Genomic DNA, 144,179 nt, shown 5'->3' with positions numbered 1-144,179 from the left:
TGGGGGATATCAGAGTGTTACAGTGAGGGGTGTGGGGTATATCAGAGTGTTACTGTGAGGGGTGTGGGGTATATCAGAGTGTTACTGTGAGGGGTGTGGGATATATCAGAGTGTTACAGTGAGGGGTGTGGGATATATCAGAGTGTTACTGTGAGGGGTGTGGGATATATCAGAGTGTTACAGTGAGGGGTGTGGGGTATATCGGAGTGTTACAGTGAGGGGGTGTGGGATATATCAGAGTGTTACTGTGAGGGGTGTGGGATATATCAGAGTGTTACAGTGAGGGGTGTGGGGTATATCGGAGTGTTACAGTGAGGGGGTGTGGGGTATATCAGAGTGTTACAGTGAGGGGTGTGGGATATATCAGAGTGTTACAGTGAGGGATGTGGGGTATATCAGAGTGTTACAGTGAGGGGTGTCTCAGAGTGTTACAGTGAGGGGTGTGGGGTATATCAGAGTGTTACAGTGAGGGGTGTGGGATATATCAGAGTGTTACTGTGAGGGGCGTGGGGTATATCAGTGTTACTGTGAGGGGTGTGGGGTATATCAGTGTGTTACTGTGAGGGGTGTGGGGTATACCAGAGTGTTACTGTGAGGGGTGTGGGGTATATCAGTGTGTTACTGTGAGGGGTGTGGGGTATATCAGAGTGTTACTGTGAGGGGTGTGGGGTATATCAGAGTGTTACTGTGAGGGGTGTGGGGTATATCAGAGTGTTACTGTGAGGGGTGTGGGGTATATCAGAGTGTTACAGTGAGGGGTGTGGGGTATATCAGAGTGTTACAGTGAGGGGTGTGGGGTATATCAGAGTGTTACAGTGAGAGGTGTGGGATATATCAGAGTGTTACAGTGAGGGGTGTGGGGTATATCAGAGTGTTACAGTGAGGGGTGTGGGGTATATCAGAGTGTTACAGTGAGGGGTGTGGGGTATATCAGAGTGTTACAGTGAGGGGTGTGGGGTATATCAGAGTGTTACAGTGAGGGGTGTGGGGTATATCAGAATGTTACAGTGAGGGGTGTGGGGTCTATGAGAGTGTTACAGTGAGGGGTGTGGGATATATCAGAGTGTTACAGTGAGGGGTGTGGGGTATATCAGAGTGTTACAGTGAGGGGTGTGGGGTATATCAGAGTGTTACAGTGAGGGGTGTGGGGTATATCAGTGTTACAGTGAGGGGTGTGGGGTATATCAGTGTTACTGTGAGGAGTGTGGGGTATATCAGTGTTACAGTGAGGGGTGTGGGGTATATCAGTGTTACTGTGAGGGGTGTGGGGTATATCAGAGTGTAACAGTGAGGGGTGTGGGGTATATCAGAGTGTTACAGTGTGGGGTCTGGGGTATATCAGAGTGTTACAGTGAGGGGTGTGGGGTATATCAGAGTGTTACAGTGAGGGGTGTGGGATATATCAGAGTGTTACTGTGAGGGGTGTGGGGTATATCAGAGTGTTACAGTGAGGGGTGTGGGGTATATCGGAGTGTTACAGTGAGGGGTGTGGGTATATCGGAGTGTTACAGTGAGGGGGTGTGGGATATATCAGAGTGTTATAGTGAGGGGTGTGGGGTATATCAGAGTGTTACAGTGAGGGGTGTGGGGTATATCAGAGTGTTACAGTGAGGGGTGTGGGATATATCAGAGTGTTACTGTGAGGGGTGTGGGGTATATCAGAGTGTTACAGTGAGGGGTGTGGGATATATCAGAGTGTTACTGTGAGGGGTGTGGGGTATATCAGAGTGTTACAGTGAGGGGTGTGGGATATATCAGAGTGTTACAGTGAGGGGTGTGGGGTATATCAGAGTGTTACAGTGAGGGGTGTCTCAGAGTGTTACAGTGAGGGGTGTGGGGTATATCAGAGTGTTACATTGAGGGGTGTGGGATATATCAGAGTGTTACTGTGAGGGGTGTGGGGTATATCAGTGTTACTGTGAGGGGTGTGGGGTATATCAGTGTGTTACTGTGGGGGGTGTGGGGTATATCAGAGTGTTACTGTGAGGGGTGTGGGGTATATCAGTGTGTTACTGTGAGGGGTGTGGGGTATATCAGAGTGTTACTGTGAGGGGTGTGGGGTATATCAGAGTGTTACTGTGAGGGGTGTGGGGTATATCAGAGTGTTACTGTGAGGGGTGTGGGGTATATCAGAGTGTTACAGTGAGGGGTGTGGGGTATATCAGAGTGTTACAGTGAGGGGTGTGGGGTATATCAGAGTGTTACAGTGAGAGGTGTGGGATATATCAGAGTGTTACAGTGAGGGGTGTGCGGTATATCAGAGTGTTACAGTGAGGGGTGTGGGGTATATCAGAGTGTTACAGTGAGGGGTGTGGGGTATATCAGAGTGTTACAGTGAGGGGTGTGGGGTATATCAGAGTGTTACAGTGAGGGGTGTGGGGTATATCAGAATGTTACAGTGAGGGGTGTGGGGTATATCAGAGTGTTACAGTGAGGGGTGTGGGGTATATCAGAGTGTTACAGTGAGGGGTGTGGGGTATATCAGAGTGTTACAGTGAGGGGTGTGGGGTATATCAGAATGTTACAGTGAGGGGTGTGGGGTCTATGAGAGTTTTACAGTGAGGGGTGTGGGATATATCAGAGTGTTACAGTGAGGGGTGTGGGGTATATCAGAGTGTTACAGTGAGGGGTGTGGGGTATATCAGAGTGTTACAGTGAGGGGTGTGGGGTATATCAGTGTTACAGTGAGGGGTGTGGGGTATATCAGTGTTACTGTGAGGAGTGTGGGGTATATCAGTGTTACAGTGAGGGGTGTGGGGTATATCAGTGTTACTGTGAGGGGTGTGGGGTATATCAGAGTGTAACAGTGAGGGGTGTGGGGTATATCAGAGTGTTACAGTGTGGGGTCTGGGGTATATCAGAGTGTTACAGTGAGGGGTGTGGGGTATATCAGAGTGTTACAGTGAGGGGTGTGGGATATATCAGAGTGTTACTGTGAGGGGTGTGGGGTATATCAGAGTGTTACAGTGAGGGGTGTGGGGTATATCGGAGTGTTACAGTGAGGGGTGTGGGTATATCGGAGTGTTACAGTGAGGGGGTGTGGGATATATCAGAGTGTTATAGTGAGGGGTGTGGGGTATATCAGAGTGTTACAGTGAGGGGTGTGGGGTATATCAGAGTGTTACAGTGAGGGGTGTGGGATATATCAGAGTGTTACTGTGAGGGGTGTGGGGTATATCAGAGTGTTACAGTGAGGGGTGTGGGATATATCAGAGTGTTACTGTGAGGGGTGTGGGGTATATCAGAGTGTTACAGTGAGGGGTGTGGGATATATCAGAGTGTTACAGTGAGGGGTGTGGGGTATATCAGAGTGTTACAGTGAGGGGTGTCTCAGAGTGTTACAGTGAGGGGTGTGGGGTATATCAGAGTGTTACATTGAGGGGTGTGGGATATATCAGAGTGTTACTGTGAGGGGTGTGGGGTATATCAGTGTTACTGTGAGGGGTGTGGGGTATATCAGTGTGTTACTGTGGGGGGTGTGGGGTATATCAGAGTGTTACTGTGAGGGGTGTGGGGTATATCAGTGTGTTACTGTGAGGGGTGTGGGGTATATCAGAGTGTTACTGTGAGGGGTGTGGGGTATATCAGAGTGTTACTGTGAGGGGTGTGGGGTATATCAGAGTGTTACTGTGAGGGGTGTGGGGTATATCAGAGTGTTACAGTGAGGGGTGTGGGGTATATCAGAGTGTTACAGTGAGGGGTGTGGGGTATATCAGAGTGTTACAGTGAGAGGTGTGGGATATATCAGAGTGTTACAGTGAGGGGTGTGCGGTATATCAGAGTGTTACAGTGAGGGGTGTGGGGTATATCAGAGTGTTACAGTGAGGGGTGTGGGGTATATCAGAGTGTTACAGTGAGGGGTGTGGGGTATATCAGAGTGTTACAGTGAGGGGTGTGGGGTATATCAGAATGTTACAGTGAGGGGTGTGGGGTCTATCAGAGTGTTACAGTGAGGGGTGTGGGATATATCAGAGTGTTACAGTGAGGGGTGTGGGGTATATCAGAGTGTTACAGTGAGGGGTGTGGGGTATATCAGAGTGTTACAGTGAGGGGTGTGGGGTATATCAGTGTTACAGTGAGGGGTGTGGGGTATATCAGTGTTACTGTGAGGGGTGTGGGGTATATCAGTGTTACAGTGAGGGGTGTGGGGTATATCAGTGTTACTGTGAGGGGTGTGGGGTATATCAGAGTGTTACAGTGAGGGGTGTGGGGTATATCAGAATGTTACAGTGAGGGGTGTGGGGTATATCAAAGTGTTACAGTGTGGGGTGTGGGGTATATCAGAGTGTTACAGTGAGGGGTGTGGGGTATATCAGAGTGTAACAGTGAGGGGTGTGGGATATATCAGAGTGTTACTGTGAGGGGTGTGGAGTATATCAGAGTGTTACTGTGAGGGGTGTGGAGTATATCAGAGTGTTACTGTGAGGGGTGTGGGGTGTATCAGAGTGTTACAGTGAGGGGTGTGGGATATTTCAGAGTGTTACTGTGAGGGGTGTGGAGTATATCAGAGTGTTACTGTGAGGGGTGTGGAGTATATCAGAGTGTTACTGTGAGGGGTGTGGGGTATATCAGAGTGTTATAGTGAGGGGTGTGGGGTATATCAGAGTGTTACAGTGAGGGGTGTGGGGTATATCAGAGTGTTACAGTGAGGGGTGTGGGGTATATCAGAGTGTTACAGTGAGGGGTGTGGGGTATATCAGTTTTATCATGGCGAGTGTGGGCCTAGTCATGTTGTGAGTTGTTGCAGTTTGAGAACTGGGTCCAAAGCTGTCGAATGAGACATGAAGTCTGAATGACATGATTCCCCTTTGAGCTCATCCATCACATGTGCTTGTCACAATGCCGATATCTGCTTTATCCAGCGGGATTGATGCAATGCTGCTTCTTTGTATAATTCCTGTTGATTCCAGGCCAAGAGTATCTGAGGCAGAAGCTGAGCTTGGTGTTGATGTACTGACAGTGTCGATGGTTTCATTTGGTCAGTGTTTGTACGCTGGCAGCGGCTGCCCAGGGTGCTCTCGCACAGTACCGGTTGCTGGTATTTTGTTTCCGATGCCAAGGTCACTGCAGAGAGACTGTGGTCACTTGCTGATTCGCCCTCTGTTTAATTTAAGGAGCAGAAACATATTGTGTGTGGCTAAATATGATTGTCTTTTGTACTGTCAATCAAAACAAATTGTTGATACTAATGGTACCAAAAGATGAAACATTTGATTCCTGCCAAAGATTTTATGATATTTGCAAACTTGGCAGGCTTTGTTTAGAATAAATAATCAGTTTCTTCTACTAGAGAAACAGCAGATTTGAGATTCTGTTGGTTGGTGCCTGTCTCACCCAGACAGACACCCCATGGATACATGTGGGAGCTGTGACATCTGATCCATCAACACACTGGTTTAAAACCTGCCAGGTCCCAAAGAGATTCATCTTCAGAGATGAAGCTGTCATGGTTCACAAGCCATCAACATCCCGGGCTAGAAATTGGATAGCCCTGCTTTTTTTGGGTGGAAGGAATTGTGATTGGTGACTTGTTCGTGTCCTTTCAGATCGAGGTGAGCAGCACACAGATTCGGTGTGTCAATTACTTCTCAATAATCGGAGCTTTATCCAGAGATGTTCCAATGCCTGTGTTCTCTGCACTCTGCAGGGGCACCAGGCAGCATTGTTAAGAATCTACATAGTGTGGCCAGCCTTCCCTTCTTAAAGACAGGCTGACCCTACTGAAGGAAAGTCTTACAGAAGAAAGTTGCTGCAATGTAAAGTTTTAGAAAATTGAGAACAAGAGCAGTGAGAGGGTTCCAGAGTGATGGATGATGCCGGAGACATTACTGGCGTAGGTGGGAGGTAGGAGAGAAGACCTGGTTCCTCAGGGGGCTGAGGACCCTCAGGGCCATCCTCAGAATGGAATGGGAGCAGGTGTCCAAGGTGGTCCACTGTCAGAGTTGAGGAGCTGACCGCAGTGTCACAAGTGGTTTAGTGACCTCACGTTGATGTCGACATCCTGTTAATATGACGTCTCATTCCCACCACACAACCAATCTCTAACGACTTAATTTCTCACGTTACCTCTCACTCACACCCACCAATCAACAATCCCTGACACTCAGGACGCACGCCTAATATCCAGATACTTTACCTCACCCTGACACACATACCAATGCTGGCAATCCCACCCCAGCTCTAACTGTCTCCACCTACCTCCAGGATTTCAATTATCGTATCGTGCAATCACGCAAAACACAGTGCAGCAAATCTCTAACATTTTGCCACCTCTCATGCCCAGGAGAGTGGAACTAGTGGGGAACATGAACTGCTGCATCTTCTGAGCCCTGGAGGAGGTATCATGTGTTGCCTGTGATGTGGCCGGTGACTTCCAACATACGTGAAAACATTGAGGATGATGGTATCTTCCAACATGCAGCACCCCCTGATTCTTCTATTGTCCTGTATCAATGTTTCAAAATTGCAATTTGTATATATTGTTCACTTGCAGTTACCATAAAGGATTGTACCAGCAGAGGAAGGAGTCTGAAGAAGCTGTCTTAATAAAGGAAGCGCTGCTGCCTCACAGCGCCAGGGACTAGGTTTGATTCCCGGTGTGGGTCACTGTTTGTGCGGAGTCTGCATGTTCTCCCCGTGTCTGCGTGGGTTTCCTCCGGGTGCTCCAGTTTCCTCCCACAGTCCGAAAGACATGCTGGTGAGGTGCATTGGCCGTGCTAAATTCTCCCTCAGTGTACCCGAACAGGCGCCAGAATGTGGCGACTAGGGGATTTTCACAGTAACTTCATTGCACTGTTAATATAAGTCTACTTGTGACACTAATAAATAAACTTAAAGAATGATGCAAATACACTTTTAATTCTGGGCTGTCTCTGTCTGTTTCTAGTCCCAAGAACATTACACTGATGATAAGGATAATGCAATAAGAATGTATGAATCTTTTTGGAGGGTTTTGCCTTCTCTGCAGAGAAAACAGCATGTATAATTTCATAGTTATATAATTTTACAGTATATAAAGAGGCTCTTTGGCCCTTAATGACTTTCAGACTTGGAGAAACATTCAGTGTCATTGCAAAGACACAAGCTCAGAACAAACAAGCAGGAAAACCTTTATAGAAAAGTTTAATCACTATTGCTATGCAAGTTGCATTGTCTGAGCCCAAACGATCACCTTTTGAAGTAGATTGGGAGCTGTCCCCTATATCCTCACTTTGGCAAAAGGGACAATGGCAGGTTTTGCCAACAAAGAAGACAAAAGGAAAGAAGACATTATTATTCCAATTTTCGAGAGCATTTTTGAAGCACTTATGCTAATGCATGTCCATAGATCCCTGAAGAATGCAGGACAGGTAGATAAGGTGGTTAAGAAGGGATACTTGCCTTTATTAGCCGAAGCATAGAATATAAAAGCAGGGAGGTTATGATGCAGCTGTACCAAATACTTGTTAGGCCACAGCTGGAGCACTGTGTGCAGTTCCGGTCGCCACATTATAGGAAGGATGTGATTGCACTAGAGAGGGTGTAGAGGAGATTCACCAGGATGCTGCCTGGGCTGGGGCATTTCAGCTATGACGAGAGGCAGGTTAGGCTGGGGTTGTTTTCCTTGGAGCAGAGAAGGCTGAAGGGGGTCCTGATTGAGGTGTACAAAATTATGAGGGACATAGATAGGGTAGATAGGAATAAATCTTTCTCCTTGGTAGAGGGGTCAATAACCAGGAGGCATAGATTTACGGTAAGGGGCAGGAGATTTAGAGGGAATTTGAGGAAAAACATTTTCACCTGAAGGGCGGTAGGAATCTGGAACTCACTGCCTGAAAGGCTGGTAGAGGCGGGAACTGTCGCAACATTTAAGAAGTATTTAGATGAGAACTTAAAAAGCCACAGCATACAAGTTTATGGACCAAGTGCTGGAAAATTGGATTAGAATACATAGGTGTTTGATGGCCAGCGCAGACATGATGGGCCAAAGGGACTCGTTCTCTGCTGTAAAACTCTATGGGCGGAATTTTCCCATCCCGCCTGCCATAGGAATCGTAGCGTGGGGGCGCGGACGATGCAAAGGTCCGTTGGCCTCCAGCGGGATTTTCCTGCCTTGGGGCGAGTGTGGCTGAAAATCCCATCCGTTGACTTTATGATTACAACTCAGCCACAAAGGCAGTGACATCCTAATCAAAAACACAATACACGAGATAAACATCTTCAAATTCACGAGGCATAAACCATAAGAACGTCTGAGACATGAATGAGGAGCAGGAGTAGATCATGTGGCACCGCCAGCTTGCTCCACCATTCAATAAGATCAGGACCAATGAGATCATTCTCTGTATTGCACGCAGTTGAGAGAACTGGCAACCATGGGGGCACGGGGTTAGCACTGCTGCCTCACAGCGTCAGGGATCCGGGTTCGATTCCTGGCTTGGGTCACTGTCTGTGCGGAGTCTGCATGTTTTCCCCGAGTCTGTGTGGATTTCCTCCGGGCGATCTGGTTTCCTCTCAGAGTCCGAAAGATGTGCCGGTTAGGGTGCATTGGCGATGCTAAATTCTCCCTCAGTGTACCCGAACAGGTGCCGGAGTGTGGCGACTAGGGGATTTTCACAGTAACTTCATTGCAGTGTTAATGTAAGCTACTTGTGACACTAATAAATAATCTTAACTTAAAATGTGACTTTGGTGATGTGGATACGGTTGAATGGGAAATCAAAACACAAATTCACTGAAGGTTGTTTCTCCAGCCAATCATTCCAAAAAGTACTCAAGACAGAAATCTGTCAGAGTGGTGAAACTAGCGAGGTCGCTATCGCTGTCTGAGCCCAGAGCCACTGAAGTCAATGCTGTCACAAAGCACACTCCAAGTTCAACTTCTGTGAACACTGTTCATGTATCAGGAACCACGTGCAAAATAGCTACAACAATCTCACAGCATCGTGCCTTGTCCAAATAATGCTTCCACTGTTGCAGTGTTCATGCACAGAGTGTCCTGCTACTGGAAAACAGCACAAAACTTGTGGAAAACCCATTCACTTTTATTGTGTTAGTTGCTCATCGGTAAAAGCAGCTGCTAAGTCCAATGCTCTCAGGATGGTGCCATGTATATGTACCACAGCAAAGGGGCAAGAGACTGTAGCTAAACAAGAGGCAGGCGACCTGAGCATACTTTGTACTCTCCATCAGAGCAGCCAGCTATGTGTGACAGTGACCACTGGCTTCTCAGACATAGATAGTCCCGATAGAGGGTCGGGAGACAAAATATATAAAAAACTGAAGGACTGTCACATTCTCCACAAACCAGGGAATACAAAATTTTCCCCTTACAACAGCGACAAACCACAAAAAATTCTCAGAATTCTGAAATGACAATCTCATTCAAGGACTCCGGAATGAATGTTATATTTTGTCATATCTGGAGAATGTGACAAGCTTATCAGTTTTCACGCAGCAACAGATCTGTACATGATTTGCTGTCACATATGCAGTTGCTCTGCATTTCAACAACATTCTCCACTTGTTTGCTGACCGCTTCACTGGTATCAACGGAAAGGTGATAAATGTGTGTAGACCCTGTGTGCCTCCAGCAGTGCATCAAAGATGGCGAATACCATCTCAATATTATAAAAACAAAACACTGCCGATGCTCGAATCTGAAACGAAAACAGAAAATGCTGGAAAATGTGTTAGTTGCTCATCAGTAACGTGGGCAAGTGCGAGGTCGTACACTTTGGAAAAAAGAATAGAGGCATGGACTATTTTCTAAACGGTGACAAAATTCATAATGCTAAAGTGCAAAGGGACTTGGGAGTCCTAGTCCAGGATTCTCTAAAGGTAAACTTGCAGGTTGAGTCCGTAATTAAGAAAGCAAATGTAATGTTGTCATTTATCTCAAGAGGCTTGGAATACAAAAGCAGGGATGTACTTCTGAGGCTTTATAAAGCACTGGTTAGGCCCCATTTGGAGTACTGTGAGCAATTTTGGGCCCCACACCTCAGGAAGGACATACTGGCACTGGAGCGGGTCCAGCGGAGATTCACACGGATGATCCCAGGAATGGTAGGCCTGACATACGATGAACGTCTGAGGATCGTGGGATTATATTCAATGGAGTTTAGGAGGTTGAGGGGAGATCTGATAGAAACTTACAAGATAATGAACGGCTTAGATAGGATGGACGTAGGGAAGTTGTTTCCATTAACAGGGGAGACTAGGACGCGGGGGCACAGCCTTAGAATAAAAGGGAGTCACTTTAGAACAGAGATGAGGAGAAATTTCTTCAGCCAGAGAGTGGTGGGTCTGTGGAATTCATTGCCACAGAGGGCTGTGGAGGCCGAGACGTTGAGCGTCTTCAAGACAGAAATTGATAAATTCTTGATTTCTCGAGGAATTAAGGGCTATGGGGAGAGAGCAGGTAAATGGAGTTGAAATCAACCATGATTGAATGGTGGAGTGGACTCGATGGGCCGAATGGCCTTACTTCCGCTCCTATGTCTTATGGTCTTATGGTCTAAAATCTCAGCAGGTCTGACAGTATCTGTGGGGAAGGATGAGAGTCAACGTTTTGAGTCTGGATGACCCTTTGTCAGAATGTAGACCTCATCTTGAACTGCACCCCAGTGAGCGTCAGTGTGTGGGAATGATCACATTCCAGTAGAGTCTCTATCTTTTATCACTACACAATGGGTGTTCAAGTGCATTTCAATGTGTTACATACCAGCCATGGTTTAATTGAATATCATGGACGGGTGTGGGGTTGAATGACCCTCCTCCTGTTCATATATTTGAAATAATTATCAGGAAAACGTCTGTAAAATTCTCTTGATTGGCTGCTGTGACTCTGACAGATTAATGTACATAAATAGACTCATCTATGGTGGCACACTGGTCATGTGACTGGACTGAATACCCAGAGTTTGACTCATGCTCTGGGTTCAAGTCCCACTGTGGCAGATGGTGGAATTTACATTCAGTTATATTCTGGAATATAAAGCTCACCTCAGAAATGAACATTCTAATACCCTCTAGTGAAGGAAACTACCATTCTTACCTGGTCTGACCCACAGTAAAAAGGGTCGTCTGGACTCGAAACATCAGCTCTTTTCTCTCCTTACAGATGCTGCCAGACCTGCTGAGATTTTCCAGCATTTCTCTCATTCTGGGAGCAGCTCCAGGCATACCTAAAAATGAGGTGTCAACCTGCTGAAGCTACAACACTGGACTACTTGTGTGCCAAACAGCGGAAACAGCAAGTGATAGACAGAGCTAAGCGATCCCACGACCAACGGATCAGATCTAAGCTCTGCAGTCCTGCCACATCCAATTGTGAATGGTGGTGAACAATTAAACAACTCACTGGAGGAGGAGGTCCACAAATATCCCCATCCTCAATGATGGAGGAGTCCAGCACATCAGAGCGAGAGATAAGGCTGAAGCATTTGCAGCAATCTTCAGCCAGAGGTGCCGAGTGGATGATCTGTCTCAGCCTCCTCTGGAGGACCCCAGCATCACAGATATCAACCTTCATCCAATTTGATTCACTCCACGTGCTATCAAGAAATGGCTGAAGACACTGGATACTGCAAAGGCAATGGGCCCTGATAACATTCCAGCAATAGTACTGAAGACTTGTGTTCCAGAACTTGCCGTTCCCCTAGCCAAGCTGTTCGAGTTATTTGTTATTTGTTATCTGCTATTTGTGATATATATAAATGATTTGGAAGAAGGTGTAACTGGTGTAATCAGCAAGTTTGCGGATGACACGAAGATGGCTGGACTTGCGGATAGCGAAGAGCATTGTCGGACAATACAGCAGGATATAGATAGGCTGGAAAATTGGGCGGAGAAATGGCAGATGGAATTTAATCCGGATGAATGCGAAGTGATGCATTTTGGAAGAACTAATGTAGGGAGGAGTTATACAATAAATATAAATAAGTATAGAAACACAGAGGGACCTAGGTGTGCGAGTCCACAAATCCTTGAAGGTGGCAACACAGGTGGAGAAGGTGGTGAAGAAGGCATATGGTATGCTTGCCTTTATAGGACGGGGTATAGAGTATAAAAGCTGGAGTCTGATGATGCAGCTGTATAGAACACTGGTTAGGCCATATTTGGAGTACGGCATCCAGTTCTGGTCGCCGCACTACCAGAAGGACGTGGAGGCATTAGAGAGAGTGCAGAGAAAGTTTACCAGGATGTTGCCTGGTATGGAGGGTCTTAACTATGAGGAGAGATTGGGTAAACTGGGGTTGTTCTCCCTGGAAAGACGAAGAATGAGGGGAGATCTAATAGAGGTGTACAAGATTATGAAGGGGATAGATAGGGTGAACGGTGGGAAGCTTTTCCCCAGATCAGAAGTGACGATCACGAGGGGTCACAGGTTCAAGGTGAGAGGGGCGAAGTATAACTCAGATATTAGAGGGATGTTTTTTACACAGAGAGTGGTGGGGGCCTGGAATGCGCTGCCAAGTAGGGTGGTGGAGGCAGGCATGCTGACATCGTTTAAGACTTACCTGGATAGTCACATGAGCAGCCTGGGAATGGAGGGATACAAACGATTGGTCTAGTTGGACCAAGGAGCGGCACAGGCTTGGAGGGCCGAAGGTCCTGTTTTCCTGTGCTGTACTGTTATTTGTTCTTTGTTCTTTAGTACAGTTACAACACCGGCAATGTGGAAAATTGTCCAGGTATTACCTGTACACAAGAAACAGGACAAATCCAACCCGGCTGATTTCCACCCCATCAGTCTACTCTCGATCATCAGTAAAGTGATGGAAGGGGTCATCAACAGCGCTATCAGCAGCAGCTGCTCAGCAATAACCTGCTCAGTGACGCCCAGTTTGGGTTTCGCCAGGGTCACTCAGCTCCTGACCTCATTACAGCCTTGGTTCAAACATGGACAAAAGAGCTGAACTCCAGAGGTGAGGTGAGAGTTACAGCCCTTGACATCAAAGCAGCATTTGACTGAGTGCGGCATCAAGGAACCCTAGCAAAACTGATGGGGAATCAGGGGAAATACTCTTCGTTGATTAGAATCATACCTGGCACAAAGGGAAATGTTCGTGATAATTGGATGTCAGTCATCTCAGCTCCAGGACATCACTGCAGGAGTTCCTCAGGAGAGTGTCCGAGGCCCAACCATCTTCAGCTGCTTCATCAATGACCTTCCCACCATCATAAGGTCAGAAGTGGGGATGTTCACTGATGATTGCACAATGTTCAGCACCATTCGCGACTCCTCAGATACTGAAGCAGAGCATGTCCAAATGCAGCAAGATCTGGGCAATATCCAGGCTCGGGCTGACAAGTGGCAAGTAACATTCATAGGCAGCAGTCTGTACTATCGACAAGATGCACTGCAGGAACTTACCAAGACAACACCTTCCAAACCCAAGACTATCTAGACAGACAAGGGCAGCAATTATACTTGGGAACACCACCATCTGGAGATTCCCTCCAAGTCACTCACCATCCTGACTTAGAAAGATGTCGCCGTTCCTTCACTATCACTATCACCTCGCTAACAGCACTGTGGGTGTACCTACACCTCATGGACTGAAGAAGGCAGCTCACCACCACCTTCTCACGGAATTAGAGATGGGCTGTAAATGTGGTCTGGCCACCAACACCCAAATCCCGTGAAAAGACCAAGGAGGGAGCTGGTGGTGTGTCGGGAATGGCTGGGCCGCATCGTGGCTGGAGTTACTGTCACAGCACTGAGGGAGCGCTGCACTGTTGGAAGATCAGTACCGAGGCATTTAGATTAAATGAACATTGAAATAACGCTGCGAATCCGGTATTCTGGGTGTAATGCACCCCAGATGTGCTGACACGGTGATACAGAATGCTGGTTATCAGAATCGGCCACTGCACACTCCCCATTATCAGATCACCGTCGCTTTTTGGCTTCCAAAGGTAGACATGGAGTCTGGATCCACAGCCGAGATAACAACAGCCTCCCCTCCCCCCCTACTGCTGAGTATTTGTTTATGGGAATAACACTGTTCGTGATTACTCAGAGCGATCGGCCTTTGCAAAGGCATTTCGCTGTGAATTTAAACTGGGGCAATTTTTTGCAAAGACTGAGTGCTGAGTGTTGTGTTTCTGTCCGAGATGATTCTCGATACAGTTACATCTGGTACTCCAACCTTCAGGCATTTGAAATGAACTACATCTTTATTAACTATTCATTGGCTTTCATTTTCTGAATGGTTCACATGGAGAGAAAAAATAAGAAAGAGAAACTCAGGCTGGAAGAACCCAGCGGCACCAATGGTGAGAAAGTGTGACCCTCTCCAGTCCATGAGACAAATCAGTCGCTGTCTTTCCAGAATCATCCACTTCGCAATGTACTTCCCTTCATCCAGCGGCAATGTGGGTGATTAAATCTGCCGCCCAGAACCACTGGATCAGCACGAAGCTGCAACAGAACAAGTTTGCGGAGTGTTTGAGTTCCGCAGTCCGGGACAAGAGGGTTCAGCACAGCGCGCTGCAATCAGCAATAATAAAGCGAGCTGGAAAGAGTGAGTGTGATTCAGGGTCCAGCATCCTGTCCTCAAGACATTTTGCTTCGACTTGAATTTAGCCTGTGAGAAAAAACCCCAACAGATGGAGCGAATATGTTTTGAAATTTTTATTCACTTCACAGAATCATCAAAACATCACAACAAGCAGCGCCGCATCGACTCCGCAGCAGCGAATCCGACTGCCGATGTCACTTTCACAGCCCCAGATGGTGCAGTATCACACCCAGCCAAAGTCAAAACCGTCTCACACAAGTGTGAGTTCACACCTCACTACTGCTCACAACAGGACTCCAAAAACTGCAACAACCAATCACACACAGGCTCATTGCATTTCCCCGTCTCCTTGCTGAATCCACACAAATTTATAAAGGAAGGAAAATAATACTGACTGTCACTGGGGTACAGTTCCGCACACACTGACTCTCACTGGGATACAGTTCCACACACACTGACTCTCACTGGGGTACAGTTCCACACACACTGACTCTCACTGGGATACAGTTCCACACACACTGACTCTCACTGGGATACAGTTCCACACACACTGACTCTCACTGGGGTACAGTTCCACACACTGACTCTCACTGGGATACAGTTCCACACACACTGACTCTCACTGGGATACAGTTCCACACACACTGACTCTCACTGCGGTACAGTTCCACACACACTGACTCTCACTGGGGTACAGTTCCACACACACTGATTCTCACTGGGGTACAGTTCCACACACACTGACTCTCACTGGGATACAGTTCCACACACACTGATTCTCACTGGGATACAGTTCCACACACACTGACTCTCACTGTGATACAGTTCCACACACACTGACTCTCACTGGGGTACAGTTCCACACACACTGACTCTCACCGGGATACAGTTCCACACACACTGACTCTCATTGGGATACAGTTCCACACACACTGACTCTCACTGGGGTACAGTTCCACACACTGACTCTCACTGGGATACAGTTCCACACACACTGACTCTCACTGGGGTACAGTTCCACACACACTGACTCTCACTGGGGTACAGTTCCACACACACTGACTCTCACTGGGATACAGTTCCACACACACTGACACTCACTGGGATACAGTTCCACACACACTGACTCTCACTGGGGTACAGTTCCACACACACTGACTCTCACTGGGATACAGTTCCACACACACTGACTCTCACTGGGATACAGTTCCGCACACACTGACTCTCACTGGGATACAGTTCCACACACACTGACTCTCACTGGGGTACAGTTCCACACACACTGACTCTCACTGGGGTACAGTTCCACACACACTGACTCTCACTGGGATACAGTTCCACACACACTGACTCTCACTGGGATACAGTTCCACACACACTGACTCTCACTGGGATACAGTTCCACACACTGACTCTCACTGGGATACAGTTCCGCACACACTGACTCTCACTGGGGTACAGTTCCACACACACTGACTCTCACTGGGATACAGTTCCACACACACTGACTCTCACTGGGATACAGTTCCACACACACTGACTCTCACTGGGGTACAGTTCCACACACACTGACTCTCACTGAGTACAGTTCCACACACACTGACTCTCACTGGGATACAGTTCCACACACACTGACTCTCACTGGGATACAGTTCCGCACACACTGACTCTCACTGGGGTACAGTTCCACACACACTGACTCTCACTGGGATACAGTTCCACACACTGACTCTCACTGGGGTTACAGTTCCACACACACTGACTCTCACTGGGATACAGTTCCACACACTGACTCTCACTGGGATACAGTTCCACACACACTGACTCTCACTGGGGTACAGTTCCACACACACTGACTCTCACTGGGATACAGTTCCACACACACTGACTCTCACTGGGATACAGTTCCACACACACTGACTCTCACTGGGGTACAGTTCCACACACTGACTCTCACTGGGATACAGTTCCACACACACTGACTCTCACTGGGATACAGTTCCACACACACTGACTCTCACTGGGATACAGTTCCACACACACTGACTCTCACTGGGGTACAGTTCCACACACACTGACTCTCACTGGGATACAGTTGCACACACACTGACTCTCACTGGGTACAGTTCCACACACACTGACTCTCACTGGGTACAGTTCCACACACACTGACTCTCACTGGGGTACAGTTCCACACACACTGACTCTCACTGGGATACAGTTGCACACACACTGACTCTCACTGGGTACAGTTCCACACACACTGACTCTCACTGGGTACAGTTCCACACACTGACTCTCACTGGGATACAGTTCCACGCACACTGACTCTCACTGGGATACAGTTCCACACACACTGACTCTCACTGGGATACAGTTCCACACACACTGACTCTCACTGGGGTACAGTTCCACACACACTGACTCTCACTGAGTACAGTTCCACACACACTGACTCTCACTGGGATACAGTTCCGCACACACTGACTCTCACTGGGATACAGTTCCACACACACTGACTCACTGGGATACAGTTCCACACACACTGACTCTCACTGGGATACAGTTCCACACACACTGACTCACTGGGATACAGTTCCACACACACTGAATCTCACTGGGATACAGTTCCACACACACTGACTCTCACTGAGATACAGTTCCACACACACTGACTCTCATTGGTGTACAGTTCCACACATCAACTTCATTCAAGGAACCCTAGAAAAATTGATGTCAATGGGAATGAGAGGGAAAACTCTTCACTGTTTGGAGTCATACCTTGCACAAAAGAAGACGTTTATCATAGTTGGATTTCAATCATCTCATTCCTGGGTCACTGTCAGAGTTCCTCAGTGTAGTGTCAACGTAGCCAGTATCAATGTCGTCAGTGTGAGCCAAATCAGTATCAGGGTTTCAGTATCAGAATAGACAATATCAGGGTAGTCAGTATCCGGGTCGCCAGGTATCAGTGTAGTAAGATCAGGTTAGGAATATTTGTGAATGATTGTTCAGGACTATTCAAACTGCTCAGGTATTGAGGCAAGACCAGGACAATCGTCTGGGGCTGATAAGTGACAAATAATATTTGTGCCGCATAAGTGCCAGGCAAAGACCATTTCCAATAAGAGAGTCTAACTACCTCCCCTTGACATTCCATGGCATCCTCATCTCTGAATTCTCCATCATCAACATCCTGGGGGTTCCCATTGACCTGAAACTAAACTGGACTAGCCATGTAAGCGCTGTGGTTTTATGAGCAGGTCAGAGGCTGGGAATTCTGTGGTGAGTAACTCCTGACTCCCCAAAACCTGCCTACCATCGACAAGCACAAATCAGGAATATAAAGAACAAAGAGCAAAGAACAGTACAGCACAGGAACAGGCCCTTCGGCCCTCCAAGCCTGCGCCGACTATGCTGCCCGACTGAACGAAAACTAAACTAATGGAACACTGTTCACTTGTCTGGATGAGTGCAGGTCTGACAACACTTAACAAGACCGACAACATCTGGAACACAACAGCCCACTTGATTGGTGCCCCATTCACCATGTTAGATATTCAGTCCCTCCCCACTGACACACAGTGGCAGCCGTGTGTACCATCTACAAGATGCATTGCAGGACCTCACCAAGGCTCCTTAGGCAGCACCTTCCAAACCCATGATCTTTACCATCTAGAAGGACAAGGGCAGCAGATGCTTGGGAACACCATCACCTGGAATTTCCCCTCCAGGTCACCCACCATCCTGACTTGGAAATATATCGGCTGTTCCTTCACTGTTTCTTGGTCAGAATCTTGGAACTCCCTAACAGCACTGTGGGTGTACCTACACCAAATGGACTGCAACGAATCAAGAAGGTGGCCCACTCCCACCTTCTCAAGGACAATTAAGGATAGGCAAAAAATGTCCACATTGTATAGTACATAAGATCCTGAATGATTTGACAAGGAGGACGCAAAAAGGATATATCCTCTTGTGGGTGAGTACAGACCTGGGGGGGTGCTGTTTTAAAATTAGTGGTCACCCTTTTAGGATGGAGATGAGGAGAATTTTTTTTGCCTGAGAAGGTGGTGGAGGTAAATCGATTCTTGTCACAGAGTCACAGAGTTTTATAGGACAGAAAGTGGCCCTTTGGCCCACTGTGTCTGCACCAACCATCAAACACCTATCTAATCTAATCCTATTTCCCAGCACTTGGTCCATAGCCTTGTATGCTGTGGTGTTTCAAATGGTCATCTAAATACTTCTTAAATGTTGTGAGGGTTCCGCCTCTACCAGCCTTTCAGGCAGTGAGTTCCAGATTCCCACCACCCTCTGGATGAAAAGGTTTTCTCTCAAATCCCCTCTAAATCTCCTGGCCCTTACCTTAAATCTATGTCCCCTGGTTATTGACCCCTCTACTAAGGGGAAAGATTTATCCTTATCTACCCTATCTGTGTCACTCATAATTTTGTACACCTCAATCAGGACCCCGTTCAGCCTTCTCTGCTACAAGGAAAACAACCCCAGCCTAACCTGCCTCTCGTCATAGCTGAAACGCTCCAGGCAGCATCCTGGTGAATCTCCTCTGCACCCTCTTGAGTGCAATCACATCCTTCCTATAGTGTGGCGACCGGAATTGCACACAGTAATCTAGCTGTGGCCTAGCGAGTGTTTGATACGGCTCCATCATAACCTCCCTGCTTTTAGAATCAAAGAAATGTTTCAACACGGAGGCCATGTGGCCCATCTTGTCCATGCTAGCCCGAGGATTCCCAGGTGTCCTTTCTAATCCCACCTTCCTGCACCTGGCCCATAAACCTATAGCTTACAACACTTAAGGTGCAGATCCAGGTACTTTTTAAAAGAGTTTCGGGTCTCTGCCTCCACTAATTCGGGCAGCGAATTCCAGACACCCACCACCCTCTGCGTAAAAAGGTTCTTCCTCGTGTCCCCTCGACAGCTACTGCCAATTATCCTGAATCTTTGTTCCTGATTCTAGAATTCTCCACCAAGGGAAACAATTGGATTCTGCCCACTCTGTCGCTTCCCCTCATTATTTTATATTCTGTGCCTCGGCTAATAAAGGCAAGTATCCCATGTGTCTTCTTTACCACCTTATTTAGCTGTCCTTCTGCCTTCAGGGATTTTTGGACAAACACCCCGAGATCCCTCTGTACTTCCTAGCATCCTACCGTTCATTGTGAATTCCCTTGCCTGGTTAGCCCTCCCAGAATGCACCATCTCACACTCCTAAGGGTTAAATTCCATTTGCCACTGTCTGACCATCTGACCAGCCCGTCTATATCACCCTGTAATGTAAAGCTTTCCTCCTCACTGTTTACCACACCACCAATTTTAGTATCATTAGCGAACTTACTGATTATATTTCCCACATTCATATCCAGATCATGAATGTACAGATCATTAATATACACTACAAACAGCAAGGGAGCCAGCACCAATCCCTACGGAACACCACTGGACACAGGCTTCCAATCACAAAAACAACCTTTGACTCTTACCCTCTGCCTCCTGCCACTAAGCCAATTTTGGATCCAATTTGCCAAATTGCCCTGGATCACATGGGCTCTGAGCTTCTTGACTTGTGTTCCATGTGGAACCTTGTCAAAAGCCTCACTGAAGTCCATGTAGACGACATCAACTGCACTGCAGTTACCTTCTCAAAAAAATAAATCAAATTTGTTAGACGTGGTCACCCCCTGACAAAACCATGCTGACTATCCCTGACTAATCTTTGCCTCTCCTAGTGGACATTAATTCTGTCCCTTTCACCTTTTTCTGATAATTACCCTACCACCAATGTTAGACTCACTGGCCTGTAAATACCTGCTTTTTCCCCTACTTCCCTTCGTGAATAATGGCATTACAATAGCTGTCCTCCAGTCCTCTGGCAGCAAATAGTGACCACAATTCTGTTAGCTTTAGGATAGTGATGGAAAAGGATGAGTGGTGTCCCAAGGGTAAGGTGTTGGATTGGGGGAAGGCTAACTTTAGTGGGATTAGGCAGAATTTGGCAGTTGTTGATTGGGAGAGGCTGTTTGAGGGTAAATCCACATCTGGCATGTGAGAGTCTTTTAAGGAACAGTTGTTAGGGCTGCAGGATAGGCATGTGCCTGTAAAAAAGAAGGATAGGAAGGGTAGGATTCAAGAACCGTGGATAACCAGGGAAATTGAGGGATTGGTCAAAAAGAAAAGAGAGGCGTACGTTAGGTCCAGGCAGCTAAAAATGGAGGGAGCTCTGGAGGAATACAAAGAAAGTAGGAAAGAACTCAAACGAGGAATTAGAAGGGCAAAAAGGGGTCACGAAATGTCCTTGGCAGACAGGATTAAAGAGAATCCCAAGGCATTTTATTCATACATTAGGAACAAAAGGGTTGTCAGGGAAAAAATCGGACCTCTCAGGGACAAAAGTGGGGAATTATGCTTAGAGCCCAAAGAAGTAGGGGAGATCCTAAATGAATACTTTGCGTCGGTATTCACAAAGGAGAGGGATGTGTTGACTGGGAGTGTCTCGGAGGGGAGTGTTGACCCGTTAGAGAAAATCTCCATTACAAGGGAGGAAGTGTTAGGTTTTTTAGGGAATATAAAGACTGACAAATCCCCAAGGCCTGATGGAATCTATCCAAGGCTGCTCAGGGAGACGAGAGATGAAATCGCTGGGCTTCTGACGCAAATTTTTGTCTCGTCACTGGACACAGGTGAGGTCCCAGAGGATTGGAGGATAGCTAATGTGGTCCCGTTATTTAAGAAGGGTAGGAAGGATAACCCAGGAAATTATAGGTCGGTGAGCTTGACGTCCGGGGGAGGGAAGTTGTTGGAGAGGATTCTTAGAGATAGGATATATGTGCATTTAGAAAGGAATAAACTCATTAACGATAGTCAGCATGGTTTTGTGAGAGGGAGGTCATGCCTCACTAACCTGGTGGAGTTTTTTGAAGAAGTGACTAGAATGGTTGACGAGGGAAGGGCCGTGGATGTCATCTATATGGACTTTAGTAAAGCGTTTGACAAAGTCCCTCATGGTAGGCTGGTGAAAAAGGTTGGATCTCATGGGATAAAGGGGGAGGTGGCTCGATGGGTGGAGAACTGGCTTGGTCACAGAAGACAGAGGGTGGTAGTGGAAGGGTGTTTTTCCGGCTGGAGGCCTGTGACTAGTGGTGTTCCGCAGGGCTCTGTATTGGGACCTCTGCTGTTTGTGATTTATATAAACGATCTGGAAGAAGGTGTAACTGGGGTGATCAGTAAGTTTGCGGACGACACGAAAATGGCTGGACTTGCAGATAGTGAGGAACATTGTCAGAGGCTACAGAAGGATATAGATAGGCTGGAAATTTGGGCAAAGAAATGGCAGATGGAGTTCAATCCAGATAAATGCAAAGTGATGCATTTTGGTAGAACTAACGTAGGGGGGAGCTATACGATAAATGGCAGAACCAGAAAGGGTGTAGATACGCAGAGGGACCTGGGTGTGCAAGTCCACAGATCCTTGAAGGTGACGTCACAGGTGGAGAAGGTAGTGAATAAGGCATATGGCATGCTTGCCTTTATAAGACGGGGCATAGAGTATAAAAGTTGGGGTCTGATGTTGCAGATGTATAGAACGTTGGTTCGGCCGCATTTGGAATACTGCGTCCAGTTCTGGTCGCCACACTACCAGAAGGACGTGGAGGCTTTAGAGAGAGTGCAGAGGAGGTTTACCAGGATGTTGCCTGGTATGGAGGGGCTTAGTTATGAGGAGAGATTGGGTAAACTGGGGTTGTTCTCACTGGAAAGACGGAGGATGAGGGGTGACCTAATAGAGGTGTATAAAATTATGAAAGGCATAGATAGGGTGAACGGTGGGAAGCTTTTTCCCAGGTTGGTGGTTACGTTCACGAGGGGTCATAGGTTCAAGGTGAGGGGGGGGAGGTTTAACACAGATATCAGAAGGACGTATTTTACACAGAGAGTGGTGGGGGCCTGGAATGCGCTGCCGGGCAAGGTGGTGGAGGCGGTCACACTGGGAACGTTTAAGACTTATCTGGATAGCCACATGAATGGAGTGGGAATGGAGGAATAGAAAAGAATGGTCTAGTTTGGACCAGGGAGCGGCGCGGGCTTGGAGGCCGAAGGGCCTGTTCCTGTGCTGTATTGTTCTTTGTTCTTTGTTCTCTCCTGTGGCCAGAGAGGAATTGACCATTCGGATCAGAGCCCCTGCGATCTCCTCCCTTGCTTTGTGAGATAAGGGAATCAAAAGGAATGGGGCGTAGATGGGGAATGTTGAATGTGAAACACCAACAGATCAGCTATGATCTTATCGAATGGCGGAGAAGCAGGCTCGAGGGGCCGAATGGCCTACTGTTGCTATTTTGTATGTTTATATGTTTGTATCCCTTCAACAACAAAAAATCAATTTCAGGGACAGTGTTTCCAGCTTTCTGTCTCTGTCTCATCCCTTCTCTGGCTGTCGCTCTCTGCTTCCTCTCTCTGCCTTTGTCGCTCTTTCTGTCTCTTTCACTCTTTTTGTCTATTTATTTCTTTCTGTCTCAGATTCTTGGTCTATTTCACTCTCTGTCTTGTTTTCTCTGTTTCTCTCTCTCTCTCCCCAGCTTGAGCTGGGAGGTGAACAGTTTGGCAGCTGTTTGCTATTTATTAACCCGTCATGGTTAAATTGGTTTATAAATTAACAGATGTTTCAACTTTATTTTTTCTTCTGGGAGTAAGAAGGGTTCTTGCTGCAGCTCCTGTGTTTACATCAGGAGCAACAAATCCTCCACTGCGCCAATCATCTTTATTTAATGACTGTTTTATATATGTAAACTTTGTGCTTAAAAAAGTAAGAGATAATGTTCCTGGAACATCCCATCAAACACTCCCAGGACAGGTACAGCATGGGGTTAGATACAGAGTAAAGCTCCCTCTACACTGTCCCCATCAAACACTCCCAGGACAGGTACAGCACGGGGTTAGATACAGAGTAAAACTCCCTCTACACTGTCCCCATCAAACACTCCCAGGACAGGTACAGCATGGGGTTAGATACAGAGTAAAGCTCCCTCTACACTGTCCCCATCAAACACTCCCAGGACAGGTACAGCACGGGGTTAGATACAGAGTAAAGCTCCCTCTACACTGTCCCCCATCAAACACTCCCAGGACAGGTGCAGCATGGGGTTAGATACAGAGTAAAGCTCCCTCTACACTGTCCCCATCAAACACTCCCAGGACAGGTACAGCACGGGGTTAGATACAGAGTAAAGCTCCCTCTACACTGTCCCCATCAAACACTCCCAGGACAGGTACAGCATGGGGTTAGATACAGAGTAAAACTCCCTCTACACTGTCCCATCAGACACTCCCAGAACAAGGACAGTGCAGGATTCGTGCATGATGGCCGCGGGGGATCATTAATGGATTTCCCGTGGGCCTTGTTCAATGTGGTCTCCCCTATTAGGTGAGTGGAGGTGCACACAATAAGGAGGGAGCAGCAGGGTGAGGGTGGTTTAAACCAGCTGATCCCATTCAAGCCGGCAGTCGAAAGAGTCAGGACCAATCTGCACTCGATAGCCATTGAACAGCATCCAGAACGCACCGTAAATAAAGGGGATGGTGATGGAAGACTGACTCCAGTAGGATTATTACATTGACGACGAGGAGTAAAATGAGTTGTTCTCTTCCCCCTGGGCCACCTTTACTCTTCAGACAAATAACCCTCTGGTTAGAAACATGCCTCTTTCTGGGAAACCTGAAGCCTATGGTGCAGGCATAGTGGACTGGGCCCAATACACAGACAGCATGTGTTACTTTGTTCAGGCCAACAATACTGAGGAGGACAAGAATCAGAAAGTGACCTTGTTGACGGCATGGGGTCCCAACCTGATTCTTGTCCCCCTCAGTATTGTCGGCCTGCACAAAGTAATGCATGCACTCTGCGGATTGGGCCCAGTCCTCTATGCTTGCACCGTCCCCATCAAACACTTCCAGGACAGGTACAGCACAGGGTTAGATACAGAGTAAAGCTCCCTCTACACTGTCCCCATCAAACACTCCCAGGACAGGTACAGCACGGGGTAAGATAGAGTGAATCTCCCTCTCCACTGTCCCCCATCAAACACTCCCAGAACAGGCACAGCACGGGGTAAGATACAGAGTAAAGCTCCCTCTGCACTGTCCCCATCAAACACTCCCAGCACAGGTACGGCACGGGGTTAGATACAGGGTAAAACTCCCTCTACACTGTCCCCATCAAACACTCCCAGGACAGGTTCCTGGACCATTGGGACCTCTTTAGGGGCAGGTGTGACCTGTACACAAAATACGGGTGGCACTTGAATCCCAGGGGGACCAATATCCTGGCAGGAAGGTTGTCTAAGGCTACTGGGGAGAGTTTAAACTAGATAGGTTGGGGGTAGGGGATCAAGACGAGGTGACTGGAAGCAAGGAAGTTAGCTCACAAACAGAGAAGGGTTATAGACGGTGCAAGAGGGAGGATGGACGGGGGATAGAGAAGGGGAGAGCTCAGACCAAAGGATTGAGATGTGTTTACTTTAATGCCAGGAGTATAGTGAATAAAGGGGATGAGCTCAGAGTGTGGATCGATGCCTGGAAGTGTGATGTGGCGGCCATTACGGAGACTTGGATGTCTCAGGGACAGGACTGGATACTACAGGTGCCGGGATTCAGATGTTTCAGGAAGGACAGGGAGGGAGGCAAGAGAGGGGGTGGAGTGGCACTGCTGATCAGGGATAGTGTCACAGCTGTAGAGAAGGTGTATGCTGTGGAGGGATTGTCTACAGAGTCTCTGTGGGTGGAAGTTCGGAGTGGGAAGGGGTCGATCACTTTGCTGGGAGTTTTCTATAGGCCGCCCAATAGTGACAGGGAGGTGGAGGAGCAGATAGGGAAACAGATCCTGGAGAGTTGCAATAATAGCAGAGTTGTTGTGATGGGAGACTTTAATTTCCCAAACATAGATTGGAATATCCCTAGGGTAAGGGGATTGGATGGGGAGGAGTTCGTTAGGTGTGTTCAGGAGGGTTTCCTGACACAGCATGTGGACAAGCCTACAAGAGGAGAGGCTGTACTTGATCTGATACTGACCAATGAGCCTGGACAGGTGTCAGATCTCTCAGTGGGAGAGCATCTTGGGGATAGCGATCATAACTCTATCTCCTGTATACTTGCATTGGAAAAAGAGAGGATCAGGCAAGCTAGGAAAGCGTTTATATGGAGTAAGGGGAAATATGAAGACATAAGGTAGCAAATTAGAGGAGTAAATTGGAAGGAGGTATTCTCAGGGAAATCTACTGAAGAGAGGTGGCAGTTTTTCAAGGAATGTCTGTCTAGGGTTCGACAGGACAATGTTCCGAGCAGACAGGGAAGAGTTGATAGGTTAAAGGAACCGTGGTGCACGAAAGCTGTGCGGGACCTAGTCGAGAAGAAAAGGAAAGCGTACAAAAGGTTCAGAGAGCTTGGTGAAGATAGGGATCGAGATGAGTATACGGCTTGTAGGAAGGGACTAAAGAAGGAAATTAGGAGAGCCAGAAGGGGTCACGAGAAGGCCTTGGCAGGTAGGATTAAGGAATACCCTAAGGCGTTCTATAAATATGTGAAGAGCAAAAGGATGAGACGTGAAGGAATAGGGCCTATAAAAGGTGAAGGCGGGAAAATCAGTACGGAACCAGTAGAAATGGCAGAGGTGCTTAATGAGTATTTTGCCTCGGTTTTCACAGAGGAGAAGGACATGGGTGGATGTACAGCTGGCGTGCGGTGGACTGAAAAGATTGAGCATGTGGACTTTAACAAAGAGGTTGTGCTGGAATCTTTGAATGGCATCAAGATAGATAAGTCGCCGGGTCCGGATGGGATGTACCCCAGGTTACTGTGGGAGACGAGGGAAGAGATTGCAGAGCCTCTGGTGATGATCTTTGCGTCGTCGATGGAGACAGGAGAGATGCCGGAGGATTGGGGGATTGCGGATGTGGTTCCTATTTTCAAGAAGGGGAATAGGGATAGCCCAGGAAATTACTGACTGGTGAGTCTAACCTCAGTGGTTGGTAAGCTGATGGAGAAGATCCTGAGGGACAAGATTTATAAGTATTTAGAGAGGTTTAGTATGCTCAAGAATACTCAGCATGGCTTTGTCAAAGGCAGATCGTGCCTTATGAGCCTGGTGGAGTTCTTTGAAAATGTGACTAAACACATTGGCAAAGAGAAAGCGGTAGATGTGGTTTATATGGATTTTAGCAAGGCATTCGATTCGGTTCCCCATGCAAGGCTTCTAGAAAAAGCGAGAGGGCATGAGATCCAAGGGGCTGCTGCCCTGTGGATCCAGAACTGGCTTGCCCAAAGGAGGCAGAGAGTGGGTATAGATGGGTGTTTTTCTAAATGGAGGTCGGTCACCAGTGGTGTGCCCCAGGGATCTGTTCTGGGACCCTTGCTGTTTGTCATTTTCATAAATGACCTGGATGAGGAAGTGGAGGGATGGGTTGGTAAGTTTGCCGACGACACGAAGGTTGGTGGGGTTGTGGATAGTCTGGAGGGATGTCAGAAGTTACAGAGGGACATAGATAGGATGCAAGACTGGGCGGAGAAGTGGCAGATGGACTTCAACCCAGATAAATGCGTAGTGGTACATTTTGGCAGGTCAAATGGGATGAAGGAGTACAATATAAAGGGAAAGACTCTTAATATTGTAGAGGATCAGAAGGACCTTGGGGTCCGGGTCCATAGGACTCTAAAATCGGCCCCGCAGGTGGAGGAGGTGGTTAAGAAGGCGTATGGTGTGCTGGCCTTTATCAATTGAGGGATTGAGTTTCGGAGTCCGGGGATAATGATGCAGCTATATAAGACCCTCGTCAGACCCCACTTGGAGTACTGTGCTCAGTTCTGGTCGCCTCATTACAGGAAGGATATGGAAAAGATTGAAAGGGTGCAGAGACGATTGACAAGGATGTTGCCTGGATTGAGTGGCATGCCTTATGAGGATAGAACCATAGAACCATAGAAAATTACAGCTCAGAAACAGGCCTTTTGGCCCTTCTTGTCTGTGCCAAACCATTTTATGCCTAGTCCCACTGACCTGCACTTGGACCATATCCCTCCACACCCCTCTCATCCATGAACCCGTCCAAGCTTTTCTTAAATGTTAAAAGTGATCCCGCATTTACCACTTTATCCGGGAGCTCATTCCACACTCCCACCACTCTCTGCGTGAAGAAGCCCCCCCTAATATTCCCTTTAAACTTTTCTCCTTTCACCCTTAACCCATGCCCTCTGGTTTTTTTCTCCCCTAGCCTCAGCGGAAAAAGGCTGCTTGCATTCACTCTATCTATACCCATCAAAACCTTATACACCTCTATCAAATCTCCCCTCAATCTTCTACGCTCCAGGGAATAAAGTCCCAACCTATTCAATCTCTCTCTGTAACTCAGCTTCTCAAGTCCCGGCAACATCCTTGTGAACCTTCTCTGCACTCTTTCAATCTTATTTACATCCTTCCTGTAACTAGGTGACCAAAACTGTACACAATACTCCAAATTCGGCCTCACCAATGCCTTATATAACCTTACCATAACACTCCAACTTTTATACTCGATACTCCGATTTATAAAGGCCAATGTACCAAAGGCACTCTTTACGACCCTATCCACCTGTGACGTCACTTTTAGGGAATTCTGTACCTGTATTCCCAGATCCCTCTGTTCAACTGCACTCTTCAGAGTCCTACCATTTACCCTGTACGTTCTTCTTTGGTTTGTCCTTCCAAAGTGCAATATCTCACACTTGTCTGCGTTAAATTCCATTTGCCATTTTTCAGCCCATTTTTCTAGTTGGTCCAAATCCCTCTGCAAGCTTTGAAAACCTTCCTCACTGTCCACTACACCTCCAATCTTTGTATCGTCAGCAAACTTGCTGATCCAATTTACCACATTATCATCCAGATCATTGATATAGATGACAAACAACAATGGACCCAACACCGATCCCTGCGGCACACCACTAGTCACAGGCCTCCACTCAGAGAAGCAATCCTCCACTTCCACTCTCTGGCTTCTTCCATTGAGCCAGTGTCTTATCCAATTTACTACCTCCCCATGTATACCTAGCGACTGAACCTTCCTAACTAACCTCCCATGAGGGACCTTGTCAAAGGCCTTGCTGAAATCCAGGTAGACAACATCCACCGCCTTCCCTTCATCCACTTTCCTGGTAACCTCCTCGAAAAACTCTAATAGATTGGTCAAACATGACCTACCACGCACAAAGCCATGTTGACTCTCCCTAATAAGTCCCTGTCTATCCAAATATTTGTAGATCCTATCCCTTATCTCACCTTCCAATAACGACGTCAAACTTACTGGCCGATAATTTCCCGGATTTCTTTTGGAACCTTTTATAAACAACGGAACAACATGAGCCACCCTCCAATCATCCGGCACCTCCCCCGTGAATACTGACATTTTAAATATGTCTGCCAGGGCCCCTGCAAGTTCAACACTAGATAGGCTGAGGGAGCTCGGTCTTTTCTCCTTGGAGAGACGTAGGATGAGAGGAGACCTAATAGAGGTATATAAGATGTTGAGAGGCATAGATCGGGTGGACTCTCAGAGGCTTTTTCCCAGGGTGGAAATGGCTGCTACGAGAGGACACAGGTTTAAGGTGCTGAGGTGTAGGTACAGGGGAAATGTTAGGGGGAAGTTTTTCACTCAGAGGGTGGTGGACGAGTGGAATCGGCTGCCGTCAGTGGTGGTGGAGGCAAACTCAATAGGGTCTTTTAAGAGACTCCTGGATGGTACATGGGACTTAATAGGATGGAGGGTTACAGGTAGGCCTAAAAGGTAGGGATATGTTCGGCACAACTCGTGGGGCCGAAGGGCCTGTTTTGTGCTGTAGTTTTCCATGTTTCTATGTAACACGGGGATAGATACAGAGTAAAGCTCCCTCTACACTGTCAGCATCAAACACTCCCAGAACAGGCACAGCACGGGGTTAGATACAGAGTAAAGCTCCCTCTACACTGTCCCCCATCAAACACTCCCAGGACAGGTACAGCAGGGAGTTAGATACAGAGTAAAGCTCCCTCTACACTGTCCCCATCAAACACTCCCAGGTCAGGTACAGCACGGGGTTTGATACAGAGTAAAGCTCCCTCTACACTGTCCCCATCAAACACTCCCAGCACAGGTATGGCACGCGGTTAGATACAGAGTAAAACTCCCTCTACACTGTCCCCATCAAACACTCCTAGGACAAGTACACTCCGGGGTTGGATACAGAATAAAGCTCCCTCTACACTGTCCCCATCAAACACTCCCAGGACAGGTACAGCACGGGGTTAGATACAGAGTAAAGCTCCCTCTACACTGTCGCCCATCAAACACTCTTGAGGACAGGTACAGCATGGGGTTAGATACAGAGTAAAGCTCCCTCTACACTGTCCCCATCAAACACTCCCAGGACAGGTACAGCACGGGGTTAGATACAGAGTAAAGCTCCCTCTACACTGTCCCCATCAAACACTCCCAGGACAGGTACAGCACGGGGTTAGATACAGAGTAAAGCTCCCTCTACACTGTCCCCATCAAACACTCCCAGGACAGGTACAGCACGGGGTTAGATACAGAGTAAAGCTCCCTCTACACTGTCGCCTATCAAACACTCCCAGGACAGGTACAGCACGGGGTTAGATACAGAGTAAAGCTCCCTCTACACTGTCCCCATCAAACACTCAGAAGGTAACAGCAGAAGTTTCTAAATGAGTGAAGGGTGGAGTTTGTGTGGTCTGAATCAGTGAGTATTTGGGAGTGAGAGTTTATGGTTTGAAAGTTTATGGAGCCAATTGTGGTTCCAGTAGTTGCTTTGGGGTGAATTGGGCCTGTGAGCTGTGGACAAATCTCTGTGCAGTGTAAGTCCCAGCCAGACAAATGGCAAACCTGATCTCTAATCAAGAACTAAACTGCAAGCAGAATGTGAGGGCTGTTTGATGTTGGATTTAAACTTTGAAGTTTATTTATTCCTGTCACAAGTAGGCTTACATTACACTGCAATAAAGTTACTGTGAAAATCCCCTAGTCGCCACACTCTGGCGCCTGTTCGGGTACACTGAGAGAGAATTTAGCATGGCCAATGCACCTAACTAGCACGTCTTTCGGACTGTGGGAGGAGATCGGAGCATCCGAAAGAAACTCACGCAGACACGGGGAGAACGTGCAGACTCCACACAGGCAGTTGACCGAAGCGGGAATCGAACCAGGTTCCTGACACTGTGATGCAGCAGTGCTAACCACTGTGCCACTGGGTCTTGTTATGATGTACTTACTGTCCTGATTGTCACACACAGTCCACTGTTCAAATGTTAGCCTTTAACTATAGCAAGTTTCCATTTGCAAAATCGTTGTCACTATCATTTCCCAGGCCAGGTGCGTCACTGAGCACAGCCTGTACACAGGTAAACGGGACAGTCTGAGTTCCGTGACTGTCACCCAATGTCCTGCTCTGTCTGGGTTGCTGCTGGGCACACATTGCATTTTCTGCAATGACAATGCACCAGGTGTAATGTATTGGCCGGAAAGGGCTTTGGGATTGGGATTGTCCTGGATTTGTATAAAGGTAGTTTCTTTCTTCAATACCCATTCCATGCGCCTTCTTCCCCATCCACACATTGTCCAATCCCGCTGGACCGGATCTGTAAACAAAATATCCACTTTTGGGGCCAGTTTCTGACAGGGATCGTGTTTCCATTCTGTTCCTGATCAAACCAGTGTAAACTTGTATCTTGTCTTTGGCCTGTATCTATCCCAAATACAGCAGTAATGGCTACATGTACAAAAACCTCCTTAAACCATCCTGACTGCAGTTGTTTTGCTCCATTTGTGATATTCTTGGTGTGTTGCTGTTTGTTGAATTTTAGTGAGATTCTAGTGAGCGTGTTTAATACCTTGTGTTGATGACAGAGGCACCGCTTTCAGAATGTGACTGGCAGATGGGAGGACTTGCTGCTCCGGGGGTCTGTAACCTGAAGGCGGGGTCTGACACTCCCAGATGGCATGTGTCCGGGAGATTATCTCTGTGAATCACTGCTCTCTTCCTCTCTCCTATTCACAACAAGGGTTGAGGTTAATAACTGTCTGAATGCATTTGGATAGAAATAAGTTGAAGATTGAGTGTGAATTCTGAGGCAGATTGCAGCATCTGCTGTATTCACATAACTCTACGATTATCTCTCTGAACATTAAGGCATTCTGAGAGAGAATGCTGTCAGAATCAAACTAAAGAAACCCAGGAAATTGGCAGCAAATTCTGGGAAACAGTTCAAAGAGACTGGGACCAGGAATCAAGGATCAGTATCTGAGCTCCTTTTTCAATGTGGAGATTCCTGATTGGATATGTGTTTGGAACAACTTGGTTCCTCGACCACAGTCCACCTCTCACTGGCCTCTCTCCTATCCAAACTCCAGAGTTTGACACTGCAGCCACATGGCTTCCCAACTCTGTGTGGGTACATTCCTGGAAATTGGGTGGCATGGTGGCACAGTGGTTAGCATTGCTGTCTCACAGCGCCAGGGACTTGGGTTCAATTCTGGCCTTGTCTGTATGGAATTTGCATGTTCTCCCCGTGTCTGCGTGGGTTTTCTCCGGGTGCTCCGTTTTCCTCCTACAGTCTGAAAGATGTGCTGGTTAGGTTGATTGGCCAATGCTAAATTAACCCAGGGGGGATTGGCAGGGTAAATATGTGGGGTTACGGGAATAAGGCCTGGGTGGGATTGTGGTCGGTGAAGACTCGATGGGCCGAATGGCCTCCCTCTGCACTGTAGGATTCTATGATTCTATGAAATGTCATCATGTGACCTCCAACCGCCATCATTGATTAGTGGATTTTAGTTGTGATGTAATTAATGGCATTGAAAGTAGTTGTGGAAAAGGATAAAGACAAAAGACTCAATTGAGGAAAGGCCAATTTTCCGAAGCTGAGATATGATTTGGCAAAGATGGACTGGAAGCAGAAAGTAAATTAGTGTCACAGGCCGGTGACCGGGGTGACCGGGGTGACCGGGGTGACCGGGGTGACCGGGGTGGCCGGTGAGGTTTAGCCGAGGCGTCGCCTGATTCAATCTTTCAAAGCCATCGTGGCCTTCTGGCTAAGATGAAACGTCAGATCCAGCCTGGGACGGAGTGGGGATGTGGGGGTGGGGGGTGTGTGGGGGGCGTGGGAGGGGGATGTGGAGGGGGTGTGGGGAGGGCTGTAGGGGGGGATGTGGGGGGGTGGCGTGCGGGGGTTGTAGGGGGGGTGTGGCACGGGGGGGTGGTGCAATGCCTCATCCTGTCAGCTTGGACCTTGTTGGCTTCTCTCGTGGGGAGACAATGAATTGGATTCAACTGGAATTTGGATTGAATAAAAATGTGAAGAAAAGCGTAAATCAGAGTCGCAGAATAAGAGGCTCGAAGAAGGAGGTAGAGGGAGCTCAGAGTGAATATATTCTCACAAGGTAATAGGTGGGGCTCAAAAATCTACAACACCCCCCCAGCCTAGTGCCAAAGAGCATTCAGAGTAAGGACAGGCACAGAAAGAAAGATTCCGTCTAACGCCAAGAGCTTAATTTACACGAAAGCCAAGAGCAGTGTAAAAAGTAGAGGGTGAAATTAAAATGGAAATTAAGAAAGCAAAGTGAGAGCATGAGAAAATATTGACAAGGAATCTGAAAGATGTTTCATAAACACAGAGAGTAAGAGAATAACTCGGGAAAAGATCGAATCAGTTACAGATCAGAAAGGTAACGTGTGGAGGTTGAAGCTTGGGGATAGTTCTTAATGAAGGAGAAGGTGACAATGCAATCATTGTAGATAAGGAGGATGAGTGAGAAATACTGGATGTGATAAGGAGTGAGAGAGGAGGTATGAAGGTGTTTAACATCTTTGAAAGTTGATAACTTGTCCAGCCTGGGTGATAGAGGAAATAGTGGATGCTCTGAACATGGTTTCCCAGCCTGTCTGAGTCGCGTGGTGCAGGGGCTGGTGGGCAGTTGTGTATCATTGTGGAAGCAATGAGGACGGGATGGAGCAGATAATGACAGGTCAAACAGCCTAACCTCAGTGATGAGCAAATTATTGAGAAGATTTGGGTGGCACAGTGGTTAGCACTGCTGCCTCACAGCGCCAGGGACCCGGGTTCAATTCCGGCCTGGAGTCACTGTCTGTGTGGAGTTTGCACGTTCTCCCCATGTCTGTGTGGGCTTCCTCCGGGTGCTCCGGTTTTCTCCCACAGTCCGAAAGACGTGAGGGTTAGGTTGATTGGCCATGATAAATTGACCCTAGTGTCAGGGGGATTAGCAGGGTAAATATGTGGGGTTACGGGAACAGGGTGTGGGTGGGACTGTGGTCGGTGCAGACTCGACGGGCTGAATGGCCTCCTTCTGCACTGTCGGATTCTATGGTTTCTGAGAGACAGTGTGAATCTTCATTTTGAAAGATAAGATTAAACGGGCAATCAGTGCAGGTTTATTAAAGGAAGGTCGTGTCTGACTAAAAAGATTGAATTGTTAGAGGAAGTAACAAGGAGGGTCAACGAAAGCAACATGTTTGATGTAATCTGTGTGCATTTCAGCTGTTGACAATGTTCCCCATGGTGGACTGATCAGCAAACTGAAAGTCTTGGGATCCAAGGTTTGAACCGAGAAATGGCTCTGAGGCAAAGGGGCCCCGAGCGGAGATGTTTGTATCATTGACAGCCACGGGTGAGATGCTGGAAGACCGGAGGGAGGCAAATGTTGTGCTTTTATTTAAGAAAGGCAGCAATGAAAAGCCAGGGGACGACAGAGCGGTGAGCCTAACATCAGTGGTGGGAAAGTTCGTTGGAGGGGATTCTGACAAACAGGATCTACAGGCATTTGGAAAAACATTTGGAAGGGGTCATTAACAGTGTTATCAAGCAGCACTTACTCAGCAATAACCTGCTCATTGACACCTCGCTCCTCATTTCATTGCAGCCTCGGTCCAAATATGGACAAAGGAAGTGAATGCCAAAGGTCAGATGAGAGTGACTGCCCTTGACATCAAGGCAGCATTTAACTGAATGTGGCATCAAGGAGCCTCGCAAAACTGGAGTCAGTGGGAATCAGGGGAAAACACTCCGCTGGTTGGAGTCATTCCTGGCACAAAGGAAGGTAGTTGTGGTTGTGGCGGGTCAGTCATCTCAGCTCCAGGACCTCTCTGCAGGAGTCCCTCAGGGGAATGTCTGAGGCCCAACAATCTTCAGCTGCTTCATCAATGACCTTCCCTCTGTCATAAGGTCAGAAGTGGGGATGTTCGCTGATGATTGCACAATGTTCAGCACCATTCGCAACTCCTCAGATACTGAAGCAGTTCATGTTCAAATGCAACAAGATCTGGACAATATCCAGGCTTGGGCTGACAAGTGACAGTAACATTCACGCCACACAAATGTCAGGAAATGACCATCTCCGAGAGACAATCTAACCATCGCCCTTTGACATTCAATGACGGTACGTTTGCTGAATCCCCCACTGTCAACATCACGGCACTTACCATCGACTAGAAACTGAACTGGACCCAGCCATATAAATACAGTGGCTCCCAGAGCAGGTCAGAGGCTGGGAATCCTGTGGCAAGTAACTGACCTCCTGACTCCCCAAAGCCTGTCCACCATCTGCAAGGCACGAGACAGGAGTGTGATGGAATACTCTCCACTTGCCTGGATGGGTGCAGCTCCAACAACACTCAATTCATTTATTTACATATTCTAGATGTTTACAGCACACAAGGAGACCATTCGGCCCATTGTGTATACACCAGTGAACAAAGATCTGACGACATTAATCCCATTTTCCAACGCTTGACTCATAATCCTGGAGGTTTTGGCAGCACAAGTGAATATCTAAATACTTCTTAAATGTTAAAAGAGTTTCTGTCTCCACCACCCTTTCAGGCCGTGAGTTCCAGACTCCCACCACCCTCTGGGTGAAAACATTACTCCTCAACTCCCCTCTCAGCCTTCTACCTCTCGCCTTAAATCTATACCCCTCTGCTAATGGAAGAAGTGCCTTCCTCTCCACCCTATTGATGTCCCTCATAATCTTATACACCTCTATCAGGTACCCTTTCATCAAGCCTGTCCAACCTCTGCCCATAGCTCAGACCCTCCATCCCAGGCAGCATCCTGGTGAATCTCTTCTGCATCCCCTCCAGTGCAATCACATCCTTCCAATAATGTGATGACCAGAACTGCACAGGAGTAAACTAACCAGCGTTTCATCCAGTCTCAGCATGACCTCCCTGATCTTGTATTCTGTGTCTCAGCTAATAAAGGTATTTACCTTCTTAACCACCTTATCTACCTTATCAAGAAGCTTGACACCATCTAGGACAAAGCAGCCGAATTGATTGGCTCCACAAGGACCCACTCCCTCCCCTACTGACATAGTAGCAGAATACCTGGAATATTCTGAGCATTGTTTAAATTAAATCTCCATCTCGAGCAATCTTTAAGGTGACGATCCAGGCAGGTTCACATCACGATGAGGATGCAGGAGTTTGCTCTGGGACACTGGAGTTCCGCAAGATGTGCGAGTCTGCCAATGAGCTGTGACGGTGTCTTGGGGACTTTCAGTGATTCAGATCCTAAAGAAGTGGAATTGGGGAAGCGCAGTGAGAATGATGGTGGAGCCTGACCTCTGCTGGAGTAAAGTAGTGTTGCAGCGACTGCACAAAGTCTGTGCTCAGTCACTGCATTTCATTTCACCACTCAGACCTCACTGAATTCATACATTTTTTACAGATGCAGCTTCTCCGGTCGGAGCTGCCCCAACGGCAGTGCATTCAATCAAAGCTAGACCAGAGGGAGGACGGGAATGGAGCAGGGGCAGTGATAGTGTGTGGGACACACTGGAGGGAGCCAATGCAGGCTGAAATGTTGATCTAACCCCCGTACAATATTTATCAGATTTGAAAGTTCATATTGATGGCGTTTCTATGCGTTGTGTAGTTTGAAAATTAAATCTTCAGTAAAATAACTTTAGAAATTAATTCATTTGTTTCCTTAACCCCAACTGTCAAAGTAATCTTAGATATAAGAAATCTAAAACACTACAGGACGAGTAAAAAGTCTCACAACACCAGGTTAAAGCCCAATAGGTTTATTTGGTAGCACGAGCTTTCGGAGCGCCGCTCCTTCAGGTGAGTGATCAGGTGAGCATCTCCACATCATAATTTTTTACTGACAGATATTTTGCAAAAACAGTTCTGTGCTCAGAAAGGTTGAATGGGATGTCTGTTATGTGGCGAGTTGTGATCTGGAATGTGTTTACCTGCAAGGGTTGTCAGGGGTGGAAGCAGATTCATTAATAACTTTAGAATGTGAATTGGATAAATATTTGAATGGGAGACATGTTCAGGATTATGGGGAAAGAACACAGTTGGAGAATAATTGGATAATTCTCTCAAAGAGCCAGACACAATGAGTCAAATATGCTGGAGAATTCTGTAATTCAAACTGAAAGTTTGAGCAGTGATATGAATGTATTGAAATATATTCTCTGCAATCACCACCTGTAATTTTTAAATATTATCTCAGCGTAAAACTATTGTTCCTGGCAGAAGAAAACACATCTAAAACTCTGTCCTTTAACTATTCTTATTGTTGATCTGAGCGAGGTAGGTCATGTTTAACCAATCTATTAGAGTTTTTCAAGGAGGTTACCAGGAAAGTGGATGAAGGGAAGGCAGTGGATGTTGTCTACATGGACTTCAGTAAGGCCTTTGACAAGGTCCTGCATGGGAGGTTAGTTAGGAAGGTTCAGTCGCAAGGTATACATGGAGAGGTAGTAAATTGGATTAGACATTGGCTCAATGGGAGAACACAGTAAGAAGTTTAACAACACCAGGTTAAAGTCCAACAGGTTTATTTGGTAGCAAAAGCCACACAAGCCTTTTGGTAGCAAAAGCCACAAAGCTTGTGTGGCTTTTGCTACCAAATAAACCTGTTGGACTTTAACCTGGTGTTATTAAACTTCTTACTGTGTTTACCCCAGTCCAACACCGGCATCTCTACATCAATGGAAGAAGCCAGAGAGTGGAAGTGGAGGATTGCTTCTCTGAGTGGAGGCCTGTGACTAGTGGTGTGCCACAGGGATCAGTGCTGGGTCCATTGTTGTTTGTCATCTATATCAATGATCTGGATGATAATGTGGTGAATTGGATCAGCAAATTTGCTGATGATACAAAGATTGGAGGTGTAGTGGACAGTGAGGAAGGTTTTCAAAGCTTGCAGAGGGATTTGGACCAGCTAGAAAAATGGGCTGAAGAATGGCAGATGGAGTTTAATGCAGACAAGTGTGAGGTATTGCACTTTGGAAGTACAAACCAAGGTAGAACATACAAGGTAAATGGTAGGACACTGAAGAGTGCAGTAGAACAGAGGGATCTGGGAATACAGATACATAATTCCCTAAAAGTGGCATCACAGGTAGATAGGGTCGTAAAGAGTGCTTTTGGTACATTGGCCTTTATAAATCAAAGTATTGAGTATAAGAGTTGGAATGTTATGGTGAGGTTGTCCGCAGCAAACTGCCCAGCCTTCAGGAGAACAGTGACCACGACACCACACAACCCTGCCACAGCAACCTCTGCAAGACGTGCCAGATCATCGACACGGATGCCATCATCTCACGTGAGAACACCATCTACCAGGTACACGGTACATACTCTTGCAACTCGGCCAACGTTGTCTACCTGATACGCTGCAGGAAAGGATGTCCCGAGGCATGGTACATTGGGGAAACTATGCAGACGCTGCGACAACGGATGAATGAACACCGCTCGACAATCACCAGGCAAGACTGTTCTCTTCCTGTTGGGGAGCACTTCAGCGGTCATGGGCATTCGGCCTCTAATATTCGGGTAAGCGTTCTCCAAGGCAGCCTTCGCGACACACGACGGCGCAGAGTCGCTGAGCAGAAACTGATAGCCAAGTTCTGCACACACAAGGACGGCCTCAACCGGGATATTGGGTTCATGTCACACTATTTGTAACCTGCCTGGACCTGCAGAGTTTCACTGGCTGTCTTGTCTGGAGACAATACACATCTTTTTAGCCTGTCTTGATGCTCTCTCCACTCACGTTGTTTTGTTTCTTAAAGACTTGATTAGTTGTAAGTATTCGCATTCCAACCATTATTCATGTAAATTGAGTTTGTGTCTTTATATGCCCTGTTTGTGAACAGAATTCCCACTCACCTGAAGAAGGGGCTTGCAGCTCCGAGAGCTTGTGTGGCTTTTGCTACCAAATAAACCTGTTGGACTTTAACCTGGTGTTGTTAAACTTCTTACTGAGGTTGTATAAGACATTGGTGAGACCGAATTTAGAATATTGTGTGCAGTTTTGGTCACTTAATTACAGGAAGGATATTAATAAGGTTGAAAGAGTGCAGAGAAGGTTTACAAGGATGTTGCCGGGACTTGAGAAACTGAGTTACAGAGAAAGGTTGAATAGGTTAGGACTTTATTCCCTGGAGCGTAGAAGAATGAGGGGAGATTTGATAGAGGTGTATAAAATTATGATGGGTATAGATAGAGTGAATGCAAGCAGGCTTTTTCCACTGAGGCTCGGGGGAAAAAAAACTAGAGGACATGGGTTAAGGGTGAAGGGGGAAAAGTTTAAAGGGAATATTAGGGGGGGCTTCTTCACGCAGAGAGTGGTGGGAGTGTGGAATGAGCTGAAGTGGTGAATGCGGGCTCACTTGTAACATTTAAGAAAAACTTGGACAGGTACATGGATGAGAGGGGTGTGGAGGGATATGGTCCAGGTGCAGGTCAGTGGGACTAGGCAGAAAAATGGTTCGGCACAGACAAGAAGGGCCAAAAGGCCTGTTTCTGTGCTGTAATTTTCTATGGTTCTATGGAAAGTTTCTGAGATTTGTCACAGATTTCTTTTAAATATTTGACTCCATCCTTAAAGTTACAAAGCCAGTGCTCAGGGTGGACCCGGTAAACCCCAATCCATTCCCTGCTTGCTCCACAAACCAAATTCAAATTCCAACTGAATCCAATTCATGGTGCCCACAAGAGAGACAAACAAAATCCAAGCTGACAAGATAAAGTTTATTTATTAGTGTCACAAAGTAGGCTTACATTAACACTGCAGTGAAGTTACTGCGTAAATCCCCTCATCGCCACACTCTGGCACCTGTACGGGTACACTGAGGGAGAATTTAGCTTGGCCAATGCACCCTAACCAGCATGTCTTTGGAATGTGGGAGGAAACCAGAGCACCCGGAGGAAACCCACACAGACATGGGGAGAATGTGCAGACTCTGCACAGACAGTGACCCAAGCCAGGAATCAAACCCTGGTCCTTGGCGCTGTGAGGCAGCAGTGCTAACGGGTCCTTGGCGCTGTGAGGCAGCAGTGCTAACGGGTCCTTGGCGCTGTGAGGCAGCAGTGCTAACGGGTCCCTGACGCTGTGAGGTAGCAGTGCTAACGGGTCCCTGACGCTGTGAGGTCGCAGTGCTAACGGGTCCTTGGCGCTGTGAGGTCGCAGTGCTAACGGGTCCCTGACGCTGTGAGGTCGCAGTGCTAACGGGTCCCTGACGCTGTGAGGTAGCAGTGCTAACGGGTCCTTGGCGCTGTGAGGTCGCAGTGCTAACGGGTCCTTGGCACTGTGAGGTAGCAGTGCTAACGGGTCCTTGGCACTGTGAGGTAGCAGTGCTAACGGGTCCTTGGCACTGTGAGGTAGCAGTGCTAACGGGTCCCTGACGCTGTGAGGTAGCAGTGTTAACGGGTCCTTGGCGCTGTGAGGCAGCAGTGCTAACGGGTCCTTGGCGCTGTGAGGCAGCAGTGCTAACGGGTCCTTGGCGCTGTGAGGTCGCAGTGCTAACGGGTCCCTGACGCTGTGAGGTAGCAGTGCTAACGGGTCCTTGGCGCTGTGAGGTCGCAGTGCTAACGGGTCCTTGGCACTGTGAGGTAGCAGTGCTAACGGGTCCTTGGCACTGTGAGGTAGCAGTGCTAACGGGTCCTTGGCACTGTGAGGTAGCAGTGCTAACGGGTCCTTGGCGCTGTGAGGTCGCAGTGCTAACGGGTCCTTGGCACTGTGAGGTAGCAGTGCTAACGGGTCCTTGGCACTGTGAGGTAGCAGTGCTAACGGGTCCTTGGCACTGTGAGGTAGCAGTGCTAACGGGTCCTTGGCACTGTGAGGCAGCAGTGCTAACGGGTCCTTGGCGCTGTGAGGCAGCAGTGCTAACGGGTCCCTGACGCTGTGAGGTAGCAGTGCTAACGGGTCCTTGGCGCTGTGAGTCAGCAGTGCTAACGGGTCCTTGGCGCTGTGAGGCAGCAGTGCTAACGGGTCCTTGGCGCTGTGAGGTAGCAGTGCTAACGGGTCCTTGGCGCTGTGAGGCAGCAGTGCTAACGGGTCCTTGGCGCTGTGAGGTCGCAGTGCTAACGGGTCCTTGGCGCTGTGAGGTCGCAGTGCTAACGGGTCCTTGGCGCTGTGAGGCAGCAGTGCTAACGGGTCCTTGGCGCTGTGAGGTCGCAGTGCTAACCACTGTAACAAGGCATTGACCCATCTTGGGTTTGATCTTAGCCAAAAGGCCAAGAACTTCCAAACTTAAAGATTTCCTTCAAAGTCTCCCTCAGGCCACACGACACAGGCCGCTCCCATTCTCAAACATAACACATTTATGCCATGATTGTGAAACTTGGTGCCTTGGAGCTTTTTATTGAGTTTTAAACCTTATTTTAAACATTAGAAATTTTAGTTACAGTGAGAGGAACGAGATAATTAGATTGTGTTTTTTGAGTGATTTGATTGGTTTCCTCTGCTCGACTACACCTTTTAAATAAATTAATATTTGAGTGTCATAATTTGCATACCAGCCAATCATCTGAAAGATATTTGCATTGGATATGAATAAGTTAAAGGGGCGATTTGAATATGAGCCAATTTGCACTGCAATTATTTGAATAATTTGAATACAGAAATTGGCATCTCTGCGGTGTTCTGTGGAAAAGCTGCAGAGGGAAAGTGACACACAAAGTTGTTGCCTTACGATTACTAACCAATCGCTGACTGTTTCCCCCGATAGATATTGAACAGTGTAATGTGTTATTAGAGTCGTGCTTTGCAATCATTTCAATAAAAGTCAACTTCCTTTTGATCACATGGAACATTACAAGTTTTATCAGTCCTGGATCAGCAGAAATTTTCTCAAATGTAATATTGACCAAAGTCATTGCCATCAATCCCTACAACACACTCTGTTCCCCAGCCTCTGAGTCCATCACTCTCCCTGATCACTTTGAGGCTGAAGCAGGCTTTTCAATATCTCATTTTCTGCCATAATCCTAAACTGTGCTTTCAATCCCATTTCCTCCCCATCATCAAGACTGCCTCGTAGCACGTCAGTAACATCACCCTGTCTATCTTTCTGCTTACACTCGTGTCTGCACGCATGTAATCACTAAATAATCCCTCTGCCCTTCTCTCCTTAACCCTGCATCAATCCTTACCTAAGCCTGACGTCAGTGCTGGTGAAGATACTGAGAGGCAGGATTTATCGTACTTGGAGGAAAATGGACCAGTTAGTAACAGGCATCATGGTTTTGTACGGGGAAGATCATGTCTCACCAACCTGATTGAGTTTTTTGAGAGGTGACAAGAAGGATTGATGAGAGAAAGTCAGTGGACTTTAGTAAGGCCTTTGACAAGGTCCCTCATGGCAGACTGGTACAAAAGGTAAAGTCTCATGGAATCTGGGATGGGCTGGCGAGATGGATACAGACCTGGCTTGATCATAGAAGGCAGTAACGGTGGAAAGGTGTTTTTCAGAATGGAGATCTGTAGCTAGTGGTGTTCCGCAGGGATCAGTGCTGGGACCTCTGTTGTTTATAATGCATATAAATGATCTGGAGGAAAATGTGGTTGGTCTGATTAGTAAGTTTGCGGATGACACAAAGATTGGTGGAGTTGCTGATAGTGCCGGGGATTGTCAGAGGATACAACAGGATAGAGATAGATTGGAGACTCGGGCACAGAAATGGCAGATGGAGTTTAATCCGGACAAATGTGAGATGATGCATTTTGGAAAATCCAATTCAGGTGCGAATTATACTGTAAATGGCGGAACCGTTAGAAGCATTGACATACAGAGGGATCTGGGCGTGCAGGTCCACAAATCTCAGAAAGTGGCCACACTGGTGGAGAAGGTGGTCAAGAAGGAATATGGCTTGCTTGCCTTCATTGGCTGGGGCATTGAGTATAAAAGTTGGCAAATTATATTACTAATTGTATAAAACTTTAGTTAGACCGCATTTGAAGTATTGCGTGCAGTTCTGGACACCACGCTACCAGAAGGACGTGGAAGCTTTGGAGAGAGTGCAAAGAAGGTTCACCAGGATGTTGCCTGGTCTCGAGGGTATTGGCTATGAGGAGAGGTTGAATAAACTAGGATTGTTTTCACTGGAAAGATGGAGGCTGAGGGGAAACCTGATAGAGGTCTACAAAATTATGCGAGGCATGGACAAGGTGGATAGTCAGAAACTTTTTCCTAGGGTGGAAGTGTCAATTACAAGAGGCACAGGTTCAAGGTGAGAGGGGGAAAGTTTAAGGGAGATATGCGGGGGAAATCTTTTACACAGAGAGTGGTGGGTGCCTGGAACGCGCTGCCAGAGGAGATGGTGGAAGCAGGCACATTAACGATATTCAAGGCGTATCTTGATAGATACATGGACGGGAGGTGAGCAGAGGGATAGTAACCACATTTGGGCAATTAGTAGTGGGTCCAAATAAGGATTAGCAATTGGTGCAGGTGTGGTGGGCTGAAGGGCCTGTTCCTGTGCTGTATTGCTTTTTGTTCTAATCCCACTGTCCCAATCTCTCCATAACCCTGCATCAATCCCGAATTAATCCCACTGTCCCAATCTCTCCATAACCCTGCATCAATCCCGAATTAATCCCACTGTCCCAATCTCTCCATAACCCTGCATCAATCCCGAATTAATCCCACTGTCCCAATCTCTCCATAACCCTGCATCAATCCTGAATTAATCCCACTGTCCCAATCTCTCCATAACCCTGCATCAATCCTGAATTAATTCCACTGTCCCAATCTCTCCATAACCCTGCATGAATCCCTAACTAATCCCACTGTCCCAATCTCTCCATAACCCTGCATCAATCCCGAACTAATCCCACTGTCCCAATCTCTCCATAACCCTGCATCAATCCCGAACTAATCCCACTGCCCCTGCCCTCCTTCCATTGCCCTGTATCAATCCCATATTAATCCCAATTCCATGCTCAGTGGGGAGAATGGTGAGGACTCTTCTGGGATCTTCCTGGTGTTTGGAACAGACTCTCACTGACTAAAGAACCCGGAAGATTGATGAAGGCAGACTTGTCTGGATTGCAAAGCAGACTGGTTTGGAGTCTGGTCTTGTAACTTGCCCTGAGCCCCAAGAAGAATCAGTCAGTGGATAATTCTGTTTCAACCTCAGAGTCTGAGGCTGTGGCTCAGAGTTTCCCAGCAGGCACTGGGCCTGAACCTCCCCATGTTGGCAGCTGAGCCTCCAGGAGGTTGCCTCGTGATTGGTCACCTCCATGCATGCCACCTTTATTCGGAAGATGTGGGGGTTGCTGAGACTGAGGGATTTCCAGTTACCCACAGACAGGGTTTCTACCTCACTGAATGTGGGCATCACTGGCTAGGCCAGCATTTATTGTCCATTTCTAATTGCCCTTGAGAAGGTGGTGGTGAGCTACCTTCCTGAACCACTGCATCCATGTGGCGTAGGTACACCCACAGTGCAGTTAGGGAGGGAGTTCCAGGATTTTGACCCAGTGACAGTGAAGGAACAGCCGATATATTTCCAAGTCAGGATGGTGAGTGACTCGGAGGGGAATCTCCAGGTGGTGGTGTTCCCACGTATCTGCTGCCCTTGTCCTTCTGGATGGTAGTGGTTGTGGGTTTGGAAGGTGCTATTGAAGGAGCCGCCGTGAGTTCCTCCAGTGCATCTTGTAGATGGTACACACGGCTGCTACCATGTGTCTGTGGTGGAGGAGTGAATGTTAAAGGTGGTGAATGGGGTGTCAATCAAATGGGCTGCTTTATCTTGGATGGTGCTGAGCTTCTTGAGTGTTGTTGGAGCAGCAACATCCAGACCAGTGGAAATTATTCCATCACATTCTTGACTGATGCCTTGTAGATGGTGGACAAGCTTTGGGGCATAGGGAATTAGGAAGTGAGTTACTCTCCACAGAATTCCCAGCCTCTGACTTGCTCTGGTAGCCACAGTATTTGTATGGCTGGGTCCCAGTTGAGTTTCTGGTCAATGGTAATCCCCAGGATGTTGACGGTAGAGGGTTCAGTGATGGCAGTGCCATTGAATGCCAAGGGAGATGGTTGAATTCTCTCTTAATGGAGATAGTCTTTGCCTGACACTTGTCTGGTGCAGGTGTTACTTGTCAACAAACTAAGTCAACAGATAAAGAGGTTTGAGGTGGTGAGGGCCACTGGAGGAGAAGGAATCTTTCCTTAGTGTAGTGACAGATGAGATCAAGGTTTTTGATCCACAGAGCCCCATCACTGGGCCATGGAACCTCCATCTCCAAAAGCCGCTTGGTTGACTTACAGGAGCTGCCCGAGTTGACCTGATGCCTTCATACTGTAGGATTCTGTGACTCAGCCCATCGAGTCTGCACATACTTTCTGAAACAGCATCTTCTCCAGGCCCTATCCCAGTAACTCACGTATTTACCCCGCTAATCCCCCCAAACTATACACCTTTAGACACTAAGGGGCAATTTAGCATGGCCAATCCATCTAACCCACACACCTTTGGACTGTGGGAGGAAACTGGAACACCCGGAGGAAACCCACGCAGACACGGGGAGAACATGCAAACTGTGCACAGACAGAGAGCCAAGCCGGGAATCGAACCCGGGTCCCTGGCGCTGTGAGGCAGCAGCGCTAACCACTGTGCCAACGTGTCACCCCATTAGCACTGAAATCATTAGAGGAAGGAGTCTAAATGAAATCAGGTCCGTTACCCCCTCAGTGTCTCCGTCTCTGAGGAAACGGTGAGCGGGCACAGATTCTGTTTTTCATTTTTCTAATTGCTCTGTTTCACCACATGTTCTTTGCTTCTCTCCCCAGCAGTTCCTGTGACACTGCCACCTGATAAAGGTCAGCAGGTCCCAGCAAACCTCACATTCCAGCACTAACTGCTATTTTTAATGAATAGATTGCTGCAAATTACTTCCATTCTGCGCTAAGCTGACACTGCCTGGGTCCAGACAATAGGTTCCTGCTCCTGGGTCTAAATACTCCTGTCTGTTCTCCAAGGAAGCTCATTACTCGCCTGTCCTCACTCACTCATCTATAATTCATGGTTCTCCTGCTGTTCGGTGTGTAGGGCTGACGATGGTGGGACAGTGGGAGTGAAACCTTCGGGATAGTCACCCCGGACAGACAGAGAGAGAGACAGAGAGAGAAGAGAATCTGCCAGCTACCGACACGGAAGAAGCAGCGAGAGAACAGCACTGGACAGGGACAGTGCCGGATTCCGCTGGACACTGACCCAGTTCAGACAGGAGGAGAAATATGGAACCGAAAAACAGGAAAAAAATCAATTTTTCAGTGCCGATGACAGGCAGTTGCTTGGATGCCAGAGCAGTGGAGAAGGTAAAGACTCTGTTTGCTGTTTGATTGTGTAAACTTATCTCAGTAACTCCCACACTGAGGTCAGTGACAGATTTATTCTTCAATCAGTTTGTGTTAAATGTGGATGCAGAATCTCTCCAGCACTTTAAGCTGCAGATTTATTCACTAATGCAACACATTTCCTAGAAAATAAATTTTAACTTCCTTGTTGCATCAAAAATCTTTTGCTATAATCATTGCACTGCCCCAAAGCAATCAAACACTGAAACCCCAAAATCCCAGTCCCAGCAAATCCCAAAATCCCAGTCCCAGCAAATCCAAAAACCCCAAAATCCCAATCCCAGCAAACCCCAAAACCCCAAAATCCCAATTCCAGCAAACCCCAAAATCCCAATCCCAGCAAACCCCAAGACCCCAAAATCCCAATCCCAGCAAATCCCAAAATCCCAGCCCATCAAATCCCAAAAACCCAAAAATCCCAATCCCAGCAAACCCCAAAATCCCAATTCCAACAAACCCCAAAGCCCCAAAAACCTAAAACTCCCAATCCCAGCAAATCCCAATTCAATCAAATCCCAAAATCCCAATCCCATCAAACTCCAAAACCCCCAAACCTCCAAATCCCAATCCCATCAAACCCCCAAATTCCAACTCTAAAATCCCCAAATCCAAACTCATTGGAAGAGGGCAGGTCCTGGGGAAGGGGTCAGGACGGGGAATGGGATTGGGGAAAAGGGTTGGGATGGGTTTAGGGGCTGGGATTTACCTCGAATACCAACAAGCTAGTTGCCATTGTGTTTGATCGTGTGGCGAGGCCTAGTGATTGTAGGCTGTCTCAGACAGTGACCCTGTTCCCTCTGGGACTGGACTTTAGACGCTGATGAACTTCAGACCAGAGGAAATCTGATCGACATTTGAACATATGAGCATATGAAATAAGAGCAGGTGTAGGCCATTCAGCCCCTCAAGCCTGCTCCAGCATTCAATAAGATCATTCTTGAACTCGTTGTGACCTTCCTGTCTGTCCCCTGTAACCTTTGCTCCCTTGTCAATGAAAAATTTAGCAAACTCAGCCTCACCAATGCTCACTGAGCCTGCTTCCTGCTTCTCCGGTGGAGAGATTTCCACAGTCGAATGACCCTCTTTGGAAAATAAATGTTCTTTGTCTCTGTTTTAAATGGGAGACCCTTTATTTTTAAACAGTGTCTCTGCTGCTAACCTCTCCTTTCAGTATCCAGTCTGCCAAATCCCCTCATCGAACGACACATTACATTGACTTTCTCATCACATTAACTGCCTCCTGTTTATTTCTGTAGATTCGAAGACGCAGGCCCACTCCAGCAGCACTGTTCAGGCTCACAGACCATTCATCTCCAGGTAACTGCAAACACAGCCAGCGTGGGAATGGCACAGGGAGCGGGGAGATCACCAGAGCTCAGATAGTCGCTGCAGCTCAGCAAGACCCGTGATCAAACTGAGAGCAGAAACCAGGGCAGCAGCAATGAAGGAACAGCGCTCACCCCCTCCCTCCCTATGCCCCTCCCTCACTGCACCCCTTCCCTCCCTCCCTACATCCCTATGGCCTCTCCCTATGCCCCCTCCTCCCTCCCCCCTCCCTATACATCCTCATCTGCTCCATCTCTGCCTTCTAGCACATCCATCCCCCCACCCCTCCCCCTCCCTCTTCCCCCCCACCCCTCCCCTCTTCCCCTCCCCTCTCCCTCCTATCTTCCCCTCACCCTCCCCTCTTCCCCCCTCCCCCTCTCCTCCCCCCTTCTGTCCCCCTCCCCTCCCCCTCCCCTCTTCCCTCCCTCCCCTCTTCCCCCTCCCCCTCCCCTCTCCCCCCTCCCCCTGCCCTCTCCCCCCTCCCCCTGCCCTCTCCGCCCTCCCCTCTTCTCCCCCTCTCCTCTTCTCCCTCTCCCTCCCCTCCTCTCTTCCCCTCCTCCCCTCTTCCCCTTCCCCCTTCCCTCTTCTTCCTCCCCCTCCCCTCTTCCCCCCTCCCCCTCCCCCTCCTCTCTTCCCCCCCTCCCCCTCCTCTCTTCCCCCCCCCTCCTCTCTTCCCCCCCTCCCCCTCCTCTCTTCCCCCCTCCTCTCTTCCCCCCTCCCCCTCCTCTCTTCCCCCCTCCCCCTCCCGTCTTCCCCCTCCCCCTCCTCTCTTCCCCCTCCCCCTCCTCTCTTCCCCCTCCCCCTCCTCTCTTCCCCCCCTCCCCCTCCTCTCTTCCCCCCCTCCCCCTCCTCTCTTCCCCCCCCTCCCCCTCCTCTCTTCCCCCCCCTCCCCCTCCTCTCTTCCCCCCCTCCCCCTCCTCTCTTCCCCCCTCCCCCTCCTCTCTTCCCCCCCTCCTCTCTTCCCCCCCCTCCTCTCTTCCCCCCTCCCCCTCCTCTCTTCCCCCCTCCCCCTCCTCTCTTCCCCCCTCCCCCTCCCGTCTTCCCCCTCCCCCTCCTCTCTTCCCCCCCTCCTCTCTTCCCCCCCCCCCCTCTTCCCCCCCCCCCCTTCCCCCCCTCCTCTCTTCCCCCCCCCTCTTCCCCCCCCCTCTTCCCCCTCTCCCTCCTCGCTTCCCCCTCCCCCTCCTCTCTTCCCCCCTCCCCTTCCCGTCTTCCCCCTCCCCCTCCTCTCTTCCCCCCCTCCCCCTCCTCTCTTCCCCCCCTCCCCCTCCTCTCTTCCCCCCCTCCCCCTCCTCTCTTCCCCCCCTCCCCCTCCTCTCTTCCCCCCCCTCCCCCTCCTCTCTTCCCCCCCTCCCCCTCCTCTCTTCCCCCCTCCCCCTCCCCCTCCTCTCTTCCCCCCCTCCCCCTCCTCTCTTCCCCCCCTCCCCCTCCTCTCTTCCCCCCCTCCCCCTCCTCTCTTCCCCCCCCTTTCTTCCCCCTTCCCTCTTCCCCCCCTCCCCCTCCTCTCTTCCCCCCTCCCCCTCCTCTCTTCCCCCCTCCCCCTCCTCTCTTCCCCCCTCCCCCTCCTCTCTTCCCCCCCTCCCCCTCCCCCTCCCCTCTTCCCCCCCTCCCCCTCCCCTCTTCCCCCCTCCCCCTCCCCTCTTCCCCCTCCCCCTCCTCTCTTCCCCCCTCCCCTCTTCCCCCTCCCCCTCCCCTCTTCCCCCTCCCCTCTTCCCCCTCCCCCTCCCTTCTTCCCCCTCCCCCTCCCCTCTTCCCCCCTCCCCCTCCCCTCTTCCCCCTTCCCCCGCTTTCCCCTCCCATCCCCCCTTCCCTCTCCCCCCCCTCCCCCTCCCCTCTTCCCCCCTCCCCCTCCCCTCTTCCCCCTCCCCCTCCCCTCTTCCCCCTCCCCCTCCCCTCTTCCCCCTCCCCTCTTCCCCCTCCCCCTCCCCTCTTCCCCCTCCCCTCTTCCCCCTCCCCCTCCCCCTCCCTTCTTCCCCCTCCCCCTCCCCTCTTCCCCCCTCCCTTCTTCCCCCTCCCCCTCCCCTCTTCCCCCCTCCCCTCTTCCCCCCTCCCCCTCCCCTCTTCCCCCTTCCCCCGCTTTCCCCTCCCATCCCCCCTTCCCTCTCCCCTCTTCCTCCCTCCCCCTCCCTCCCTCCTCCCCTCTCCCTCCCTCCTCCCCTCTCCCCCCTCCCTCCCTCCTCCCCTCTCCCTCTCCCCCCTCCCTCCCTCCTCCCCTCTCCCTCCCATCCCCCTCCCCTCTTCCCCCCACCTCTTCTCCTTTTCTCCCCCTCCCCTCTTCACCCCTCCCCCTCCCCCCTTCCCCTCCCTCCCCCCTTCCCCTCCCCTCCCCTCCCCCCTTCCCCTCCCCTCTTCCCCACTCCCATTGTTTCAGCTTCTTATCATCCAGAACATTTCCTGGCTCTGACCAACGACCCCGTGCCCCTCCCCTCCCCTCCACCCAGCCTTTCCCCAACACCTTCTCCCAAAAGTACGTCTCATTAATGTAGGAGTTGAACAGGAACCAGGTAACCCTCGCCCTCGCTCTGTGGCCTCCTTCCCCGACAGCATCTGTTTCACGATGGTTTCTAATGTCATCCCAGTGCAGAGTGAGGGTGATGGAGCACAGAATACAGAGGCCATTCAGCCCATTCTAGCTGTGCCTGCTCTTTGTAAGAGTGACCCAATCAGAGCCACCGTTCTGTTCTTTCCCCTTCAAGTCTTTTATCCAGTTTCTGTTTGAAAGTTATTGTTGAATCTGTTTCCACTTCCCTTTCAGGCAGCATCTTCCAGAGCAAAACAACTCGCTGCTTTACTTTATCCAATTGACATCCCAGCTGCTGATTCTTCCCAGTAATTCCAATATCAATCAGACTGAAAGGTTGAAGTCAAAGCAGATGCTGTGTGAAGAGGGTTTAGTGCAGAGAGATGGTACAGCCTCAGTGGGGTGTGGTGTTACAATGCGGTAAAGCAGTCACATTAAATTACACTCTGCCTGTGTTGATTGTCACAAAACTCTTCACATGTTTCCTTTTCCTTTTTCTCCAGAAGAGGAATCGATTCCCCAACAGGTCAGTCTGATATTATTGGCTTTGGCACCGAGTTATACTGAGTCTGTTTTCAGAATGACACCGGCTTGATTATCCGTCCGTATCCTGAGTCACTCACCAATGCCCGTCCCCCTCCTCATGGCTTACTCCCCTATCCCTCCCTGTCACAGGTCACTCACCCATCCCCAATGAATGGTGCTCTCCTGATTCCCCCTCCCCCCAGGCCACCAGGGGTTCAGTCCCACATTGTGAAACGTTCTCCTGCACCCCTCCTGCCCCCCACCTACCCGGTCATCTGGTTGAGGCACCAATGGGAACTGAGAGTGAGTGACCACCCCAGAGGGTGGAGTCCTCTCTTGGGCAGAATGCCTGTGGAAGGCATGTAGTAAACATGTAAGGACTGGAGCAACGGGCAGTCTGCTCCAGGGCAGTCTCGGGCTGCAAATCACTGCACCAAATTTCTCTTCATCCAGGAATTCCTTGTGTTCCTAAGGAAGTCGGAATTGTCTGGATAATGCCTGAAGTACCACAACAAACAGTCCCAGACTTTTTGATTTGATTTGATTTGATTTATTATTGTCACATGTATTAGCATACAGTGAAAAATATTGTTTCTTGTGCACTATACAGACAAAGCATACCATTCATAGAGAAGGAAAGGAGAGAGTGCAGAATGTAGTGTTACACTCATAGCTAGGGTGTAAAGGAAGATCAACTTAATGCAAGGTAGGCTCATTCAAAAGTCTGACAGCAGCAGGGAAGAAGTTGTTCTTGAGTCGGTTGGTACGTGACCTCAGACTTTTGTATCTATTTCCCGAAGGAAAAAGGTGGAAGAAAGAATGTCCGGGGTGCGTGGGGTCCTTAATTATGCTGGCTGCTTTGCTGAGGCAGCGGGAAGTGTAGACAGAGTCAATGGATCGGAGGCTGGTTTGCGTGATGGATTGGGCTACATTCATGACCTTTTGTAGTTTCTTGCGGTCTTGGGCAGAGCAGGAGCCAACACCAAGCTGTGATACAACCAGAAAGAATGCTTTCTATGATGCATCTGTAAAAGTTGGTGAGAATCATAGCTGACATGCCAAATTTCCTTAGTCCTCTGAGAAAGTAGAGGCGTTGGTGGGCTTTCTTAACTATAGTGTCGGCATGGGGGGGACTAGAATAGGTTGTTGGTGATCTGGACACCTAAAAACTTGAAGCTCTCGACCCTTTCTACTTCGTCCCCATTGATGTAGACAGGGGCATGTTCTCCTTTACCCTTCCTGAAGTCGATGACCATCTCCTTTGTTTTATTGACATTGAGGGAGAGATTATTGTCACCGCACCAGTTCACCAGATTCTCTATCTCATTCCTGTACTCTGTCTCATCATTGTTCGAGATCCGACCCACTACGGCGGTGTCGTCAGCAAACTTGAAAATCGAATTGGAGGGGAAGTTAGCCACACAGTCATAGGTGTACAAGGAGTATAGCAGGGGGCTGAGAACACAGCCTTGTGGGGCACCGGTGTTGAGGATGATCGTGGAGGAGGTGTTGTTGCCTATCCTTACTGATTGTGGTCTGTGGGTTAGGAAGTTCAGGATCCAGTCACAGAGGGAGGAGCTGAGGCCCAGGCCACGGAGCTTGGAGATGAGTTTTGTGGGAATAATGGTGTTGAAGGCTGAGCTGTAGTCGATAAATAGGAGTCTGACATAAGTGTCCTTGTTATCTAGGTGTTCCAGGGTTGAGTGCAGGGCCAGGGAAATGGCGTCTGCTGTGGACCTGTTGCGGCGGTAGGCAAACTGTAGTGGATCCAGGTAGTCCGGGAGGCTGGGATTGATTCGTGCCATGACTAACCTTTCGAAGCACTTCATAATGATGGATGTCAGAGCCACCGGCCAATAGTCATTAAGGCACACTGCTTGGCTTTTCTTAGGTATCGGGATGATGGTCGTAGACATGGTTAGTAAATTAGTAGACATGGTTAGTAAGTTTGCAGATGACACCAAGATTGGTGGCATAGTGGACAGCGAAGAAGGTTGTTTCCAATTGCAACGCAATCTTGATCAATTGGGCCAGTGGGCTGACGAATGGCAGATGGAGTTTAATTTAGACAAACGCGAGGTGATGCATTTTGGTAGATCGAACCAGGGCAGGACTTACTCAGTTAATGGTAGGGCGTTGGGGAAAGTTACCGAACAAAGAGATCTAAGGGTACATGTTCATAGCTCCTTGAAAGTGGAGTCACAGATGGACAGAGTGGTGAAGAAGGCATTCGGCATGCTTGGTTTCATTGGTCAGAACATTGCATACAGGAGTTGGGACGTCTTGTTGAAGTTGTACAAGACATTGGTAAGGCCACGCTTGGAATACTGTGTGCAATTCTGGTCACCCTATTACAGAAAATATATTATTAAACTAGAAAGACTGCAGAAAAGATTTACTAGGATGTACCGGCTCTTGATGGTTTGAGTTATAAAGAGAGGCTGAATAGACTGGGACTTTTTTCTCTGGACCGTAGAAGGCTGAGGGGTGATCTTATAGAGGTCTATAAAATAATGAGGGGCACAGATCAACTAGATAGTCAATATCTTTTCCCAAAGGTAGGGGAGTCTAAAACTAGAGGGCATAGGTTGAAGGTGAGAGGGGAGCGATACAAAAGTGTCCAGAGGGGGAAAATTTTCACACAGGGGGTGGTGAGTGTCTGGAACAAGCTACCAGAGGTAGTAGTAGAGGCGGGTACAATTTTGTCTTTTAAAAAGCATTTAGACAGTTACATGGGTACGATGGGTATAGAGGGATATGGGCCAAATGTGGGCAATTGGGATTAGTTTAGGGGTTTAAAAAAAAAGGGTGGCATGGACAAGTTGGGCCGAAGGGTCTGTTTCCATGCTGTAAACTTCTATGACTCTTATTCTTATAAATTGGTTAATAAGTCATGTTGAGGTGTGAAGGTAAAGGGTGTGTCTGCTGTCTATTCCAGAGATTGACCTCTGCTGAAGGTGAGACTCTGAAACCCAAACGAGTCACTCCATCCTGTTCATACACACCTCCCTCTCTAAAAGGTGGGTGCTGGTCCCCATCTTGTACTTTGTAGGTGTGTTTTGGATCATGTGTGTGTACAGTCTGTGTTGGATCATGTGTGTTTACTGTGTGTTTTGGAACATATGTGTTTGTGCCATGTTTTGGATCATATGTGTTTATAGTCAGTTTTGGATCATGTGTGTGTACAGTGTGTTTTGGATCATATGTGTTTAAGCCATGTTTTGGATCATGTGTGTTTACTGTGTGTTTGGAACATGTGTGTCCATGTCTTTTCCAGCTGTTCAGCGCATCGTGCAATCCCACCTTGAAGCTGAGTCCACACATTTGCTTTTGGGTGAAGTTGCCTCCAGTGTGGCAGAGTGTGACAGCACTGTGTCCGATTCCTCTGACATGGACATTCTCCAAACCCAAAAAGAGGAATCAACAGACCAGAAACCAAATCTCAGCCATGGAGCGCCGGCAGCAGGAGGTGCCAGTAAGTGGGTGAACACAGATTATAAAGTAGTGATGGACCTGGTGACAGAAAACACTGGATAAAATCCAGGGAGTTACACTTGTCACAGACAATTTGAACAGTGCGGTCCGAGTCCCAGGGAGGAGGAGAGCCTGTCTGGTGCTGTCCTTGCTGAGAGAGTCATTGTTTGAAAGAATTAACCAACAAACTTGCTCCACCGTTCAGTACAGCCGTGGATGATCTTCAGCTGCAACTCCACTTTCCCGCAGTCCCCATGATTTCCGGAGAGTCCAAGAAACTATCTATCCCAGCCTTAACCGCATTCAACTGTGGAGCATCCACATTGCTCTGGGGAAGGAGGGCCAGTAGTTTGGTGGGTAGAATTCCTCCCTCTGAATCAGGAGCTCTGGGATCAAGTCCCATTCCAAGAGTTGATGGCCAAGGAAGGCACATCCATAATGTGACCAACCTGCAAATCCTTCCAATACACACACCAATGCAGGTGGTAAGAGTGGGAGAGCCTACTGGTCAGTCAGAACTGTGTGGCAGCCACCTTCTCCATGTTAAAGGACTCCATGTCCTTCTGGCCATGGTATGTACTCCTTACCTTGAGGGACGATCAGAGAGAGGGATAGAGATAGTTCTCTGGGGTAGAACTCCAAAGATTCACCATCTTTTGAGTGAAGACAAATCTCCTCATCTCAGTCCTAAATAATTTATCCTGAGGTCTGCCAAATTAGGGAATGATTTGTTGGGACTGAGTAACTACTTGCACTCCCAACAGACACTTATCCAACACAGAAATGTTCCAAAATGATCCACAGACACAGGGTTCCATATTCCTGGGGTCAAGTCAGAGAGTACCAGGAACATACCAAGCCCAGTGTACAAATAGCCAGAGGTGGACAATAACCTGTAACATTAAGACCAGAAATCTCACTGAACATAATCTGCTAGGGTCTCTCTGTCGAAAAGGCCTACACTGGGGGAAGATCAGCTCATGCAGAGATTGTGGGAACAGTCAATAGCTATCAAAGCACTGTCACCTGCCAATGGGAAAAAAATCTACTTGCAGCAAGGTAGCGGGACAAGGAGAGATCTTATGTAAAGAGGAAGATTCTGGTCCCACACAAAGCTTGGCAATGTTCTGGTGCCACAGACTGATTGAGGGAGGGAGGGACAGAGTGAGCGGGTCCTTACCATTGACATCAGTATCCATAGCTTCAGTGCTACAGAGAGAAGGGGAGTGAAAGAAAGGGCGCAGACATGAGACCACATCTGAGTGAAACGTAGACAGAGCGAGAGGTTGGGAATTTGGTTCAGGTGGGAATTCCATGCTGGAAAAGCTGCTCCTTTTCCACATTTTTCAGCCTCCAGTAATTGATGAGTTTCCTTCCTTGTTCCCTAGCTAGGTGAGTGCAACTTCCTGTTGCTTTAGCTGTGTAAATTATTAACTGATTACTAATTAAATACATACAGTGCACAGAAATGGCAGGGTTTGTGATGTGCTATGACTACAGTATGTGAGAATCTGTGACAGCTGTAGAAAGTGTCTGCAGCTTCCACAACTTCAACTCTGAGTTACTGACCTGGAGTCTGAGTTGGGGACAATACAGGACATCAGGGTGAGGAACAGTTACCCGGACACTTTGCTCCAGGAGGCAGTCGGACCTCTTAGATTAGGCAGAATCTTAGGGCTGGTCAATGGTCAGGGATAGGAGGATGTGATTGTGAGTCAGGCAGGTAAAGAGAACCATGTACTGATGGAAGAGCCTCAGTCCCTGCCTTTGTCCAGTAGGTACGAGCTGCTTGCTGCCTGTGTGGATGAGGAGAAGGACTGAAAGATGGCAGGCAGTGAATAGTGGAGTGAAGCAAAGATCAATGCTGGGGAGCCTCAGCGATCTACAATCTACATTCATAACTTAGTTGATGAGACAGAAGGCAATGTATCAAAATTTGCTGATGATACCAAGAAGAACAAAGAACAAAGAAAATTACAGCACAGGAACAGGCCCTCCAAGCCTGCACCGACCATGCTGCCCGACTTAACTAAAACCGCCTACCCTTCTGGGGACCATATCCCTCTATTCCCATCCTATTCATGTATTTGTCAAGACGCCCCTTAAAAGTCGCGACCGTATCCGCTTCCACTACCTCCCCCGGCAACGAGTTCCGGGCACCCACCACCCTCTATGAACAAAATCTGCCTCGTACATCTCCTTTAAACCTTGCCCCTCGCACCTTAAACCTGTGCCCCATAGTAATTGACTCTTCCACCCTGGGAAAAAGCTTCTGACTATCCACTCTGTCCATGCCTCTCATAATCCTGTAGACTTCTATCAGGTCGCCCCTCAACCTCCGTCGCTCCAGTGAGAACAAACCAGGTTTCTCCAATCTCTCCTCATAGCTATTGCCCTCCATACCAGGCAACGTCCTGGTAAATCTTTTCTGTACCCTCTCCAAAGTCTCCACATCCTTCTGGTAGTGTGGCGACCAGAATTGAACACTATATTCCAAGTGCGGCCTAACTAAGGTTCTAAGGTTAGAAGGTAGTTTAGAAGGTAAGCTGTGGGGAGGACTCAGAGAGGCTGCAAAGAGACATAGACAGGTTAAGTGAATGACAACAAGATGGCAGATGGAATATAATGTAGGGAAGTATGAAAATATTCACTTTAGTCATAAGAATAGTAAAGCAGAATATTTTTAAAAGGTGTGAAACTTGTTTGTGTTGATGGTCAAAGAGATTTGGGTGTGTTTGTACAAGCACTCAGTCTCGGGGGGGCCAATCATTTAGGACTGAGATACGGGGAAATTCCTCCACTCAATGGGCTGTGAATCTTCGGAATTCTCTCCCCGAGAGGATTGTGGATGCTCCAGTGTTGAATATATTTAAAACTGGAACTGGAAGATTTTTGGTGTCTCGGGAATGAAGGAATGTGGGGAGTGGCTGGAAAAATGGAGTCGAAACCCAAGATCAGCCATGGTCCCATTGACTGCCAGAGCAGACTCGATGGGTCAGGTGGTCCAGTCCTGCTCCTACCTCTTATGTCTTGTGAGAAATAGAGAGTGAGGAGGAGGGAAGTGGGGGAGAGGACCATCAACATTGAAATTCCTTGTTTGCATCTTCCGTTTCCAATGGACCAGGCAGTGACCCCTGGGGTCAGGGCCATTCTGGCTGAATCTGTCTCGGAACAACACATTCTCCCCAAGGCTGACACATTCACACCATCGCTCAGCTAGTGTTGTACCAGCTCAGTTAGCATGAGTTCTTCAAGGATTATTTGTGACAGAATTCCCTGTGGAGCCCAAAACTGCACCCTGTCCCCAGCCCTGACCATTCCCCATTCTCTCCGGAAAGACTTTGCTGACTTGGGAAAGGGAGCATTATTTCCCCCCACAAAATCTAAATGTAAATGTGCTGTTTCCCAAATTCCTGCTCCCAATATTCCGGAAGTATTCATTATTTAACAATGGAGCATTTTATCTTCTTATGCCTGTTTGATGATTTCCTACTGTTCTTGTAGGAGGTTGTCCAATGCATAGGAATCCTGTTTTCCTACTGTGGTAACTTGACCAAAAAAAGATAGACAAATGCGTTGAGATATTCAGTCTTCTTTACTTGTAAAAATGTGGAATACAGTACAGCTTGGACTCAGAACTGGAGGCAGCTCATTACACAGCTCCCTTGTGATAAGACTAGACTGAAAGCCCACATTACCGATATCGTTACTCACGGATGCTCATACCCTCTAAAAGCATCAGTACACACATGCTCACTATAACACGCATCTACTGGAGAGCCCCATGTTACGGAATGGGTTGGAATGGCATTGCCTGGGTAGAGGGGAAGCTGCGGACATGCTGTAAACTATTGTTGTTACCACCAACACTCGAGCTAACAATCTGTCCTGATTTGCAGCATCAGCGAGAGAGGAAGAGAGATTCCAGTCTGAGAGTGGAGGAACGCCACTCAGCGAGAAACAGGACTGTGAGGTGCCCTGACTCAGCCGACTGCTTTGTATCCTGTTCTCCTTCAACTCCAGTGCTTTGCTCTGTATAGTTTGCATGGTTTTGCTGATAATCATCCGGTTTCAGATTAAATTGTATCAAATTGAAATCACACATTTTGAATTGTACATTGTCCTGGAATTCTCCATTTGCCTCAAGCTGTTCCTTAACAAGGTCATGGGTTCAGGTCCCACCCCTGGGACTAGAGCCCATTTTCTAGGTCAGCATTCCCAGCACAGAACGGAGGGAGTGCCGCACTGCCAGAGGGTCAGCACTGAGGGAGTGCCGCACTGTCAGAGGGTCAGTACTGAGGGAGTGCTGCACTGCCAGAAAGTCAGTACTGAGGGAGTGCCGCACTGTCAGAGGGTCAGTACTGAGGGAGTGCTGCACTGTCAGAGGGTCAGTACTGAGGGAATGCTGCATACAACAGCGCAGAGTCGCTGAGCAGAGACTGATAGCCAAGTTCCGCACACATGAGGACGGCCTCAACAGGGATCTTGGGTTCATGTCACACTATCAGTAACCCCCATGACTTGCCTGAGCTTGCAAAATCTCACTAACTGTCCGTCTGGAGACAATACACATCTCTTTAACTTGTGCTTAACGCTCTCTCCACTCACATTGTCGGTACCTTTGAGACTTGATTACCTGTAAAGACTCGCATTCCAACCATTATTTTGTAAATTGAGTTTGTGTCTCTATATGCCCTGTTTGTGAACAGAACTCCCACTCACCTGACGAAGGAGCAGTAAGCGCTCCGAAAGCTAGTGGCTTTTGCTACCAAATAAACCTGTTGGACTTTAACCTGGTGTTGTGAGACTTCTTACTGTGTTTACCCCAGTCCAACACCGGCATCTCCACGTCATGAATGCTGCACTGCCAGAGAGAGGGTCAGTACTGAGGGAGTGCTGCACTGTCAGAGGGTCAGTGCTGAGGGAGTGCCGCACTGTCAGAGGGTCAGTGCTGAGGGAGTGCTGCACTGTCAGAGGGTCAGTGCTGAGGGAGTGCTGCACAGTCGGAGGGTCAGAACGGAGAGAGTGCCGCACTGCCAGAGGGTCAGTACTGAGGGTGTGCTGCATGGTGGCACAGTGGTTAGCACTGCTGCCTCACAGCACCAGGGACCGGGGTTCGATTCCCGTCTTCGATCACTGTCTGTGTGGAGTCTGCACATTCTCCCTATGTCTGCGTGGGTTTCCTCCGGGTGCTCCGGTTTCCTCCCACAGTCCAAAAGACGTACTCGTTAGGCGCATTGGCCATGCTAAATTCTTCCTCAATGTACCTGAACAGGCGCTGGAGTGTTGCGACTAGGGGATTTTCACAGTAACTTCATTACAGGGTTAATGTAAGCCTACTTGTGCCAAGAATAAATAAACTTTAAACTTTACTGAAGGAGTGCCGCACTGTCAGAGGGTCAGTACTGAGGGAGCGCTGCACTGTCAGAGGGTCAGTACTGAGGGAGTGCCGCACTGTCAGAGGGTCAGTACTGAGGGAGTGCCGCACTGTCAGAGGGTCAGTACTGAGGGAGTGCCGCACTGTCAGAGGGTCAGTGCTGAGGGAGTGCCGCACTGTCAGAGGGTCAGTGCTGAGGGAGTGCCGCACTGTCAGAGGGTCAGCACTGAGGGAGTGCCGCACTGTCAGAGGGTCAGTGCTGAGGGAGTGCCGCACTGTCAGAGGGTCAGTGCTGAGGGAGTGCCGCACTGTCAGAGGGTCAGCACTGAGGGAGTGCCGCACTGTCAGAGGGTCAGTGCTGAGGGAGTGTCGCACTGTCAGAGGGTCAGTTCTGAGGGAGTGCCGCACTGTCAGAGGGTCAGGACTGAGGGAGTGCCGCACTGTCAGAGGGTCAGTGCTGAGGGAGTGCCGCACTGTCAAAGGGTCAGTACTGAGGGAGTGCCGCACTGTCAGAGGGTCAGTACTGAGGGAGTGCCGCACTGTCAGAGGGTCAGTACTGAGGGAGTGCCGCATTGTCAGAGGGTCAGTGCTGAGGGAGTGCCGCATTGTCAGAGGGTCAGTACTGAGGAAGTGCCGCATTGTCAGAGGGTCAGTACTGAGGGAGTGCCGCACTGTCAGAGGGTCAGTACTGAGGGAGTGCCGCATTGTCAGAGGGTCAGTACTGAGGGAGTGCCGCACTGTCAGAGGGTCAGTACTGAGGGAGTGCCGCACTGTCAGAGGGTCAGTACTGAGGGAGTGCCGCACTGTCAGAGGGTCAGTACTGAGGGAGTGCTGCACTGTCAGAGGGTCAGTACTGAGGGAGTGCCGCACTGTCAGAGGGTCAGTACTGAGGGAGTGCCGCACTGTCAGAGGGTCAGTACTGAGGGAGTGCGGCACTGTCAGAGGGTCAGTACTGAGGGAGTGCCGCACTGTCAGAGGGTCAGTACTGAGGGAGTGCCGCACTGTCAGAGGGTCAGTACTGAGGGAGTGCTGCACTGTTAAAGGGTCAGTACTGAGGGAGTGCTGCACTGTTAAAGGGTCAGTACTGAGGGAGTGCTGCACTGTCAGATTTGCCGTGATTCACAGAAGACATTAAGATATTCAGTCCTCGGTAGATATAAAAAGCAGTGTTTGAGAGGAGAGCAGGGAGTTATCACTGCGGTCTTGGCCAATATTTAACCAAGAGCAATGGATTATCTGCTCATTTCTGTTTGTGAGATCTTGCTATGTGCTGCTTGGTACTATTTTTCTTATCTTGTAGTGCCTGCTCTTTGAAACGACTGCAAGGTGGTTTGGAAGATTCTGAGCTTGTGAACAGTTTGCACATTAAACATTTTCAGTTGGCATTTTTTTTCCTTATTTTCCCATCTGATGTTAATCTCAGGATCACTGGGGTCACAACAGATCATCGCCCCAAAAGGTACCGGCCACGAGTGTCATTCCCAGCTCAGGCTGGGGTGCAAGGAGATACCCTGAGAGTGTTTTGAAGTCCAAGTTGACCCCGATAGGGAGAATGTGAGGAGGGGCAGGGAGGAGTAATAGTGAACAAGTGATGAGGAAATGTCCCTTAGTTCCCTGATCAGTAACTCTCCCTCACCCTCTTAGGCAAATCCTTCCATTGTGAGGTGGAGCCCAGTGAGTGAATGGTGTTGGCTTCAGTATTACAGAGATTCAGATGGCAGCTGCATTTCTGAAGTCATAGCTATGAGATTGGAGTGAACATTGTCCATAAGAACATTACACATTGAGTGTACATTGAGTGCCCTTTGTGAAGGATCACAGCTACGCACCTTCCACCACCACATGGATCCTTTTAAAACGTGGTATCATTCAGTTCAGAACTCGAATGGCACAAAGACCACAGGGCAACCCAATTGTGACAAGATCTTGTTTGAAACTGGGGTTTTCAGATCTGCCAGTATCACTGGCACTGCTGCTCGGTTACAATGTCTCTGGGCAACAGAACAGGCGAGTTCAGCTGTGCTTCCACTCCGTAGTGAGACACAGTGCTGCAATTTCAGTTCACTCCCATTCACCCCGCAGTACCTGGCTCCTCTGGCTTGCTGCCATGTCATAAATTGGGGTCCGTTCTTTGTGTTCTCACTGCAGTGTTGGAAATTTTGTGTGAAATAGTGTGATGGAGTGTCTGTGTATCTGTCACAAACCACAGGACTCTTCCACAAGGTATCTTACATGGAGCTGTTGAATATTCTCTGTATTTTGAGTGTTTAGCACTGACTATAGCAATAAATTCTGCTTTAATCTGCTCATTGTCTACTCTGTGTTCACTTGAATGAGTTCACCAGAGGTCATCAGCTGATTCTGGGATACATAATCAAGTAACCAGCACTATTCAAGCTGTTAAGGTTTGAAGCTGCGACCTTTAGTGATGAGAATGTGTAATGATTTCAGGAGCAGAAAAAGACCCAAGCAAAACTTAAAATAGGTGAACTGTAATAAGGATCCATTCCTCTCTTTCACTGCCTCTATTTCATTTGATCAAGTCAACTCAAAGGTTATCACCTTAGCAGGGGAGTGAGTGACTGAGCCACAGTTTTGAGCACAGCCTTACAGCAATGCAGTAACATGCTGCTTTCCCAGGAGCAGAGTCTAGTTCCAACAGGCAAACACAGTAAGAGTTTTAACAACACCAGGTTAAAGTCCAACAGGTTTATTTGGTAGCAAATACCATTAGCTTTCGGAGCGCTGCTCCTCCGTCAGATGGAGTGGAAGTCCACTGATGGATTTCCACTTCATCTGACGAAGGAGCAGCGCTCCGAAAGCTAATGGTATTTGCTACCAAATAAACCTGTTGGACTTTAACCTGGTGTTGTTAAAACTCTTACTGTGTTTACCCCAGTCCAACGCTGGCATCTCCACATCATGTCCAACAGGCAACACAGACAGATTGCCCCTGTACAGGAACAAAGGACATACTGGCTAAAGGAGTAGATCCCATCAAGTAGCCTGTACTTGTTTTTCTGTTCTAATACTCTGAACAAATTTTATTCTTACTGAGTCTGTTCTGCCCCAATCTATATTCCAATGTGTAGTTTACAACATGGTTGTCCTCCTAGTGACCTTAGAATCACTTTAAAAAATCTTTGCAAGTCTACGTTTAAAGACTTTGTTAAAACTACTTTGTTGCTTTGAATGTCTCCGAAGGTTTAGACAGGTTCTGGCACCTAACACTCTGACACAGGTTTTCACAATGTGGCCTCCCAGCAAAGCTCTGATCAAAGTTTAAAGTTAATGTTTATTTATTAGTGTCACAAGTAGGCTTACATTAACACTGCAATGAAGTTCCTGTGAAAATCCCCCAGTCACCGCACTTCAGCAGCAGTTCAGGTACACTGAGGGAAAATTTAGCATGGCCATTGCACCTGACCAGCACCTTTTTCAGACTGTGGGAGGAAACCAGAGGAAACCCACACAGATATTGGATAGTGAAGAGGATTGTCAGAGGATACATCAAGATATAGACCGGTTGGAGACTTGGGCGGAGAAATGGCAGATGGAATTTAATCCGGACAAGTGTGGGACAATGCATTTTGGAAGGTCCAATGCATGTAGGAATTATACAGTAAATGGTAGAATCCTCAGGAGTATTGACAGGCAGAGAGATCTGAGCGTACATATCCACTGATCACTGAAAGTGCCAAAGCAGGTGGATAAGGTAGTCAAGAAGGCATACGGCTTGTTTGCCTTCATTGGTCAGGACATTGAGTATAAAAATTGGCAGATCATGCTGCAGCTGTACAGAACCTTAGTTAGGCCTAATTTAGAATAGAATATTGTGTACAATTCTGGTTGCCACACTACCAGAAGGATGTGGATGCTTTGGAGAGAGTACAGAAGAGGTTTACCAGGATGTTGCCTGGTCTGGAGGGTATTAGCTATGAGGAGAGGTTGGATAAACTAGGTTTGTTCTCACTGGAACGACAAAAGTTGAGGGGTGACCTGATAGAGGTTTACAAGATTATGAGTGGCATGGACAGAGTGGATAGTCAGATATTCTTTTCTAGAAAAGTCAAGTGCTAGGGGACATAGGTTTAAGGTGCATGGGGAAAAGTTTAGAGGAGATGTGCGAGGCAAGTTTTTTACACAGAGGGTGGTGAGTGTCTGAAACACACTGCCCGGAGGAGGTGGTGGGAGCAGGTACGGTAGCGGCATTTAAGGGGCAACTAGATGAATACATGAATAGGATGTGAATGGAAGGATACGGACTGCGTAAGTGCATACAGTTTTAGTTTAGACAGACATCATGATCGGCGCAGGCTTGGAGGGCCGAAGGACCTGTTCCTGTGCTGGACTATTCTTTGTTCTTTGACACGGGGAAAACGTGAAATCTTTGCAAGTCTACGTTTAAAGACTTTGTTAAAACTACTTTGTTGCTTTGAATGTCTCCGGAGGTTTAGACAGGTTCTGGCACCTAACACTCTGACACAAGTTTTCACAATGTGGCCTCCCAGCAAAGCTCTGATCAAAGTTTAAAGTTAATGTTTATTTATTAGTGTCACAAGTAGGCTTACATTAACACTGCAATGAAGTTACTGTGAAAATCCCCTAGTTTCCACACTTCAGCAGCAGGGTGCTGGACTTTTCTTTGTTCTTTGACACGGGGAGACTCCACACAGACAATGACCCAAGTCGGGAATTGAACCTGGGTCCCTAGCACTGTGGGGCAGCAGTGCTAACCACTGTGCCACCGTGCTGTCCATAAGGTTCCCAAGTCTCCTCTCACATCATTCTATTTATGTCTGATCCTCTGATTCTTTCCATTAATGTAAGAGTTGTCAAGGCTCTGTGCTTCAAATCTGTTACTTCACCCAATCTCTTCTTCAAAAGGAGGTGGGAACAGAGCCTTTGGAGATTTTTAAGGTAGAGATAGATAAATTCTTAAAGCAAGGAGGTGAAACATTATCGGGGGTAAGTGGGAATGTGGAATTGAAGTTACAATTAGACAAGTCATGACCTTATTGAAATGTGGAGCAGGCTTGAAAGGCTGAGTGGTTTATTCCTAATTCGTATATATGTTTGTATGTATATCAGTATCGGGTAGAGTAACACTGGGTTAGTCATTAATACAAACATGATTAGGCAGAAAACTAGTTGAAACTCTATCCCGTCATCAAATCAGCTACTGAAGTAAATAAATCCCAGAACAGGACCAAATCTCAGTTAGTTTTTGCAGCATTTCAAATATTGCTTTGGATCCTATTTATTCATTCGTGGGACATGAGTGTCACTGGCTGGCCAGTATTTATTACCCATCTCTAGTTGCCCTTGGAGGGTGGTTAAGAGTCAACCACACATTGCTTTGGCTCTGGAGTCACACGTAGGCCAGACCAGGTAAGGATGGCAGATTTCCTTCCCTAAAGGACATTAGTGAACCAGGTGGGTTTTTCCAACAATCGACAATGGTTTCATGGTCATCAGTATGATTCTTAATTCCACCATCTGCCGCGGTGGGATTCGAACCCGGGGTCCCCAGAACATTAGCTGAGTTTCTGGATCAATAGTCGAGCAATAATACCACTTGGCCATCGCCTCCCCCTGATCTTGGAGCTTTGACAGAAAAGCACAATCTAAATTTGATTTTTAGTCTTTTAATTCATTCATGGGATCTGGGTATTGTTGGCTGGGCCTGCTTTTATTAGCTATCCCTAATTGCCCTGAGGTGTGCTGGGCCATTTCAGAGGACATTTGATCTGGAGTCACATGTAGTCCAGATCAGGTAAGGATGGCAGATTTCTTTCCTAAAGGACATTGGTGAATGAGATGGATTTTTAAGGCAATCAACAATGGTTTTTATGGTCATCATTAGACTTCAAGTTCCAGATTTTGAGAGTTCAAATTTCAACATCTGTTGTGTGATTATCCTGGGTCTGGGCTTTGCTACCACTGTGCCCTTGACACACCTTATGGCAAATATGAAAGTTCAAAAACATTATCCTCTATACCTAGAATGACTCATATGATGTACGTGATATTACACTCACTACCTACTTTTCTTTCAAACTTATTAACTTCAAAGATAAAAACAAGACATTAATGGATTTAATATAACATGGGGTGAAATTAGAGAATCATAGAATCCTACAGTGCAGAAGGAGGCCATTCAGTTCATCAAGTCGGCACCGACCACAATCCCACCCAGGCCCTTTCCCCATAACCCCAAGCATTTATCCTAGATAGTACCCCTGACACATTTAGCATGGCCAATCCACCTAACTTGCACATCTTTCGGACTGTGGGAGGAAACCGGAGCGCCCGGAGGAAAGCCACGCAGATTTTCACAGTAATTTCATTGCAATGCGAATGCAAGTCTACTTATGACTAATAAATAAACTTTCAGACATGGGGAGAACATGCAGACTCCGCACAGACAGACCCAAGCAGGCAATCAAACCTTCCTGTGACAAGGCTTCAGTTCCACTGGGCAATCACTGTCCAGTAAGAAGCCTCACAACACCAGGTTAAAGTCCAACAGGTTTATTTGGTAGCAAATACCATAAGCTTTCGGAGCGCTGCCCCTTCGTCAGATGGAGTGAAAATCTGTTCTCCAACAGTGCACAGAGACACAGAAATCAAGTTACAGAATACTAATTAGAATGCAAATCTCTACAGCCAGCCAGGTCTTAAAGGTACAGATAATGTGGGTGGAGGGAACATTAAACACAGGTTAAAGAGATGTGTATTGTCTCCAGACAGAACAGCTAGTAAGATTCTGCAAGATCAGGGGGAAAGCTGTGGGGGTTACTGATAATGTGACATAAATCCAACATCCCGGTTTAGGCCGTCCTCATGGGTGCGGAACTTGGCTATCAGTTTTTGCTCAGCGACTCTGCGCTGTCGTGTGTCGTGAAGGCCGCCTTGGAGAACGCTTACCTGAAGATCCAAGGCAGAATGCCCGTGACTGCTGAAGTGCTCCCCCACAGGAAGAGAACAGTCTTGCCTGGTGATTGTCGAGCAGTGTTCATTCATCCGTTGTCGTAGCGTCTGCATGGTTTCCCCAATGTACCATGCCTCGGGACATCCTTTCCTGCAGCGTATCAGGTAGACAACATTGGCCGAGTCGCAAGAGTATGTACCATGTACCTGGTAGATGGTGTTCTCACGTGAGATGATGGCATCCGTGTCGATGATCCGGCACGTCTTGCAGAGGTTGCTGTGGCAGGGTTGTGTGGTGTCATGGTCACTGTTCTCCTGAAGGCTGGGTAGTTTGCTGCGGACAATGGTCTGTTTGAGGTTGCGTGGTTGTTTGAAGGCAAGAAGTAGGGGTGTGGGAATGGCCTTGGCGAAATGTTCGTCTTCATCAATGACATGTTGAAGGCTCCGGAGGAGATGCTGTAGGGGACGTACTGGACGACGAAGGGTACTCTGTCCACCGTGTCCCTGTCCAGTCAGGAAGTTGATCTTTCTCTACACCCTAGCTATGACTGTAACACTACATTCTGCACTCTCTCTCCTTTCCTTCTCTATGAACGGTATGCTTTGTCTGTACAGCGCGCAAGAAACAATATTTTTCACTGTATGTTAATACATGTGACAATAATAAATCAAATCAAAGTGGCTGCTGCCGGAAGCTGGCCGGGGGATGGTTATGGAGGTAACACCTCTGTGAATCCGCTCTATCCGCACCGTGAGCGGTCCGCATGGATCGGCTTCCGGGTGAGTCGCTAGCTTGGGTTCCGGGGTAGGAACGCGGACTGGAGCCGCAGGAATGAGGTAAGGAAATCCGACGGGCGGTGAGGCGAGGCCCCGGTCCCGGGGGGAGCGGTGAGGTGAGGAGAGGCCCCGGTCCCGGGGGGAGCGGTGAGGAGAGGCCCCGGTCCCGGGGGGGAGCGGTGAGGAGAGGCCCCGGGCCCGGGGGGGAGCGGTGAGGAGAGGCCCCGGGCCCGGGGGGAGCGGTGAGGAGAGGCCCCGGTCCCGGGGGGGGGAGCGGTGAGGAGAGGCCCCGGTCCCGGGGGGAGCGGTGAGGAGAGGAGCGGTGAGGAGAGGCCCCGGTCCCTGGTCTCGGCCCCGGGCGGCCCAGGGGTTTGAGCCGGGGCTGTGTGGCCTCTGTTCCCGGGCCGGCCTGGGGGGCTGCTCTGGCGGGTTGAGGTGAGGGATTCGATGGGGATGATGGAAATATTTCCGGGACAAAGGGGCAGAAGCTCCGCCTGAGAGTCAGAGCTGGCGGCAGGAGGTCTTTCCCCACAGAGAGGGAGCAGCAATCTGGAACATTCTCTCCTGCCCGGCCTGGGGCTCAGTTAAACATTCCTGGGGTACTGAGGGGTTTGGGGTAAAGGGACAGATCAGCCTGGCTGGAGGGGCTGAATGGCCAGAGAGGAACATGGACACTGGGACCAGGCTCTGATTGGGAAACTCTTCCCTTTGACTCGCCATTTTAGAAATGATTCCAGATCAAATCTTGAGCTGTTTGTGGTTTCTGAGCTGATAGTTTCCGCTCCCTGGAGTTTGCTGCCAAACTCGTGATTCCTCAGGAGGGAAAAGTGTTAGTTCCCCGGCTGGACTAAGGGGCGAGACTTGCATTAAGTCGATCTTTCTCTGCACCCTAGCTATGCCTAACTCTACGTTCTGCACCCTCTCCTTTCCTTCTCTATGAACGGTATGCTTTGTCTAGCGCTCAAGAAACAATACTTTTCACTGTATGTTAATACATGTGACAATAATAAATCAAATCAAAGGTGGCAGCCACTCAGAATTTGAAATGAAAGCATGCCAATGTAAAGAAGCAAAGGGCTGGTCCGGTAGCTACAGAGTTTAAACTGTGCCAGAATCTTTGTGCAGGTTGTGCACAGACAGCGGTGTTGGTACCCTGCGCCTGTGTTTGCCCTCAGGTTCACTGTCTGAGCTCACAGTTATTGTTACTCAGAGAAGCTGCTAACCGGTGGCCTTGGGTTTATAAAGGTGATCCATCCAGCACCATCCCATGCCAAGCTCAAAGTGTCTACTGGCACTGCAGCACCAGAACAGGCTGTCCACAAGATTAGGACTTATGAGACTGCCTCCTGGATTGTGATAAACTGGGCAAAACCACAGTTACCAGTCCTTTCTGCCTTCATTAACCTGTGTGACCTGCTTTGTATTTTGATGTCCTTGCACCAGATTGGTATTGCTTCAGTTTCTGTTCGTGTAATCTGCTGTATAGTATGTGTGAGCAGGTATTTCCATGTAAAGAAACTTAAAGAGAATTTGCTCAACATACATTCTAGAACATGGCCCAATCGAATTTTCAACTGATTTATTCATTTAGGGTGGCACAGTGGTGAGCACTGCTGTCTCACAGCGCCAGGGACCCAGATTCAATTCCGGCCTCGGGTCACTGTGTGGAGTCTGCATGTTCTCCCCGTGTCTGCATGGGTTTCCTCCGGGTGTTTCTGTTTCCTCCCACAGTCCAAAGATGTGCGGGTTAGGTTGATTGGCCATGCTAAATTGCCCATAGTGTCAGGGGGATTAGGCAGGGTAAATGTGTGGGGTTACGGGAATAGGGCCTGGGTGGGATTGTGGTCGGTACAGACTCGATGGGCCGAATTGCCTCCTTCTGCACTGTAGGGATTGTATGAGATTTATTTAAATAATGTCTTTTTCATTATTCTCACAACACTTAACTGCTTGTGTGAATTCGAGTGAGTCCCCATTTCACATTTGCTTGCCCATGATATATCCCAATCATGGGATTTGATTTATCATTGTCACACGTATTAGTGTGCAATGAAAAGTAATGTTTCTTACGCACTATACAGACAAAGCATACCATTCATAGAGAAGGAAACGAGAGAGTGCAGAATGTAATGTTACAGTCATAGCTAGGGTGTAGAAAAAGATCAACTTTAATACAAGGTAGGTCTGTTCAAAAGTCTGATGGCAGCAGGGAAGAAGCTGTTCTTGAGTCAGTTGGTACGTGACCTCAGACTTTTGTATCTTTTTCTCAACGGAAGAAGGTGGAAGAGAGAATGTCAGCGGTGTGTGGAGTCCTTGATTATGCTGGCTGCTTTTCCAAGGCAGCGGGAAGTATAGCCAGAGTCAATGGATGGGAGGCTGGTTTGCGTGATGGACTGGGTTTCGTTCACGACCCTTTGTAGTTTCTTGCGGTCTTGGGCAGAGCAGGAACCATACCAAGCTGTGATACATTTTTAAAAATGTATTTATTTATTAGTTACAAGTAAGGCTTGCATTAACACTGCAATGAAGTTACTGTGAAATTCCAGAAAGAATGCTTTCTATGGTGCATCTGTAAAAGTTGGTGAAAGTCTTAACGGACATGCCAAATTTCCTTCGTCTTCTGAGAAAGTAGAAGCGTTGGTGGGGCTTTCTTAACTATAGTGTTGGCATGGGGGGGACCAGAACAGTTGTTGGTGACCTGGACACCTAGAAACCTGAAGCTCTCGACCCTTTCTACTTTGTCCCCATTGATGTAGACGGGCATGTTCTCCACTATGTTTCATGAAGTTGATGACTGTCTCCTTCGTTAGTGGGCAGGGTTTTTAACTTTTTATTAATCAAGTTTAATTGTATGTGGTTGGTGGGCATTAACTGGCAAAGTACTTGAGTCCAATAAATAGACACGGAAAGTGTGGTTGTTGGATTAAGATTGATATGCTTGGAATGGATGACTATAAATATATATAAAGGTGTGTAAAAACTTGACCCAGATCTATCCTTCACCAGCTGGCTTTCTGGAGTAGAACGCAGGATGTGTTGGTGGTGGGGGAGGCGCCCATCTTGTCAGGCATTTCTTTGTCTTCCTTCAGAATATATTTACTTGTTGGGATGTGGTTTTGTGGGACGGTGCTCAATTTTACCCAAGGTGCCATTTCCTATGAGAGTTCGACAATATACACAGGCTATCCAGCAGTATAGGGCATCACAGCAACCAAACTGATCCAAACACCGATTGGTTGTTTAGTCTCACTGCTTTTGACACATCAACCTCTGACCAACTAACGTCACAAACTGCGGGTAAAAACTGCGAACTGGTGGGACTGCGTGCGTCAGTAAAACACTGAGCAGTGAATTCATCAATTGAGACCATTCTGCTGATTGTCTGATACGGGTATTTATAAAGTACCTGACTTGGGGGGAAGAGTCCGAAATTGTTTCAGCTAATTAATTAGTTTTGAAGTACAATGATTGTAGATCAGGCAGCGAGAGAACCCTGTGTGGGTTTGGGCCACGTCCGGGTGAATAGTGAACCCTGATTTTGAAGTTGGACAGTGATTGATTATCCCCAGCAGTTTGATTGATTCCCTCTCAGTCTGCGTCTCTCCAGTTCTCACTCTTGTTGTTTGCTCTGCAGAGTTGTCTTTGACTAAGGGACCTGATGTCTGATAGCGAGGAGAACACAGGATGGAGGGGCTGGAACAGTGTCTCCCAACCATTGCTTCAATCAATACATCGTACTCTCAGAGCCAGTCTAGGCTGCCAGCTCAATGCCAGTCACTCGAGGAGAAGAAGGCAATCTCTGATGTCCGCAGGACTTTCTGTCTCTTTGTAACCTTTGACCTGTTGTTTGTTTCCCTCCTGTGGATTATCGAGTTGAATGTGAGTCTTTTGGTTTTAGCACAGACTCCAGAACAGGAACTGAAACTGGTGTTGGTTTCACAAACAGTGACTGCAAATAGCGTTCAGGCAGCTAATTTCTCTATTTCAAAAATGAACCTTGTGAATTCATCACACCCTCTAACTGTACAGAGTCACTGTTTATTCAGGGTAAGGGTCACTCACTGTAACTATACAGAGTCACTGTTTATTCAGGGTAAGGATCACTCACTGTGTAACTGTACAGAGTCACTGTTTATTCAGGGTAAGGATCATTCACTGTGTAACTGTACAGAGTCACTGTTTATTCAGGGTAAGGGTCATTCACTGTGTAACTGTACAGAGTCACTGTTTATTCAGGGTAAGGATCACTCACTGTGTAACTGTACAGAGTCACTGTTTATTCAGGGTAAGGATCTCTCACTGTGTAACTATACAGAGTCACTGTTTATTCAGCAGGGTAAGGATCACTCACTGTGTAACTGTACAGAGTCACTGTTTATTCAGGGTAAGGATCTCTCACTGTGTAACTATACAGAGTCACTGTTTATTCAGCAGGGTAAGGATCACTCACTGTGTAACTGTACAGAGTCACTGTTTATTCAGGGTAAGGGTCACTCACTGTGTAACTGTACAGAGTCACTGTTTATTCGGGGTAAGGGTCACTCACTGTGTAACTGTACAGAGTCACTGTTTATTCAGGGTAAGGATCACTCACTGTGTAACTGTACAGAGTCACTGTTTATTCAGGGTAAAGATCTCTCACTGTGTAACTGTACAGAGTCACTGTTTATTCAGGGTAAGGGTCACTCACTGTGTAACTGTACAGAGTCACTGTTTATTCAGGGTAAGGATCACTCACTGTGTAACTGTACAGAGTCACTGTTTATTCAGGGTAAGGATCGCTCACTGTGTAACTGTACAGAGACACTGTTTATTCAGCAGAGTAATGATTAATCATAAGCTGTTCATATAACATTATTAAGAAGCAGCATTTTAAAGCAACTGTCTGTGAATTAATACTCAGGACTCATTGCTGTGATCCTTTGGACTGAATTGTAGATCTGAGTTATGTGTGATCACTGGATGGTTTAGCAAGTGTGCGGAAGAATGAAAAATGATTCAGGTCCTGCTCACACAGTGAGCAGCTGAGTCCAGATGCTCTGGGGAGGACATGAAAATGGAACACTTTGTGGAAAATGAGGAAGAAGGTCGGTGCTGAAAAGATTTTCGGGAAGAATCTCACTTAATTCTCTCCTGTCCAAATAGAGTTGTTGAAGGAGTTCTGAGAAAGGCTGGATGATAATAGAGTTCCTGGTCCCTTCCTGGTCAGTTCCTGTTGTAAGAAGTTTAACAACACCAGGTTAAAGTCCAACAGGTTTATTTGGTAGCAAAAGCCACACTTTTCCTGTTCCTGTTGGTCATGACTGATGCTGTTTTACGGCGTTTTGTTGGTTGAGATCAGATGGTCTTGTATTGAGGTGGTTTATTGTTGGACCTGTAGTGGCAGCAAGTTAATAATGACATTGCTGACTGAAGAATGAACATGTCCTTGGCTCTGGACAAAATAGTCCTCAGTTGTCAGACTCAGTAATATCCAATCAGTGTCATTTCAATCGCTGCTCCAAGTCCAGTTCTCGTGTTCTCTCTCTTTGCTTGATTTTTTTTCAGCTGTATTTTTTCTGCTTGATCTCCAGAAATTCCATTACACTATTACACTCTTTAACACTCTATTACACTCTATTACACACTTACTTTCAATGTACTGTCAGCTGGCGTGTCAAGCCATTTCATGGCTGCAGGGGTACATTAGTAACTGCATCTCCATTGTAAAAACTGTTTCCATAACAGCTCAGGCTGTGATGGTTTGGGTTTTGAAACCTTTGATTTGATTTATTATTGTTTCATGTATTATCATACAGTGAAAAGTATTGTTTCTTGCGCGCTACAGACAAAGCATACTGTTCATAGAAAAGGAAAAGAGAGAGTGCAGAATGTAGTGTTACAGTCATAGCTAGGGTGTAGAGAAAGATCAACTTAATACAAAGTAGGTCCATTCAAAAGTCTGATGGCAGCAGGAAAGAAATTGTTCTTGAGTCGGTTGGTACGTATTCTCAGACTTTTGTATCTTTTTTCCGACGGAAGAAGGTTGAAGAGAGAATGTCTGGGGTGTGTGGGGTCCTTAATTATGCTGGCTGCTTTGCCGAGGCAAGAGTGTCAATGGATGGAAGCTGGTTTGAGTGATGGATTGGGCTTCGTTCACGACCTTTGTAGTTTTTTGCGGTCGTGGGCAGAGCAGGAGCCATACCAAGCTGTGATGCAACCAGAAAGAATGCTTTCTATGGTGCATCTGTAAAAGTTGGTGAGTGTCGTAGCGGACATGCCAAATTTCCTTAGTCTTCTGAGAAAGTAGAGGCGTTGGTGGGCTTTCTTAACTGTGGTGTTGGCATGGGGGGACCAGGACAGGTTGGTGATCTGGACACCTAGAAACTTGAAGCTCTTGACCATTTTCACTTCGCCCCCATTGATGTAGACAGGGGCATGTCCTCCACTATGCTTCTTGAAGTCGATGACAATCTCCTTCGTTTTGCTGGTCCGCGCAGGATCTGAGTGTTCGTCTGAGTACCCCGTCCAGGCCACTCGCTTTCTGTGGGTTGACTTTCGAGAAGGCTGATCAGACGTCTGCGCTGGTAACCTCGGATACGGGTTCGGCCGAGGCTTCTGGGGTGGATGGAGGGTGTTCTGTGGTTGACCTGTTGCTCAAAATGAGCTCAAGTTGAGCTCATCGGAGAGGGGTGCATTGGTGCCGGCGATTCTACATACCTTCATCTTGTAGGCCGTTATGTCTTGCAAACCTTGCCATAGTCGGTGGGGGTCCATGTAGCTAGTCTGGGACTCTCGCTTGGTTCGGTACCATCTTTTGCCATCTTCGATAGATCTCCTTAGATCATATCTGGATTTCTTGCGTAGGTCAGGGTCGCCTGACTTGAATGCTTCAGGCCTGGACTTCAGCCAGCAGTGGATATCCCTGTTCATCCATGGTTTCCAGTTGGGAAACACATGGATTTGTTTCTTTGTGAAATCTTTGTGTTCCTTCAGTAAACATTTGGGGGTCATTCCTTCTGCTATTTTTAACTATCTTTCAAGGTACAAAACCGTCAGTCAGAAGGCTTTCCAAGCTGAAGTTGCAATTGGAGAACATGTTTTTACTGTACAAAAAAAATCATCTGTCTGACACGAGTGAATAAAATTTTCCAGAAGAGCGTGTCACTAGTGTTTCAGTTCATAATTCAGGAACCAGTGGTCTGTACCAGACCATTGGGCAGCACGGTGGCACAGTGATTAGCACTGCTGCCTCACAGCGCCAGGGACCCGGGTTCAATTCCTGTCTTGGGTCACTGTCTGTGCGGAGTCTGCACATCTTTCGTGTCTGCGTGGGTTTCCTCTGGATGCTCCGGTTTCCTCCCACAGTCTGAAAGACTTGCTGGTTAGGTGCATTGACCCGAACAGGCGCCAGAGTGTGGCAACTAGGGGATTTTCACAGTAACTTTGTTGCAGTGTTAATGTAAGCCTACTTGTGACACTAATAAATTAACATTAAAACTCAGGAGTTGTAAAAATGCCTTCCTTTGTTGACATGGAGAATATTTTGGAAGGTTCCATTGTTGCAGGCTCTATATTTGTAACTTACAGCCTTCCACAAAACCTTTTTCTCTGAACATCTTTTGGGTAAAGCTTGTCTGATGTCTCGGGTCCGATAACCTTTCTTCATCATCAGACTTCGGCGAAGTTTAAAATTTCTCGCTCACTCTCTCCCTCTCCCCCAGTGCATTACTGAGGGAGTGGTAAAGTTTAAAAAAAGGTTTTTTAAATTAGTGTCACAAGTAGGCTTACATTAACACTGCAATGAAGTTACTGTGAAAGTCTTCTAGTCGCCACATTCTGGCGCCTGTTCAGGTACACCTGAGGGAGAATTTAGCATGGCCCAACGCACCTAACCAGCACATCTTTGGACTGTGAAAGGAAACCGGAGCACCCGGAGAAACCCATGCAGACATGGACAGTGACCCAAGCAGGGAATTGAACCCGGGTCCTTGGCACTGTGAGGCAGCAGTGCTGACCACTGTGGTACGCTGTCAGGATATGCTTTCTTTTCAATGAAATGCGAAACGGAGGTTGCATCCTCCTTTTCAGGTGAATGGTAAAGTTCCGGTAGTATATTTGAAGAAGATCTCCTGATATCCTGGCCGATTGTCCTTAATTAAAAAATAAACGGATAATCTGACCATTCCTGTTTGTGGGAGCTTGCAAGTTGGATGTCGCATTTCCAACATGACGTTTCAAAGATATTTCATTGGTTGTAAAGCGCTCTGGAATGTCCTAAGTGTGTGAAAGATGCTGCGTAATTTCAAGTCCTTTCCTTTTAACTTTGCAACATCTGTCACTGAATTTAGGGCCACAATCTTGAGGCTTCTTCACCCACTTCAGTAGCTTGATGAAAGAGCTCTTTCAAATCTCAAAATAATTCAAAATCCCTCTAGTCATTGCTGAATAATAAGCTGATCTCTTTGCCTTCTGACGCAGAGTAAACTGGAGACCAAACAGTCAGCCTCTATCTTTCAGTGAGCAGAGTTCTGAGAGGTTTGGGTAATATCTCTGATGTCTCTGTGTTTCTCTTGGAAACAATACTGACTCTAAAATGTTAATAATTTCTTTGTTTCTCAGACAAATGGTGGCATTGAGAAAAATCTAGAGGATGAAATATTAAATTACGATTTCAAAACTTCATTTTTTGACATATTTGTAAGTAGCGTATTCTATCTATGTAATCAGAATTACACTGTTCTACCATGCTTCACTTTGAACAATTATTCTCCTTTGTGCCTCTGTTTCCTGCAGTCATTGGCTGTGTTTCGGTTTGTGGTATTGCTGCTGGCCTATGCCCTTCTGAGACTCCGTCACTGGTGGGTGATTGCGGTAAGGATCACAGAGAACTTTCACTGCTCATTGTACTGTGTTTGGGGAGGGAAGAGGAACGGGAGTGTTCTGAGCCTGGACTGTTCGAGCTGTGGATCCACTCACACTATTTACAACAGGCCAGTGGGGCAAAGAATTCAGGAGAGGTGCAGAATTCAACTCTGCATAGGCTGAAATAAAAGCAGAATTTGAACTGGGGGAATATGTTTGATAATCTCTGGCCATGTACACATACATGAACTGTTAATCTGTCCCCCGGCGAGAGGTGTTGACCTGCATATTTCTACAGGTTTCTTTTTTATAATTCCATTTTCAGGGTGTGACCTTAACTAAAGAACAAAGAGAAGTGCAACACAGGAACAGGCCTATCGGTCCTCCAAGCCTGTGCTGATCATGATCCCTAACTAAACTACAAAAGAACCTTCCGCCCTTACTCGATCGTTATCCCTCTATTCTCTCCCTGTTCATGGACCCATCCAGATGCCACTTAAATGTTGCTAATGTGCCGGCTTCCGCCACCTCCTCTGGCAGCAAATTCCAGGCACCCACCACTCTCTGCGTGAAAAACGTCCCCCGCACATCTCCCTCAAACTTGTCCCTCTCTCACCTTGAACCTGTGCCCCCTTCCAATTGATACTTCCACCCTGGGTAATAGCATTTTGACTACCCACCCTGTCTATGCTTCTCATAATTTTGTAGACCTCTCTACGGTCTCCCCTCAGCCTCCATCTTTCCAGTGAAAACATTCCTCGGTTATTCAACCTCTCCTCATAGCCAACACCCTCGAGACCAGGCAACATCCTGGTGAAGCTTCTTTGCACTCTCTCCAAAGCTTCCATGTCCTTCTGCCAGTGTGGTGACCAGAACTGCACACAATATTCCAAATGTGGCCTAATCAAGGTTTTATATAGCTGCCACATGATTTGTCGACTCTTATACTCAGTGCCCTGGCCGATGAAGACAAGTATGCCGCCTTAATCATCTTGGCACGGTAGCACAGTGGTTAGCACTGCTGCTTCACAGCTCCAGGGACCTGGGTTCGATTCCCGGCTTGGGTCACTGTCTGTGTGGAGTTTGCACATTCTCCTTGTGTCTGTGTGGGTTTCCTCCGGGTGCTCCGGTTTCCTCCCACAGTCCAAAGATGTGCGGGTTAGGTTGATTGGCCATGCTAAAAATTGCCCCTTAGTGTCCTGGGATCCGTAGATTAGAGGGATTAATGGGTAAAATATGTAGGGATATGGGGATAGGGCCTGGGTGGGATTGTGGTCGGTGCAGACTCGATGGGCCAAATGGCCTCTTTCTGTACTGTAGGGTTTCTATGATTTCTATGATTTGGTGACCTGTGTTGCCACTTTTAGGGAACTGTGGAACTGCACGTCCAGATCCTTCTGTATAGATAGAGTCATAGAGGTTTACAGCATGGAAACAGGCCCTTTGGCCCAACTTGTCCATGCTGCCCTTTTCTTTAAACCCCTAAGCTAATCCCAATTGCCCACATTTGGCCCATATCCTTCTATACCCATCTTACACGTGTAACTGTCTAAATGCTTTTTAAAAGACAAAATTGTACCCGCCTCTACTGCTACCTCTGGCAGCTTGTTCCAGACACTCACCACCCTCTGTGTGAAAAAAATGCCCCTCTGGACACTTTTGTATAGAACATAGAACATAGAACATTACAGCGCAGAACAGGCCCTTCGGCCCACGATGTTGCACCGACCAGTTTAAAAAAAAAACTGTGACCCTCCAACCTAAACCAATTTCTTTTCGTCCATGAACCTATCTACGGATCTCTTAAACGCCCCCAAACTAGGCGCATTTACTACTGATGCTGGCAAGGCATTCCAATCCCTCACCACCCTCTGGGTAAAGAACCTACCCCTGACATCGGTTCTATAACTACCCCCCCTCAATTTAAAGCCATGCCCCCTCGTGCTGGATTTCTCCATCAGAGGAAAAAGGCTATCACTATCCACCCTATCTAAACCTCTAATCATCTTATATGTTTCAATAAGATCCCCTCTTAGCCGCCGCCTTTCCAGCGAAAACAATCCCAAATCCCTCAGCCTCTCCTCATAGGATCTCCCCTCCATACCAGGCAACATCCTGGTAAACCTCCTCTGCACCCTCTCCAAAGCCTCCACATCCTTCCTGTAATGTGGGGACCAGAACTGCACACAGTACTCCAAGTGCGGCCGCACCAGAGTTGTGTACAGTTGCAACATAACGCTACGACTCCTAAATTCAATCCCCCTACCAATAAACGCCAAGACACCATATGCCTTCTTAACAACCTTATCTACTTGATTCCCAACTTTCAGGGATCTATGCACACATACACCTAGATCCCTCTGCTCCTCCACACTATTCAAAGTCCTCCCGTTAGCCCTATACTCAACACATCTGTTATTCCTACCAAAGTGAATTACCTCACACTTCTCCGCATTAAACTCCATCCGCCACCTCTCGGCCCAACTTTGCAACCTGTCTAAGTCTTCCTGCAAACTACGACACCCTTCCTCACTGTCTACCACACCACCGACTTTGGTGTCATCAGCAAATTTGCTAATCCACCCAACTATACCCTCATCCAGATCATTAATAAATATTACAAACAGCAGTGGCCCCAAAACAGATCCCTGAGGTACACCACTTGTAACCGCACTCCATGATGAATATTTACTATCAACCACCACCCTCTGTTTCCTATCCGCTAGCCAATTCCTGATCCAATTTCCTAGATCACCCCCAATCCCATACATCTGCATTTTCTGCAGAAGCCTACCATGGTGAACCTTATCAAACGCCTTACTAAAATCCATATATACCACGTCCACTGCCTTGCCCCCATCCACCTCCTTGGTCACTTTCTCAAAAAACTCAATAAGGTTAGTAAGGCACGACCTACCTGCCACAAAACCATGCTGACTATCACCTATCAATTCATTACTCTCCAAATAACTATAAATCCTATCCCTTATAATTTTTTCCAACATCTTGCCGACAACAGAAGTGAGACTCACCGGTCTATAATTCCCGGGGAAGTCTCTGTTCCCCTTCTTAAACAATGGGACAACATTCGCTAACCTCCAATCTTCTGGTACTATACCAGAGGCCAACGACGACCTGAAGATCAGAGCCAGAGGCTCTGCAATCACTTCTCTTGCCTCCCAGAGAATCCTTGGATAAATCCCATCCGGACCAGGGGATTTATCTATTTTCAGACCCTCCAGAATATCCTGCACATCCTCCTTATCAACTGTAATACTGTCTATTCTACTCCCTTGCAACCCAGTGTCCTCCTCAGCTATATTCATGTCCCCTTGCGTGAACACCGAAGAGAAATATTGGTTCAATGCTTCACCAATCTCCTCCGGTTCCACACATAACTTCCCTCTGCCATCTATAACTGGCCCTAAACTTGCCCTAACCAACCTTCTGTTCTTGACATACCTATAGAACGCCTTAGGATTCTCTTTAACCCTATCCGCCAAAGTCTTCTCATGTCCCCTTTTAGCCCTTCTAAGCTCGCTCTTCAACTCCCTCTTAGCCAATCTAAAGCTTTCTAGTGCACTACCCGAGTGCTCACGTCTCATCCGAACATAAGCCTCCTTTTTCTTTTTAACCAACAAAGAAACTTTTTTGGTGCACCACGGTTCCCTAGCCCTACCAATTCCTCCTTGCCTGACAGGGACATACCTATCACAGACTCGCAGTAGCTGCTCCTTGAAAAAACTCCACATGTCGGACGTTCCCAGTCCCTGTAATCTCCTAGTCCAACCTATGTTTCCTAATTCTCTCCTAATAGCCTCATAATTACCCTTCCCCCAGCTAAAACCACTGGCCCGAGGTTCATGCCTATCCCTTTCCATCACTAAGGTGAACGTAACCGAATTGTGGTCACTATCACCAAAATGCACACCAACTTCCAAGTCTAGCACCTGGTCTGGCTCATTTCCCAGCACCAGATCCAATATAGCCTCACCTCTAGTTGGCCTGTCTACATACTGAGTCAAAAAACCTTCCTGCACGCTTTGAACAAAAACTGACCCCTCTAACGAGCTAGAGCTATAACAATTCCTCTCCCCTCTCACCTTAAACCGATGCCCTCTAATTTTAGACTCCACTACCTTTGGGAAAAGATATTGACTATCTAGCTGATCTATGCCCCTCATTACTTTATAGACCTTTATAAGATGACCCCTCAGCCTCCTACGCTCCAGAGAAAAAAGTTCCAGTCTGTCCAGCCTCTCCTTATAACTCAAACCATCAAGTCCCAGTAGCATCCTAGTAAATCTTTTCTGCACTCTTTCTAGTTTAATAATATCCTTTCTATAATAGGGTGACCAGATCTGTACACAGTATTCCAAGTGTGGCCTTACCAATGTCTTGTACAACTTCAACAAGACGTCCCAACTCCTGTATTCAGTGTTCTGACCAATGAAACCAAGCATGCTGAATGCCTTCTTCACCACTCTGTCCACCTGTGACTCCACTTTCAAGGAGCTATGAACCTGTACCCCTAGATCTCTTTGTTCTGTAACTCTCCCCAACGCCCTACCATTAACTGAGTAAGTCCTGTCCTGGTCCAGTCTACCAAAATGCATCACCTCACATTTATCTAAATTAAACTCCATCTGCCATTCGTTAGCCCACTGGCCCAATTGATCAAGATCCCGTTGCAATCCGAGATAACTTTCTTCACTGTCCACTAAGCCACGAATCTTGGTGTCATCTGCAAACTTACTAACCATGCCTCCTATATTCTCATTCAAATCATTAATATAAATGACAAATAACAGTGGGCCCAGCACTGATCCATGAGGCACACCGCTGGTCACAGGCCTCCAGTTTGAAAAACAATCCTCTACAACCACCTCCGAAGCCAATTTTGCATCCATTTAGATACCTGACCCTGGATCCCGTGAGAGTTAACTTTATGCAACAACCTACCATGCGGTACCTTGTCAAAGGCCTTTCTAAAGTCCATGTAGACAACATCAACTGCACTGCCCTTCTTGATTACCCCTGCAAAAAACTCAATCAAATTTGTGAGACATGATTTTCCACTCACAAAGCCATGCTGACTGTCCCTAATCAGTCTTTGTGTCTCTAAATGCCTGAAGATCCTGTCTCTCAACATACCTTCCAACAACTTACCCACCACAGATGTGAGGCTAACTGGCCTGTAGTTCCCAGGCTTTTCCCTGCAGCCCTTTTTAAACAAAGGCACAACATTTGCCACCCTCCAATCTTCAGGCACCTCACCTGTGACTATCGATGATTCAAATATCTGTGCTAGGGGACCCGCAATTTCCTCCCTAGCCTCCCATAGTGTCCTGGGATACACTTCATCAGGTCCTGGGGATTTATCTACCTTGATGTGCTTTAAGACTTCCAGCACCTCTTTCTCTGTAATATGTACACTCCTCAAGACACCACTATTTATTTCCCCAAGTTCCCTAACATCCATGCTTTTCTTAACAGTAAATACTGATGAGAAATATTCATTTAGGATCTCACCCAACTCTTGTGGATCTGCACATAGATGACCTTGTTGATCCTTAAGAGGCCCTACTCTTTTCCTTGTTATTCTTTTGCCCTTTATGTATTTGTAGAAGCTCTTTGGATTCCCCTTTACCTTATCTGCCAAAACAATCTTGTGTCCCCTTTTTGCTCTCCTGATTTCTCTCAACTCTACTCATACACCCCCTATACTCTTCAAGGGATTCACTTGATCCCAGCTGCCTATGCATGTCATGTGCCTGCTTCTTCCTCTTGACCAGGGCCTCAATATCCTGAGTCATCCAAGGTTCCCTACTTCTGCCAGCCTTGCCCTTCACTCTAAGAAGAATGTGCTTACCCTGAACCCTGGTTAACACACTTTTGAAAGCCTCCCACTTAACAGATGTCCCTTTGCCTTCCCACAGACTCCCCCAATTAACTTCTGAAAATTCTTGCCTGATACCATCAAAATTGGCCTTGCTCCAATTTAGAATTTTAACTTTTGGGCCAGACCTATCAATCTCCATAGTTGCCTTAAAACTAATAGAATTATGGTCACTGGTCCCAAAGTGATCCCTCACTAACACTTCTGTCACCTGCCCTTCCTTATTTCCCAAGAGGAGGTCAAGTTTTGTCCCCTCTCTAGTCAGGCCATCCACATACTGAATAAGAAATTCTTCCTGAATACACTCAACAAATTTCTCTCCATCCAATCCTCTAATACTATGGCTGTCCCAGTCAATGTTGGGAAAGTTGAAATCTCTTACTATTGCCACCCTATTTTTCTTGGAGCTATCTGTGACCCCTTACATATTTGCTCCTCAATTTCCTGCCGACAAATGTATGTTAATGTTCCTAAGGGTTCTACCATTTACAGAATAATTCACACCTAAATATGATCTCCAAAATGCATCACCTTGCATTTGTCTGGATTAAACTCCATCTGCCATTTCTGTGTCCAAGTCTCCAATCTATCTCTATCCTGTTGTATCCTCTGACAATCCCCGGCACTATCAGCAACTCCATCAAGCTTGGTGTCATCCACAAACGTACTAATCAGACCACCCACATTTTCCTCCAGATCATTTATATATATTACAAACAACAGGGGTCCCAGCACTGATCCCTGCGGGACATCACTAGCTACAGACCTCTATTCTAAAAAACACCCTTCCACCGCTACTCTCTGTCTTCTATAACCGAGCCAGTTCTGTATCCACCTAGCCAGCCCACCCCGAATCCCATGTGATTTTAGTTTCCGTACCAGTCTGTCATAGTGGACCTTGTCAAATCCTTACTAAAGTCCAAATAAACTATATCCACAGCCCTTCCCTCACGAAATATCTTTGTCACCTCTTCAAAAAATTCAATTAAGTTGGTGAGACATGACCTTCCCCGTACAAAACCATGCTGCTTGTCACTGACAAGTCCATTTTCCTCTGAATGTGCAGACAACCTGTCCCTCAGTATCTTCTCCAAAAACCTCCCCATCACTGATTTCAGACTCACTGGCCTATAATTACCTGGATTATCCCTGCTTCCTTCCTTAAATAAGGGAACAACATTGGCTATTCTCCAGTCTTCTGGAACCTCGCCTGTGGTCAAAGAGGATGTGAAGATATCTGTTAAGGCCCCAGCTATTTCTTCCCTTGCCTTGCACAGTAACCTGGAATAGATCTCATTCGGCCCTGGGGACTTGTCTACATTAATCAATTTAGGATATCCAACATTTTCTCCTTTTGATATATTGACATTCTGAAGAGCGTTCACCCACCTATCCCTGACTTCAACATCTGTCGTGTCCTTCTCCTTGGTGAATACCGATACAAAATACTCATTAAGGATTTCACGCACTTCCTGTGGCTCCACACCTAACTCCCCTCTATTGTTCTTGAGTGGGCCTACTCTTTCTCTTACTACCTTCTTGCTCCTAATACACGCATAAATAGCCTTGGGATTCTCCTTGGACCCTGTTTACTAAAGACATTTCATGGCCCCTTTTAGCCCTCCTAATTCCATGTTTAAGTTCCTTCCTATTTTCTCCATACTCCTCAATGGCTTCATCAGTTTTTAGATGCCTAGACCTATCGTGTGCTTCCTTTTCCTTTTGACCAAGCTTACAATTTCTCTTGTCGTCCATGGTTCCCGAATCCTGCCATTTCTATCCTTCATTTTTGTGGGAATGTGCCTGTCCAACTGGCTTTTAAAAGCCTCCCACATGCCAGATGTGGATTTGCCCTCAAATAGCTGCTCCCAATCCATATTCCCCAGTTCCTGTCTAATTTCATGTGTCTTACATTGAGATAGGTTCCTGTGGGCCCCAATGAGATGTTGGCACCTGGTTCATTTTTCATTCTGTGTGTTGTGGCTTCTCTCTCACGCTCCAGCTTATTTGCTGATTTGAGATGTTTGTGATCTGGTGTTGGGACAGTTCATGTGCAGTGGGTGCTTGGGGATGAAATGATGGCTATCTGAAATGTCGTTTCATGGATTAACTGTATGGCCTGGTGTAATGCTGAGCACAGATCCCTGATTCCATTCCTGATCTCATCAGGAGAGAGAGGAGAGAAGGCGGCATTAACTTCAGAGTCAGTCAACAAAGTAACTGTCAACACTGTCACTCTCAGTAAGAATCAATACCTATCACTGGCCAGAGCTTCTGCTATTAGAGTCATAGCCAGTGTCTCCAGCACACCTAAGGCTTCTTAATAGCCTATAATTTATAAATGAGGCAGGAAGGGGAATCTGACTAATTGAAAGGCTCTTTCAGCGAGCTGGCACAGACAGGCTGGATTGAATGACCCCTAACCTTGCTGTGAGATAGTGTGAAGACCAAGGGCACATGGTGAATGTGTTTGCTGAACAATCCATGTTGAGCGAGGGAAATCTTGGGTGGGGTGCCTAGAAATGCGCCTGCTGATTTTCCAGACTGGTCTGGATGTAAGGAGTATCTTGGAGGAGTGACTGAGTAGATGATTGTTAAGGTCACTGTTGCTTTGGCCCGCAGCGCTCTCACCAATGTCTCTGACTCTTGTGTTTTGTTACAGGTCACCACTTTGATTACCAGTGGCTTTTTAATTATCAAAGTCATTCTTTCAATTCAGGTAGGAAGACTTTTATTTCATGATTGTTCCTCTCAAACTGTCCTTATTTTTGTGCTATGGGGCAGGCTTAATTGTACCTCATAAATGTGTAACAAAGTTGCCCAGTTCCTCTTGCCTTCAGGTCTGATGTCCCACTGATCTAATCTGCACATTAATTTCTGGCAGAATTCCCTGAGACTTCCTCTTTAGAATGGCCCTGCTTTCATTCACTGTGTCTGACTGTTAATGAGCCAGAGAGTTCATTCCTGGAAGCTCTGAAAAGAACCACTTCAAGTTTGATGCAGTGTGGTGTGTTTGAAAGTTTTTTATGTTTGGAAGTTTTAAAGTTTTATTTATTAGTGTCACAAGTAGGCTTACATTAACACTGCAATGAAGTTACTGTGAAAATCCCCGAGTCGCATTCTCCGGCACCTGTTCAGGTACACTGAGGGAGAATTTAGCATGGCCAATGCACCCAACCAGCTCATCTTTCAGACTGTGGGAGGAAACCGGAGCACCCGGAGGAAACCGACGCAGACACGGGGAGAACGTGCAGACTCCACACAGACAGTGACACAAGCCGGGAATCGAACCTGGGTTCCTGGCGCTGTGAGGCAGCAGTGCTAACCACTGTGCCGCCCTTAAGTAGTGAAGTCCTGGACACTGAGACTTTTGGCTTCCTGTCACAGTTCAGGATTCTTTGGTCATTTGTTCGATTGTCAGTACCAAACATGAGCTGCCTTAAAATGCCTTTTGCTTAAAGATGATCCCTGTGCAAAAGCGAGATGCTGCAGCTGCTGGAAACACTCAGGAGGTCAGGCACCATCTGTGGAGGGATAAACAGAATTAACATCTCACAGCTATGACCTTGGTCAGAGGTCGGGAACATCACAGAGAAGCTGTGAGGGACAAATAGCCTCCACACTGTTAGCAGGACAGATAATGCAGGAGTCTCTCCTGCTCCATCAATACATTTACCACAATGAATGGACACGGTCTCTTTCTGCAACAACATGCAAACAAATGTTGTACCGATCAGACCCAGTCACTCTTGTCATTCTCCACGCTCTCTGTTTTATCCACTGTGGAATTAAACAGGTTAGCAGCTGAGCCAATCATCAGCCTATCTTGTGCAACTTCAGGGAGATTACAAAATATATTTTTGTCAGAGATCTGGGCCAAGGTATTTAATTCCTGTGCCATGCGAGCAGATAGAGGGCAACGTGATTCATCTTCAGTAACCCAGACTGGCACCACTGAATCCCAATTCATAACATTCCCACCTGTCAATCAAAGTGGAAGGCAATCTAATAGATGGAGCAGGAGAGCGGCATGTCCTCGTGAGCCAGTCCCTCTCCAGGCCTGGGTCCCCGTGAGCCAGTCCCTCTCCAGGCCTGGGTCCCCGTGAGCCAGTCCCTCTCCAGGCCTGGGTCCCCGTGAGCCAGTCCCTCTCCAGGCCTGGGTCCCCGTGAGCCTGTCCCTCTCCAGGCCTGGCTTGTTGCTAGTGGGGAACCTGGTTGTTTGTGTGTCTGTGACAGATATTTTCTTGAGCTGCATATTTCCATGTTAGTGTGCTGTTTAATTGTCCTGCAGTAAACCTGTGATTTTGCTGTTCTCTAATGAGTGAGGCTGGTATTTATATGAATCCTTTGTTTATTCAGTTCCAGACCAGGGGTGCGTTTGGCTACGTTCTCCCAATTGTCTCCTTTGTTCTTGCCTGGCTGGAGACATGGTTTCTTGATTTCAAAGTATTAATTCAAGAGGCAGAGGATGAGCGATGTGAGTAAATGTTTCACCCTTGCTTAACTGAAGCAACATTGACCCTTTGCTGTTCTGTCCCTCTCTGTCTCTCTATCTGACTGTGGTGTACAGCACCTCCCAGCTGCTATAATTATTCTCTAATAATTACTTGTTATCAAACTGCGAGTAACAATTGGGTAAGAATGATAATGATGGAGTCATCAGACAGGATAGCTGATCACTGGGATTGTGTAATGTGTCAGTAATTGATATAAAACACAAGTAATCTTCCTTAGGAGCCAGCACTGTGAGGTTACAGCAATTTAATATTCACTGAATCGCCGGGGAATATAATTACAGCTATGATTTATACACATTATCTGCATATATTGAATGTATGTATACATTTCCCATGTACCTATAGTTGCAATCTGTGCATATATTCAGCTTTGCACATGTACAAGCAGCATTGTGTACATAGGTTAATGTGACACATTGCTGCATGAAATAACCTTTATGGTGAACATATACAGAAGTGATTGTCTATTAATTTCACGGGTTTAGTATGTTTCTGGCTGATGTCCCGTGACCTTACACATAGGAATTTGGGATTAACTGTAATATCTAGGGGTGAGGGATAATTTGACCAGGACACTAGATGTGGCTCAGTCCCCATTTTAAAGTAATTTTTACATTGCTGTGTTGTTGAAATGATTTATTGTCACATGTATTGGGATACAGTGAAAAACATTGTTTCTTGCGAGTTATACAGACAAAACATACTGTTCATAGAGTACATAGGGGAGAGGGAAAGATAGGCTGCATAGAACCAGAGTAAAAGATGGTATTAGAGGGTAGGCTGGTGACAGCTCGCAGACATCGCCACGTTCCAGCACCAGTTTTATTTTTATTTTCCAGAGCTTTGTGTAAGTCACTAAGGTCTCTTTGCCCATATTGATCTTTATTACCCCAACTAATTGTGACCTTCTCCTGGATGTAATGTAATTTGTTTATTGTCTGTTTCACAGTGTACCAGACACTACGCACACATTCTGTACACTCACCCCTTCTGTACCCAAGACTTGTATCTGAAGGGCTGTTCTATTCTCCGCCGGAATCCTTTGCAGGTACGTTACTGTGAGGAAGCTTCTCACTTCGATAACATGTCCTTTGGAGAGGGTCAGAGAGTGGCACGAGAGAGGCGGGGAGAAGGCATGTTGGGCGTTGTGGGGCAAGTGAAGGGGGCATGGGGAGAGAGAGGGGAGGGGCCACGGCTGGGGAGTGGCGGGGAGTGTGCAGAGAGACGGTTAGGTGGGGAGAGGCTGGGGAGAGGGTGGGTTGAGGATGTTTTTGGATGCTCTGTACAGTCTGATTGTGTTTGTAAATGTGTGTGCCCCTTGCCTCCTGAGAAACATCAACCTACAAAATATTAAACTGCGGGCTAATTTGGTCCAAGGATATTTAAAGCCTTTGTCTTATTCACTTATTCATAGAATGTTCCAGCAAAAAAGCAGGCCATTCGTTCCCTCAGTGTGTGTGCTGGTATTTTATTCTCACTTGTATTATAAACCTGCTTCATTTAACAGGCTCTGAAGATGAGTATGAAGGAGAAGGTGTTGAAAGGAGAGCAGTAACGCCCCAGGTAAAGGCTAAATGTTTAAAGCTAACGCTGATGAGATGATAAACTGCAGTTAATGGTGGGAGAGGGGTTGGGAGAGGGGATCTGATTTGATGTTCCAGTAATACTGCTGTTTGATCTGTAAGTATTACACCCTGCCTGTTCCCACCACCTCCCCTCTCCACCTCGTGTACCCACACTCCATTTTCTCTCCTTCCCAAATTGCAACACGTAATCTCATGGAGGAAACTAAAACAGCAAGACTCGTAAACTGGGAGACAGTCCAGCAAATTCTCCTTCAATCCCCCTCAGGTGATGGACCCCTGTCCAGGAGATCACCCAGACCGGGTGTGATCCAAACACTTGTCTTCTGTATGACCTGATTTCTGTCAAACTCCAGAGCTGTCCCAGCCCCCTCTGGGAGGTGATGTGGACAATCTGCATTCATTCCACCAGCTGGACACAGGGCAGAGTCGCTGACCGGCTCGGGGCGGGGAGCGAGTCGCTGACCGGGTCGGGGCGGGGAGCGAGTCGCTGACCGGGTCGGGGCGGGGAGCGAGTCACTGACCGGCTCGGGGCAGGGAGCGAGTCACTGACCGGCTCGGGGCGGGGAGCGAGTCGCTGACCGGCTCGGGGCGGGGAGCGAGTCACTGACCGGCTCGGGGCAGGGAGCGAGTCACTGACCGGCTCGGGGCGGGGAGCGAGTCGCTGACCGGCTCGGGGCAGGGAGCGAGTCACTGACCGGCTCGGGGCGGGGAGCGAGTCGCTGACCGGCTCGGGGCGGGGAGCGAGTCACTGACCGGCTCGGGGCAGGGAGCGAGTCGCTGACCGGCACGGGGCGGGGAGCGAGTCGCTGACCGGCTCGGGGCGGGGAGCGAGTCACTGACCGGGTCGGGGCAGGGAGCGAGTCGCTGACCGGCTCGGGGCAGGGAGCGAGTCACTGACCGGCACGGGGCGGGGAGCGAGTCACTGACCGGCACGGGGCGGGGAGCGAGTCGCTGACCGGCACGGGGCGGGGAGCGAGTCACTGACCGGCTCGGGGCAGGGAGCGAGTCGCTGACCGGCACGGGGTGGGGAGCGAGTCGCTGACCGGCACGGGGCGGGGAGCGAGTCACTGACCGGCTCGGCGGGGAGCGAGTCACTGACCGGCTCGGGGCAGGGAGCGAGTCACTGACCGGCTCAGGGCGGGGAGCGAGTCACTGACCGGCTCGGGCCAGGGAGGGAGTCACTGACCGGCTCGGGGCAGGGAGCGAGTCGCTGACCGGCTCGGGGCAGGGAGCGAGTCACTGACCAGGCCGGGGAGCGAGTCGCTGACCGGCTCGGGGCAGGGAGCGAGTCACTGACCGGCTCGGGGCGGGGAGCGAGTCACTGACCGGCTCGGGGCAGGGAGCGAGTCGCTGACCGGCTCGGGGCAGGGAGCGAGTCGCTGACCGGCACGGGGCGGGGAGCGAGTCGCTGACCGGCTCGGGGCGGGGAGCGAGTCGCTGACCGGCACGGGGCAGGGAGCGAGTCGCTGACCAGGCCGGGGAGCGAGTCGCTGACCGGCTCGGGGCAGGGAGCGAGTCGCTGACCGGCTCGGGGCAGGGAGCGAGTCGCTGACCGGGCCAGGGAGGGAGTCACTGACCGGCACGGGGTGGGGAGCGAGTCACTGACCGGGCCAGGGAGCGAGTCACTGACCGGCTCGGGGCAGGGAGCGAGTCTCTGACCGGCTCAGGGCAGGGAGCGAGTCGCTGACCGGCACAGGGCGGGGAGCGAGTCACTGACCGGCTCGGGGTGGGGAGCAAGTCGCTGACCGGGCCAGGGAGCGAGTCACTGACCGGCTCGGGGCAGGGGGTGAGTCGCTGACCGGCTCGGGGCAGGGAGCGAGTCGCTGACCGGCACGGGGCAGGGAGCGAGTCGCTGACCGGCTCGGGGCAGGGAGTGAGTCGCTGACCGGCGCGGGGCAGGGAGCGAGTCGCTGACCGGCTCGGGGCGGGGAGCGAGTCACTGACCGGCACGGGGCGGGGAGCGAGTCGCTGACCGGCTCGGGGCAGGGAGCGAGTCGCTGACCGGCTCGGGGCGGGGAGCGAGTCACTGACCGGCTCGGGGCAGGGAGCGAGTCGCTGACCGGCTCGGGGCGGGGAGCGAGTCGCTGACCGGCTCGGGGCGGGGAGCGAGTCGCTGACCGGCTCGGGGCGGGGAGCGAGTCGCTGACCAGCTCGGGGCGAGGAGCGAGTCGCTGACCGGCACGGGGGGGGGAGCGAGTCGCTGACCGGCTCGGGGCAGGGAGCGAGTCGCTGACCGGCTCGGGGCGGGGAGCGAGTCGCTGACCGGCTCGGGGCGGGGAGCGAGTCACTGACCGGCACGGGGCGGGGAGCGAGTCACTGACCGGGCCAGGGAGCGAGTCGCTGACCGGCTCGGGGCGGGGAGCGAGTCACTGACCGGCTCGGGGCGGGGAGCGAGTCACTGACCGGCTCGGGGCGGGGAGCGAGTCGCTGACCGGCTCGGGGCGGGGAGCGAGTCACTGAGCGGCTCGGGGCGGGGAGCGAGTCGCTGACCGGCACGGGGCGGGGAGCGAGTCACTGACCGGCACGGGGCGGGGAGCGAGTCACTGACCGGGCCAGGGAGCGAGTCGCTGACCGGCTCGGGGCGGGGAGCGAGTCACTGACCGGCTCGGGGCGGGGAGCGAGTCACTGACCGGCTCGGGGCGGGGAGCGAGTCACTGACCGGCTCGGGGCGGGGAGCGAGTCACTGACCGGCTCGGGGCGGGGAGCGAGTCACTGACCGGCTCGGGGCGGGGAGCGAGTCGCTGACCGGCACGGGGCGGGGAGCGAGTCACTGAGCGGCTCGGGGCGGGGAGCGAGTCGCTGACCGGCACAGGGCGGGGAGCGAGTCACTGAGCGGCTCGGGGCGGGGAGCGAGTCGCTGACCGGCTCGGGGCGGGGAGCGAGTCACTGACCGGCACGGGGCGGGGAGCGAGTCACTGAGCGGCTCGGGGCGGGGAGCGAGTCGCTGACCGGCACGGGGCGGGGAGCGAGTCGCTGACCGGCTCGGGGCGGGGAGTGAGTCGCTGACCGGCACGGGGCGGGGAGCGAGTCACTGAGCGGCCCGGGGCGGGGAGCGAGTCGCTGACCGGCACGGGGCGGGGAGCGAGTCACTGACCGGCTCGGGGCGGGGAGCGAGTCACTGACAGGCACGGGGCGGGGAGCGAGTCGCTGACCGCCTCGGGGCGGGGAGCGAGTCGCTGACCGGCACGGGGCGGGGAGCGAGTCACTGAGCGGCTCGGGGCGGGGAGCGAGTCGCTGACCGGCACGGGGCGGGGAGCGAGTCGCTGACCGGCACGGGGCGGGGAGCGAGTCACTGAGCGGCTCGGGGCGGGGAGCGAGTCACTGAGCGGCTCGGGGCGGGGAGCGAGTCGCTGACCGGCTCGGGGCGGGGAGCGAGTCACTGACCGGCTCGGGGCGGGGAGCGAGTCACTGACCGGCTCGGGGCGGGGAGCGAGTCGCTGACCGGCTCGGGGCGGGGAGCGAGTCGCTGACCGGCTCGGGGCAGGGAGCGAGTCACTGACCGGGCCAGGGAGCGAGTCGCTGACCGGCTCGGGGCGGGGAGCGAGTCACTGACCGGCTCGGGGCGGGGAGCGAGTCGCTGACCGGCTCGGGGCGGGGAGCGAGTCGCAGACCGGCTCGGGGCGGAGAGCAAGTCGCTGACCGGCTCGGGGCGGGGAGCGAGTCGCTGACCGGCTCGGGGCGGGGAGCGAGTCGCTGACCGGCTCGGGGCGGGGAGCGAGGAGCGAGTCGCTGACCGGCACGGGGCGGGGAGCGAGTCGCTGACCAGGCCAGGGAGCGAGTCACTGACGTTTTCTTCCTGCAGGAGAAGGAGTACGTGCGTCAGGGTCAAGAGGCGATGAAAGTGATGGAACAAATATTGGGCCAGGAGGAATACTGGAAGTTTGAGAAAGAGAATGTGAGTAACTTTGTGAGCTTGTTCAGAAGCCTCTGCTCTGCGCTTGGATTGTTGTATGTGGTTTCCAGCAGGGTGTTTGATTTTAACACATTTTCTGTACAGCACCCACAGATTTAACTGATAAACTGTTCAAATTTCTGAAATGGTGTTTGGAGCTGCAAAAAAGCAGAGTTGTACCTGCCTCGGCAGGCTGGACCGAGCAACTTAACTTGCTCATGGCCGTAGAAACACTAAATAAACTCCAAATGAAAATCCCATCTAAAATCACAACATCTTTATTTGCAATGGAACAGTTTAAAACACCCTTGTTCATTGTTTGTGTTAGAATGTGATTCCTGCCTCCCATCTCAAGTTGTTGAGACATGCTGTCATTTCCTGAGCACTCAGACATGTCATTGCCCAGTGCTCCAACTGGGCTGCTGTCTGCTCCTCACGGGGTTGGTGTAGGTTTACCCAATTGGCCCAAAGGGAATTTGTCTTCATCCCAAGAATGAGTCAGAAATCAGAGAGGGTCTCTGACTGTTTGGATGTTCTAGATATCAGCGGCACAGTGTTTAGCACTGCTGCTTCACAGTACTGCGGACCCGGGTTCGATTCCCGGCTTGGGTCACTGTCTGTGCGGAGTCTGCACGTTCTCCCAGTGTCTGCATGGTTTTCCTCCGGGTGCTCCAGTTTCCTCCCACAGTTGGAAAGACATGCTGGTTAGGGTGCATTGGCCGTGCTAAATTCACCCTCCATGTACCCAAACAGGCGCCGGAGTGTGGCAACTAGTGGATTTTCACACTAACCTCATTGCAATGTTAATGTAAGTCTACTTGTGACACTAATAAATAAGCTTATACTTCTGGGTGAGGAATTAATCTGAACCCCTTGATTAGATCATTCTCTCACATTCACTTCAGAATGTCTCTTGTCCTAAATGTGGATGAGGTTTTTGGTTGGTTGCAGTGAAGCTCCTGTGTGATGGTGCTGGCCAGCACTCGGGGCTGGGGTAAGGGTGTGATGTTTATGCTGTCGTGTCTGTATTTCCAATGCTTGGAGCTGTGGCCTAATGTGCAGAGGCCAGTGAGACAGGGATTGCTGTTTGCTGTATGAAGCCTGTCTCTAACACTGGTGAATGTCGATTGCACAAGGAGGGATTATGTTGTGGTTTGAGGATGTAACTAACCTGGATCTGTGTTGCAGGATAACAGCGATGTTGTTTACACTTTTGAAATCCCCTATCACGGCAGGAGTTTCATTCTGAAGGTAAGAGCTTTGATATTGAAGTACAGCAATAGGACCGGGCTTCCCTGCGTCTGAGAGAAGTAGATATACTCGAGGAAAAATTTCATTAAACGTAAAGTCTTCCTAAGATTCCCTTCAGCCGCAGTTTTAACTGTGACTGACTCAGGTCCATCTGCAGAATCAATCAATCTGCCTCCCTGCTGCAGCTTTTCCACCATAATGTCGGCACTGTTCCTGCGATAAATTCACTCGTTTGCTAGGGTACCTGTCCTGGGAGTGTTTGATGGGGACAGTGTAGAGGGAGCTTTACTCTGTATCTAACCCCGTGCTGTACCTGTCCTGGGAGTGTTTGATGGGGACAGTGTAGAGGGAGCTTTACTCTGTATCTAACCCCGTGCTGTACCTGTCCTGGGAGTGTTTGATGGGGACAGTGTAGAGGGAGCTTTACTCTGTATCTAACCCCGTGCTGTACCTGTCCTGGGAGTGTTTGATGGGGACAGTGTAGAGGGAGCTTTACTCTGTATCTAACCCCGTGCTGTACCTGTCCTGGGAGTGTTTGATGGGGACAGTGTAGAGGGAGCTTTACTCTGTATCTAACCCCGTGCTGTACCTGTCCTGGGAGTGTTTGATGGGGACAGTGTAGAGGGAGCTTTACTCTGTATCTAACCCCGTGCTGTACCTGTCCTGGGAGTGTTTGATGGGGACAGTGTAGAGGGAGCTTTACTCTGTATCTAACCCCGTGCTGTACCTGTCCTGGGAGTGTTTGATGGGGACAGTGTAGAGGGAGCTTTACTCTGTATCTAACCCCGTGCTGTACCTGTCCTGGGAGTGTTTGAAGGGGACTGTGTAGAGGGAGCTTTACTCTGTATCTAACCCCGTGTTGTACCTGTCCTGAGAGTGTTTGATGGGGACTGTGTAGAGGGAGCTTTACTCTGTATCTAACCCCGTGCTGTACCTGTCCTGGGAGTGTTTGAAGGGGACTGTGTAGAGGGAGCTTTACTCTGTATCTAACCCCGTGTTGTACCTGTCCTGAGAGTGTTTGATGGGGACTGTGTAGAGGGAGCTTTACTCTGTATCTAACCCCGTGCTGTACCTGTCCTGGGAGTGTTTGATGGGGGACAGTGTAGAGGGAGCTTTACTCTGTATCTAACCCCGTGCTGTACCTGTCCTGGGAGTGTTTGATGGGGACAGCGCAGAGGGAGCTTTACTCTATATCTAACCCCGTGCTGTACCTGTCCTGGGAGTGTTTGAAGGGGACTGTGTAGAGGGAGCTTTACTCTGTATCTAACCCCGTGTTGTACCTGTCCTGAGAGTGTTTGATGGGGACTGTGTAGAGGGAGCTTTACTCTGTATCTAACCCCGTGCTGTACCTGTCCTGGGAGTGTTTGATGGGGGACAGTGTAGAGGGAGCTTTACTCTGTATCTAACCCCGTGCTGTACCTGTCCTGGGAGTGTTTGAAGGGGACTGTGTAGAGGGAGCTTTACTCTGTATCTAACCCCGTGCTGTACCTGTCCTGGGAGTGTTTGAAGGGGACTGTGTAGAGGGAGCTTTACTCTGTATCTAACCCCGTGCTGTACCTGTCCTGGGAGTGTTTGAAGGGGACTGTGTAGAGGGAGCTTTACTCTGTATCTAACCCCGTGTTGTACCTGTCCTGAGAGTGTTTGATGGGGACTGTGTAGAGGGAGCTTTACTCTGTATCTAACCCCGTGCTGTACCTGTCCTGGGAGTGTTTGATGGGGGACAGTGTAGAGGGAGCTTTACTCTATATCTAACCCCGTGCTGTACCTGTCCTGGGAGTGTTTGATGGGGACAGTGTAGAGGGAGCTTTACTCTGTATCTAACCCCGTGCTGTACCTGTCCCGGGAGTGTTTGATGGGGACAGTGTAGAGGGAGCTTTACTCTGTATCTAACCCCGTGCTGTACCTGTCCCGGGAGTGTTTGATGGGGACAGTGTAGAGGGAGCTTTACTCTGTATCTATCCCCGTGCTGTACCTGTCCTGGGAGTGTTTGAAGGGGACTGTGTAGAGGGAGCTTTACTCTGTATCTATCCCCGTGTTGTACCTGTCCTGGGAGTGTTTGATGGGGACAGTGTAGAGGGAGCTTTACTCTGTACCTAACCCTGTGCGGTACCTGTCCTGGGAGTGTTTGATGGGGACCGTGTAGAGGGAGCTTTACTCTGTATCTAACCCCGTGCTGTACCTGTCCTGGGAGTGTTTGGTGCCAACGTTTCTCTCATTTTGATGACCATGCAAAAACAAACTGAATTAGAAAATTAAAATTTGAGTTTGGGTAATCCTGGTGGGTAGAGCTGAGTTTCACCCCAAACTGTACAATTCCCCCCTGAGGCTTGATTGGCTGCAATGGACTGGAGTATTCCCATGGTCATTTGTTTTCTACTCCATGTTGGCCTGATGTAGAGAGGGTCTTATCAATTTGTAGCAGAATAGAGGTCAGCGGGGGACACCGTTTGGGTTTAGAAACATAGAAAAACTACAGCACAAAACAGGCCCTTCGGCCCCACAAGTTGTGCCGAACATATCCCTACCTTCTAGACCTACCTATAAACCTCCATCCTATTAAGTCCCATGTACTCATCCAGGAGTCTCTTAAAAGTCCCTATTGAGTTTGCCTCCACCACCACTGACGGCAGCCGATTCCACTTGCCCACCACCCTCTGTGTGAAAAACTTCCCCCTAACATTTCCCCTGTACCTATCCCCCAGCACCTTAAACCTGTGTCCTCTCATAGCAGCCATTTCCACCCTGGGAAAAAGCCTCCGAGAGTCCACCCGATCTATGGCTCTCAACATCTTATATACCTCTATTAGGTCTCCTCCCATCCTACGTCTCTCCAAGGAGAAAAGACCGAGCTCCCTCAGCCTATCCTCATAAGGCATGCCACTCAATCCAGGCAACATCCTTGTAAATCTCCTCTGCACCTTTTCAATCTTTTCCACATCCTTCCTGTAATGAGGCGACCAGAACTGAGCACAGTACTCCAAGTGGGGTCTGACAAGGGTCTTGTATAGCTGCATCATTATCCCCGGACTCCGAAACTCAATCCCTCGATTGATAAAGGCCAGCACACCATACGCCTTCTTAACCACCTCCGCCACCTGCGGGGCCGATTTTAGAGTCCTATGGACCTGGACCCCAAGGTCCTTCTGATCCTCTACCGTACTAAGAGTCTTTCCCTTTATATTGTACTCCTTCATCCCATTTGACCTGCCAAAATGGACCACGACGCATTTATCTGGGTTGAAGTCCATCTGCCACTTCTCCGCCCAGTCTTGCATCCTATCTATGTCCCTCTGTAACTTCTGACATCCCTCCAGACTATCCACAATCCCACCAACCTTCGTGTCGTCGGCAAACTTACCAACCCATCCCTCCACTTCCTCATCCAGGTCATTTATGAAAATGACGAACAGCAAGGGTCCCAGAACAGATCCCTGGGGCACACCACTGGTGACCGACCTCCATTTAGAAAAAGACCCATCTATACCCACTCTCTGCCTCCTTTGGGCAAGCCAGTTCTGGATCCACAGGGCAGCAGCCCCATGGATCCCATGCCCTCTCACTTTTTCTAGAAGCCTTGCATGGGGGACCTTATCGAATGCCTTGCTAAAATCCATATAAACCACATCTACTGCCTTCCCTTCGTCAATGTGTTTAGTCACATTTTCGAAGAACTCCACCAGGCTCATAAGGCACGATCTGCCTTTGACAAAGCCATGCTGAGTATTCTTGAGCATACTAAACCTCTTTAAATGCTCATAAATCTTGTCCCTCAGGATCTTCTCCCTCAGCTTACCAACCACTGAGGTTAGACTCACCGGTCGGTAATTTCCTGGGCTATCCCTATTCCCCTTTATTTGACATCTTTGTAGTGTATCCAGCGCCACCCCCGCCGTGTCCTGCTCTTTGTTCAGATTGCCAAAGCTCAGAGTTGGTGAAATCATTGTTGACGTGTGTTTCCCCTTCAGGCATTCCTGCAATGCTCTGCAGAGCTGGTTTACCAGGAGGTCATTCTTCAACCCGAGAAAGTGGTCATTTGGAACAGGACGGTTACAGTTTGTCAGGTACTCCTCTTTCTGTAATCTCACACACCTCCTGGAAATGGTTAATTCCAGTGGGGCAATTCTGCTGAAAACAGCGAATCCAAGCTAAACTTTCAGAGGCAATGGGAACGGAGGGAAAATGTTTCAGCAATGCTTCTGGCAGTGGAGACTGGTGGGGCCAACCCCCTGGTCTCAGTTTGTAACACATTATTAAATTTGCTAAGTCCTTCACCTATCCTGCGTTTTATTCATTGTCATTCTTTCAGCACCTGCTGGGATGGCAGATTGACTTCATTCTCACTGGGATACAGTTCCACACACACTGACTCTCACTGGGGTACAGTTCCACACACACTGACTCTCACTGGGGTACAGTTCCACACACACTGACTCTCACTGGGGTACAGTTCCACACACACTGACTCTCACTGGGGTACAGTTCCACACACACTGACTCTCACTGGGATACAGTTCCACACACACTGACTCTCACTGGGATACAGTTCCACACACACTGACTCTCACTGGGGTACGGGTTCCACACACACTGACTCTCACTGGGATACAGTTCCACACACACTGACTCTCACTGGGGTACAGTTCCACACACACTGACTCTCACTGGGATACAGTTCCACACACACTGACTCTCACTGGGATACAGTTCCACACACACTGACTCTCACTGGGGTACGGGTTCCACATGCACTGACACTCACTGGGGTACAGTTCCACACACACTGACTCTCACTGGGATACAGTTCCACACACACTGACTCTCACTGGGGTACGGGTTCCACATGCACTGACTCTGACGGGGGTACAGTTCCACACACACTGACTCTCACTGGGATACAGTTACACACACACTGACTCTCACTGGGGTACGGGTTCCACACACACTGACTCTCACTGGGGTACAGTTCCACACACACTGACTGTCACTGGGGTACGGGTTCCACACACACTGACTCTCACTGGGATATAGTTCCACACACACTGACTCTCACTGGGATACAGTTCCACTCACACTGACTCTCACTGGGATACAGTTCCACTCACACTGACTCTCACTGGGGTACAGTTCCACACACACTGACTCTGACGGGGGTACAGTTCGATGGTTGATTTTGAATAAGGGATGGCCAATTATTTGTCGATAAAGTTCCATTCTGCATTGGCAGATCTTGCTTGCGTGTCGCTGGGAGTTCAGCTTTTAAATGAAGTTCTTCAGTCTCCAAATACTGTGTTTTCCTTTAGTCTGGTCACAGTTGACAGGGTTTGGAGTGAAGCGATGACATTGAGGCAACGCCAGCGACTCTAATCTGATCACTGTTTGCCTGGGTTTGGCAGGGTAGACACAGTAACAAGTTTAACAACACCAGGTTAAAGTCCAACAGGTTTATTTAGTAGCAAAAGGTGTGGCTACCAAATAAACCTGTTGGACTTTAACCTGGTGTTGTTAAGCTTCTTACTGTGTTTACCCCAGTCCAACGCCGGCATCTCCACGTTTTGGCAGGGTTGACAGGGTTTGGAGTGAGGCGGTGACATTGAGGCATCTGATCCGATCACTGTTTTTCAGATTCTCCAGCGAGTTGATGACAACACCCTCATCACTTACGATGTCTCAGCTGGAGCAGCTGGGGGGGTCGTTTCTCCCAGGTCAGATTAACCGAATTCACTGTATTTGTGGTTAATGTTTGCTGATTGGGCAGCATCAGTTCCATTCGCCATTCCTTGGATAAGGAAGCTGTTCTTACCTGCATGTGGTAAGACCTGGGTGGCATTCAGCTTGATAGATGGGAATTTGTGCCACAGAAGTACCAGGCAATGGACATCTCCCCCAGTGAGACAGGATCTAACCGTTGCCCCATGACATTCAACAACATTACCGCCACCATTATCCCCCACCTTCAACATCCACTGGCCCAGCCATATAAACATTGTGGCTACAAGAACTGGTCAGAGGCTGGGAATCCTGCGGCGAGTAACCCCCCCTCCTGACTCCCCAAAGCCTGTGCACAATCTACAAGGCACAAGTCAGGAGTGTGATGAAAAACTCTGCACTTGTGCGGTCGAGTGCAGCTCCAATACTCGGGAACTCGGTTTTATCCGGGGAAAGCAGCCCATTCGATCAGGAGTCTACCCACAATTAACTTACAAATCCGCTCCCTCCAACACTGACGCACAGTGGCAGCAGCGTGCAAGATGCATTGCTGTCCTTGGATGTGTACAGACCTTACCACTGGCTCAAGATAAAGACAGAGCACTAAGGATGGGCAACAAATCCTGAGAATGAATTTTAGAAAGCGATTCACAGCTCTGGACTTTGGAAAGCAGCAGTCCAAATGTTATTCCAGCGGCTACACCTGGGACTGAACCCCGGGCGACGAACAAATCGCATCCCAGTGTTTGGGTGTAAACTCTCCCACATTGGACTAGACGAATGCAGAAAGCTGAAGTGCCATGTGATGTGAGCCAGGTCTTGGGGTCTCTCCAGTATGTTCCAGGTCGGGTTGGAGCAAGGCTCCCTCTAAATCCGGGTACGTGACGTCCTGGGGGTGGCAGGGCACTGTGGGGGTCCCGCAGTGCCACGGGGGGTCCCGGCACTCTGACACCACAGCAAAGTCACCTTTCTCCTTCTAAGTGTGCGCACACTTTCCATCAGGGGTCACTGGAGAGAAGTCAGAAGCACACATTTTGCCTGATTTCTGTTCTGATGTCCACACACAGCATGTCTGCCGCTCTGCCCCACATGCCGTACTCTCCCACCAAAGCAGCAGAGCAGCTGCCCAGACACCTTTTAAAGGGATTAGCATCCAGGTTCTTTATTTTCCAGGTTATGTTCGCTCCTTTCCATGTGCCAAGGGTTGAACAATTGTGTCCTCACAGTACCACCAGACCTGTTCTCAATACAGTTTCCAAAGACCGAACATATGAATTAGGAGCAGGAGGAGACCCCTTGAGCCTGTTCCCCCATTCAGTAAGATCATGGCTGATCTGGTTTTAACCGTGGCTGAGGCAGCGATGTTTCTCCGTATTGCTGGAAAATCAGTGATGTGATGATATTCCGTGTGTGTAATGGTGATGATCCCTTTGCAGGGACTTTGTGAATGTGCGTCGTATTGAGAGGAAGAAGGACATGTACATTTCTTCAGGAGTGTCAACCACTCATGACACCAGACCTCCACACAAAAAATATGTCAGGTATGCAGCAGCTGATTCAATCCAGGGCGGGAGGCATCGCCGTCTGAGGGTGAGAGCAAGAACATTTATACTCGGTCAGGATGGAAAGGGTATCTGGTACAATGACATTTGGGTACATTGGACACAGCACCAGGAGGAGGCCATTCAGTCCCTCAAGCCAGCTGCACCATTCGATAAGATCAGATTGTGGTCTCAACTACATTTCCTGTCTGCCTCCCAAACCCCCCGACTTCCTTGTCTATCAAAACCTGTCGAACGATGATCAATAGAATACTATTGCTCAACCCTGACAGGCAATTGTACACAGATGGGCAAGTGGAGCATACAGAAGCAGTGCTGTACACAGACTGAGGGACAGCGGATACAGGGACAGTACTGTACACAGACTGAGAGTGAGAATACAGGGACAGTGCTGTACACAGACTGAGGGACAGCGGATACAGGGACAGTACTGTACACAGACTGAGGGACAGCGGATACAGGGACAGTACTGTACACAGACTGAGAGAGTGAGAATACAGGGATAGTGCTGTACACAGACTGAGGGACAGCGGATACAGGGACAGTACTGTACACAGACTGAGAGAGTGAAAATACAGGGATAGTGCTGTACACAGACTGAGGGACAGCGGATACAGGGACAGTACTGTACACAGACTGAGAGAGTGAGAATACAGGGACAGTGCTGTACGCAGACAGAGGGAGAGCAATACAGGGACAGTGCTGTACACAGACTGAGGGACAGCGGATACAGGGACAGTACTGTACACAGACTGAGAGAGTGAGAATACAGGGACAGTGCTGTACGCAGACTGAGGGACAGCGGATACAGGGACAGTACTGTACACAGACTGAGAGAGTGAGAATACAGGGACAGTGCTGTACGCAGACAGAGGGAGAACAATACAGGGACAGTGCTGTACACAGAGGGACAGCGGATACATAAGAGTCATAGAGGTTTACAGCATGGAAACAGGCCCTTCGGCCCAACTTGTCCATGCCGTCCTTTTTTTTTTTAAACCCCTAAGCTAATCCCAATTGCCTGCCTTTGGCCCATATCCCTCTGTACCCATCGTACCCATGTAACTGTCTAAACGCTTTTTAAAAGACAAAATTGTACCCGCCTCTACTACTACCTCTGGCAGCTTGTTCCAGACACTCACCACCCTCTGTGAAAATATTGCCCCTCTGAACACTTTTGTATCTCTCCCCCTCACCTTAAGTCTACGCCCTCTAGTTTTAGACTCCCCTACCTTTGGGAAAAAATATTGACTATCGAGCTGATCTGTGCCCCTCATTATTTTATAGACCTCTATAAGATCACCCCTCAGCCTCCTACGCTCCAGAGGAAAAAGTCCCAGTCTATCCAGCCTCTCCTTATAACTCTTAAACCATCAAGTCCCGGTAACATTCTAGTAAATCTTTTCTGTACTCTTTCTAGTTTAATAATATCCTTTCTATAACAGGATGACCAGAACTGTACACAGTATTCCAAGTGTGGCCTTACCAATGTCTTGTACAACTTCAACAAGACGTCCCAACTGCTGTATTCAATGCTCTGACCAACGAAACCAAGCATGCCGAATGCCTTCTTCACCACTCTGTCCACCTGTGACTCCACTTTCAAGGAGCTATGAACCTGTACCCCTAGATCTCTTTGTTCTGTAACTCTCTCCAACGCTCTACCATTAACTGAGTAAGTCCTGCCTTGGTTCAATCTACCAAAATGCATCACCTCACATTTGTCTAAATTAAACTCCATCTGCCATTCGTCAACCCGCTGGCCCAATTGATCAAGATCCCGTTGCAATTGGAGATAACTTTCTTCACTGCTGTACACAGACTGAGAGACAGTGGATACAAGAGCAGTGCTGTATACAGTATGGCAGTGATTAATAACATTAAACAGTGTGATTAGTGTCTTTGAGTAATATTTTTTTAGACATGAGATTCTCTTGTTTTCCTGTAATTCTCAGTTGGGATGGAGTGAATTGGCCAATGGAAAGTGAGTGAGATCCCGCTGCGTGTGTTGCATCAGGCACTTACCTGATGACGGAGCAGCAGTCTGAAAGCTTGTGCTACCAAATAAACCTGTTGGACTTTAACCTGGTGTTGTGAGACCACTTACTGTGCAATCCAACCTGGGGGAGAAATGAAAGCTTCAACCTGAAATCCCTTTACTGTCCAGCAGATGGTGGTGGTGTTCTGCGCCTCTGTTGTGATCCACGTTAAACTCTTGTCAGTAATCATTCTTCACTGATCTCTTGTAGAGGCGAGAATGGGCCCGGAGGGTTTGTAGTGCTAAAGTCTCCTCGGAACCCCAGTGTCTGCACCTTCGTTTGGATATTGAACACAGACCTAAAGGTAAGTGTTAAAAGAATTCGGGAGGGGGTTTAACCACGAGAGCCAGAGAGGATGGGGTGATGGAGTTTGCAATGCTTATTATGGAGAGCAGACAGCCTGATACCAGAGGCTCTTAACACCGTGGTTGCTGCTTCATAGATTGGGGAGGGTGAACATAAGGACTAAGAGCAGGAGTAGGCCATCTGGCCCCTTGAGCCTGTTCCGCCATTCAATAAGATCACATCTCCTGAGTTCTCCTTCCTTTTAACTTTTTTTGTAATTTTCCATGTTGTTGAAACCTTCTCCCCACGTGCTAACCTGCTGCTTTGCTTCCTATTAACTATTATACTTCCTGTAGTTTTACCCTTCCCTTCACCCCCACTTGCTAGTTTAAAGTCCTTGTTACACAGCGGCACAGTGGTTAGCACGGCTGCCTCACAGCTCCAGGGACCCAGGTTCAATTCTGGCTTAGGGTCACTGTCTGTGTGGAGTTTGCACATTCTCATGTGTCTGCGTGGGTTTCCTCCGGGTGCTCCGGTTTCCTCTCACTGTCCAAAGATATGCAGGCTAGGTTGATTGGCCATGCTAAATTGCCCCTTGGTATCCCGAGGTATGTAGGTTAAAGGGATTAGCAGAGTAAATACGTGGAGTTACGGGATTAGGGCCCGGGTGGGATTGTTGTCAGTGCAGACTCGATGGGCTGAATGGCCTCCTTCTGCACTCGAGGGATTCTATGATTATTCTTTCCGCTAGAACACTGGTCCCGGATCGGTTCAGGTGGAGACCATCTCACCGGTACAGATCCCTCCTGTTCCAATACCCCATGAAATGGAACTCCTCTTTCCTGCACCACTCCTTTAGCCACGTGGTCACTTCCCCAATTTTCTCATCCCTATGCCAATTCGCACGTGGCTCGGGTAGTAATCCAGAGATTATAATCCTTGAGGACCTGTTGTTTAATTTAGTTCCTAGTTCCTGATAATCCTCAAACAGGTCCTCTTTCCTAGTCTTGCCTACGTTGTTTGTCCCAATATGGACCATAACAACCGGACCCTCCCCCTCCCACTCCAATATCCTTTCAAGCTGGCCAAAGGTGTCCCTCACCCAGGCACTGGACAGGCAACATGCCATGTGGGACTCACGGTCCGGCTTACAAAGGATTCTATCAATCCCCCTGTTTATAGGGTCGCCTAAAACTACCACTTGTCTTCTTGCTACCCCCCCTTGAATGGCCTCCTGTACCACGGTGCAGTGGTCGGCTAGCTCATCCTCCCTACAGGTCTTTTCCTCATCCACACAGGGAGCAATACCACTTACCTGTTGGATGAGGTCAAGAACTGAGGCTCCTCTGGACCTGAATTCAGGATCCCTCTACCTGCCTCACTTGCAGTCACACCCTGCTGTCCCTGACCACTGGCCGAATTAAAGGTACTTAATCTAGCGGGTGTGGCTGCCTCCTGAGAGAAAGTGTCCAGGTAACTCGCCCCCTGCCGGATGTGCCACAGCGTCTGGAGCTCAGACTCCAGCTCGTTAATTCTGAGCTGAAGTTCCTCGAGCAACAACATTTGCTGCAGATGTGATCACTGCAGCTTCCAATGGGATCTGCCAGCTCCCACATCATACACTTGCAGCACATCACCTGCCCAGGCATCTCTACTCCGTTAATTAATTTATTCATTCATTTTTTTTTAGTTTTACAGCGTTCTTTTTCAAATCTAACACAGATTTCCTGCGCCAATCAGCTCACGGCTTTCCTGTGATGTCACTTTTTAGGAAGTTAGTTTTATTTTAGTTTCACTGTGCCCTGCGCCCTGTGCCCTGCGCCCTGTGCCCTGCGCCCTGTGCCCTGCGCCCTGTGCCCTGTGCCCTGCGCCCTGTGCCCTGCGCCCTCCGCCCTCCGCCCTGCGCCCTCCGCCCTGCGCCCTCCGCCCTGCGCCCTCCGCCCTCCGCCCTCCGCCCTGCGCCCTCCGCCCTGCGCCCTCCGCCCTCCGCCCTGCGCCCTCCGCCCTGCGCCCTCCGCCCTCCGCCCTCCGCCCTCCGCCCTGTGCCCTCCGCCCTCCAAACTAGGCCACGGATCCTCGAGGTAAGTTAGTTTTATACTCACTTCATGCTGCTCTGCTCCAACTGCTCCCTGGAGACCAGGCATGTTAGAACGGGAATGCGTGTAAACCTGTTGACCAAGGTTGGATTGGAGTTCGTGTTCCTACTTGGAGCAGCGCTGTTCATATATAGAGAGAGCACACAGGAAGAGAGTATGATGCATCAGTGGTTTTATCCTTCCCAAGGTAGCCACTGTTCTCTCACTCTGCTCCCTAATAAAGGGAGACTTCCTTGTCACATCTCACTCCACCCCCTCCCTTCCTGCTTCTCCTGTTCCCACCCCTCTCCTCACCTCCCTTATCTCCCTCCCCATCCCTCCACAGTTGATGGTGCCTGGTTACTTGGCCATTCCTGGGCAGCAGCAGCCTGTGGCAGTGTTGTATCCCGATAGCTCCCTCTTCCTTCAACGCTCCCAGCACCATTTCATCTTTCTATATTCCAAATAACCACCATTCCTTTTTCAGGGATTTCATTTGCTCTTGTCCAACAATGCTGTGGTGGTGTTTGATCATTGTACACTAATGCAGTGGCTGCTGGGTTTGTACCTGTCCAGTTTCTCCCTTTGCTGGGCCGTAACCACCTGTGTGTTTCTCGAGCAGGGCCGTTTGCCCCGTTACCTGATCCAGCAGAGTCTCGCTGCCACCATGTTGGAGTTCATCGCACACCTGAGACAGAGGATCAGTGAAATAAGTGAAGGGGCGCATTAGTGACGGCAGTGTGGAAAATTGCATCAACCCCCGTCTGCAGGAAGCACCAGTTCCAAGTCAACAATTACAAACTATTCATCTTTGTACTAATCACTGAAAGACTTTTTTAAAGTTATTCTTCATGAAGCTGCCCCGACTGTACTATCACACAAAGAACAAAAGAGAATTGAACATTTTAATTTTGATATTATACCATTTTTGTATTGTGTTGCTTGAGACTGGCAATGTAAAAGCTGCTGCTCTGGACGTTTGACACTGAGAAGCGAATGTTGCCTCTTTGGAAGGCAGGTTTACTCGAGGACTGAAATACTTGTTGCATCCATTAGGTGTTGCTGGTGAGGCTGCTCCTGTTTCTAACCAGAGCCAATCAGGAGCTTGTTCCACTGATCAGGTGGTGTCCAGGGTTCCGTCGGGGCAGAGATTGTTTGATTCCTCTGTTTTTTGGGAGGTAGATAAATAAAAATAACTTTTAATAGTGGGTAATAGCCACTTTTGTGGCTTAATGGTTAATTGCAACTACCAGTGTGGACCAGGAAAATCCCCTGAGCCTGGGGGAGAGGAAGATCCAAAGCTCAATGCCTGCATTCTGTTGCTTTCTTCTTCTACACTGGGCTTGGGCTTTGAGTTGCTGGTGGGGGGGGGGGGGGGGCGGAGAATCAGCTGGGAATCCTGCTTTTGGAGAATGTGTGGGGGTATCTTGTGGCTGAAGGGTCAGATGTGATGCCCTGCAAGGTGGACTATTCTGCTGCCATTCGCTACGCTGACCGTTGAATTCTGGATGTTTGAATGTGGAGCTGGAGGGAGATTGCTGTGACTAGAACCCATACTTGCTGAAAATCTGTGCCTTTGGAAGCAGTGAGGTCTGATGGACACAACCATTACCAGGGAAAACACATGGTGCCCGGCTGGTTGCACGATTGTGGATGAAAACCTCTCTAATAGAGGTGTGATATACTCGCTAGTTCATAATTAACCCTGTTAATTCCTCATTCCAATCTCTACTCATTCCAACATTTTCTGCATATTCTCATTTCTTCCCAAGTTTTCTACACTGACCAGATGAATGGGACATCCTGTCCCAAGGCAAGCTGTGTTCTAAACATAATAGCAAAACATTTAAAAAGTGTTGAACTGAATAAAATCAGAAACCTGTGTATGTTTTAATGAGATAAAGGGCAAGTTATTTCATTGCCTGAAAGCTGTGGAAAGTCTGAGAGTCAAAATACAATGTGTTTCATTTTGTCCAAGGTCATCTTAACAAAACTGCTAACTCTTCTCAGCTTCATCACAGAATCTAAATCTTACAGCACAGAGGAGGCCATTCGGTCTCTGCGGACTCTTTGAAAGAGCCCATTTCTCTGTCGCTCTTTTCCCGTTGCCTTCTAAATCTTGCACCGTACCTTTGGTAAGTTATTGAATGGGTTTCCACCGCCCTTTCAGGCAGCCGATTCCAGATCACAACTCGCTGTGTAAGGCATTGTGCAGTGGGAGCGGGCTGGTAGAGGATTTTTGTCTTCCAAATGTTTAGACTAAGGTCCATTCTTTCATCAGCCTCTGTGCTTGTGTGGATGACAGTTCAAAGCTTGATCTCCATGTGTCCATACACAAGCGTTGACAGCATGCCTCAGTTCAGCGACAGAGATGGGGATGACCTTGGTTCTGGAATGGAGGTTGAGTAGTTACCCACTGTCCTGTAGAGTAGCTTCACTCCGGCAGGGATCTTCATGGAGATGGGGTGGAACGTTGCAGTGAAGAAGACGAAAAGAGTGTCAGTGTGATGACACGGCGTTGCTCGAATGAGGTGTGTGGCGGGTCTGTTGGTATCTCAGCTGCGTGGCGTTGCCCAGTAGGTGGAGGATGGTGATGAGTTTGTGTGGAAAGCCAGATTATAAGAGGACACTCCACAATCCCTCCCTGATGATAAATCACGTAGTGGACAGGAGCAAACTCAATCCCATTTTTAAATCAGTTACTTCAATCAACATTCTTTCATGCTGGGAAATGTCGGTGTCGATACTGGCTGTGATTTCCTGGCTGACTGACTCTTCAGATTCCCAGATTTATGAGTGAACTTGATATGGTATCAAGTGCGGAGTGACTAACTTTGAAACAGTATCCCGGCAACACCTAATTGCTGCTAAACAGCAAGAGAAGATTTAAAAAAACAGTTGAAGGAAGAAGCAAGTGCAGCCACGAACAGAAACATGAGGTCAGTCTCTATTGCTGCTGTCATTCAGTGTCTGTCGCGGGGTCATTCAGTGTCTGTCGCGGGGTCATTCAGTGCAGAGGATAAATAACTAGAAGCAGCATTACAAATTGCACCTGCTTCCTCCCACCACCCAGGTTCTTAAGGATTAGTCTGAATGTTACTCACCCCTCGATCTGCCGATTGTTATAATGGGACTTGCTATTTCTTCCTCCTTTTCTCCTCCCAGTTTCATAGAATCCCTGAAGAGCAGAAGGAGGCTATTCGGCCCCTTGAGCCTGCACTGACAACAATCCCACCCACCAGGCCCTAGTCCTGGAACCCCATGTATTTATCCTGCTAATCCCCTGATACCAAGGGTCAATTTAGCATAGCCAATCAACCTGACCCGCACATCTTTGGAGTGTGGGAAGAAACCCACACAGACACGAGGAGAACACGCAGACTCTGCACAGACAGTGACCCGAGACCGGAATTGAACCCGGGTCCCTCGCGCTGTGAGGCAACGGTGCTAACCACTGTGTCACCTTTGTTACTCGTTCAAACTTCATTGCTGACGAGATCATGCTGGTCATTTTCTGGTTCTTTACATATCTGTGAGCTTTTAGACCGAGACCTGACAAAAAGCAATTCAAACATTCACACTCGCATAAAGTACTCGCTTCAAAGAGAAAATTATTTTGAAATAAAGACAAATTGTGTTTTGAGTCATGAGATTCTCTGAAAATGCTTCCATTTCAAATCACCTGACCTTTAAATAGCAGACTAGGAATGCACTGAACAGAGTCTGCATTGTTGAAGCTGTGGGTGGACTGGCTAAAATTAAGATTCTATTATGAGCAGCAGTGTCTAACTCTCACAGTGACCCATAATAGAGATCATAGAACATAGAACAGTACAGCACAGAACAGGCCCTTCGGCCCACGATGTTGTGCCGAGCTTTATCTGAAACCAAGATCAAGCTATCCCACTCCCTATCATCCTGGTGTGCTCCATGTGCCTATCCAATAACCGCTTAAATGTTTCTAAAGTGTCTGACTCCACTATCACTGCAGGCAGTCCATTCCACACCCCAACCACTCTCTGCGTAAAGAACCTACCTCTGATATCCGTCCTGTATCTCCCACCACGAACCCTATAGTTATGCCCCCTTGTAATAGCTCCACCCACCCGAGGAAATAGTCTTTGAACGTTCACTCTATCTATCCCCTTCATCATTTTATACACCTCTATTAAGTCTCCCCTCTGCCTCCTCCGCTCCAGAGAGAACAGCCCTAGCTCCCTCAACCTTTCCTCATATGACCTACCCTCCAAACCAGGCAGCATCCTGGTAAATCTCCTCTGCACTCTTTCCAGCGCTTCCACATCCTTCTTATAGTGAGGTGACCAGAACTGCACACAATATTCCAAATGTGGTCTCACCAAGGTCCTGTACAGTTGCAGCATAACCCCACGGCTCTTAAACTCCAACCCCCTGTTAATAAAAGCTAACACACTATAGGCCTTCTTCACAGCTCTATCCACTTGACTGGCAACCTTTAGAGATCTGTGGATATGGACCCCAAGATCTCTCTGTTCCTCCACAGTCTTCAGAACCCTACCTTTGACCCTGTAATCCACATTTAAATTTGTCCTACCAAAATGAATCACCTCACATTTATCAGGGTTAAACTCCATTTGCCATTTTTCAGCCCAGCTTTGCATCCTATCTATGTCTCTTTGCAGCCTACAACAGCCCTCCACCTCATCCACTACTCCACCAATCTTGGTGTCATCAGCAAATTTACTGATCCACCCTTCAGCCCCCTCCTCTAAGTCATTAATAAAAATCACAAAGAGCAGAGGACCAAGCACTGATCCCTGCGGCACGCCGCTAGCAACCTGCCTTCAATCCGAAAATTTTCCATCGACCACCGCCCTCTATCCTCGGTCAGACAACCAGTTACCTATCCAATCGGCCAACTTTCCCTCTATCCCACACCTCCTCACTTTCATCATAAGCCGACCATGGGGGACCTTATCAAACGCCTTACTAAAATCCATGTATATGACATCAACTGCCCTACCTTCATCAACACACTTAGTTACCTCCTCAAAAAATTCTATCAAATTTGTGAGGCACGACTTGCCCTTCACGAATCCGTGCTGACTATCTCGGATTAATCCGCATCTTTCTAAATGGTCGTAAATCCCATCCCTTTCCATCAATTTACCAACCACCGAAGTAAGACTAACCGGTCTATAATTACCAGGGTCATTTCTATTCCCTTTCTTAAACAGAGGAACAACATTCGCCATTCTCCAGTCCTCTGGCACCATCCCCGTGGACAGCGAGGACCCAAAGATCAACGCCAAAGGCTCTGCAATCTCATCCCTTGCCTCCCACAGAATCCTAGGATACATTTCATCAGGCCCAGGGGACTTATCGACCTTCAGTTTATTCAAAACTGCCAAGACATCCTCCCTCCGAACATCTATTTCCTCCAGCCTATTAGCCTGTAACACCTTCTCTTCCTCAAAAACATGGCCCCTCTCCTTGGTGAACACTGAAGAAAAGTATTCATTCATCACCTCGCCTATCTCTACTGACTCCATACACAAGTTCCCACTACTGTCCTTGACCGGCCCTAACCTCACCCTGGTCATTCTTTTATTCCTCACATAAGAGTAAAAAGCCTTGGATCTTCAATTTGATCACTTCCCACCATATTGAGGGTCTGCAATCCCCCTGACACTGGGGAGAGGAGAGTTGGAGACAATCTGACATTAGTGGGTTCCTGTCCTGAATAAGAGTTGTGTGAAGGACAGGCACACTGGCGGGAAAGATGGTTCACAGGACAGATTACAATAGTTTTCTTATAATTAGTTTGGTGTCATGTGAAATATACGCACAATCAGGCCGCTGGGGAGAGCTGGGATCCATCTTCAGTTCCTTTCTCTTTGCTGCCCAATGAATGCATTGAGTTCCTCGGTTTGGACACTGCTGTGTAGGAGACAGCTGGACTCTGCTGAGTTTTTGCCCTTGTTGACGCTCTGCTGATTTCTGACGCAGTAAATGTTCAAGGATTTGCCTAATGTGAAATGTTGGAGAAAAAGTTGGGCGAATGCTGACAAGATTCAGTACAGTGAAGGGAGAAGGGGACAGGCTGATCAGGCTTAATGGGAAATAAATGTGAGTGTGGGCTACATCAAGTACAAAGATGTGGCAACAGATATGGAAGAATTATTGGAACAGCAAAAGCTAGCTAAAAACATCAAAACAAATTTCAATCATTGCTTTGCAAAAATTTATTTTTTTCACAAATATTGAACAAGACTACAAGAGAAAGACCTTTTAAAATGGATTGTGAAAACTGAAAACAGCTCAAACCTGCTCTGTCATTCAGTCAGACCATGTTTAATCTTCAACACAACTCCATAGTCTGTCTCTGAGTTTTATACTGTGCCGTAACCCTCACTCCCATCCTGCATACATGCTTTGGATCTACCCTATCCATTGCCTGTGATATTTTAAACTTTTTAAATTTCAGGAATACAAATCTACTTTGTTTAATTTTAATTTTTACTCCAATCTTAAAGTTACAAAGCCAGTGCTCAGTGTGGACCCGGCAAACCCCAATCCATTCCCTGCTCGCTCCACAAACCAAATTCAAATTTAATGCTATTTGTGGGCCCCACAAGAGAGACAAATAAGATCCAAGCTGACTGGATAAGGCATTGCACCCCATCTTGGGCTTGATCTGATGCTTGATGTTAGCAAAAAGGCTGAGAACAAAGAACAGCACAGGAAACAGGCCCTTCGGCCCTCCAAGCCTGTGCCGCTCATTGGTCCAACTAGACCATTCGTTTGTATCCCTCCATTCCCAGGCTGCTCATGTGACTATCCAGGTAAGTCTTAAACGATGTCAGCGTGCCTGCCTTCACCACCCTACTTGGCAACGCATTCCAGGCCCCCACCACCCTCTGTGTAAAAAACGTCCCTCTGATATCTGAGTTATACTTCGCCCCTCTCACCTTGAGCCCGTGACCCCTCGTGATCGTCACCTCCGACCTGGGAAAAAGCTTCCCACTGTTCACCCTATCTATACCCTTCATAATTTTGTACACCTCCATTAGGTCTCCCCTCATTCTCCGTCTTTCCAGGGAGAACAACCCCAGTTTACCCAATCTCTCCTCATAGCTAAGACCCTCCATACCAGTCAACATCCTGGTAAACCTTCTCTGCACTCTCTCTAACACCCCCACATCCTTCTGGTAGTGCGGCGACCTGAACTGGACGCAGTACTCCAAATGTGGCCTAACCAGCGTTCTATACAGCTGCAACATCAGACGAAGATGGCTGGACTTGTGGATAGCGATGAGCATTGTCGGGCAATACAGCAGGATATAGATAGGCTGGAAAATTGGGTGGAGAGGTGGCAGATAGAATTTAATCCAGATAAATGCGAAGTGATGCATTTTGGAAGAAATAATGTAGGGAGGAGTTATACAAAAAATGGCAGAGCCATCAAGAGTATAGAAACACAGAGGGACCTAGGTGTGCCAGTCCACAAATCCTTGAAGATGGCAACACAGGTGGTGAAGAAGGCATATGGTATGCTTGCCTTTATAGGACGGGGTATAGAGTATAAAAGCTGGAGTCTGATGATGCAGCTGTATAGAACTCTGGTTAGGCCACATTTGGAGTACTGCATCCAGTTCTGGTCGCCGCACTACCAGAAGGATGTGGAGGCGTTAGAGAGAGTGCAGAGAAGGTTTACCAGGATGTTGCCTGGTTTGGAGGTCTTAGCTATGAGGAGAGATTGGGTAAACTGGGGTTGTTCTCCCTGGGAAGACGGAGAATGAGAGGAGATCTAATAGAGGTGTACAAGATTATGAAGGGGATAGATAGGGTGAACAGTGGGAAGCTTTTTCCCAGATCAGAAGTGACGATCACGAGGGGTCACGGGCTCAAGGTGAGAGGGGCGAAGTATAACTCAGACATTAGAGGGATGTTTTTTACACAGAGGGTGGTGGGGGCCTGGAATGCGCTGTCAAGTAGGGTGGTGGAGGCAGACACGCTGACATTGTTTAAGACTTACCTGGATAGTCACATGAGCAGCCTGGGAATGGAGGGATACAAACGATTGGTCTAGTTGGACCAAGGAGCGGCACAGGCTTGGAGGGCCGAAGGGCCTGTTTCCTGTGCTGTACTGTTCTTTGTTCTTTGTTCCAGCTTTTATACTCTATACCCCGTCCTATAAAGGCAAGCATACCATATGCCTTCTTCACCACCTTCTCCACCTGTGCTGCCACCTTCAAGGATTTGTGGACTTGCGCACCTAGGTCCCTCTGTGTTTCTATACTCTTGATGGCTCTGCCATTTATTGTATAACTCCCCCCTATATTAGTTCTTCCAAAATGCATCACTTCGCATTTATCTGGATTAAATTCAATCTGCCATTTCTCCGCCCAATTTTCCAGCCTGTCTATATCCTGCTGTATTGTCCGACAATGCTCATCACTATCCGCAAGTCCAGCCATCTTTGTGTCATCCGCAAACTTGCTGATAACACCAGTTACACCTTCTTCCAAATCATTTATATATATCACAAATAGAAGCAATGGAACCCATAATACCAAGCTCTGTGGAACTCAAAACAATTTCTCCCATGAACTTTTGAAGTTCAGGGATCGTTCTGGTAAATCTATGCTGTGCTTCCTCCTAAGGCCACATCAACGTGGTTCACTGTTAACTGCTGTCGACAGTGACCTAACGGACACTCAGTTTTATCAAACTTAAAAGACATGAGGATTCATTCGACTTTGACAACGATACCCACATCCAATGCTGAAAAGAACAGACACTGAACCAGATCTTGGAAGCAGTTCTGGCTTTCATATGTTACAAGTACAATGGTTGCTAACTTCAAATGTGAATAGTTTGTTTCTGATGAACACACGTTATTTTTGTCCAGCAATGTTGCTAAAATATCGTAATTCTGGCCAGTGTTACTCAATGCAACTCTGGAGCTGGCTGGATACGTTGTGAGCCATTACTATTGTGTACAGTTCTGGTCACCTCACTATAGGAAGGATGTGATGTTGGAGCTTTTTTAAGTGACTAAGCATTAAGCTGGCTCAGCTAATACAAAGACAGTATTCTGGTTAAAGACTCTCCTTTATTTCCCAGGCCTGGTTCAACTCAGCGAGGGAGAGCAGTTTTGCTGATGATCCAAAACCACTCTAAAAGTACATCACTCTCAGTATTACAATTATACAATTTTCAAAAGTCATTTGCCCACCTCTCTGCTCACCCCAGCCGGTGTGAGCCAATCATTATTAGTATGGATTACTTACCTTGGCCAATAACATTTACTCCTGGACAGCATGGGACTGCACGATTAGTTCATGAATTTTAAGAGTTTGTCACCGTCTCCTGATACTCTAGACTTTCCCTTATCTTGTATATTGTATTGTCTATTCATTTGGCCTAGCTGAGAACTCTAGCAGTCCTTGGAAGACCGCCTAGAGACCCGGATAAGAATTGTTATTTTCCCCTGCACTCAGTAGCTGTATTGTTCCAAAGAATGTTGTTCTTTTTACTTGACTAAGTCCCAATCATGCCTTAGAGCATTGTGCTGTTGACCAAGGGATATGCTTTTAATACAGAATATTTAGAAATACATGTCTAAATTCTCTAACATTGGTTATATGTGTCTCTATGCAAACAGTACCTTTGTAAGATATATTCCAGGCACTTTGTGACTTCACTCTAAATTAATCTACCCTGATTTGTTAGTCTTTTAGTCCCAAGTTATTCTAAACCCTCTGTTACACCTCACTATAGGAAGGATGTGATTGTATTAGAGGGGCTACAGAGGACATTCATCAGGATGTTGCCTGGGATGGAACATTTGAGCTATAAGGAGAGACTGGATAGGCTTGTTTTCTTTAGAGCAGAGAAGGCTGAGGGGGGACATGATTGAGGTGTGTAAGATTATCTAGGGACAGGGTGAATAGGAAGTATCTGTTCCCCTTGGTTGATGGATCAATCACGAGGGGGCAAAGTTTTAGGGTGAGGGGCAGGAGATTCAGAGGGGATTTGAGAAAATCCTTTTCAACAGGCAGTGCATTCCAATATGGAATGCACTGCCTGGGAAGGCAGTGGAGGTCGGAAACCTTACAACCTTTAAAAAATATTTGGATGAGCATTTGAAATGTCATAACATTCAAGGATATAGGACGAGTATAGGAAAATGGGAGCAGCGCGCCTTTAGTGGTAGATATTGTTGGTGCAGACTCGATGGGCTGAAGGGCCTTTCTGTGGTGTATGACTATTATATTGAGCTTGTTTTTATCAGACCTTTCAATGTAGTTTGTGTTTCTTTGTTTGGCTGGAGGGGAGAGTTAACCACCACAGCCTTCACATGATCACCCATGACCTGATCCCCTCAATGGAAAATATTCACAAATCTCTGCGTTTAATATTAGACAAACCACTGAAGTGTCATTTGGGAGAAACATCTCAATCTCTCTGAGCCAGTTGATTTCCCCTCGCTGGGTAATTTGAGTGCTGCATGGTTCCATTCTCCGGGGTTGCCTGATTCTGTGGCTGAACTGCGACTAAGATTGAAAGAGTGTGAAATGGGAAATAGAAATGTATTTTATCGCATTTGCTGTTTCTGTTGCGCAGAGGATGAACCAGAGGAGAAAACTCCAATCATCAGGTAAACATTGCGCAGAAACTAATTTACTTTCAACATTTTCAACTGAAATTCTGCTGTGTCAGGAAGCTAATGTGGGATAAACAGGCAGCCACGGGCTTTATTTAATTGGTGGCTTATATACATATCGATTGTTTCTTTACAAAGCAAGTAGGTGAGTGGGTTCTTCAGGTTTTTCACAGAGGAGCTAGAGAGGCAGCACGGTGACACAGTGGTTAGCACTGCTGCCTCACAGCACCAGAGACTTGCATTCTATTCTGGCCTTGGGTCACTGTCTGTGTGGAGTCTGCACATTCTCCCCATGTCTACATAGATTTCCTCTGGGTGCTCCGGTTTCTTCCCACAGTCCTAAGATGTGCAGGTTAGGTGGATTGGCCACGCTAAATTGCCCCTTAGTGTCGGGGGAACTAGCAGGGTAAATATGTGGGGTTCCGGAGATCGGGCCTGGGTGGGATTGTTGTAGGTGCACCCTTGATGTATTGAATGGCCTCCTTCTGCACTGTAGGAATTCTATGATTCTATACATGGGGCAGGGATTATAACATTTGCTTTGACTTGCTTGGGTGATGGATGGGTGTGTAGTGTTGGGTTAGATTAATTTGTGTAGTTGAGTTGTCTTGGATTATATAGGTTAAGATGGGATAGGTTGTATTGGTTAGGAAGATTGAGTAAAATCAGATTATATTGAGCAGAAGGAATACTATTTGATTTCATCTCATCAGTTCAAATTTGTGAGGTCAATTATTTTTCTGCTCCAGATAAAATCAACAATTTAGCATTGACTCTTACAAAATATCTACTGCATAGAAAGAGATCTGAGCTGGTCTTTATCTCCATATCAGTCTTTTCACTCCTCATCTCATTATATCAACAGATCTGCCTATTCCTTCTCCTGTTTATTCAGCTCCTCTTTAAATGTATCTATAATTCAACTCAGTCACTCTCTGGGAGCGAGGTTCCACATTCTCACCAACTCTGGGTAAAGAAATTTCTCCTGAATTCCTGATTGGATTTATATATTTATGGCCCCTACTTATGGACTTGCCCAAAAGTGGAATTATTTTCTCTATATTTACCATATCAAACTCTTTCATCATCTTAATGACCTCTGGCAAATCAGCCTCTCAACCTTCTCTCTTCTGGAGAAAAGAATTCCAATCTGTTCAATATTTCTTTATAATTCTAACCTCCCTGTTCTGGTGTCATTCCAGTCAATCCGTTTTTGCATCTTCTGCAATGCTTTTATATCCTTTGTAAAAAGCAATGGAGACCAGAACTATTAGCAGTAATTCAAATCCGGTCTAATCAAGATTCTATCAAGTTTAATATTCTAATATACCATTTTGGATACTGTTGGGGGAGATGGCTCACCAGAGGAAGGTGACAGCAGCCAGGTTGATGGCACCGTGGCTGGCTCTGCTGGGCAGGAGGAAAGAGTGGCAAAGCTATAGTGATAGTGGACTCAATTGTAAGGGGAATAGACAGGCATTCTGCGGATGCAAACAAAACTCCAAGATGGTATGTTGCCTCTCTGGTGCAAGGGTTAAAGATGTCTCGGAGTGGCTGCAGAGCATTCTGGAGGGAGAGGGTGAACAGCCAGCTGTCGTGGTACATATAGGCACCAGTGATATAGGTAAAAAATAGGATGAGGTCTTACAAGCTGAATTTAGGGAGTTAGAAGTTAAACTAAAAAGTAGGACCTCAAAGGTAGTAACCTCAGGATTACTGCTAGTGCCACGTGCTCATCAGAGTAGGAATGTCAGGATAACTAAGATGAACACGTGGCTTGAGAGATGGTGCAAGAGGGAGGGATTCAAATTCCTGGGACATTGGAACCGGTTCAGGGGGAGGTGGGACCAGTACAAATCGGACGGTCTGCACCTGGGCAGGACTGGAACAAATGTCCAAGGGGGAGTGTTCGCTAGTGCTGTTGGGGAGGGTTTAAACTGATGTGGCAGGGGGATGGGAACCGATGCAGGAAGTCAGAGGGAAATAAAGTGGGGACAGAAACCAAAGGCAGTAAGGGGAAATAAAGGCAGAGAAACCAAAGACAAAAATCAAAAAGGGCCACAGAGTACAGAGACTGTGGAGAACTCAGTGAATGGGTCCAATGAGGCTGAGAAATAAAACACAGGGAGAGTGTACAAAACATGGCAGGACAGATGGTCAGGGCAGAGAGCAAGGGAAGTCTAGATTAAACTGCATTTATTTAAATGCAAGAGGCCTGACGGGCAAGACAGATGAACTCAGGGCATGGATGGGTACATGGGACAGGGATATTATAGCTATTACTGAAACATGACTTAGGGAGGGACAGGACTGGCAGCTCAATGTTCCAGGGTACAGATGCTGTAGGAAAGACAGAACAGGAGGTAAGAGACGAGGGTGAGTTGTGATTTTGATAAGGGAGAACATCACGGCAGTACTGAGAGGGGATATATCCGAGGGTTATAAAATAACCAAAGACAGCCATAGTATCCAACATAGGCTTGGATGGAGAGAAATTTGTTGAGTGTATTCAGGAGGAATTTCTCATTCAATATGAATGAGGCAAAGGAGAATCCAAAGAGCTTCTACAGATACATAAATGACAAAAGAGTAACTAGGGAGAGAATAAGGCCTCTTAAGGATCAACAAGGTCATCTACATGCGGATCCACAAGAGATTTCAGACCATCTTCATAGAATCCTACAGTGCAGAAGGAGGCCATTCGGCCCACCGAGTCTGCACCAACCACAATCCCACCCGAACCCTATCCCCGTAACCACATTCATTTACCCTAGCTAGACCCCCTGACACTAAGGGACAATTTATCATGGTCAATCCACCTAACCCGTACATCTTTGGACTGTGGGAGGAAACTGGAGCACCAGAAGGAAACTCATGCAGACACTGGGAGAATGTGCAAACTCCACACAGACAGTGACCCAAGCTGGGCCCCTGGTGCTGTGAGGCAGCAGTACTAACCTCTGTGCTACTGTGCTGCCCCTGTGCCACCGTGCCACCCCTAAGAGTGAGATCCTAAATGAATAATTCTCATCAGTACTTACTGTTGAGAAAAGCATGGATGTTAGGGAATTTGGGGAAATAAATAGTAATGTCTTGAGGAGTGTACATATTACAGAGAAGGAGGTGCTGGAAGTCTTAAAGTGCATCAATGTAGACAAATCCCCGGGACTTGATGACGTGTACCCAGGGCGTTGCGGGAGGCGAGGGAGGAAATTGCGGATCCCCTGGCAGAGATATTTGAATTATCGACAGCCACAGGTGAGGTGCCTGAAGATCGGAAGATAGCAAATGTTGTGCCTTTGTTTAAGAAGGGCTGCAGGGAAAAGCTGGGAATTACAGACCGGTGAGCCAAACATCTGTAGTGGGTGAGTTGTTAGAAAGTATTCTGAGAAATAGGGTCTACAGGCATTTAGAGACGCAAGGACTGATTAAGGACAGTCAGCATAGCTTTGTGAGTGGAAAATCATGTCTCACAAATTTGATTGAGTTTTTGAAGGGGTAACCAAGAAGGTAGATGAGGGCAGTGCAGTCGACGTTGACTGCATGGACTTTAGCAAGTCCTTTGACAAGGTACCGCATGGTAGGTTGTTGCATAAGGTTAAATCTCACAGATCCAGGGTAAGATAGCCAATTGAATACAAAGGAAGGGGTGTCTAAAACTAGAGGACGTAGGTCTAAGGTGAGAGGGGAGGGATATAAAAAGATCCAGAGGGGCAATTGTTTCACACAGAGGGTGGTGAGTGTCTGGAATGAGCTGCCAGAGGTAGTAGTAGAGGCAGGTACAATTTTGTCTTTTAAAAAGCATTTAGACAGTTACATGGGTAAGATGGGTATAGAGGGACATGGGCCAAATGCGGGCCATTGGGACTAACTTCAGGGTTTTAAAAAAAGGGCGGCATGGACAAGTTGGGCTGAAGGGCCTGTTCCCATGCTGTCAACCTCTATGACTCTATGACATGGGTAAGATAGGTATAGAGGGATATGGGCCAAATGTGGACAATTGGGACTAGCTTAGTGGTAAAAACTTGTGGCATGGACAAGTTGGGCTGAAGGGCCTGTTTCCATGTTGTAAATCTCTATGACTCTTCTCTGCTTTTCAATTTTATTCTTTATGGAAATGGTTTGCAATGCTTTGTTTTTCTTTGTCCTGATCAACCTGTGTCACTAATGTCTCCTCTGTTCCATTTAGATGCTTATTTTCCAATAAAGTAAGTGACCTGCTGATTTTTCACCAAGGTCTATTGCCTCCTGCTTAGCTTACTGAAATGTATTTGTCATTTATGCACACATTCTGTGAGCTTATTCATGTTTTCCTGTATTTTATTGCAGTCCTCCTCTGCATTAATTTCATACCTCCCTCAACTGGCAAATCTGCAAATTTTGACATTGTCTTTCCAAGTCCCAATCTTATATATAAATAGTGAACAATGCTGCTCTTTTAACGAAATAAAGTTAGTCTGAATCATCGAGAAATCTCACCATGGCAATATTGGTTATTAGAGAGCCTCAATCTTAGAATCATGAATGATTATAGCACAGAGGATGCCATTCAGCCCATTATATCTGCCCTGCAAGAGTAATTCAGAAGTCCCACCCTTTTGCCTTTTCCCAAAAGCCCTGCAAGAATTTTTCTTCAGATAATTATTAAATTCCCTTCAGAAATCTGTGATTAATCTGCCTCGTCCACACTCAGTCCTTGCAGACCCTTGCCACTCGCTGCGTAAAAATTGATTTTCCTCTTGTCGCCTTTACTTATTTTGCCTTTAAATCTGTTCTTAGATTCTCAATCCTTCCACCAATGGGAACAGTTTCTCTGTCTCGATCCCTTGTGATTTTGAAAACCGATATCAAACTTCCTCTCAGCCTTCTCTAAGGAGAGTAACCCCAACAATCCCAACTTATAGTTAAAATAAATTTACAGGATCCATTCCTGTAAATTGTCAAATTTATTCACTCTCTCCCTGAAATGTGTCCGGAATTAGACACACTTTTTCCAATTGAGGTCAAAGCAGAATTCTATAAAAGGTTCACCATAACTTCCTTGTTTTGTAGCCTATTATTGTAATGTTCTTTTGTAAGCGGTGTATGGTCATTTATACAGAGGTTATTATGTAAATTAAATGGAGAAGGTTGGAAGTGACCCAGTTGGGTTGTCTCTTTTGTGAACAGCGACACGTTGCTGTATTTTGCCCAAGAAGCTCAGCGCAGGAGATCGGAAGAAACGAACTTGTGGAATGAGCCCCAAGATACATCCCACACGGAAAGAGATGATGACCGAGAACTTTACAACATGCTGCAGAAACGGGCCAAGACACGAAGGGGCTCGCAGGTGAGCTGTGAGTTCCAATTCAATTCAGCTTTCCCTCTGACAACATTCCTAAATCAATGTTAACACACGGTTAACATGGCGACTCACAACGTGTCATCAGATATGGGACAGGACGGGGGCTGGAGAGGTTTGGGGGGAAATTGCAAAAGAGGGACTCAGTTGGTGAGGGTGAAGGATGAAGGGAGAGGATCCGGACAACAGCTAGAGTTGGAGCATTCCCGAGTTCACCGTCTGCAGTGTTGGTGGGAATGCGATTCATGGAGGGATTTAAAGATCAGGACGAGAATGTTAAACCAAAGATACAGTGAGACTGGGAGTGGATCAGCCAGGATGGAGGTGACAGACAAACAGAATGATGGTAGTGTGTCCAATGGTCATCATCTTCTGACAGAGGGCAGTGCAATGGTTTGGGTTGGAGCCTGGGACAGAACGCATTGATGTAAGTCTGTCTCCTCTCTCCCAGGGTTACCGTCGCCTCAGCATTGACATTCACGCAGCTCGTCAGGAACGCAGAGGTGTACTGGAGAAGTGGAAGATGATTTTAGAAAACTTGGGTAAGTAATAATGTGTTATCTCAAGGGAAACCTTATCATTCCAATTCCCTGCCTTTCCCTTAAAGTCCTTCCAGCTCTTTCCCTCCCTCCCCTTCCAATTTGTTATCCTTCATTTCTTCTTTTCTCCTTTTTCTTCTTCACTGTCCCTCTCTCACTTTCCCTCACCCTCTTGTATTTTCTCTCTCTCTCTCACTCTATTGCATTTTCCCCCTTTCTGTCCCTCCGCTCTCTCTACATTCTGGTGCCCTCTCCCTCTCTCTACCTCTCTGTTTTTCACTCTCTCTGTCTCCCTCTCTCTCTCACAATGTCCTACTCTATCCCTCTCTCTCACAACCATCTCTCTCTCTTTCTCTGTTCCCACCTTCTCTCTATCCCTCCTATTTCTCAGTCCCCTCCTCCTCTCCCCCAGAAGTTAACCCTGGACCAGATCCCTCTCCAGTCGGAATCAGCTATGAGCTCCACTGTTGCAATGCTGTTTTGATGCCATTCTTGGTGACATTGCTGTTTTGCAGGTTTTCATGCAGAGTCTGATATGCTTTTGAATGTCACATCTGTAACTTCCTACAGCAACATGCGGAACGCACCACAGGCAAAGAAACTGTTGGACATCCTGGCTCAAGAAACCTCAATATTTGAAAATAAAATGCCTGCAGAGAGATATATCTTTGTTCTGGTGGGTGTGTGGGTGGGGGGGAGGGGGAGGGGGGTGAGGTGGGTGTGTGGGTGGGGGATGGGGGTGAGGTGGGGGGGTGAGGAGGTGAGGTGGGGGATGAGGTGAGATGAGGTGGGGGGTGAGGTGGGAGCGCAGATAGGGGAAGGGGATGGGAAAAGGTGAGCAAGGTGGAAGGATAGGGAGATTTGGGATGTGAAGTTTTAAAGTTTATTTATTAGTGTCACGAGTAGGCTTATATTGACACTGTAGTGAAATTACTGTGAAAATCCCCTAGTCGTCACACTCCTGTGCCTGTTCAGGTACACTGAGGGAGAATTTAGCCTAGCCAATGCACCTAATCAGCACGTCTGTTGGACTGTGGGAGGAAACCCACGCAGACACGGGGAGAATGTGCAGACTCTGCACAGACAGTGATCCAAGCTGGGAATTGAACCCGGGTCCCTGGCACTGTGAGGCAGCAGTGCTAACCACTGTGCCACCACGGAGGGAGGGGCGGGGAGGCTGTGAACAACATTCAATATTGGTGGTGACTATTGTAAAGCCCAAACATGACTGATTCAAATTTAGTTTTTAAAAATCTGAATTTAAAACAATATCATTTGCATCATAGAAGGAGATCATTCACTCCATCAGATCTGTACTAGCTCTTTGTCCAGTCAGATTGAAATCAGTTCATATCAAAATATGATTACCCTCTGTTCCCTATAATGTGTGTGTGAGTATGGATGTATATGTGTGTGTGTGTGTGTGTGTCAACGTGTGTGTGTGCAAGTGTGTGTGTGTATGTCTCAGTGTGTGTGTATATATGTGTGTGTATAGAACATAGAACATAGAAAAACTACAGCACAAACAGGCCCTTCAGCCCACAAGTTGCGCCGGTCATGTCCCTACTTACCTAGGCCTATACATAGGCTTACCTATAACCCTCAATCCTATTAAGTCCCATGTACTCATCCAGAAGTCTATTAAAAGACCCTATTGAGTTTGCCTCCACCACCATTGACGGCAGCCGATTCCACTCACCCACCACCCTCTGAGTGAAAAACTTACCCCTGACATCTCCTCTGTACCTACTCCCCAGTAAACCTGTGTCCTCTCGTAGCAGCCATTTCAGCCCTGGGAAAAAGCCTCTGAGAATCCACCCGATCTACACCTCTCAACATCTTGCACACCTCTATCAGGTCACCTCTCATCCTTCGTCTCTCCAAGGAGAAAAGACCGAGCTCCCTCAACCTATCCTCATAAGGCATGCCACCCAATCCAGGCAACATCCTTGTAAATCTTCTCTGCACCCTTTCAATAATTTCTACATCCTTCCTGTAGTGAGGCGACCAGAACTGAGCACAGAACTCTAAGTGGGGTCTGATGAGGGTCTTATAAAGCTGCATCATTATCTCCCGACTCTTAAACTCAATCCCTCGATTGATGAAGGCCAGCACACCATACGCCTTCTTAACCACCTCCTCTACCTGCGAGGCCAATTTAAGAGTCCTATGGACCCGGACCCCAAGGTCCTTCTGACCCTCTACACTGCTAAGAGTCTTACCCTTGATGTTATACTCCTTCATCCCATTTGACCTGCCAAAATGTACCACTACACATTTATCCGGGTTGAAGTCCATCTGCCATTTCTCCGCCCAGTCTTGCATCCTATCTATGTCACACTGCAGCTTCTGACATCCCTCCAAACTATCCACAACACCACCAACCTTCGTGTCGTCGGCAAACTTACCAACCCATCCCTCCACTTCCTCATCCAGGTCATTTATGAAAATGACAAACAGCAAGGGTCCCAGAACAGATCCCTGGGGCACTCCACTGGTGACCGACCTCCATTCAGAAAAAGACCCATCTACAACCACTCTCTGCCTTCTGCAGGCAAGCCAGTTCTGGATCCACAAGGCAACAGCCCCTTGGATCCCATGCTCGCTCACTTTCTCGAGAAGTCTTGCATGGGGGACCTTATCGAATGCCTTGCTGAAGTCCATGTAAACCACATCTACCGCTTTTCCTTTGTCAATGTGTTTAGTCACATTTACAAAGAACTCCACCAGGCTCGTAAGGCACGATTTGCCTTTGACAAAGCCGTGCTGACTACTTTTGAGCATATTAAACTTCTCTAAATGTTCATAAATCCTGTCCCTCAGGATCTTCTCCATCTACTTACCAACCACTGAGGTTAGACTCACCGGTCGGTAATTTCCTGGGCTATCCCTATTCCCTTTCTTGAATATAGGAACCACATCCGCAATCCTCCAATCCTCCGGAACCTCTCCCGTCTCCATCGATGACGCAAAGATCATCGCCAGAGGCTCTGCAATCTCTTCCCTCGCCTCCCACAGTAACCTGGGGTACATCCCATCCGGTCCCGGTGACTTATCTATCTTGATGCTATTCAAAATTTCCAACACATCCTCTTTCTTAATGTCGACAAACTCAATCTTCTCAGTCCGCCGCAATCCTGTAGTACAACCACCCAGGTCTTTCCCACCGTGAATACCGAGGTAAAGTATTCATTAAGCACCTCTGCTATTTCTTCCAGTTCCGTACAGACTTTCTCACCTTCACATTTTATAGGTCCTATTCCTTCACATCTCATCCTTTTACTCTTCACATATTTATAGAACGCCTTAGGGTTCTCCTTAATCTTACCTGCCAAGGCCTTCTCGTGACCCCTTCTGGCTCTCCTAATTTCCTTCTTAAGTCCCTTCCTACAAGCCGTATACTCATCTAGATCCCTATCATCGCCTAGCTTTCAGAACCTTTTGTACACTTTCCTTTTCTTTTTGACTAGGTTCAGCACAGCTTTCGTGCACCACGGTTCCCGTAACCTACCAAAACCTCCCTGTCTCATAGGAACGTTGTCATGTAGAACTCCAGACAAACAATCATTGAAAATCTGCCACCTTACTTTGGTACTTTTCCTCGAGAATGCCTCCTTCCAATTTACGCCTCTAATCTCCTGCCTGATGGCTTCATATTTCCCCTTACTCCAGATAAACACTTTCCTAGCTTGCCTGATCCTATCTCTTTCTAATGCTAGCGTAAAGGAGATAGAGTTATGATCACTATCCCCAAGATGCTCCCCCACTGAGAGATCCGACACCTGTCCAGGCTCATTAGCCAGTACCAGATCGAGTACAGCCTCTCCTCTTGTAGGCTTATCCACATGCTGTGTATGTACGTGCATATATTCAGACAGAATCAGGGTTGACTGTCAGGGCCTTGTGTACAGGTGAAGTGGGGGCTCCCTGGGTAGCTGGTCAGACTGTAGTCAGTGTGACTGGTTGGTGTTGAGGATAGCAGAAATGGAGGAAATGGTAATAAAGTGAGAGGTGATTTGTGTTTCTCTAGGATCGTTTAATCACACTGGATGCTGCAGAGGATTTCCTGTCAAAGGCGCGAATTTATTATCCACGGGATCAAAGTCCTGAGGTGGAGAATGAGGGACAGGACTCAGTGGCTGTCCTAATAAAAAGAACAAATGAAATCAAACCAGTAACAGATGAGGAACTGGAAGAAGTTGATGAGGACATTCTCCTCTCAAGATCGCTGGAATTGTGATTGTCAATTCAATTTGGAATTCCTAATCCGTGTTTTCCAAAGGTTGTTGCAATAGTTCCTCCTTGTCTTGCCTGTTGGAAATTGTACAATGCAGAGAGAGAAAGAATTTGCATTTCCAAAGCACATTTCATCACCTCAGATGTCCCAAATACTCGACAGCCAATGAGATCCTTCTGCATTGTAGCCACTGCTGCAATATTGGAACACAACAGTCAAATTGTGCACAGCAATATGATAATCTGTTTTGAATTGAGTTGATTGAGGGATAAATACTGCCCAGCACACTGGGATGAACTCTCCTGCACTTCCAAATATTCTGATGGAATCTGACCTCCATCTGAAAGGGTCAATGGGGGCCTCAATTTAGCAGCACATCGACAAGACAGCACCTGTCACAGTGCACAATGAAGCAGTTCAAATTGCTCTGTAAATGCCGGCTGTTGAGTTTGGATGGGGTACAGTGTATGTGTGAAAGGAGGACTTGCACTATATTGATTTTCTATCCAGCTTTGTTTGTGTTCTCTCTGAGCCGCTGTCAATAAAAACATAAAATATATGTTTTGTCTCATTTTTATTACATATGACTGGAACAAAAAGCTGAGATCTTTGTGTTGCTGGGAGAAGGACAAGTTTCACACGCTGGGGGAGAGAGAGATATCAGCCTGAATGTTTGATCTTCGCTTTCTGCTGCTTGTGAAATTCCTGCACAATAATTTTGATTCATTTTTCTCAGTCTAAATGGAGACACAGTTTGGGACTTAACCATAGAATCATAGCAAATAGAGGCCATTCAGTTCATCGAGTCTGCACTGACAACAGTCCCACCCAGGCCATATCCCCGTAACCCCAAATATTTACCTGCTAATTCCCCTGGCACTAAGGGGCAATATCCCTACACATTTACCCACTAATCCCTCTAACCTACACATCTCAGGAAACAGGGCAATTTTTAGCACGGCCAATCAACCTAACCCGCACATCTTTGGACTGTGGGAGGAAACTGGATCATCTGGAGGAAACCCATGCAGACACAGGGAGAACATGCAAATTCTGCACAGACAGTCACCTGGGGCCGGAATTGAATCTGGGTCCCTGACACTGAGAGGCAGCAGTGCTAACCACTGTGCCACCCTAACTCGGAGGAACGGAGATCCCAGGAAAGGCATGGAGACCCCGAGAGAGGCACAGAGCTTTCGAGAAGGACAGGGAGACCCAGGGAGGGGCAGAGAAACTAGGGGAGTGAGATGGTGGGAAAAGTGAGTGTCAGAGTGAGGGTGTGATCAGGCAAGAAGTGTGAGAAGAATATTGTTTCTGCTGGATTAGAGAAGGAAACACTTCCTCCAGGGAGGCACGGTAGCACAGTGGTTAGCACTGCTGCTTCACAGCTCCAGGGACCTGGGTTCGATTCCCGGCTCGGGTCACTGTCTGTGTGGAGTTTGCACATTCTCCTCGTGTCTGCGTGGGTTTCCTCCGGGTGCGCCGGTTTCCTCCCACAGTCCAAAGATGTGCGGGTTAGGTTGATTGGCCAGGTTAAAAATTGCCCCTTAGAGTCCTGAGATGCGTAGGTTAGTGGGATTAGCGGGTAAATATGTGGGGGTAGGGCCTGGGTGGGATTGTGGTTGGTGCAGACTCGATGGGCCGAATGGTCTCTTTCTGCACTGTAGGATTCTATGAGTTGTGTTTGTGACTCACACGATCCCACACCCCGTCTCTCAGTAAAGTAAATAACTTGAATTTCTATCACTCCTTTCACAGCCACGGGATGTCCCAGAGCATTTTCCAGCCAGTAAAGTACTTGTTGAAATGTTGGGCAGTGTTTATCTGGTGAGAATCCAAGCGGCAGCTTCCCGCTGTATTTTTAACCTCGTTGACAAGAACTGTTGGGGGGGGGGGGGGGGTGGGTCCTCGCGACTTGCGCTGGTGGCCAGGAACTGAGGCTTTTAAAAAAGGCGCCCCCACCCCCCGACCCCCCACCCAATCCTCCCCAACCACCTGCAAGAGCTGTGCCAGGGTATTGCCAGGCATAGCCCTCACCCCCCGGGGGCTGAACTCACCTGTGCACCTCTGGCAGGTTCTGCTCCCTCAGTACTGACCCTCTGACAGTGCCGCACTCCCTCAGTACTGACCCTCTGACAGTGCGGCACTCCCTCAGTACTGACCCTCTGACAGTGCGGCACTCCCTCAGTACTGACCCTCTGACAGTGCGGCACTCCCTCAGTACTGACCCTCTGACAGTGCGGCGCTCCCTCAGCACTGACCCTCTGACAGTGCGGCACTCCCTCAGTACTGACCCTCTGACAGTGCGGCACTCCCTCAGTACTGACCCTCTGACAGTGCGGCACTCCCTCAGCACTGACCCTCTGACAGTGCAGCACTCCCTCAGCACTGACCCTCTGACAGTGCAGCACTCCCTCAGCACTGACCCTTTGACAGTGCAGCACTCCCTCAGCACTGACCCTCTGACAGTGCGGCACTCCCTCAGTACTGACCCTCTGACAGTGCGGCACTCCCTCAGTACTGACCCTCTGACAGTGCGGCACTCTCTCAGTACTGACCCTCTGACAGTGCGGCACTCTCTCAGCACTGACCCTCTGACAGTGCGGCACTCCCTCAGCACTGACCCTCTGACAGTGCGGCACTCCCTCAGTACTGACCCTCTGGCAGTGCAGCACTCCCTCAGCACTGACCCTCTGACAGTGCGGCACTCCCTCAGTACTGACCCTCTGACAGTGCGGCACACTCTCAGTACTGACCCTCTGACAGTGCGGCACTCCCTCAGCACTGACCCTCTGACAGTGCGGCACTCCCTCAGCACTGACCCTCTGTCAGTGCGGCACTCCCTCAGTACTGACCCTCTGACAGTGCGGCACTCCCTCAGTACTGACCCTCTGACAGTGCGGCACTCCCTCAGTACTGACCCTCTGACAGTGCGGCACTCCTTCAGTACTGACCCTCTGACAGTGCAGCGCTCCCTCAGTACTGACCCTCTGACAGTGCAGCACTCCCTCAGTACTGACCCGCTGACAGTGCGGCACTCCCTCAGTACTGACGCTCTGACAGTGCAGCACTCCCTCAGTACTGACCCTCTGACAGTGCGGCACTCCCTCAGTACTGACGCTCTGACAGTGCGGCACTCCCTCAGTACTGACGCTCTGACAGTGCGGTACTCCCTCAGTACTGCACTTCGGGTGTCAGCCTGGGAGAGATGCTCATGTCTCTGGGTGGGGTGTGAGTAGGGGAGTGTGGTTTTGGTGGGGTGTGCAGAGGTGTGGGGTGTGGGGAGGGATATGGGTGGGGTGTGGGGGAAGGGGTGGGGGATGGGGAGAGGATGTGGGAGAGGGTGGTTGTGTGTGTAGGGGGGGGTGTGGGAGTGTGTAGGGGTGGGTGTGGGGTGGGGAGAGAGAGGGTTTTGTAGGGGAGGGAGGGGATGTGAGGGGGATGGGTGGGGTTTTGGTTGGGGGGTGAGTTGGGGGTGGGGGGTGGGTGGGTGGTGTGTGGAGGTGTGGGTGGGGGTTGGGCGTCCGTGGTGTGTGGAGGTGTGGGTGGGGGTGAGTGTGGGTGGGGGACGGTGTGAGGGTGTCGGTCGGGGGTGGGTGGGTAGGGGATGGCGGTGGGTGGGGGAGGGGGCGGGTGGTGTGGGGGGTGTGGGTGGGGGTTGGGTGGGGGTGGGAGGGTGTGGAGGTGTGGGTGGGGGTGGGTGGGGGACGGTGTGGGGATGTGGGTGGGGGGTGGGTGGGGGAGGGTGGGTAGGGGATGGGTGTGTGGGTGGGGGGTGGGTGGGGGAGGGTGTGGGGATGTGGGTGGGGGGTGGGTGGGTAGGGGATGGGGGTAGGTGGGGGAGGGGGTGGGTGGGTGTGTTTGTTGGGGAGGGAGGGTTGGGGTGATGTCCTTTGATCTTCGCCCTGACTTTGGGGATTGTTCCAGTCGTTCAATCGGCTCCTTTGTTGCTCAGAGCCTGATTCTGGTCAATGTGAAGCAGGACTGCTCATTAATCCGATTAGGAACATTATCCCTGCTCTGGGCAGTCACACAGACAGCTGTGAAGCTTGAACTTTAGGTGCTGATATCTGGAAATCACTGGGAGCGAGTCAACAATTCTGCGGTGAGTTGTTCGAGTGAATTTAGACACTGAGAACATTCCCCGAAATAGCCCCGGGTGTGTATAAAGGGGCGGCTGTCCCCGCACACACAGGCACTGGGAGAAGCTGGTGAACCCAAACAGGGAGACTGTCGCTGGGATGGAACTGACACCCACTGCCACTCTCAGCTGCTTAGTGAATGAGGAGAACAGCCAGAGGAAGGAGCTTTACTCTGCACAGTGGCAGCAACTCAGCGTCAGGACACGGGCTCAGGAGCGGTGAGTCTCCACCCAAACTGTGCCCAGTCCTCACTGGCTCACAGAGGGCCGCTCACTGGAGTATCGCCCAGGGTCAGCACTGAGAGAACAGCAAGTTACAGCCCAGTGACTGAGGCACAGAGGGGGAGGGGGAACACAGACAGGGGGGATAGAGAGAAAGATACAAAGAGACATAGAAATATATATATAGAGAAATAAGGAGACAGAGACGCGGGGGGTGGGGGGGGGGGAGAGGAGTCAGAGAGAAAATAGTGACAGAGAGAGAGACAAAGAGAGACACACACAGAGAGACACACACAGAGAGAATAAAGTGAGATCAACAGAGAGACAGAGAGAGATAATTCGAGAGTGAGAGAAAACAGACGCGCACAGAGACAGAGGAAGAGAGAGAGAGAAAGCCAGTGAGAGAATCAGCGACAGAGAGAGATACAGAAAGACCGAGAGACAAATAGATATAAAGGAACAGGGAGAGCGAGAGAGAGAAATACAGAGAGACAAACAGAGGGTGGGTCACACAGAGAGTCACAGACAGAGAGAGAGAGAGAGACAGAGGGAGGGTCATACAGAGAGTCACAGACCGAGACAGAGAGAGAGACAGAGGGGGGGTCACACAGAGAGACAGAGAGGCACAGCCAGGTTCAGACAGAGATTGTTTGAGAAAAGGCGTTGTTAATGAAGGGAATATGGATGAGGATCCGGCTAAATCTCCATCTGTTAATCTACATGTTTCTCCTTGTGGCAGATGCTCTTTAAACGAGGTGGATGATGTCCGGAAGGAGAGTTACAACAGGAAATATCAGGTGACCTACCTGGTGCAGCGAAACCCCAACAATGTGATGAGGATGGGCCGCTTGGGAGAGGCACTGACTGAGTACCGCCTGCCATACCGCAAGCAGCTGCCACTGCCCATCTTCAGCCCCACTCACATCAGCAACAAGGTGGAAAGGGCAGTGACTCCCCCAGAGCTAAGTACAATCATTGAGCTGGAGCGAGCTCTGGGCTCGGGCGGCAGGTGTCAGGATAAGAGAGACATCTCCGAGATCACCAGAGAACTTCCTCCAGTCATCCAGCCTGTCAGACTGGACAGCAAGAAAGCGGACATGGTGCAAAGATCCCTGTCCAGGTCCATGTCCCAGGAAGCTCAGAGAGGCTGAGAGAGGCTGAGAGGCGGCGGGACTGAGTGCAAAGGCTGACTGTGTTGAGGAATGTTTCGCGGGGGGAGATTTTGTGGGTCGGATGATGATGGAGTGAGAGGCAGGACAGCAAGTGGAAGAAATTGTGAAATGTAACTGGAAGTTTAGCGATTATGTGAAATGTACTTCGGGCACTAAAGCAAAAAGATTGTATTTAAGTAGATGTTTCCTGACTTATTTTTGTAATTATTCACTGGAAAGTTTCATTTTATTTTTAATAAAGAATGACTGAGGAACTTGCTGCTTTGAGACAGTTTCATAATTTCCTCAGAGACTCGCTGGCAACAAATGGAAAAATATCCAAAAACGCTTCATTCGAAAAAGAATTAACCTGAAGCCAAGAATGCAAAGCGACGGCTGTAAACTCGCTCCCTACTGTGGGGTTTAGGTTATAAAAGCAAGAAAAGTGAACATTCTGGAGACAACAATAGGAATCGCAATCGCCAATAACATAACAGAGAGTGTGTGTGGGGGGGCGGGGGGGTGGTGGGGAGGGAGGAAGGGGGGCGGGAAGGAGGGGGAGGGATGAGAGTTGTATAGGGAGGGTGAGGCGTGAGTGTCGATGGGCTGGGAGAGGGTTACAGGAGACAGGGCCACATTCATAGAAAGAATCATAGAAGAATCATAGAAACCCTACAGTGTAGAAAGAGGCCATTCGGCCCATCGAGTCTGCACCGACCACAATCCCACCCAGGCCCTACCCCCATATCCCTACATATTTACCCACTAATCCCACTAACCTACCCATCTCAAGACACTAAGGGGCAATTTTAGCACGGCCAATCAACCTAACCCGCACATCTTTGGACTGTTGGAGGAAACCGGAGCACCCAGAGGAAACCCACGCAGACACGAGGAGGATGTGCAAACTCCACACAGACAGTGACCCGAGCTGGGAATCGAACCCAGGTCCCTGGAGCTGTGAACCAGCAGTGCTAACCACTGTGCTACCGTGCCGCCTTTACTTCCAGTGCCGGACTTTATAATCAGAATCCTCCCTCCACTGAGACCATTCTGCATTTGTCACCAAAACAATACATGGTTGCCCTGAGAACTATACTCACCTCACTTGCTCACGTCCCCAGCTCTAACCTGGGACAGTTCACTAACTGCTCTAACCCAGGATACTCCATGATGCTAAAGTGAATCATTTCCCGGTGTCAATTTTCCCCTCAGGGCGGTTGTTGCTTTGGGTGTTGTCTCTCTATCCCAAGTGGTCCTGGGTTCTCCTCCATGTCTAACATTGTAGTGACTGGATTTACTTCACTTAGATGTTGTTACCTGTCAACATCGGGAGATGTGGTTTTACACAGATACACACTCATATGTCATGGTCCAAATGTCAAACATCACCAACTGAGCAATTGATTAGGAGGAAAAATATATCAAAGAGAAAACCAGTCAGTTCCTGCTGCTTCTATGACCTTTCTGCTGTATCGAGCTCTCCTCAGGAAAGGCCAAGAAAGGGCAAGACCAAGAATCGCCAGCCTCCCTTTAAAGTTTTGTCTGGTTATGTTAATTGCTGATCAAACCAAATCCCAGAGGGAAACTTGACTAATGGGCCATAACCTTTCATTTGCAATGTGAAACCAAGAGGGAAACATACTAACCTCAGCAGAAAGAAATCTCAAACTCTTCTGGAATTTAAAGAAAAGTAAAAGGTTTATCAACAAGAAGAAAAGAAAACTTAAGCACATAAGATTATAGTTACACAGTTAAAATTAGTCTTACAAAATATACCTCCAAAAGACTTCCTACTAGCCAGATCCACAAGTAAACACCTTCCAGGCAATACTCCCTTATAGATGTTTAACCCAGATAAAAATCCAGTAATCTTACCCAAAAGACATCACCTTAATATGGTAAACCACCCAACCCATTAAGCTCTTCCACTCTGCTGTGGAAATCTAAGAAACTTTCAGAAACAAGACTGCTTTCCTCAGCCTCAGGATTTTTCTGGCCTTGCTGGACAGCTGCACTTTCTCTCAGCCCAAGGCTGTTTCTGGGCGATTTTTCTCACACAGGCAACACCTAAGATCTCGTCAGTATCTCTAAAATACCTTTCACCTCCCCCTCCCTCAGGCTCCAATGTTCCCACATCTCTTTGGAACTCAGATAATTCTAAATGTGAAATCTTCCATATTTCTATTTTGTCTGTTTCCGGGTCAATAACGTCGAACACGCCGTCTTCCCTTTATCCAATGGAACCCTGGAAAATCTTTCTTGACACCTTTGACTTTTATTTGATATTCAAACATTTAAAAAGGTAAATGTTATATCCAGCCTATTTAGTTGCACCTCAAAACCACCAATATTATTTCATTACTAATGCACAAACTGAACACCTCTACTCTTTCATGTCTTAAACCCCCAGACAACCTACCCCGAGTAACTTTTCCTCAACATAATTAAATAATTTACATACATACACATACCCACACACACTCACCCACACATACACCCACTCACACACATATACACTCACCCACACACACACACTCACACACATACACTCACCCACACACTCTCACACACACACTCACACACCCACACAAACTCACACACACACTCACACACACACACCCACACATGCTCACATACACACACACACTCCCACACCCACCCACACACGCTCACATCCGCACAAACACACACACTCACACACACATACACACACACTCACACACACATACACACAAACACACTCACACACCCACACAAACTCACACACACACACACACACACCCACACCTGCTCACATACACACACACACTCCCACACCCAGCCACACACGCACAAACACACACACTCACACACACATACACACACACTCACACACACACACACTCACACACACACTCACACACACACACACTCACACACTCTCTTACACACACACACACTCACACACACACACACTCACACACACACTCACACACACACACACACACTCTCTTACACACACACACACTCACACACACACTCACACACACACTCATACACACACACACTCAGTCACTCACACTGTTTTCAAGAATAATGCAAAAAATGGCAAAAATATAAAAGTCCTCCCGGAAGTCCATATCTGTGCCAGATGTGTGGAACTGCAACTCCTGAAGGATCGTGTGAGGGAGCTGGAGCTGAGGCTCGATGAACTCAGTTTAGTTAGGGAAAATGAGAGATTAATAGATGAAAGTTATAGTCAGGTAGTGACACCAGGGTCTCGGAAGGAAGACACGTGGGTCACAGTTAGGAGGGGTAATAGTCAGAAGGGTGATGTGCCAGAAAGTACCCCAGTGGCAGTCTCCCATAAAAGAAAGGGATGGGCAACAGATGGGAGAAGGGAAGGGAGTGAGCAGTCTGTGGAGGGATCCCCTGTGGTTGTCCCCCTCCAAAATAGGTATATTGTTTTGGATTCTGTGGAGGGGGATGACCCTCCAGGGGTAAGCCACGAGGACCAGATCGCCTCTACGGAGACAGGCTCAGGGGTCCGGAAGGGAAAGAAGGGGTTTAGGAGAGCGATAGTTGTAGGGGACGCAATGGTTAGAGGCACGGACAGGCGGTTCTGTGGGAGTGAACGAGAATCCAGGATGGTAGTCTGCCTCCCTGGTGCTGGGGTACTGGATGTCTCCGAGAGGGTAGGAAGCATATTTAAAAAGGAAGGTAGTCAAACGGATGTGATTATACACATTGGTGAAAATGATGTAGGTAGGAAGAGCAGGGGGGTCATACGAGAGAAATTCAGGGAGTTGGGTGCTGGGCTAAAAAGTAAGACCTCCAGTGTAGCAATCTCTGGACTGCTCCCGGTGTCTAGTGCAAGTGAAGCTCGGAACAGGGAGATTCTACAGTTGAACGCGTGGCTAAAGGACTGGTGCAAGAGGGAGGGTTTTAAATTCATAGATAACTGGGAAATCTTCAAGTCAGGATGGCAACTGTACAGAAAGGATGGGTTACACCTTAACTGGAAGGGAGCAAATATCCTGGCTGGGAGTTTTGCTAGAGTGTTTTGGCAGGATTTAAACTAGAGTGGCAGGGGGGTGGGGAACAAAACAGTAGGTCAGTAAATACTGAGGCTGGGGTCGAGCTGGGGGCCAGGGCAAGGCTAGCTAAGAAGAGGAGCACTCTGGAGGAGGATGACCTGACTGGGCCTGGAGGTCTGGAGTGCATCTGCTTCAATGCGGGGAGCGTAACGGGTAAAACAGACGAACTTAGGGCCTTAATGCTTGTGCGGAATTTGGATGTGGTTGCGGTTACGGAAACTTGGTTAAAAGGACAGGACTGGCAGCTGAATATTCTGGGGTATAAGTGTTTTATGCGAGACAGAGGAGGGGCTAAAAAAGGTGGGGGAGTAGCGATATTAGTTAAGGAGCATATTACCGCGGTGCAGAGGGTAGACAACTTAGAGGGGTCATGTACTGAGTCGCTGTGGGTGGAACTCAGAAACAGGAAGGGTGCAGTCACTATGCTGGGGGTGTACTACAGACCACCCAACAGCCCACGGGAAGTGGAGGAAAGGATATGTCAGGAGATTCTGGATAGGTGCACAAAAAATAGGGTTGTTGTAGTGGGGGACTTTAATTTCCCTGGCACAGACTGGAAAGTGCTTAGAGCTGGGGGTCCGGACGGGGAGGAATTTGTAAAATGCATACTGGAAGGTTCTTTGGAACAGTATGTAGATAGCCCGACTAGAGAGGGGGCTATACTGGACCTAGTTCTGGGAAATGAGCCCGGTCAGGTCGTCAAAGTTTCGGTAGGGGAACATGTGGCAAATAGTGACCACACTCTGTTAACTTTAGGATAGTAATGGACAAGGATGAGTGCTGTCCTACGGGCAGGGTGCTAAATTGGGGGAAGGCTAACTATAGCCGGATTAGGCAGGAATTGATGGATGTTGATTGGGAGAGGATGTTCGAGGGTAAGTCCGCGTCTGGCATGTGGGAGTCTTTTAAGGAACTATTGATAAGGCTGCAGGATAGGCATGTGCCTGTAAAAAGGAAAGATAGGAAAGGTAGGATTCAAGAGCCGTGGATAACCAGGGAAATTGAGGATCTGATTAAAATGAAAAGGGAGGCGTACGTTAAGTCCAGGCAACAGAAAACAGATGGAGCTCTGGAAGAATACAGAGAGAGTAGGAAAGAACTCAAACGGGGAGTTCGAAGAGCAAAAAGCGGTCACGAGATGTTCTTGGCAGGCAGGATTAAGGAGAATCCTAAGGCATTCTATTCATACGTTAGAAACAAAAGAGTTGTCAGGGAGAAAATCGGACCTCTCAGGGACAAAGGAGGGGAATTATGCTTAGAACCCAAGGGAATAGGGGAGATCCTAAATGAATACTTTGCATCGGTATTCACGAAGGAGAGGGGCGTGTTAACCGGGAGTGTCTCGGAGGGAGGTGTTGACCCGTTAGAGAAAATCTCCATTACAAGAGAGGAAGTGTTAGGTTTTTTAGGGAACATTAAAACTGACAAAGCCCCAGGGCCTGATGGCATCTATCCTCAACTGCTCAGGGAGATGAGAGATGAAATTGCTGGGCCTCTGACGGAAATCTTTGTCGCTTCTTTGGACATGGGTGAGGTCCCTGAGGGTTGGAGGATAGCGAATGTGGTCCCGTTGTTTCAGAAGGGTAGCAGGGATAACCCAGGAAATTATAGGTCGGTGAGCTTGACGTCCGTGGTAGGGAAGTTGTTGGAGAGGATTCTTAGAGACAGGATGTATGTGCATTTAGAACGGAACAATCTCATTAGTGACAGACAGCATGGTTTTGTAAGAGGGAGGTCGTGCCTTACAAATTTGGTGAAGTTTTTTGAGGAAGTGACAAAAACGGTTGACGAAGGAAGGGCCGTGGATGTTGTCCATATGGATTTCAGTAAGGCACTTGACAAAGTCCCACATGGCAGGTTGGTTAAGAAGGTTAAGGCTCATGGGATACAAGGAGAAGTGGCTAGATGGGTGGAGAACTGGCTTGGCCACAGGAGACAGAGGGTAGTGGTCGAAGGGTCTTTTTCCGGCTGGAGGTCTGTGACCAGTGGTGTTCCGCAGGGCTCTGTACTGGGACCTCTGCTATTTGTGATATATATAAATGATTTGGAAGAAGGTGTAACTGGTGTAATCAGCAAGTTTGCGGATGACACGAAGATGGCTGGACTTGCGGATAGCGAAGAGCATTGTCGGGCAATACAGCAGGATATAAATAGGCTGAAAAATTGGGCGGAGAGGTGGCAGATGGAGTTTAATCCGAATAAATGTGAAGTGATGCATTTTGGAAGAAATAATGTAGGGAGGAGTTATACAATAAATGGCAGAGTCATCAGGAGTATAGAAACACAGAGGGACCTAGGTGTGCAAGTCCACAAATCCTTGAAGGTGGCAACACAGGTGGAGAAGGTGGTGAAGAAGGCATATGGTATGCTTGCCTTTATAGGATGGGGTATAGAGTATAAAAGCTGGAGTCTGATGATGCAGCTGTATAGAACGCTGGTTAGGCCACATTTGGAGTACTGCGTCCAGTTCTGGTCACCGCACTACCAGAAGGACGTGGAGGCGTTAGAGAGAGTGCAGAGAAGGTTTACCAGGATGTTGCCTGGTATGGAGGGTCTTAGCTATGAGGAGAGATTGGGTAAACTGGGGTTGTTCTCCCTGGAAAGACGGAGAATGAGAGGAGATCTAAAAGAGGTGTACAAGATTATGAAGGGGATAGATAGGGTTAACGGTGGGAAGCTTTTTCCCAGATCAGAAGTGACGTTCACGAGGGGTCACGGGCTCAAGGTGAGAGGGGCGAAGTATAACTCAGATATTAGAGGGATGTTTTTTACACAGAGGGTGGTGGGGGCCTGGAATGCGCTGCCAAGTAGGGTGGTGGAGGCAGGCACGCTGACATCGTTTAAGACTTACCTGGATAGTCACATGAGCAGCCTGGGAATGGAGGGATACAAACGATTGGTCTAGTTGGACCAAGGAGCGCCACAGGCTTGGAGGGCCGAAGGGCCTGTTTCCTGTGCTGTACTGTTCTTTGTTCTTTGTTCAACGTGAGGAAAATTATGCAGCAAACTGTCAGGATCTGGAATTCACCATCTGAGCATAAGGTGCAAGCAGATACAGTCCTGACTTTCAATGGGGAAATGGAGAAGCAGCTAAAATTATAGGTCTATGCGGGAAGGACAGGAGGAGTGGGGCCAGCCTAGTTGTTTCTGTAGAGCCACACAGATACACTGGGCCGAATGGCCTCATTCTGAGCTGTAACCATTCTATGATTCAATAGAGTGAACTCTGGCTCGCTGGTGCCCTCTGGTGTTTCAATAATGTGGTGCTTCAGCGCAGCAGATAATCGCAGATAGCAGAGGAATATCTCCCGCAGAGTTAGTGCCTCAGTATTAGGTAATATCAGGTAAGCTGTATCTGAGTGAAAGTTAGCATCAGTATGTCTATATCTTTAAAAAAATACTTTATTCATTAAATTTGTTAAAATACCTTACAAAATATTGAAAATTACAGAAAGTGTAATAAATTTAGAATAATATAACGGGGTTAGTTTAGATGGATATTTTGGTCGGCAGGAACCAGTTTGGGCTGAAAGGCTTGTCTCCGTGCCGTAGATTCTATGATTCTATGAATGAATTATAGAACCCCTACAGTGCAGAAGCCCATCGAGTCTGCATCAACTCTCCAAAACAGTGTCACACCCAGGCCCTCCCCTCCGCCCTATCCCCATAACCCTGTGCATTTTCCATGTCCAATCTACCTGACCCGCACATCTTTGGACTATGGGAGGAAACCAGAGCACCCGGAGGAAACCCATGCAGACACGGGGAGAACATGCAGCTCAGAATGAGGCCATTCGGCCCAGTGTATCTGTGTGGCTCTACAGAAACAACTTGGCTGGCCCCACTCCTCCTGCCCTTCCCCCATAGACAATCATAGAAATCATAGAAACCCTACAGTACAGAAAGAGGCCATTTGGCCCATCGAGTCTGCACCGACCACAATCCCACCCAGGCCCTACCCCCATATTCCTACACATTTTACCCACTAATCCCTCTGATCTACGCACCCCAGGACACTAAGGGGCAATTTTAGCATGGCCAATCAACCTAACCCGCACATCTTTGGACTGTGGGAGGAAACCGGAGCACCCGGAGGAAACCCACGCAGACACGAGGAGAATGTGCAAACTCCTCACAGACAGTGACCCAAGCCGGGAATCGAACCCAGGTCCCTGGAGCTGTGAAGCAGCAGTGCTAACCACTGTGCTACCGTGCCGCCCTAACCACTGTGCCACCGTGCCGCCCTTTATATATTTACAATATATTTACAATATTTACAATATTCATTCCACTTCAGGCACACAGTCTACAAGAACACAAGAGGCAGGGGCGCCATGGTGGCACAATTTCCTCACAGCGCCAGGGACCGGGGTACGATTCTGGCTTTGGGTCACTGTCCGTGTGGCATCTGCATGTTCTCCCCGTGTCTGCATGGGTTTCCTCCGGGTGCTCTGGTTTCCTCCCATAGTCCAAAGATGTGCGGTTAGGTAGATTGGACATGGAAAATGCACAGGGTTATGGGGATAGGGCGGAGGGGAGGGCCTGGGTGTGACACTGTTTTGGAGAGTTGATGCAGACTCGATGGGCTGAATGGCCTCTTTCTGCACTGTAGGATTCCATGGTTCTATGGACTGGACCGTATAACTCATTGAGCATCTCCACCATTCTTGATGGATCTTGGGTTTCAACGTCATTTTCCCACCCACTCTCCGATCCCTTAATTCCCCTGAGTCCAAAATCTGCCTGTCCCAGCCTTAAATATATTCAACACCTGAGCATCCACAACCCTCTGGGGGAGAGAATTCCAAAGGTTCACAACGCTTTGAGTGGAAGAATTTCTCCTTATCTCAGTCCCAAATGATCAGCCCCCCTGAGACTGAGCCCCTCCCCACCCCCCACCATGTTTCAGATTCCCCGACCAATGGAAACAGTTTCTCCGCATCCACCCTATCAAACCCCTCAGAATCCTGTCGGTTTCTGTGAGGTCATCTCTCATTTTTCTAAACTCCAGAGAATATAAACCCAATTTACTCACCCCCTCATCCCAATGAGCCAATCTAGTGAACCTTGCTGTACTCCCTCCAACGCCCGGGTATCCTTTCCTAAATGTGAAGACCAAAACTGAACGTGGTGTTCCAGATGTGGGCTGGGATTCCCCCAAAAATATTTTAAGTGGCGAATTTGCGTGAAAACTGGAGTAATTCACTTCTCGGCCTTTTGGCTAAGATCAAGTGTATGGACGGCAGCCCATGGTCGGCCGCACTTGGTTGAGGTCATTGGGTTACGCTGAGGCTTCATATGAAGCAATTTTTAAAAGCGGCATCTCGGCCTTTTGGCTAAGATGCAAATGAGCTCAAGTCTTGGAGGAGGAACCTCCCCCTTCTCCAATCAGCTTGGCTCATGTAGATCGGGCCCAGGACAGGGTGGTTTGGTCGCTCGCCCTGTCTTGTCAGCCTGGATCTGAAATGTCTCAACTTGTTGAGACTCTGAATTGGATTTGATTTGATTGAAAAAGTATTTTTAAAAAACTGGAGTAATTCACGCTGGTTTTTCAGTGGGAGTTCAGGAAGAATCTCTCACACTCTGTGCGTGGCAGAGGCCACCAGCACGAATATCGTTGAAAATCAGGGGCGGGGCCTATTCCCACCCGAGACACCGGCAGTAGAGCGCTGAGGGGGCCATTGCGCATGCGCTGATCAGTGTAGGGGCACACTGCTGGCTTCCTGATCGCTGGCCAGCACTGCAACCCCGCATCGCTGGCGATGTGACCACCCCCTCCTCCCACGGCCCAACCACTGCCTCCCCTGACCATTGCAGGACCAGCCTCGAAGCACCCTCTCCCAGTCCTCCCCGATCTCCAACCCCCTGATTCCACCCCCCCGTTGACCCAACCCCCCCCCGCAGTGCCACCCCGCCTGAAGCTCCAAACACCCCCACAGTCCCGACCCCCCTATATTCCCGAGACTCCCTATGCCCTGCCCCATAAGCCCTGCCCCCTTGGCACTGCCCCATGTCAGATGGGCAGTGCAAAGGTGCCCCCTGGGCATTGGCTCTTTGCCCATTGGGCATTGCCAGGGGGCCCAGGCTGGCACTGCCAAGATGCCAATGCCCAGCAGGCACCACCCACTGCCCTGACCCTCTGGGGGTCCCGATTGCCAGTGGGGTTGGGCTGCCAACTCCCTGAAAGAGAAGAGCTCCAGTAAACCCCACTGGAGTGAGCCACTCTGATGGGAGGGAGATGCAAGTGGGTTCGGAGGCTTCAGTCCCAGGCCCGCTAATGATATTTAAGTGACATTAAATCCCCCGCTTACCTAATGTATATCTCCGCATTTATTTCTGGCGCAGAGCTGACAGTGGCAGAAATCTGGCGCTGGGAGAGGCGCTCGGTACCGGACGCTCAGCGCGGATCGTGCTCATCCAGCCCTGCTGAAAGCTCCCGGCCGCCTGTGCAAATAAATTAGCGGGATGGGAGACTCGCCCCCGTAGTGTCTCCAAAACAGGGTTTACAGGTAGAGACAGGTGAGTGGAGAGAGGGAATCACAGGTTAAAGAGGTGTGAATTGTCTCCAGACAGGACAGTTTGTAGGATTTTGCAAGTCCAGGCCAAATGGTGCGGGTTACAGGTAGTGTGACATGAACCCAAGATCCCGGTTGAGGCCGTCCTCGTGTGTACGGAACTTGGCTATCAATAACCAAGTATCTGTACCTGTAAAGACTTGATTACCTGTTAAAACTCGCATTCCAACCATTATCTTGCAATTGTGCCTTTGTCTATATATGCCATGTTTGTGAACCCAACTCTCCACTCACCTGATGAAACATAGAAAACAGAGAAAAACTACAGCACAATACAGGCCCTTCAGCCCACAAAGTTGTGCCGAACATATCCCTACCTTAGCGATTACTGGGCTTACCTATAACCCTCTATCTTACTAAGTTCCATGTACTTATCTAAAAGTCTCTTAAAAGACCCTATCGAATCCGCCTCCACCACCGTTGCCGGCAGCCCATTCCATGCACCCACCACCCTCTGAGTGAAAAACTTACCCCTGACATCTCCTCTGTACCTACTCCCCAGCACCTTAAACCTGTGTCCTCTTGTGGCAACCATTTCAGCCCTGGGAAAAAGCCTCTGACTGTCCACTCGATCGATACCTCTCAACATCTTATACACCTCTATCAGGTCACCCCTCATCCTTCGTCTCTCCAAGGAGAAAAGGCCGAGCGCACTCAACCTATCCTCATAAGGCATGCTCCCCAATCCAGGCAACATCCTTGTAAATCTCCTCTGCACCCTTTCTATGGCTTCCACATCCTTCCTGTAATGAGGTGACCAGAACTGAGCACAGTACTCCAAGTGTGGTCTGACCAGGGTCTTATATAGCTGCAACATTATCTCCCGACTCCTAAACTCAATTCCTCAATTGATGAAGACCAGTACACCATATGCCTTCTTAACCACAGCCTCAATCTGCACAGCTGCTTTGAGCGTCCTATGAACTCGGACCCCAAGATCCTTCTGATCTTCCACTCTGCCAAGAGTCCTACCATTAATATTATATTCCGCCATCCTATTTGACCTGCCAAAATGAACCACCTCACACTTATCTGGGTTGAACTCCATCTGCCACTTCTCCGCCCAGTCTTGCATCCTATCAATGTCTCGCTGCAACTTCTGACATCCCTCCACACTATCCACAACACCTCCAACCTTTGTGTCATCAGCAAACTCACCAACCCATCCCTCCACTTCCTCATCCAGGTCATTTATAAAAATCACAAAGAGTAAGGGTCCCAGAACAGATCCCTGGGGCACTCCACCAGTGACCGACCTCCATGCTGAATATGACCCATCTATAACCACTCTTTGCCTTCTGTGGGCAAGCCAGTTCTGGATCCACAAAGCAATGTCCCCTTGGATCCCATGCCCCTCACTTTCTCAATAAGCCTTGCATGGGGCACCTTATCAAATGCCTTGCTGAAGTCCATATATACTACATCTACCGCTCTTCCTTCATCAATGTGGTTAGTCACATCCTCATAAAATTCAATCAGGCTCGTAAGGCATGATCTGCCTTTGACAAAGCCATGCTGACTATTCTTAATCATATTATACCTCTCCAAATGTTCATAAATCCTGCCTCTCAGGATCTTCTCCATCAACTTACCAACCACTGAGGTTAGACTCACTGGTCTATAATTTCCAGGGCTATCTCTACTCCCTTTCTTGAATAAAGGAACAACATCTGCAATCCTCCAGTCCTCCGGAACCTCTCCCGTCTACATTGATGATGCAAAGATCATCGCCACAGGCTCAGCAATCTCCTCCCTCGCCTCCCACAGGAGCCTGGGGTACATCTCATCCGGTCCCGGCGACTTATCTAACTTGATGCTTTTCAAAAGCTCCAACACATCCTCTTTCTTAATATCTACATGCTCAAGCTTTTCAGTCCTTTTCCATAGTAAATACTGAAGTAAATTATTCATTAAGTACCTCTGCTATTTCTTCCGGTTCCATACAAACTTTCCCACTGTCACACTTGATAAGTCCTATTCTTTCACGTCTTATCCTCTTGCTCTTCACATACTTGTAGAATGCCTTGGGATCTTCCTTAATCCTGCCTGCCAAGGCCTTCTCATGACCCCTTCTGGCTCTCCTAATTTCCTTCTTAAGATCCTTCCTATTAGCCGTATACTCTTCTCGATCTCTAACATTACCGAGCTCCCTAAACCTTTTGTAAGCTTTTCTTTTCTTCTTGACTAGATTCATTACAGCCTTTGTACACCATGGTTCCTGTAACCTGCCATAACTTCCCTGTCTCTTTGGAAGAAGCAGTGCTCTGAAAGCTCATGCTACTAAATAAGTCTGTTGGACTTTAACCTGGTTTTGTGAGACTTCTTACTGAAGCCTTCTTTGCAAAGGGACATTCCAGATGGAAATGTCTCTTTCTCACCAGAGCCACCTTGAGGGCAATGTGGGTGAGACTCCAAGTGTGGAGGAAGGAGCTGACAGGAAG

General features: G+C 48.4%; 3 protein-coding genes across 5 annotated transcripts; all 3 read left to right on the top strand.

Annotated features, from left to right (window-relative positions):
* Positions 1-67,066: 67,066 nt before the first annotated feature.
* stard3 (StAR related lipid transfer domain containing 3) lies at positions 67,067-106,705 on the top strand. Of its 3 annotated transcripts, none has more exons than XM_078224278.1 (15): positions 67,067-67,206; positions 70,781-71,025; positions 75,748-75,825; positions 75,922-75,999; positions 84,552-84,608; positions 86,249-86,366; positions 87,356-87,454; positions 87,914-87,969; positions 91,795-91,887; positions 93,073-93,135; positions 97,101-97,196; positions 98,758-98,837; positions 100,278-100,382; positions 102,653-102,746; positions 105,425-106,705. In XM_078224278.1, the coding sequence occupies exons 2-15, from the start codon at positions 70,831-70,833 to the stop codon at positions 105,530-105,532; spliced, it is 1,320 nt and encodes a 439-aa protein (XP_078080404.1). In that variant the 5' UTR covers positions 67,067-67,206; positions 70,781-70,830; the 3' UTR covers positions 105,533-106,705. The 3 variants fall into 3 exon arrangements, with proteins under 3 accessions (XP_078080404.1, XP_078080407.1, XP_078080406.1); XM_078224281.1 differs by lacking the exon at positions 67,067-67,206 and adding an exon at positions 67,379-67,453; XM_078224280.1 differs by lacking the exon at positions 67,067-67,206 and adding an exon at positions 67,435-67,581.
* An 8,551-nt stretch (positions 106,706-115,256) lies between these two features.
* LOC144500813 (melanoregulin) lies at positions 115,257-126,110 on the top strand. The gene is made up of 5 exons (XM_078224282.1): positions 115,257-115,447; positions 120,623-120,782; positions 121,246-121,336; positions 121,849-122,009; positions 125,364-126,110. Exons 1-5 carry the CDS (start codon positions 115,365-115,367, stop codon positions 125,571-125,573), a joined length of 705 nt encoding a protein of 234 aa, XP_078080408.1. The 5' UTR covers positions 115,257-115,364; the 3' UTR covers positions 125,574-126,110.
* A 3,616-nt stretch (positions 126,111-129,726) lies between these two features.
* LOC144500811 (telethonin-like) lies at positions 129,727-131,363 on the top strand. Its single transcript, XM_078224277.1, has 2 exons — positions 129,727-129,930; positions 130,673-131,363. Exons 1-2 carry the CDS (start codon positions 129,812-129,814, stop codon positions 131,082-131,084), a joined length of 531 nt encoding a protein of 176 aa, XP_078080403.1. The 5' UTR covers positions 129,727-129,811; the 3' UTR covers positions 131,085-131,363.
* The last annotated feature ends 12,816 nt before the right edge of the window (positions 131,364-144,179 follow it).

Source organism: Mustelus asterias, chromosome 11 (genome assembly GCF_964213995.1).
Source record: "Mustelus asterias chromosome 11, sMusAst1.hap1.1, whole genome shotgun sequence".
Taxonomy (NCBI): Eukaryota; Metazoa; Chordata; class Chondrichthyes; order Carcharhiniformes; family Triakidae; genus Mustelus; species Mustelus asterias.
This window is presented reverse-complemented; position numbering and strand designations above follow the sequence as displayed.

Bases quoted from the DNA above. Each gene is read 5' to 3' on its own strand.
- stard3 (XM_078224278.1), top strand. From the start codon at position 70,831: ATGGAGGGGCTGGAACAGTGTCTCCCAACCATTGCTTCAATCAATACA. The intron at 71,026-75,747 runs GTGAGTCTTTTG...TTTGTTTCTCAG, and splicing joins TGTGGATTATCGAGTTGAAT to ACAAATGGTGGCATTGAGAA. The intron at 91,888-93,072 runs GTGAGTAACTTT...TCTGTGTTGCAG, and splicing joins GGAAGTTTGAGAAAGAGAAT to GATAACAGCGATGTTGTTTA.
- LOC144500813 (XM_078224282.1), top strand. From the start codon at position 115,365: ATGGGAAATAGAAATGTATTTTATCGCATTTGCTGTTTCTGTTGCGCA. The intron at 115,448-120,622 runs GTAAACATTGCG...TTTTGTGAACAG, and splicing joins GAGAAAACTCCAATCATCAG to CGACACGTTGCTGTATTTTG. The intron at 122,010-125,363 runs GTGGGTGTGTGG...GTGTTTCTCTAG, and splicing joins AGAGATATATCTTTGTTCTG to GATCGTTTAATCACACTGGA.
- LOC144500811 (XM_078224277.1), top strand. From the start codon at position 129,812: ATGGAACTGACACCCACTGCCACTCTCAGCTGCTTAGTGAATGAGGAG. The intron at 129,931-130,672 runs GTGAGTCTCCAC...TCCTTGTGGCAG, and splicing joins AGGACACGGGCTCAGGAGCG to ATGCTCTTTAAACGAGGTGG.